Source organism: Cynocephalus volans, chromosome 10 (genome assembly GCF_027409185.1).
Source record: "Cynocephalus volans isolate mCynVol1 chromosome 10, mCynVol1.pri, whole genome shotgun sequence".
NCBI lineage: Eukaryota > Metazoa > Chordata > Mammalia > Dermoptera > Cynocephalidae > Cynocephalus > Cynocephalus volans.
In genome coordinates this window covers 92,903,385-93,039,469 of record NC_084469.1, presented here as the reverse complement: position 1 = coordinate 93,039,469, position 136,085 = coordinate 92,903,385, and the positions used below count along the sequence as shown (strand labels likewise).

At 54.9% G+C, this 136,085-nt stretch overlaps 8 protein-coding genes and 2 non-coding genes across 22 annotated transcripts; 7 read left to right on the top strand and 3 right to left on the bottom strand.

The window, feature by feature from the left end:
* Positions 1-24,674: 24,674 nt before the first annotated feature.
* PWWP3A (PWWP domain containing 3A, DNA repair factor) lies at positions 24,675-46,466 on the top strand. 5 transcript variants are annotated; one of them, XM_063111673.1, is made up of 15 exons: positions 24,675-24,740; positions 26,029-26,153; positions 26,730-26,815; positions 28,220-28,290; positions 29,955-30,767; positions 31,851-31,952; positions 34,083-34,153; positions 36,298-36,374; positions 37,181-37,241; positions 39,558-39,633; positions 40,043-40,093; positions 40,712-41,148; positions 42,330-42,418; positions 42,902-43,064; positions 44,571-46,466. In XM_063111673.1, the coding sequence occupies exons 2-15, from the start codon at positions 26,097-26,099 to the stop codon at positions 44,586-44,588; spliced, it is 2,172 nt and encodes a 723-aa protein (XP_062967743.1). In that variant the 5' UTR covers positions 24,675-24,740; positions 26,029-26,096; the 3' UTR covers positions 44,589-46,466. The 5 variants fall into 5 exon arrangements, with proteins under 5 accessions (XP_062967743.1, XP_062967745.1, XP_062967741.1 ...); XM_063111671.1 differs by lacking the exon at positions 24,675-24,740 and adding an exon at positions 24,751-24,861; XM_063111672.1 differs by lacking the exon at positions 24,675-24,740 and adding an exon at positions 24,963-25,569.
* A 3,272-nt stretch (positions 46,467-49,738) lies between these two features.
* Positions 49,739-49,811, bottom strand: TRNAF-GAA (transfer RNA phenylalanine (anticodon GAA)). Its single transcript has one exon. It is a non-coding gene; the product is annotated as a tRNA-Phe (tRNA).
* A 130-nt stretch (positions 49,812-49,941) lies between these two features.
* TRNAN-GUU (transfer RNA asparagine (anticodon GUU)) lies at positions 49,942-50,015 on the top strand. The gene has a single exon. It is a non-coding gene; the product is annotated as a tRNA-Asn (tRNA).
* Positions 50,016-50,231: 216 nt separating this feature from the next.
* Positions 50,232-62,488, top strand: NDUFS7 (NADH:ubiquinone oxidoreductase core subunit S7). The gene is made up of 8 exons (XM_063111667.1): positions 50,232-50,298; positions 52,883-52,919; positions 53,520-53,588; positions 53,994-54,111; positions 55,492-55,671; positions 55,749-55,795; positions 56,249-56,337; positions 62,315-62,488. Exons 1-8 carry the CDS (start codon positions 50,283-50,285, stop codon positions 62,410-62,412), a joined length of 654 nt encoding a protein of 217 aa, XP_062967737.1. The 5' UTR covers positions 50,232-50,282; the 3' UTR covers positions 62,413-62,488.
* A 1,295-nt stretch (positions 62,489-63,783) lies between these two features.
* GAMT (guanidinoacetate N-methyltransferase) lies at positions 63,784-67,337 on the bottom strand. The gene is made up of 6 exons (XM_063111811.1): positions 67,072-67,337; positions 65,902-66,047; positions 65,648-65,711; positions 65,307-65,374; positions 65,046-65,156; positions 63,784-64,245 (listed from the first exon to the last, which is right to left on the bottom strand). The coding sequence occupies exons 1-6, from the start codon at positions 67,250-67,252 to the stop codon at positions 64,105-64,107; spliced, it is 711 nt and encodes a 236-aa protein (XP_062967881.1). The 5' UTR covers positions 67,253-67,337; the 3' UTR covers positions 63,784-64,104.
* A 5,581-nt stretch (positions 67,338-72,918) lies between these two features.
* DAZAP1 (DAZ associated protein 1) lies at positions 72,919-99,677 on the top strand. 7 transcript variants are annotated; one of them, XM_063109678.1, is made up of 13 exons: positions 72,919-73,165; positions 81,687-81,727; positions 82,434-82,600; positions 82,875-82,940; positions 85,041-85,151; positions 86,705-86,753; positions 90,170-90,252; positions 93,207-93,360; positions 94,480-94,509; positions 94,796-94,936; positions 96,331-96,507; positions 97,567-97,656; positions 98,719-98,778. In XM_063109678.1, the coding sequence occupies exons 1-12, from the start codon at positions 73,137-73,139 to the stop codon at positions 97,644-97,646; spliced, it is 1,128 nt and encodes a 375-aa protein (XP_062965748.1). In that variant the 5' UTR covers positions 72,919-73,136; the 3' UTR covers positions 97,647-97,656; positions 98,719-98,778. The 7 variants fall into 7 exon arrangements, with proteins under 7 accessions (XP_062965748.1, XP_062965747.1, XP_062965746.1 ...); XM_063109677.1 differs by lacking the exon at positions 97,567-97,656 and adding an exon at positions 80,246-80,324 and having other exon boundaries at positions 72,920-73,165; positions 98,716-99,677; XM_063109676.1 differs by lacking the exon at positions 97,567-97,656 and having other exon boundaries at positions 72,920-73,165; positions 85,044-85,151; positions 98,719-99,677.
* A 2,898-nt stretch (positions 99,678-102,575) lies between these two features.
* On the top strand, positions 102,576-104,354 carry RPS15 (ribosomal protein S15). Its single transcript, XM_063111669.1, has 4 exons — positions 102,576-102,611; positions 103,026-103,111; positions 103,875-104,109; positions 104,202-104,354. The coding sequence occupies exons 1-4, from the start codon at positions 102,609-102,611 to the stop codon at positions 104,313-104,315; spliced, it is 438 nt and encodes a 145-aa protein (XP_062967739.1). The 5' UTR covers positions 102,576-102,608; the 3' UTR covers positions 104,316-104,354.
* Positions 104,355-108,290: 3,936 nt separating this feature from the next.
* LOC134387495 (uncharacterized) lies at positions 108,291-111,239 on the top strand. Its single transcript, XM_063109950.1, has 3 exons — positions 108,291-108,299; positions 108,386-108,687; positions 110,504-111,239. The coding sequence occupies exons 1-3, from the start codon at positions 108,291-108,293 to the stop codon at positions 111,237-111,239; spliced, it is 1,047 nt and encodes a 348-aa protein (XP_062966020.1).
* A 2,691-nt stretch (positions 111,240-113,930) lies between these two features.
* APC2 (APC regulator of WNT signaling pathway 2) lies at positions 113,931-127,309 on the top strand. 2 transcript variants are annotated; one of them, XM_063110125.1, is made up of 14 exons: positions 113,931-114,071; positions 114,241-114,331; positions 114,425-114,605; positions 115,412-115,520; positions 115,618-115,731; positions 116,115-116,192; positions 116,340-116,438; positions 116,525-116,915; positions 117,459-117,554; positions 120,311-120,450; positions 120,896-120,973; positions 121,150-121,266; positions 121,582-121,796; positions 122,410-127,309. In XM_063110125.1, exons 1-14 carry the CDS (start codon positions 113,931-113,933, stop codon positions 127,307-127,309), a joined length of 6,750 nt encoding a protein of 2,249 aa, XP_062966195.1. The 2 variants fall into 2 exon arrangements, with proteins under 2 accessions (XP_062966195.1, XP_062966194.1); XM_063110124.1 differs by having other exon boundaries at positions 115,615-115,731.
* A 3,411-nt stretch (positions 127,310-130,720) lies between these two features.
* On the bottom strand, positions 130,721-133,183 carry C10H19orf25 (chromosome 10 C19orf25 homolog). 2 transcript variants are annotated; one of them, XM_063112116.1, is made up of 3 exons: positions 133,097-133,183; positions 132,879-133,010; positions 130,721-131,507 (listed from the first exon to the last, which is right to left on the bottom strand). In XM_063112116.1, the coding sequence occupies exons 2-3, from the start codon at positions 133,006-133,008 to the stop codon at positions 131,281-131,283; spliced, it is 357 nt and encodes a 118-aa protein (XP_062968186.1). In that variant the 5' UTR covers positions 133,009-133,010; positions 133,097-133,183; the 3' UTR covers positions 130,721-131,280. The 2 variants fall into 2 exon arrangements, with proteins under 2 accessions (XP_062968186.1, XP_062968185.1); XM_063112115.1 differs by having other exon boundaries at positions 132,879-133,183.
* Positions 133,184-136,085: the final 2,902 nt, after the last annotated feature.

Below are 136,085 nucleotides of genomic sequence, written 5' to 3'. Positions count from 1 at the left end.
GCCTGAAGTCTCCACGTCCTGTTTGTCAGGTGTGGGCCAGGCAGGGCCTCTGGAGGGCAGCTGGTGCCCCGACCCGGCTGCAGCCTGGATTCCCTGGTAGGCCCCCTGGCTTCTGCCTTCTAAGGCGCCCCCTCTAGGGACAGACCCTCAAGTGTTTTTTGAATTGTGGTGGAGTTGATGGAACGTGCACGTCATCATTTTAAAGTGAACAGCTCAGGGGCGTCGGCTACATTCGCAGTGGCGTGCAACCACAACCTCTATCTAGTTCCAGAACATTCCATCACCCAGAAAGAGATCCTGTTCCCTTCTCTCACCCCCTGGCAACCAAGCATCCACTTTCTGTCTCTGTGGATCGGCCTGTTCTGGACATTTCATGGAAATGGAGTCACACACTGTGTGGCCTTTTGTGTCTGGCATCTGTCACTGAGCGTGATGTGCTCGAGGTCCATCCACGTGGTAGCGAGTGTCAGAGCCTCGTTCCTTTTCATGGCCGAGTGACGTTCCACTGTGTGGATGGACCATGCTCTGCTTGTCTGTTCATCTGCGGAGGACACTTGGGTCATTCCCACTTTGTGGCTGTTGGGAACCATGCTGCTGTGAACATCTGCACATGCGTTTTTACATGGACCAAGGTTTTTAATTCCTTCGGGCATCTAGGGAGAAGTGGAATTGCTGGGTCACGTGTGAACTCCATGTTAACCCTTTTGAGGACCCTCCAGACTGTTCTGTAGCAGCTGCTGGTTTGACGTTGCCTCCGGCTTCTTGAGCATTCTGCTCCTTGCTTCTCTGCAGAATTGTGGCTCCGGAGTGATTTCTGGGGTACATGTCCACATAGTGCATGGTTTGTCCCCTCCCACTGTGGGTCATCACTGCAACACGCCTGTCCCATGGAGCTGGGCTTCTCTCTTGGCAGGTCTGTGGCTGTCTGTGCTTCTCTGTGCAGTGTCCTGGGCAGCTGGGTTCACTTTTGGGTAAAAATCTCCCTCACGCCTGCCTGCTGAGTTCTCAAAGGGAACATTCTGTCCCTCTTGCTGCTGAATTCCTTTCCAGGCCCCGGCTCCTTGCACAGGGGTTCTGTGCACCTGCCTGGGCATCTGTGCCTGACTGTTGGGTGGGGGATGGCCTCCCCCTCTGTCCCCTCCCCGACATCTCACCCCTCTCCAAGGCTCACAGTTCACATCTCTCATTCTCTGCTGCCTTATTTCTATCTCTGCCATATTCCCGACAATCAGTGGAACAGACTCAGAGAGCTGGCAGCAAACCCCAGCCCTGCTTGGCACTGGCCCATGGCAGTGTCTCCCCATTTCTGAGCCTCGGTTTCCTCATCTGTGAAATCAGAACTCTAACAGACCCCACCAGTAGGGGTGTTGTGAAGATAAACTGAGACATAGACATGCACGAACACTCTGCTTAGCTCATTTAAGGACCCCCCAAAGCATTAGGGGCTATTTCCAGTCCATGGTATATAATGGCAGGGGGCGGGGTCAGGAAATTGACCCAGGCCAAACCAACCTGCTGTCTTTTTGTACAGCTCTCGAGTGAAGAATGTTTTTTGCATTTTTAAATGATTGGGGAGAAAAATAAAAAAGAAAAGAATATTTTGTGACATTGAAAGTGATATGAGGGCCGGCCCGTGGCTCACTCGGGAGAGTGTGGTGCTGAGAACACCAAGGCCCCGGGTTCGGATCCCATATACGGATGGCCGGTTCGCTCACTGGCTGAGCGTGGTGCTGACAACACCAAGTCAAGGGTTAAGATCCCCTTACCGGTCATCTTTAAAAAAAAAAAAAAAAAAAAAAAAAAGAAAGTGATATGAAATCATATGAAATTCAAATTTTAGCATCCTTAAATACGGTTTTTATTGGCACACGGTCATGCCCATCTATTTAGGTGCTGTCTGTGGTTACTTCTGCACTTCAGTAACAAAGTGGAGCTGTTGTTCGGATCCTATACAGGGATGACCGGTGCGCTCACTGGCTGAGCGCGGTGTGGCCGGTCACAAAAAAGACAAAAGGGCTGAGCCCGTGGCGCACTCGGTAGCGTGCTGCGCTAGCAGCGCGGCGACGCTCCCGCCGCCGCGGGTTCAGATCCTATATAAGGATGAGCGGTGCACTCCCTGGCTGAGCGCCGGTCACGGAAAAAAAAAAAAAAAAAAGACAAAAAAAAAAAAATAGCTTTATTGAGATATAATTTGCATAACATACGATTCACCCATTTAAGCGGTCAGTTGAGTGGCTCTGGGTATATTCATAGAATTGTACAACCATCACGACAATTAATTTTAGAACATTTTCATAGCCCTAAAAAAGCGACCCTGTCCCCATCCCCTCCCCCAGTCCTGGCACAACCCCCACCCACGACTCCACTTTCTGTCCCTGTGGATTTGCCTGTTCTGGACATTTCATAGACATGGAATCCCACGTTGTGGTGGTGAATCGTTTCTTAGCATAAGCATGTCCCAAATGCTGCAAGGCACCTTCTTACACCAAATACTATTTGCTGTTTGTCTGAAATCTGGCTGCCATCCCGCACTCTCACTTGCCAACCGGCAGCCCTGTCTGGACATGCTGGTGGACAGCAAACTCCCCAGGATCAAGCCTCTGTTCACTTTTGGGCTCCTCCTGGCACAAAGCCTGTGGGCTGAGGGAAGGAAGGGCTCTCTTGTGTGCATCGGCCACCCCTGGGCCTGGTGGCCGTGGGTCCTCCTTGTCCTGTAGTATCCACCCAACAAGGTGTGCGGGAGACCACAGACCTCCCCATCTTCAGCACTGTCCAGGGCTGTTGGGAACGTCCGCTCACTGGGGGAGGGGGCCTGGTCACAACTGAGGACCCAGCCCCATGGGACCCTTGAGGAGCTGCAGATTTATAAATCTGAGGACTAACAGAGTGCGTTCTGTTGGCAAGGGTTTCGCACACGCCTGGGAATGAAGAGCCTCGTCCCCCCAGGAGCTCGGCAGGTTCTCAAATAGCATCAGAGAAACCTGCTTCCCAGAACAAATGCTGAGAGAAACCCATCATTTGCCTGGAGGTGAAAATGTAAATAGTTTCAAAACAGATTTGGGGCCAGCCTGGGCAACAGACAGGCCTAGGCCCCCCGGGCTGGGATGCGATGCTGTTGCCATGGTTGCAGAGAGACCCACCCCCACCCCCGCTGACTCACAGCACAGGCCCAGAGCCACCCGCCACCCTGAGTCACCTGCAAGGGCAGGAGCGAACCGAGAAGTGGTGGCTTTCAGAGGTCTCTCTTGTCTGGCTGCAGGACACCAGGCTGTGCCTGAAGGCCCTCAGCCAGGCATTCCTGTCCCATTAGAAAGTGACCCATGGCCACCCCGCAGGGCCGGCAGGGCTGACTGCTCCTGCAAGCCAAGGAACAGAGGTGCTTTTTAAAGCATTCTTCAAAATGTTTTCTCCTTCCTTTTTATTAGGAAGACTTTATTTTTTAGAACAGTTTTCGATTTACAGGAAAGTCGCCAAGATGGTACAGGGAGTTCCGGTGCACCCTAGCCCACGTCCGCATTGCTCAGTCTTACCTGAGCGGGTGCGTTCCACGTGATGATTCTGTTTGTCTGTTTTGGCGGCAGCTGGTGCAGGGTTGGAACCCTGGACCTTGGAGTTACAGCACCAAACTCTAGCCGGCCAGCCCATTTGTCATAATTAATAAACCAATACTGATACATTATGACTAACTAAGCTCTTCACTTTATTTGGATTCCTTTAGTTTCCCTCTAAGGTCCTTTTCTGCCCCTGGACCCCATCCAGGACCCCACAGGACACCTGGTCGTGGGTCCTCAGGCTCCTCTGGCTGAGACAGGTTCTTGGGCGTTCCTTGTGTCTGATGCCCTGGGCGGCGTTGAGAAGGACGGGGCAGGAGTTTTGTAGGATGCCCCTGGGTTGGTGTTTTTCTCATGGTCAGACTGGGGTGGTGGGTTTTCTGGAGGGGGGTGACAGAGGCAAATGGCTTCTTTGTCACATCCTATTGAGGGTCCATAAACAGCTTATAAATTTACAACATTTTTAAGCGGTAGGAATGTTTTTGTTTTTGGCAGCTGGCTGGAACAGGGATCCAAACCATGACCTTGGTGTTACAAGGTTGTAACAACTGAGCTAACCGGCCATCCTAGATATTTTCAAGAGAACAAAAGAAATCAGAAAAAAATGCACAAAAATCCACTAAACTCATTATATATAGATATATTTTAAATAAAATATATAATTTTAAATAGTGAGATCATGTCATAATACATTTTTTTTTTTTTTTTAAAGATGACCGGTAAGGGGATCTTAACCCTTGACTTGGTGTTGTCAGCACCACGCTCACCCAGTGAGCGAACCGGCCATCCCTATATAGGGATCCGAACCCGTGGCCTTGGTGTTATCAGCACCGCACTCTCCCAAGTGAGCCACGGGCCGGCCCCTACTTTTTTTTAAAAAAAAAAAGCTATATTGAGATGTAATTCACATACAATACAATTCACCTAATTAAAGTATACAATTCAATGGTTTGAGGTATATTACATGATTAATTTTTTGAATCGTGGTGACATACACATAACACTGAATTTGCTTCTTTAACCCCTCTCGAGGACACGGCCAAGTGGCGTTAGTCACGGCCACATGTCTTGCAGACACGTGGTCCTGCACTGTGGCCTGTTTCTCACGGACACATCGTGGCACTCTCAGTAACGCATCTTCACCAATTCTATTTTTAAAAATTATCTGACAACTTGGGGCCTGTCCCTTTTAAAAATTTGCCACGGATGGCAAATCTCTCTTCCCGAGCTCGTCAGCTGTGTGTGGTTCCGTTATCACCCGCGCCTCCTCCTCTTCGTGGACCACTCCCCGCTTTCCCTGTCATCTGACGCGTTTCTCTGGACGAGGGTTCTTGAGGCAAAGAGCCGAGTGTGTCCCCGCTGAGGATGTCAGGCGCATCTGTGCTACCCTCCCCCGGTGCTATTGTGACTTGTCTCCTGGTTCCTGGGAAGTAGGTCAGGGCTGTTGTTCATCGGTCTGTTTCCAAGGCTGCTGTGAAAGCAGATGGGAGGGCGGTTAAAGAAACCAGGATAGGGCTGGCCGGTTAGCCAGCTGGTTAGAGCATGATGCTGACAACACCAAGGTCAAGGGTTTGGATCCCTGTACCAGCCAGCCGCCAAAAAAATTGGAAATAATGCCGACAACAATGACTTGGAAACTGTGAGACAGATAAGCGTTACTAGTTTTATGTCGCCTCAAGAGCTAAGTCAGGGGAAAAGGGACGCCGCCTACCCAGCTGCTGGGTCAGGAGGTGGAAACCACCCAGCTGTTGGCAAACACCTGCCAGGGCCCACCCGCGTGGGGGGCTTCCTCTCTAAATGACCACTGGGCATCGCTGCGGCGGGTCCCCAGCCCCTCCGCTAAAGCGCAAACACGTAGCCTTTCAAGAAACAGCTTTGTTTATTGTTTAGAACAGGCTGTAATGGAAACATCGGGTCCTTTGGCCAGGAGGGACTCAGTCGCGATCTCTAAGGCTGATTTTTCTGGGCTTCTCACTGCCGAGTTGCTGTGAGGTTCTCCTGTGGCTGCTGTAATAAATTACTGTAAACTTGGTGGCTTGAAAGAAGACATTTATTCTGTCACAGTTCTGGAGGTCAGAAGTCTAAAGTCCAGGCGTATGCAGGGCTGGTCCCTCCTGGAAGCTCAACAGGACCTCCTTTCCCAGCTTCCAGAGGTGCCCACAGCCCTTGGCATGTGGCCCTTTCCTCCGTCTGCAAAGCCAGCAGCGCAGCGTCTTCCAGTGTCTACCTCTGGGCCTCCTGTCCCCTCTTATGAGGACTTTGTGAGGACACTGGGCCCCCAGGTAACCCAGGATGACCTCCCATCTCAAGGTCCTCAACGTCATCCCATCTGTAGAGTCCCTTCTGCCATGGAAGTGACAAATTCACAGGACCTGGGGGTCAGGACAGGGGTGTCTTTGAGGGCTGTCTCTCGCACCTGTGTGGTGAAATGGGAACAGTCTTTCTTTCTCTTTGGCCTCTCTCAGTGCCCATCTCCCCAGAGGACAGTACAGCCATGGGTCTCAGGACAAACTGTACGATCAGGATTTTATAGGCTGGGTGGCCAGAAGGGTCTGGCAGATGCTCACTGTGGCCAGTAGACGGATGCAGGGAACACTGATCCCTCCCCCCGGCCAGGGGCATGGCCTGGCCTGGACGGAGGCCCTGGGCCCCTCAGAGAGGAGGATCTGTTTGGTGCCGGGCACTGATGGATGGGACGGTAGTGAGAGTGGATAGGGCAGCGGGAGCCACTCCCGGGCCTGGGTCCATGCGGCTCTGAAACACCTGTTTGCACAAAGGCTACATCTGTCCCTGCTTGAGTGGCAGGAACTGAGCAGAGGCTGCAGAGATTCTGAGTGGCCATTTAAGTAGGAAGCCCCCAGTGCACAAGGGCCCTCGGGTCAGGCCTGACCGGGGACTTATGTAATCATTACTGTGCACAAAGATGGTGCTGGGGGGCTGGGGCACCAGGAGGAGAGGCCAAAACTCCCAACAGCACCTTGAAATCGCACAATGCAAGTTCGAATTGCAGCCGTGGGTGGGAGGGAGGTGCTGACCACATCGCCCTGGACCCAGGCGGCAAGGCTAGGCCCATGTCCCGCCAGTGACAGGAGTGGGCAGGGTGAGGCCAAGCAAGAGACTTACAGATCCCGGGCAAGATGCCCACGTCCCCTGCGTGAGAAGTTATGTGGCTCCGTGGAGCTGTGAGGAGGGCCGGAGCCCGAGCCACGTGCCCAGGAAGAAGGGGGCTGCGGCACCGATCGTGACGCATTTGTGCCCTGAGAGTTCGGGTTTCGTTATGGGTTGAATTGGGTTCCCCTGAAATTCGTATGTTGAAGTCCTAACCCCCAGGACCTCAGTGTGACCTTATTTGTATTTCCAGGGTCATTGTAGATGCAGTTAGTCAGGAGAAGTTTTCCCTGGAGTAGGGTGGGCCCTGATCCGATATGACTGGTGTCCCTATAAAAGGGGGATATTTGGGCCAGCTACCAAACCAAAAAAAGCGGAGGGGGAGTTTGGACACAGACACACACACAAGGAGAACCCCATGTGAAGACAGAGGCAGAGGCCGGCCCGTGGCTCACTCGGTAGAGTGCGGTGCTGATAACACCAAGGCCACGGGTTCGGATCCTATATAGGGATGGCCGGTTTGCTCGCTGGCTGAGCATGGTGCTGACAACACCAAGCCAAGGGTTGAGATCCCCTTACCGGTCATCTTTTTAAAAAAAAAAAAAAAAAAAAGACAGAGGCAGAGATCCGGGTGGTGCTTCTCCAAGCCAAGGAACGCTGAGGACTGCCACAGCCACCAGGAGCTGGGGACAGGCCTGGGGAAGATTCTGCCTCAGCCTCCGAGGGAACCAGCCCTGCCCCACTTTGATCTTGGACTTCTGCTGTTTCAGCCACCCAGCCTGAGGTACTTTGTTACTGCAGCCCCCAGACACTGACACAAGTATTTATTTTTATTGTTATTGTAGAAATAAGACATGCTCCCCTAACCCATTCAAACGTTCAACCCAGAGGTCACCACCAGTCACGGTTTGGTGCACTGGCGCCCCGTTTCTTTCTACGGAATCTCACACACAGATAGCGGAATTGACACTCCAGTTAGGCAGGTCACGCTGCACAGACTTCCTGTCCCTGGTGTCCCCCCACGCCCTGAGGATGGGTTTCTTATCTGCCTCTGCAGTTTAAATCCCTTCTTTGTAGGGACTAAAGAAAGAAAGAGCATTTCGGCAAAACCAACTGTGCCAGTGGATGGTCCACGGGCAAGCGTCACTAACACTGAAAAAGCTGCTACCACCTGTAAGGGGCGTGTGTGCATCTGTTTGAGGGGCTCTTTGCACAAGAGGTCCTCCCCAGCTGCAAGACCTCAGCCTCCGCTGAGGTCAAGGCTGCGTGGGGACCGAAGCTTGGGACACCTGGCTGCCCTCTTCTTGCAGAGGGCATTCAGCAGGGGACAGTCCAGCGGTGGCTGGGCCTCAGTGGCTCTCCCGCCACTCCCACGGCCGCTGCGTCTGCCCTTTGGCCCACTGTCCTCGCTGCCCTAAGACATCTCGCAAAGCCAACCTCACTTTTTTGGTTGCTTTCTAGTAAGCTTCTAATTTTACAGCGGTTTTAGACTTACAGAAAAGTGGTAAAGATGGTGGAGAGTCCCCAGTCCCCTGCCCCCAGTGTCCTCCGTTGTTAACGTGTTGCATTAGCGTGGCACATTCGCCATAACTAAAGAACGAATAAAGATACATTATTATTGACTAAAGTGTACACTTTATTTAGCTGTCCTTAGTTTTTCCCTAATATCCTTTTCTGTCCCCAAATCCCATCCAGGACCCCACAGGACGCGTGATGGGCCCGTCCCCTCAGGTTCCTCTGGGCTGAGACAGTTTCTTAGACGTTCCTTGTGTCTGACACCCTGGGCAATCTTGAGGAGGCTGGGCATAGATTTTGTAGAATGTCCCTCTGTAGAGCTGGGGTTTGTCTGATGCTTTTCTTATTAGACTGGGGTGATGGTTTTGGGGAGGAACCACCCTCGTCCAGGCTGCTTTCTCTGGGGTTCTCCTCTGAGCATCTCTGGGTACACATTAGCTGACCCCAAAGGTTTGAGGTCCTGGAGGAAGACCTGAGAGTACAGTCATCGCCTCTCGAATATCTCACGTTGCTGGTACCTGGGAAAAGTTGAGCCGTTTGATTTTCTAAAGTCATTTTATTTTGGAGTTATATGTGTTTTACTATTTTATGACATTTAAAAATGAAGGGATTGCACTTGCATATGTAATCCTGAATGAAAGATCTACTGTGTCCTGGTTTCGAGCTTTATATAAAGGCAATCACACTCTGGGGGAAAAAAATTAAAGGAATACTGAGATCCCAGAATCTGAAAACAAAAAGTAATGTTTTTGTATCCTTAAAAAATTCACTTTTGGGGCCGGCCCCGTGGCTCACTCGGGAGAGTGCGGTGCTGATAACACCAAGGCCATGGGTTCGGATCCTGTGTAGGGATGGCCGGTTGGCTCGATGGCTGAGCGTGGTGCTGACAACACCAAGCCAAGGGTTAAGATCCCCTTACCAGTCATCTTTAAAAAAAAAAAAAAAATTCACTTTTGGAATCCCCATAGGGGCCCCTGCCTCCCCACCCTGCCCCACAAATTCACTCAAGTAAAAACATGTGTGTGTCCTTTCTTAGGTTTCAGAAGGAAATACTTCTTTTAATAGTTGGTGGTTTCTCTAAGACTGTTTTTAAGGACACTGTACACACTTTTTAACTGCAGAGATCAGAGCATCAGAGGGGACACTTTCAGTAGATCGTCTGACGAGGTCAGCTGCCCTTCGCATGTCTACTCACAGCCGTGCCTCTCGCCTGGGGGGATTCTGCCCCCAGGGGACACTAGGCTGGGTCTGGGGACATGTGTGGTTGTCATGACCAGGGGTGCTCCTGGCACGGAGGGTGGAGGCCAGGGACGCTGCTCAGCACCTGCAGTGCCCAGGATGCCCCACCACAGAGAGTGACCTGACCCCTGTGTCCACGCACGGGAGGGACCCTCCCCTGTGCTGACTGAGCACCGACACTGGACCAGGTGACACACTGCTCGATGTGTGGCTTAGAACAGCGGGGTCCTCTCGGGTCCACTCCTGATGCTCAGCAGCCACTCCCCTGTCCCCATATCAGTGTCCTGCAGTTACTGTAACAAAGTACCACAGATTGGATGGCTTAAAAAACAGAAATGTATTCTCTCTCGGCTCCGGAGGTCAGAGTCCAAGGTCAAGGCGGGGCAGGGCTGGCTGCTCCCGCGGCTGTGGGAGGATCTGCTGCAGGCCTCTCTGCAGCCTCTGGTGGCTGCGGCAGTCCCCGGCGCTCCTTGGCTTAGGGAAGCATCACCCTGATTTCTGCCTCTGTTTTCAAATGGTGTTCTCCCTGTGTACGTGTCTGTGTCTAAACCTCCCTTTTTACAAAGACATTAGTCATATTGGATTAGGACCCATCCTAATGACCTCATCTCGATCTCGATTATCTCTGTAAATACCTTATTTCCAAATAAGGTCACATTCTGAGGTCCTGGGGATTAGGACTTCCCCCTGTGAATTTGGGGGGCACACAGTTCTACCCTAACGCCACCTTCCCTCTGCATCTGACCCCCTCAGGATGCCCTTCACGTCATTCTCAGCCACTGCCAAAGCATCTTCTGAACGTGTCAAGGTCATTCTGGATTCTAATCCCAGCCCCAGGGTGCTTCTTTGTCAGGCCATTTGCTTCAGGTGCCTGCGAGCCAGGCGGGAGCAGCGCTTAAAGCTTCCTTTGAACAAGCCGCCTCCATCAGGGGGCCTGCGCCGGTGTAGGAGACAGACGGGAAGGACTCTGCATGGCGGGGGGTGACGTCCTGCCCCTCAGCCTGGGGACCGCTGCCTCCCATCTGCAGGAGGAGCCAATGGCTTCAGCCCGGGTCCTCTACCCTGACTGAATCCACGCCGTGACGCTGCCTTCGGCCCGGTTCTCTAAAACCCCCAGGCCCCACACGCAGCCTGGGGACCGCAGAGCCATGGACGGGAACACCGCTAGGGTCACTGCAACTCATCTCCTCACTTTAAGCCGCCGTCTCCCGAGGGGCACAGTGTCGCCTCGCTCCTGCCTGGGGTCCTGCGGATCTGTGGCGTCTGTGTTTTCAGAACTGTGGTTTCTTCCTGTCGCTACTGGAACCTCTGGTTGCCCAGTAGAATATTAACACCCTCCTTCCTCATAACAAAGGACACCACGGAGCAGTCCTCCTGCAGGCGATCCCAGCGTTGACACGGGTTTGCAGAAACACAACGTACCATGGGATTATTCACAAGGAAGACGAGTTTTAAAAACGTCCGTGCCGTTCTTCTTTGCGAGGCCCTGTCCCTGGGGAGCTCAGGCCTGAGATGCTCCCACCAGTGACTACCACAGTCCAGGGTCCCCCTGCGCTGTCCACGCATGTTTTCCAGTGAAGGCAGCTATGCTGGGAATGATGTGGCTGCGAAAGAGCCCCAGGTGTAGCCGAGGCTGCTGGAGGCCCCTCCCAGACAGATGACAAGTCCTGGCTTGAGTGGGGGATGGGGTGGGGGGCACACGGTCAGGAGCAATCCAGCTCTCCACAGGGAAGCACACCCATGGCTGGAAGGATTCCACCCGGCATGGGGTCACACAGTGTCTGTTGGCCTCTCTCCACGTGACAGCCGCACCTGCCTGGGGAGAGAACTGTTTTCTCAAGGACGTCCTTTTTATTTATTTATTTATTTATTTTAAAAAAGATGACTGGTAAGGGGATCTTAACCCTTGGCTTGGTGTTGTCAGCACCACGCTCAGCCAGTGAGCAAACCGACCATCCCTATATGGGATCCGAACCCGTGGCCTTGGTGTTATCAGCACCACACTCTCCCGAGTGAGCCACGGGCTGGCCCTCCTTTTTATTTTTTGAAAGTATTTTAAAACTTTTTATTTTGAAATGATTATAGAATCACAGAAGGGTGTAAAGAAATGTACAGGGAGGTCCCGTGCACCCCTCATGCAGCCTCCACCCATGTTAACATCTTGTACAGCTAGAGGACATAGATCCCAGAGCACCTGGACACTAGAGTCACTGGATGCCAGAGCGGCCAGACACTGGAGGACCTAGACACTAAATACCGGAATAATTAGAAACCAAAGCATCTAGATACGAGGGTGCCTAGATGCGACGACAGTTAGCTGCTAGAGCAACTGTATAATAGTAGAGTGCCTGGCTAACAGAGGAGTGAGATACCGGAGTGATTAGATACCAGAGCAGTAATATGAGATACTCGAGTTATCCCGATGCTGGAGTGACTGCACACAGCACTGGAGCAGCGGTTGCAGGGCAGCGGCGTGAGTACAGTCCACAGAGCGTGTTCAGAGCTGGCCGGCTCTCCACGCCGCAGGTGGGTGTGCACCCTGCCGTCGAGTTACGGCACGGTTCTGTGCACCCCACAAAGATCGCGCCCATCCCGGGGCACCCTTCTGAGTCTGAAGAGACGCGGGTACCACCTTCTGCCACAAGGACTCAGGGGGCGAGAACTACCAAATGACCCGGTGCCAGCACGTCCGTGAACTTGGTATGTCACAAGCGTACATCACCCTAAAAAACAAGAGACGTCGATTTTCCTTCTTTTTCCTTCTGTTTCCCTCATGCCTCTCAATTCTGATGTGTGGTGCTGTTGAAAACAAGTGTCAGAGTCTAAAATCTTCATACGATCGAGGGGGAAGGAGAAAAGAGTGTTTACCAAAACATTTACATCTCTGCTGTACCCAAAGACACGATGCCTGCTGGTAAGCGGGGACTTCCAGGCCGCTCGGGCGCCAGGCAGAAGAGCATCGCCGTTTGATGTGCTAAACCCCCAAACGAGGACGGAGAATCCGTAATGATGGGGTGTTTAGCAACCAGATCAGACGGGCAGCCCGGGAGAGGGGTGCCGGGGCGCAGACACCTGCCCACAGAGACACGCACGGCTCACCGTCCCCGCTCTTCCTGATGTGATCATTCGTTTCGGAAACTGGCCTGTTTCTTCAGCTTTTATCACTTTGACGTGCAGGTGTTTTTTCTTTGTATTGATCGGTTTCATATTCACAGGATGAAATTCTGGCTGGGGAGGGAGACCGACACTTCCTCGTGTGGTACTCCACATGGTTTTAGCAGGATTGTGAATTTAACTCACCCGGTCCTTATGGAAGTCATTTAAAGTCCTAGATATATGACCCTTTGGATCATCAATCAGTTGACCCATTAACTGCAGCAAATATAAAACAGAAGTCAGAAAAAACAAGTGCTTGGGGCTTTAATTTCTTACCCAGATCCATAAGGAAACTCACTGTTCTATGCAGATGATGGACATGTAAGAACATGTGCAGAGCCCAGGCTTACAAACTGCCCCTGTGCTGGGGGAGGGGGCTGGGGGTGAGTGTTTAATGGGGACGGAGCTTCAGTTTGGGAAGATGAGAAAGTTCTGGAGATGATGGTGGTGATGGTTGCACAACAGTGTAAATGAGCTTAATGCCACTGAGCTGTGCACTTAAAAATGGTTAAAAATGGCAAATTTTATGTTATGTATGTGTTACAACACACACACACAAATAACCTTACATCCAGACAATGGGATATTATTCAGCACTAAAATCTGAGCTATCAAGCCATGAAAAGACAGAGAGGAACGTAAATGCATATTACAAACTGAGAAGGCTACGTACTGTACGATTCCAAATAAGACAATCTGGAAAAGGCAAAGCTACAGAGACAGTCAACAGATCAGAGGCTGCCAGGGGTCAGGAGGAGGGAGAGAGGAATAGGTGGATCACAGAGGACTTTTAGGACAGGGAAACTATTCTTCAGGGTGCACAACACTGCTGTACATTTCCCCAAACCCATAGAATGTACAGCACTGAATGAAGCCTCATGTAGACGGTGGACTCTGGCTGGTGACGACGTGTCAGTGCAGGGTCATCCCTGTAGCAAATGCACCTCTCTGTGGGGGACGTGGATGGCAAGGGAGGCTGTGGGGGTCGGGGGGTATATGGGGACTCTCTGTACCTTCTGCTCAATTTTGCTGTGAACCTAAAACTCCTCTAAAATAATAAAGACTTCAAAACAAACAAAGCTGCCTCTGCATGAAAATTAAACATAGAAATAAACAAGGTTTCTTCAAATCCACTTTGCAAGGGACACATTTAGGTTGTCACGTTTGCAGAACTGCCGTGCATCTGACCCAGGGAGATGAAGGCAATATGGTCAGTACGATTACAGCACAGTTGCAAACGCAAAAGGGACAGTGGGGCCAGGTCTGATTTACAGCCAGGGCCCAACCCTGCAGGGGTGAGGGCCGCGGGGCCTGTGCACACGCCTCGGGCTGCTTCCATGAGGATTCTTCATGGAGTCCTCGGCCATGAGCTCAGAGTGTCTTGTGGTCGAACCGAAAAAGAGTTGGGGGTGACCCCAGGAATTTTGGGCTCTCAGCGTCAGGTGCAACGATCACTTGGAAGCTTTAGGGGAGAAGGGAAGAGGGGCGGTTGTCTGAGATCTGGAAGCTGCATCCGGGTGTGAGCGTTTCAGACAAAGAAGAAAGTTATTGCCTGGGAACAATGTAAGATAATATGATAGAGGACCTTGAAGAAAACAAACAAAAGACTGTTGTAGATTACCGACGTCTGCGAGAAGAACAAGGAAACAGAAAAAAGAAAGAAAACAAATCCTTCTGCGGTGCTTTTTTGAAATGCAGATGACACTGTGCAGGCTGCCCTGAAATGCCTAATAGTTAAAATGAAAGCCTTTTAAAAAAAATCAAAGGCAAACAGGATGGAAACTCGACGGGCCTAATCCTTGACTCTTTGTTGGAAAGAGACTCCAGCACACCGCCGCTGACTGGGCTGGGGACAGGGACCGGCTCTCCGTGGAGTGAGGGGGATGCGGCGAGGATCACAGCATCACGGCGGCACTCAAAGGGGGACGTGCCAGCCGGGTCACATTTCCCGGCGGTGTCTTGTCCCAAAGCCCCTGTCACCCTCTGATCCTCATGGTGAGCACCACGGGTGCATCAGGAAACATCCCACACCGTGTGGAAAATTCTCGGCTAGCAGCGGTATGTTTTTGAACTGTGCTCTTAATATCACCATGCTCAGTACCTTCAGTGTTCATTAGAGGTGGGTAGGAAATATGTAAAATAGGGATCATCAGAAAATGGGGATGTTTTTCTTATTCAATTGTCCACATGTATAAATGTTTTTTTCATGGCTTAAAACAGCACCATTTATCCCCTCCCAGCTCTGAAGGTCGGAGTCTGACATGGGCCTCACTGGGCTAAGTTTAAGGTGTGGGCAGGGCTGGTCCCTCCTGGAGGCTCCAGGAGAGGGTCTCTTTCATGCCTTTTCTGGCTGCTAGAGGCCGCCGCTTTCCTTGCCTGGAGACCTTTGTATCTTCAAGGCCAGCAATGACTGGTTGAGACAGAGCATAATTTTTTTTAATGGCACAACATATTTTTAAGTGGTAAAAAAAAAATAACATAAAATTTGCCATCTTTAACCATTCGTAAGTGTAGAATTCAGGAGTGTTAAGCACATTCACACTGTCATGTGACCAGAACTTCTTCATTTTGCAAAACTGAAACTCGCTAAACAGGCATAATTTTTAAGGTTAAATTTATTTTTTTTGCATCAGCCCCCTGGTGCCTGATCCCCTCTGGGACACCCCTGGGAGGCGCTGAGCCCCCCTGAGCCCCACTGGGCACAGGAGGCTCCCACCCTATTCCTCAGGTTCTGCTCGGAAAGTCCTTCCTCACCCTCAGCTGACAACTGCCACCTGACACTGTCACCCACAGGTGTCACCCTTGGTGGTGGGGGTGGGAGGGAGGGCTAGCAGAGGCACTGGGAACAAGCCTGCTTTCCCCCTGTACCCCTGGCAGCCTGTCCATCTGCATTTGGGGGTGACAGCTCTGTCCATCTCACATGCCACATGTCTCACCATTGGCCTCCATGTAAGGTCGAGGGAGTCCAAGACACAGAGTGAGGCCACTGTCCCGTTCTTGCCCTCCCCAGACACAGGCAGAAACAACCTTGATGAAGACAACATGTAGTCACCCTCAAGGACAAGGCTGGGGGAGGTAGGCCAGTGGTCTCCAGGAGCGTGGGGTGGACGGAGGGGCCTCTGGAGCCTGCAGCGGGTGGTGCTGGGGTGTGAGGCTCAGCCCCCGGGCCCTGGTCCAGCTGAGTACGCACGTCAACCCCCCGAGACCGGGTGTATGCTCCCGAGAACTGAGTGGGAACTGAATGGGGGACGAGGACTCCAGGCATGAGAGCGGCTGGCGTGGGAGGAAATGGTGGGATTTTTTTCCTAAGGCTGCTGGGGCTGCCGTGAGCAAACACCACAGACTGAAGCAGCAGAATTCATCTCCTCACAGTGATGGAGCTGGAGTCAGAGGTCAAGGTGGGGCAGGGCGGCTTCCTCCTGGGGCCTCCCTTCTTGGCGCGTAGACGCCGTCTCCTTCCTGTGTCCTCACGTGGTCGTCCCTGCATGTGTGTCTGGGTCCGAATCTCCTCTCCTTCTGGATGAGGGCCTTAAGTGAACCTTAATTATCGCTTAAGAATCCCTATCTCAAAACATAGTCACATTCTCAGGTACTGGGGGTTAGGACCTAACCCTAAAATATGAATTTAAGGAGGACACAATTCAGCCTACAATGGCCATCGTAACAAACCACCACAGGGAAAGGGGAAGGAGGTGGGAATAAGGGAGGACTTGGTAAAGGGTCATGAAAATCAATCACATTGTGTAATGTTGAATATACTAATTACTCCTGATTGGAGCACCACATATTTCACACGGGTATTGATATTCAACATTGTACCCCACAGATATGTACAATCAACTATGTTTTTTAAAAAAATGGCCACAAACTGCATGGTTAAAACAATAGAAATTTATTCTCGCATAGTCTGGAGGCCAGAAGGCTGAGATCCAGGTGTGGCAGGGCTGCGCTCCCTCTGGAGGCTCCAGGGGAGGGTCCATTCAGCTTCTGGTGGCTCCAGGTATCCTTTGGCTCGTGGCCACATCCCTCCAGTCTCTGCCTCTGTCACCACACAGCCTTCTCTGTGTCAAAATCTCCCTCTGCCTCCCCTTTAAAAATGACACTTTGATGATGTTTAGGGCCTACTCACATACTCCAGGAAACTCTCCCATCTCAAGATCCTTAATCACATCTGCAAATTCCTTTTTTTTGCCATACAAAAGAACATTCACAGGTTCCAGGGATTAGGATGTGGGTATCTTTTGGGGGCTGGTATTCAGCCTACCATACCATACAGTGGAATATTACTCAGCCACGAAAAGGAATGAGGCTCTGACACACGCTACCACATGGACGGACCTTGAACAGATCACACTCAGTGACAGATGCCAGACACAAGAGGCCACATCGTGTGTGATTCCATTTACGTGAAATGTCCAGAACAGGCCAATCCACAGAGACAGAAAGTGGATTTGTGGTTGCCAGGGACTTTTTTTGTGATGGGGTTTCCTTTTGGGGTAATGAGAACGTTCTAAAATTAATCGTAATGATGGTTGTACAAAGTTGTACATACTGGGTGTAGGCACCAAGCTCATCCTGAGACCCCAGAGATCAAGATGACCCTGCTATGGCTATTTCCAGAAACGCCTGGGGGGCAGGGAAGGCAATTAGTCTATAGACATGGTTATCAGTTGGGGGTGATTCTGCTCCCCAGGGAACTTCGGCAATACCCAGTGTGTGGATTTAAATATGTGCAGCCTCCTAGATGATTGAGGATGCAGAGTCTTTGGAGGTCAATAGAATCCCCTAACCCAGGGGGTCTCACCACGGGAGATTCTGCCCCTCAGGGGACACTGGGCCACGTCTGGGGACATTTGTGGTTGTCAGGACTGGGGAGCTCCTGGCATGGAGTTGGTGGAGGCCTGCTCAGTGCCTATAGTGCCCAGGACTGCCCTACCTCAGAAAACAATTTGGCCTTGAATGTCCACAGTGGTGAGGGGGAGAGGCCCTGCTCTGTGGTTTTAAATGCCATCAGTGCCACAAGGGGGCAAGTGCAGTGAAAAGGGCCATTGGCTCCATTGTGGCCATCAGTGAAGCCACAATGTCATGCCCTGAAGGCTAAGTCAAGAGCTTGGGGTCACTGAAACAGCCAGCGGTAGAGTAGCTGCTGAGAAGAGGTGACAACATGGCATGACTGCCCTGTGGGTTGGTTAGCTCAGTGGCACTGGATAACCCCTGGGGTCTGGAGGAAGTCATTCCCTGATGGAGCAAGGACCGGCATTATGTAGATGATTTTAAAATTGTTTACTTCTGTTGTGGTTTAGGTTTTACAATAACAGAAGCAATGCAGGGGCTGGCTGGTTAGCTCCAAGGTTAGAGCGTGGTGCCGATAACACCAAGGTCCAGGCTTCCATCCCTATACTGGCCAACTACCAAAAAATAAAACAAAAGAAATAGAATTAAAATTTTCTTTTTTAATTAAAAAAAAAAGAAGTAACGTAGGCCCAAGGTAACCAGTCAAAGCCAAGGAACATGATGGAAGAGACACTGGACCAATCTACCTCCTACTGCAGGACAGCCCCGTGCCCACATCAGCATGATGTGGCTGGACCAACTCTAAGGGCCTGAGTCTATGGGTATGTCAGGGTTTCGTTGCTTTAATTACCAGCTTGGTTCTCCTTGGGTTTTTTGTGAATTCCAGAGCTTTTCCAATAATCACCTTCTCATTCGACCCTTTATGACTATCCTGCATACTGCTGGGGTGTCCCAGCTCCAGCTGGCTGGAGCTCCGGCTATGCAGCCCCCAGCACGGTGGGGCCTGCTGGTCTCTGCCTCAATCTTGTTCTGTTTGGGCTGAGCGATCCAGCTCAGGGACAGTCTTGCCATCCTGCATTGCAGCCCAGGGGCACGCACAGGATGTGACTCCCGTCTGCCCTCCCTTCGTGTCTCCAGCCTGTCTCCACCTCTCTCTTATCTCCTTGGGCCCTCACCTTGCAGAGTTCCTCTCTCTCGACCCCCAAACTGCAGCTATTTCCTCCTGCAGAGGAGTTGAGCTGTCTCTTTGTGGGTGCCTTTCATCTCATGTCCTCAGGGCCTCCCTTGCCATCCCCGAGTACTAATTAAGGTATTTTCCTAAACAAGCCCAGCTGCATCTCTGAAATGAATTCTGATGCCAGCTGGTAAAATTAATTCCGCCCCCATCCTCAACAATATGAGAATGACTGACACACAGTTGCTCATCTGCAGGAGGCCAGCGTCTAGGGGAAGGACAGCGTGTAGACTGATAATTACAAGGTAAAAAGTGTCATGTAGTGCAGCTAAGTGAGGTATTGCTGCAGTAACAAATATCTCCACCAATCAGTGACTATAAATAGCAATGGCTTGTGTCTCACTTACAGTAGCTGGACTGGGTTGAATAGTGTCTCCCTGAAGTGTATGTCTACCCAGGACTCCAGAATGTGACTTTATTTAGAAATAAGATCTTTGCAGACATAATCAAGTTAAGATGAGGTTATGCTGGAGTAGGGTGGGCCCTAACCCAATGACCAGTGTCCTCATAAGAAGAGACACAGAGACGCAGAGGAAGAGACTGGAGTGGGATGGATTCTCCCTCAGAGCCTCCAGAGGGAACCAGCCCTGCCAACACCTTGATTTCAGACTTCAGCCTCCAAAACCATGAGAACATGCATTTCTGTTGAGCCCCCACCCTCACCCCCAGTTTGTGGTACTTTGTTATAGCAGCTTCAGGAAACACATACACTGAGGGGCCCAGAATCCCAGCCCCAGCCTTCCCTTCTATTTTATCCACTCCAGGTGAGGATACAGAGTGACAACCACCCTGCAGTGGCTTACACAGCACGCAGGGCTTCCTAGCAGGACCCACAGGGTGGCCCTGGGGGGAGGCACCTGTCCACTTACTTGTTCCCTCATTCACTCATCGACTCTTCACAGATGGAGGGCGGGGAGGCTGGGGGAGCAGAGCTGCCTGCCTCCTCCAATGCTCTGAGGAGGGTTACTGGGGAAATGCAATGGGCAGGGGGGTTCAGGAGATGCCACAGCGTGACGGTGGTGCTGTCATCCCCAATTGATGGTGGGTAAACTGAGACGTAGGGCACATCCCCATAGAGCAGACACAGCCCAAATACCCAGGCCTTCTGACTCCAGCTCACAGCACCTGCCTCTCTGAAATTCACCCTGCTGCCACTATAAGGCCCTGGCCCAGCCACAGTGACAGATGCTCACAAGCCCCAGGGAGCAAGGTATGGATGAGTTCTGCTGTGACAAAGTGTGCTAGCTGTGCTGACCTCCCTTCTGGCCTTCTCCTTGGAGCAGGACGATAACACTTATGAGTGGGCATGTGGCCCCTAGAACAGAGGCGACTTTCCTGGCCCACCTGCAGCCAGGTGTGGCAGAGGCATATGCTTTGACCTATGGGATGTGGTGTGGAAGTGATTTGTATGGCTTCTACATTGGGCCCTTCATGCTGGTGTGCCCCCTATAGTGGGCAGAATAGTCCCCAAAGACATCCCCACCCTAATCCTAATCTGGAGACTCTGTATATGACCCCTCACATGGCAAAAGGGACTTTGCAGATGTAATGAAAGAACATGCTAGAATGTGGATGGATATTGTCTTGGTCCTTGTATTCTGCTATAACAAATACTTGAGACAATAATTTATAAAGAACAGTTTATTTCTCACAATTCTGGAGGCTGGGAAGTCCAAGCCGGCAGGTTTGGGGTCTGGTGAGGGCGTCTCTCCTCTTCCAAGATGGCACCTTATTGCTGCATCCTCCAGAGAAGACGAACACTGTGTCCCCACATGGCGGAGGGGACAGAACGGGTGAAAAAGGGACCCAACTGCCTCTGTCAAGCCCTTTTATCATGACAGTACACAACTCCCAAAAGGCTCCACCTCCCAATGCTGCTGCATTGGGGATTAAGTTTCCAACAAATGAATTTGAGGGGATAAAAACATTCAAACTGCAGATGTCCAGTGAAGAACTGATCTCCAGAGGTCACATCCTGGATTGCTCTATCTATAGAACATTCTCAAAATGACAAAATTATATAGATGGAGAAGAGATTCCTGGTTGCTAGGGGTTAGGGATGGTGGTGCATGTGTAGTTGACTAGAAAGGGCAGCACCAAGGAGATCTTCGTGGTGATGGGAATGTGTGTACCTTGATCGTGGTGGTTATGCACATCTGCACGCACGATAAAATGCCACACTGCTCTACATACACATCACATTGAAGTCAGTTTCCTGGCTTTGACACTGTACTATAGTTACGGAAGACATGGTCATTGGGGGAAGTTGGGTACATGGGACCCCTCTGTACTATCTTTGCAAGTTTCTGTGAATCTATAATTATTTCAAAATAACATTAGGAAAAAGCCTTCCCAGGATGCCTCGCTACTTTCCAGACCCAGACCCAGACCCAAGTCCTGAGAGACTCCCCCCATGCTTTCCCTCCCTCTGCCTGGGCCCCAGCCTTGAAGGTCTTCTCTTAGTTCCTGATAAGTTGGTCCTTCAGCCACCTCAGGGCTTCTGCACAGCTCCCTAAGCTCTGAAGCTGTCTCCCCGCCCCCACACCATTCAGACATCTGGTTTCAGGGTTAAATGCCATCTCCTTCTCTCTTCCCCTCCAGACAAGGCTGTCTCTCTGTTATTCTCATAGCTCTTTTCCCTTCTCCTGTTAACTTTGTCAGAACCTGTACTTATTTTGTGGTGCTTTAGAGCTCAACTTCCTGTTTCAAATTTTAGCTCTGTCTTGGACAAGTAACTTAATCTTTTTGTGTCTCAGTTTCCCTCTCTGTGAAATGGGTGTGGTGGTCTGGTATCATCCTCTCCCTTTAAATCTGAGCCACCCCTGTGATTCGCTTTAACCAGAGAAACAGCAGATGTGATGCGGTGCCAGTTCTGAGCTTTGGCCTTAAGAAGGGCTGGCTGTTTCCACTGTTGGTTCTTGAAGACCTTCAGCAGCCATGTAAAAAGTCCGCCTACCTTGCCAGCATGAGCAAGTGTGGAGGCCACGCGGAAAGGCCCTGAGAGTACAGAGACACAAGCCCCACCTGTCCCAGTCTCCAGCCGAGCCACCAGCTGAATACAAGCATACATGTGACTGCTGGCAAGACCAGCGGAAGAACCATCCAGCTGACCCCAGCCCAGGCTACAGAACCATGAGCAAATAAACTTTGTTGTTCTAGCTAGTAGGCTTTGGTCTGTTAGGCAGTGATAAACAAAACAATGGGGCTAATTGTTATATCAACACTTTAGGGTTCTTCCATTAAATAAGTTAATACTCGTAAAGTATTTATACTAGTATCAACATAAAGTGCTTAAGTAAATGTTACCTGTTATTACAGTCAGCCCTGCGTCCCTGGGCTCTGCATCCGTGGATTCAATCAACCACAGATCAAAAATATTTGGGGGAAAAAATTCCACAAAGTCCCCAAAATCAAAACTTGAATTTGCCACACACAAAGTACTGCATTGCATCCACGTGAATGAAGTGATGTGTAGGTATTGTACTAGGTGGTATTAGTAATCTAGATATCACTTGAAGCATACAGGAGGATGTGCATAGGTTATATGCAAACAGTACACCACTTTATGTAAAAGACTTGAGGGCTGGCTGTTTAGCTCAATTGGTTAGAGCTTGGTGTTATAACACCAAGGTCAAGGGTTTGGATTCCCAGAAGGGCCAGCCAGCCCCTGCCCCAACAACAACAACAACAACAACAAAAAACACCAGGGACTTGAGCATCCCCTTGGGATTTGGGATCCCAGGGGGGCCCTGCGATGGAACTAATCCCCTTCAGATAATGAGGGAAGAACCGTATTTTATTAAATGTCTTCTCTATTAGGCTGCAAGTTCCCCGAGTGCTATTTTCCTCACCATCATATGCCCAGTCCCTGTCACCAAGTAGTCACTCAAATAGTTGTTTAAAGACTGTGTATACATCCCGAATCATTGAGATTCACAGTTGCACTAAAAGGTCTCTTCCTAAAGCAGCATAAGTGACTGGCAGAATTGCTGAGACCCTTCAACAGGATCCATTCTGCTTGCTTGCAAGTCAGTTATGGCTTTAATTAAAACTTTTCCCCTTCTACTGGAAATACATCATACACATTTCTCTCTTGTTACTTAAGACACCATAAAAAATGGGTTCCATCATATTTTAGCAAAGCAGACCTCTTCTGTTGGACGTTTACATGACTCTTCATTTTTCTGTGATATAAACAATGCTGCAGAAAGCACCTCTGCACATAAATCTTTGTGTACATCTGATAATATCCTTATGATAAATCCCTGGAAGTGGAAATTGCCAGGTCTGAGGGTCTGAACATTTTCAAGGCATTTGACAGATATCAAGTTGCTTTTCAGAAAGGTACCAATTCACATCTCCAGCAGCCCCATATTACCACGGCCCATCTAACACCCTGCACCAGGGCCAAGCATTATTATTTCTCTCATCTTTGTTAATTTGATGATGGGTGAAAAATGTATTAAGTTTGTTACTGAACCATGAAGTAAATCAAAGATTAAAACATACACGCACACAGAAACACCTGGTGAGCCAGCCTGAACCAGAACTGAATCTATATTTTCTCAAGTGATTGAACTGTAACATCAAAATAGCCTCTGAACTGAAACTCGACCGGTGTTCCAATCCATTCAAGTCCCTAATTAGGCCATAAGGGGACCACACTGGGAACCTTGACCATACCTTGACCTTGTTAACACTGAGCTACAACCGCCAGCTTAAACGGGGCCCCACTGCCACTGGGTTCCCACAAGGAGCTTTACAGGTGTTCGATTACTGCGCCCCCCCCCCACCATTGGCCAGGTTGGACAAGGGAAATTCAGAACACAAGAGGGAGGGCTGTCACTTGGCATTTCTAGGGGCCGAGGGGTACAGGGAAGAAAGTCAACAATGTCTTGGCAAGACCCAACTCCAAACAGCCCCAGCACTCAGGAAACAAAGGCTGAGAAACTGATTTGCAGCCATCAAGGCCCTGTGGAAGTGGCTCCTTCCCCTCTGCCTGCCACTCACTTAGGGCCAGATCAGCACCCAAAGAGGGCCTGGATGCTGGAGAGACGTCACCCACCCTCAATTTTTATTTTTCACCCTGATGCAACATTTCCACGACGGGCACACAATGAAAACACAGGGCCATTGTTCAAAAAAAAAAGAAAGGTCCATGGCAGAGACCCCTGCCTCCTCCACGTGGTGCACGGGATATCCTCCGTCCGGGTCATGTGACAATTAAGTGGGTCACGGTGGTCCCCCCCATATCCGCGGTCTCCGTTACCTGCGGTCTACCCGGCCATGAAAACATTAAATGGAAAACTCCAGAAATAAACAACGCGTCCGTTTCTGGCGCTGTCGCAGGGCTTCTGTTGAAGTAACCCTCCTATGCCATAACAGCGGCCCAGCGACGCTGGCAACTCATAAATGCCCCGGAAAAGCCGGAAAGCACTTCCTTCAAGTGACACGGGGAAGGTTCTCGAAGGCATCGGGAAAGCAAAGCCCCTCACGCTGGGCTGGCCAGACCCCGCGGCCAGCACGGATGACCGACCGGGAGATCGGGACGGAAAAAGAACCTCCCGCCAGCCCCGCGGTCGCGCCTCAGACCGCTGGAGTCAGCTGCGACGCACATGGCGTTAGACACGCGGGCGGGTGACGCGACGGCAGCGTGGGCGGCTGGGGACCCCCCGCACACTCTTCCAGGCATCCGCGGGGTCTGAAGCGCGGATAAGGAGGGACGACTGTACCCTCCTGTGGGTACGCAGGGGACGCCCTGACTGGGGCTGACTGGCACCTCACACCTGGAAGGTTCTGTTAGATTCTGGAAGGTTCTCTCGGGAGTCGTGCTGCCCCAGTGAGGCGAGCGTTTTCCCTCCGGGACACGCGGGTAGGCGTCCGGGTCTGACAGGACGACAAAGGCGGGAGGGCATAGGAAGGCAGCGCTAAGCCCACCGGCCCGCCTTGGACCGCCGCGCGCCGCCTCAGCGAGCGCCCGGGAAGATGGAGGCGGTGCGCGACGGAAGGGGCGGGCCCTACAGGGGGCGTGGCCACGGGGCGCGCACCCCATTGGCCGGTGCGTGGTGAGGACGGGGCTTGGCGGCGCCGCCAGGCAGGCCCCGCCCCCGGCCCCGCGGGGAGCGGCGGCGGCGGCGGAGGCGGTGAGCGCGGGCGGCGGGCGCGGGCCGTGGCGGTTGTCGGGCGGGCTCTCCGCCGTCAGGGTCGCCGCGGCCTCCTCCTCCGGGCTCGGGGCGCCGCGCTGGGGAAGGCCGGGGCGCCCGGGTGAGCCCGGCGGGCTGCGCCCCTCGGGGCCGCCGAGCGGAGGCTGAGGTGGCGAGGCCCGGCCGGGCCTGGGGGGAGGGGCGGCCTCGACACGGAGACTCCTTCCCCGAGCGCGTACCCCGACCCTGAGTCTGCACCTCCTCCAGCTCTGCCTGAGCCCCAGCCCTGCCTACCTGCGGGGATCCCCTCCAACCCTTGGTGCTGCCCGAAACCCCCGTCTCCCCAAGCCCGAACCCCACCCCTTCTGCTGCCCGAACCCCCCATACCCCTAAGCTTCAACCGCACTCCTGCCTGAACTTCCTATCCCCCCAAGCCTGAACCCCACCCCTGCTGCTGCCAGAACCCCATCTCTGCTGCATCCTGATCCCCCTCCCTTTGCCTTAGCCCCTACCCGTGCTGCTGCTTAAACTCTCCCCTCTCTTTTCCTGAACCCCCACCCGTGCTCCTGCCTGAGCCCCTCCTGAAGCCCTGCCCCTCCCCCTACCATGAAACCCCCTTCCCTTCTGCGGTAGACCTCTCTCCACCTCTGCCGCGAACCCCCATCCCTGCTCCTGGAGCCCCCATCCTGCTGCGGTCTGAACTCCCCGCCCCCTGTGAAACCTCCCTTCCTTACTGCCGTGGCGCCCTCCTCTGCTGCTGTGAAACTCCACCCCCCAAAAAACCTTTTGATTCCTGACAACAGCCAAGCCAGCCTCTCCCGTGGATGCGGTGAGCGTCCGCAGCTGTCCCCGTCCTTCCAGGGACACGGCAGCCAAAAGAGCAGTCGTTTTCCTTCCTTATTTTTTTGTTCTGTGGTCAGCTGTTAACGCCCCAAGTTAGGGGAGGGTTGTAGCTTTGATTGTTTAAAATACCTCTAGTGCCGAGGTCGGAGGCAGGCCTTCAGCACCAGGGTGATTTATTCAGGAGCCTTTTAAAAATAATCTAGACAGAACCTTTGGGAGGGAATCTGCTGTATTTTATTTATGAAAAACACAGGCGCCTCCCTAGGTGCCGAGGCCTGTCGTTTCCGTCAGCCTCCTTTTTGGCATTGAGCATCTCAATGCAAGATTACAGAATTGAACCGTCTACTTGAGGATAAGCTGAGCTAACCTTTGCCCATGAGGGTTGTGTCTGTATTATAGTTGCAAGCAAACGATTTTATAAACCACTGTGCAAATTTTTTTGCAGGGTACATCAGCGTCAGACCTTCAAGTACTTTGTGCCAAATCATTACCACTTCCACATGAGTTTAAATCATGATGGATGCCAAGTACGTCCTCTGCAGATGGAAAAGGCGATTATGGCCTGCAAAGGTGACAGCCATTATTCTATAATTTCAGGAATTAGAAATGACTTTCGGGTGACAAGTAAAATCTTTATCAGGAAGTACCTCGGCATTGCTTCAGCGAAATAATTGAGCCTGAATCGTTGGCACTGATTCTCATTCCCCATTTAATGGGGCTTTGGTCTAGTGCTTACAAGGTTACACTTCTGGAAGTGTCTTTTTTTTTTTTTTTACACTTAAGGAAAAAAAAAATTAAGAGTTGGCTGTAAAAAGGCGTGTAAGGATGTAACTCAAGGAATTACCTGGCAAGAAGCCCTGTGATAGTAAATAATGGTAGTGTTTCCAGGATGCTTCCAGCAATTCAGTAGAAATTGCTGAACCACAGGGCAAAAGCTTGGGCCCTTGTCTTGGTCTGCTGCTGACCTCTTGTGCCTCGGTTTCACCACCTGTGAAATAAGGGGATCAGTTGGAAAGCTCTGAAATCCATGGTTCTATATCTTGAGAATTACTTGCTACGCTTGTATTTATGTTGCCGCTGTTTCTTATTTTATCAACTTTTTTTTTTTAATAACAAGGATTTTTTTTTTTTTTTTTTTAAACATAGGTTTTGGCCAGAACCAAGACTTCAACAAAAAATAAGAGAAAAAAGGAGTTCTTTCTAGATGTTCAAATAATCTCTCTAGAGAAAAAGTTAAGTGTTGTATTTCTTTAATAATATTTTATATTTAATATATTTAATTATATTTAATATATTTTATTATATTTAATAATATTTCTTTTCTGTATGGGACTTCTGGTACTCGCCCCCCCACCTCAAAAAAAGGGAAGTCCACTCATAAAGGGCTTATTAACTCTTTAACTATAGTAACTTATTAGTGACCATAATAACCTTATGAGGAAAACAACTGATTTGATTTTATGTTAATATGAAAACTGAAGAGCCAAACAAGGCCTTCTGTGAGACCTACGGAGAGATTGGTACAAGAATTGAATAAGTATAAATTATACACAGGCTAAACTGTGTTTGGATTAAAATGGGGATGTTACCTTCCTATGGATTTGTGTTTCTTTTTCTCAGAAACTTGTGAGACAGGCCCATCAATTTTGAAATATTTGGTTTTTGAGCCTGTCACTCTAATAAATTATTATTCAACATTCAAAAGGCAAATAAATGATTATCAGGCAGCACGTTATTGTTCTGCCCTTGATTTTCTGGTGGTGGAAAGGTATAGAACATCTGCAGTGATGAAGATTGAAATGCCCGCATTGTGTGTCATTGTGGTATTGGCATGTCTAACGTAAGAATTCCCAGCTCTAAAGAGCGTCGGAGGGCCAGCCCGTGGCTCACTCGGGAGAGTGTGGTGCTGATAACACCAAGGCCATGGGTTCGGATCCCATATAGGGATGGCCGGTTAGCTCACTGGCTGAGCATGGTGCTGACAACACCAAGTCAAGGGTTAAGATCCCCTTACCGGTCATATTTTTTAAAAAAAAATAAAAATAAAAAAAGAAAGAGCGTCGGAACAGATCTGGTCATGGTTAGAATTTACGTGGCTCCCCTGTCGCTCTTTCTGGCGGAGCGTTTTTTCCTGCCCCATCCTTCGTGCTTCAGAGCTGCCTCCTGAGCCTGCTTGGTCCCCAGCTCACACTCTTCCCTGCGGCTGAGAAGGTAATTGAATACTCAAGTTTAAAAGGAAAGCACATCCTTTTAAACTAAAACACACCTGCTGGGCTGTAAACAGCTTTTAGTGACATTATCATCTACTCTGAAAATCTAACAAAGGAGTTATTTGTGCAGTTGAAAGTAGGATTTGCCTCATAAAAGTCACAATTTGAATTCATTTTTACTCTTAAATCCAGTCAACCTTTTCTGTCTTAAGAGGAAAAAACAAAACAAAACAAAACACATTCACCAGGGTCCTTGCTGCGTCTAACCTCAGGCAAATGAATTCCTATTGGCTGTGACTTTTGGTTTAAGTGGAAGGTTGAGGAGGAAAATGAATATAATTCTTTTGTCATCTAAAGAAAAACGTGTTTGAAAATGTCTTCGTGGCATTGGCTGGTGACACATAACGGTTGTTCCTGTCTCTGCAGAATTAAGGTGAAAAGCACAGAAGTCGAGACCCTACAGGAGTCTCAAATTGACGACATTGCCTCCTCGTTAGGTAAGAGCCTGTTTCTAAGTGACCATTAGTTTTTAATAAAATGAGAGGTAGTTAGGGAAAGCGTAAAGACTCAGTTCTCTAGGCAAAAATTGACCTTGTTCATCTTTTTTTCTTCATACAAGGAAACGTGAATCCTGTGAGCTAAAGGAGAAGGAAAAAATGGATCTGCTTTCTTAGACCTTTCCAGAATTTGCCCCCAAAACCACCCCTATTGACGCCCAGAATGGTTGGTGTTGAGCATCAGGGTCAGCTCAGTATGTCCGTGGCCTCCAGTGTGCACAGACGTGGAATGGGTTTGCTTCCTTGAAGAGGGGTAGAGGCTTTTCCTTTTTCCTTTGCTCATCCCCTAGTAAAATGGTTCCTGCTGCCACCTGGCTGGTGCAGTCTTAGCCCGAGGTTTGGAAGGCAGTTGGTTGTGTGTCTAAAATTCCAGTGCAGAGCCCAGAGGACAAGGATGGGGTGGCCAGGCATCTGTGTTGGCGGCTGCCGGTTTGCAGGTGCTATCCCAGGTGGGGATGGGACAGGGTGGGGTGGAAGTGGAACCCTGTGCTTCCTGCCCTTCTGGGCGTGCTTTCCCTTAGGCATTCGGTTCCACACCCACCCCCTTTGTATGTTTTAGGTGAGAAAGACTAGAATTAAGCCCAGCCTCGCAGGGGACTTGTCACGCGCACACACACATGAGAAACATGAGCGACTGCGTGCCCACTTTGCAGTTCAGCAAACCCAAACATGACATTTTTTCCTTCTCTTAAAGTGGGAGTATTTATTCCATTTGCAAAGAATTATTTGTCTTGTTAGAGATTGACCAGAATTTCTTCCAGTGTTGTGAAATAAGGTCTGTTTTCCTGTGTCTCCTGAAAAACAGCTATTGTTTAAAGCAGGATCCACCTCTGCATACCTCGGGCAGTGTTGGCCATCATCTCTCGTAGGCGTCTTTATGTTGGTTCAGATCGTGTTGGGGGGCTGGTTATTTGTGGGTGCTTTTAATATTAAACAGAGGGAAAATACTGTTTTGATTGAGGTATTATGCCCGCTGAGTTGTGATATTGCATCCATCATCCTGTTCAAATAAATAGTGCCATATCTGTATGTCGGAATGAATAAATAAAACTATTGTGGCAGGGAGTTTGGGCTGGAATCTAAAGGCCCATGATGCTCTTTTCTGGCTTTGAAATGCCCTTGCAAGGAAGTATTGAAAATTTACCAGCCCACAATGAGTCTTTTTAATCGGCTGTTCCTTGCCGCTGCACCCCCCCACCCAAGAATACCCTGCCAGCAGAGTTCTTTATTTAGTTGGCATTGGTTTTTATTGACCCCGATTGAATTTGAAATTGTGAGGCTGACAGAGGATTTGCAAAACATTTGAATACATTTTGCTCATGGTATTGTTTTGTAACTTGGAGGAATTTATCTTTTTAGCCAATCAGGTTAAGGTCAGTAAATTTCTTTTTTTAGAAAAGGAAGCTTTGCAGCCTGGAATGAATAGCTGCTGTTTTGTAGCCTCGTCCCCTTTTTGGGAAAATGTAGGTGAGAAATGTTAGTCCTTCCCTCCACTCATTTAGTTGGGAAAACTAGCGATCAAAAGTGGACAGCCGAGCTGGTGGAGCGATGCTGTGTTTGCATGCCTGGGCGTCTGAATGTGACGGGGCATTGTTTGTTTTCAGTCCTTGCAGACGAGGTTCCTGCTGCACCCCTGGAGGAGCTGACCTACAGACGGTCGCTTCGAGTGGCTCTGGATGTTTTGAAAGAGAAAACCAGTTTGTGTCAGGAAAGCTCTTCCAGGGAGGATAGAAAAGCTCTGTCTCAAAGCCGGAGGAAGCCCACGGAACCAGCCTCCTTGCTCTGTGACTCTGGCTCTTCATCTCTTCTTGGTGAAGACGTGTTGGGCAGTTCTGGACCTGGCAGGAGGAGGGTATGGGCACAACCAAACCTGTCAGTTTTGTCCACTTGTGAAGAGGACCCTGAGTGCAGAGTGGACCACAAGAAGGGGCTCAGGAAAAGTGAAAACCCAACAGCCCTGTTGGTCCCTTTAGCCCAAGATGGTTCTCAGGATGGCAGTGGACCAAGAATACATCACAAAAATCAGACTATAGAAAGTAAGAGGGGAAGAAATTCAACACAAAAGTCCAGCTTGTGCCAGAATATACCCTTGCCTTCAGAGGGAGATGATGATAAAGAGAGTGAAAAAAAGGCAGGTGGCTGGACAGCCCCGTCCTCGCCTTCCAGAGTGCGGGAGGATGACCCATGCGCCAGAGCTGAGGGACATGACCCAGGCCTGCCCTCGGGCAGCCTCACCGTGCTCCCAGCCCAGGCTGGAGGCCGCCCCGTGAAGAGGCCACGCCTGGATGGCAGCCGGAGGCAGAGGCCCCAGGAACTCAGGGCTCTGCGCAGCCCCGCCCGGCCTGGCTTGCCTACCTCCTGTGCTCCTGTGGAGGAAACACGCTGTCATCTGGTGGATTCTGAGAAGCCTGAGGAAGGTAAAAGTTGATCAGTGGAGAGCCGAGGTGGAGCGCCCAGGAGGCCATGCAGGGAGGAGTTTGGCTCTCCCGCAGCCAGGTTGAGTCAGGTTCCGGCGTGATTTTAACCAGATTTTAATGAGATTCATTACCAAAATAGATTGCGAGCAGAGATTTCCTTATTCCTTTTTGTTTATCTTCCCACTGGGCTATAATTACTTCAACTTCTCCCAGATATTTGTGTTTTTATTTTGGTTTCCAGGCACAGAGACGCAAGCAGGGAGTGTGGGGGGCATTGCGGCTGCACTGGGCGTCTGCACCTGCGGATTAACTCTTTTATTCTTGACTTGCAGAAGCGGTGGTGCATTCCCGCTAAACTGGGCAGGAATCTCAAGTGATTAACTCACTTGAAAGGCTCCTGACTTTTAAAGAATCCCTGTGTAGATACGTTTCTGTGTGGTTACAGCCATGCACCGTGGTGTTTTCCCATTTTAACATTGTAGCATCCCACATATTTCTGAAATTCTAATTCAGAAATCTTAATCACTACATGGTCAAGTATCTCAAAACCTATTTGCTACAGACTCGCTACATAGATCTAGTCTTTATTCTCTGCTTCTTTCATGAGGCCCTCTCCTTAGCACACTTGAGGGCCCCAGGGAACTGAGTCCAACCCCTTTGCCATTTTCTGAAGAGAGTGATTACACCCCTGCCTTGTTGCACCGCTAACTCTTGGGTCCTGGTACCCCCTCCCTAAACATTCGCTTAGTGCTTCAGACCGTGGAGGGAATAAGCCATACCAGGGCAAGAGGAATTTTCACCCAGAATTCATTCAACATTCCATAACTTAAATTGCTGCTGCTTACTGCCTGCCTTTCATTTACCACAGGAAAGGTATTCTCCCTCCCCCCTGCCATATATTTATTTTTCTTTAAAATGTACTGGATAAAAGTGTACCTCAGCTGAACTTGGCAGTGTGGAATTCTGTATAGCATGGAATTTTTCCTTTTTACACTGATGGTCATGTGTCACAAAATGTTTTCTTGGGATGAGCCATCAAGACAGTATGAGGACAGTGAAAATCTAATCTCACATTATTGGCAGACCGTCAGTCTTCTGAGGAGCCAGTAGAAATTCATTCCCTGAATTCCATCCCGGAGGAAGATGAGGAAGATGAGGAGCCACCAAGAATGCTTTTATACCATGGTAAGAAATAGGCAAAGAGCATGCCTTCCGCTGAAACAATACACACAAGAGAAACGTGGGCTGGCCTTCCAAAGCTATTTCTGACATTTTTGCGAGAGGTCCCTTACTGTTTAATTTTTTCCCTGCTGCACCAAGACTTGGAAGGGACCTTAAGAAGTGCCCCGTTTTCGGTCCTCTATATTAAGGAATAACCTATACAAAGGGAAGAGGGACTCCCCCGAAGAGACAGCCCAGCCCTCCCTGTTAGATCATGGCTTCTTCCATTTGCCTTAGGTCCTTGTCCTCCTGTCCCCGTGGTGGGTTATATCACTGTCATTTGGGTGTGGTGCACACTGCTTCCTCGGGCCATGCTGCAGTCAGATGGGGCTTGGACGTGTCTCCAGTGAGGCATTATCTCGGCCCAGGGGAGCAGCACTCCCACGCCCCTCCTGCAAGGAGCCATTTGCACCAGAGGAAAGCGTGCATTTAGATAGGGATTAGAAATAAAATGACCCAAAGATTGGAACCAGCAATGAACAGAAAGTTAGTTTGCTTCACAAACTAAGTCATTTAGAACCAGTTACATTTTCAGAGTTGCCCGTGAACCATTCATCTTAATCCAGTCTCATCTTTTTTTTTTTTAAACTTTCTAATTTAGAAATAACTACAGATTCACAGGATGTTGCAATAATAGTACGGGGGACCTGGTGGGCCTCTCATCCAGCTGCCCCCACTGGTGACATCCCGTGGGACAGCCTCACACTGGGAGGCTGACGTTGTACAGCCACGAAAGCTCCCTGCTTCCACACGCACTCCCCTGTGTGAGCGTGCATGCGTGCGCAGGGTCTCATGCAGTTATTTTTTTGTCTAGACTGCTAGAATTGTTTCCATCGTCGTATGAGCGTAATTTCAACTTTGCATTTTCCTGTTTTCCATGTAACACTAACTCAGATGCTGTTTACATTTCCACATGATCTCCTAGTCATTCCTAGTCGCGACTAGTTATTGTTTACTACGGGTGATGAGTCTCCACTCACTAAATCCTCCCCACCCGTGGGGCATCTACACTGCTCCAGGATCACGGGTCTGTAGTGGACCTGTCATGGGTTTCTACAAGCAAGCGTTTCTGTCCACAGGGAGGGGACACTGCCTGCCCAAAGGGCCCCTTCCTTCCACACCACCACCGGCTGGGGATCAGGTCACCACGGCCTCACAAAACCCAGGTGTTTGCTCTTTTTTTCCTGCTGGTAGCTTGAACAGTTTTTGGCTTCCGTTTGGTTTTGTTGTTTACCTGTCAGGCTCTGAATGGGCCGTTTGTCCATACGGGGCTTAAATACTAAATGCCTTCTCCCCAGGAGGAAATAACACACCATCATGTCTGTAGCAAGGTTTTTTCTCCAGTTGTCTCCAATTTCAGTGGGTCTTATTTTTCACTTTATAGACCTATTGATTTCTACATAGTCGAATATCAGAGCTTTCCCTTTCTCCCACGGTGGTGTCAGACTGACGCAGTCTCTGCTGCACGTGTCTGTTAATAGCCTCTTTTCTACCAGTTTTTCTGTTACTTGATTTTTTAAACTTTAAGTTACTCATTTTGATCTTGTTTTGGTAAAAAATGCAGTTAAGTTTTGTTCAGAAATAGTTTGCAGTTATCTCATGATTTAAATACATTTTTCACCCTTTTAAGACTCCAGTGTCTCAGATACGCTTCTAAGAAATCAAGTTCACATGTCTGGATCTCTATTGTGTGTCATAATCTCACTTCTGTTTTGTGCCACACTCTTTTAAAAAAGTGCATCATTTTGGAATAATTTTAGATTTACAGAAATTGCAAACACAGGACAGAGAGTCCCCATCTGCCCCTTAGTACTTCCCTGCATGTTACCACCGAATGTCTGTCACAGCCGAGAAGCCAGCTCATAGTTGGCAGTTAGATTCAGGTGACAGGAGTTTAAAATCTATCTTTCAAGTGCTCTTGATCCTTTAAGTGAACCTTGTTAAATAAGCTGCATACAGCGTCACAGTAATTGCGTTTTGTCAAGCTGCTGCACTCGGTACTTGATGTGGATTTGACTTGTCTCTTCTTTTGTTTTTCTGTTTTCTTCCTTGTTTTTTTTTTTTTTTTTTTTTTTGTTGTTTTTTTAATTCTAGAACCACGCTCATTTGAAGCAGGAATGCTAGTCTGGCTTAAATATCAAAAATACCCCTTCTGGCCAGCAGTGGTAAGAACAACCTCCTCCATGTTCTACGAGTGGTCAGGCAGATCCTGGGAATTTTTTATTGCACTTGTCTTCAATCCTTGGTAATTTGACCTGGGCACATGTTTTCATTATTTTGTTACTGCTGGAAAAAAATTGGTGAGTTCATAAGAAAGATTTCTGGAGACACATTGGCCTAAAAGGGAGTTTGGTCATTTTGGCACAATTTAAGGTTTATAGGTCAAATTTTTAACAAGCAGGCAAAGAAAAACGTGCTTGAAAAAAATGTTGGTGACTTATCCTAAATATCATGCATTTCAAACCTTTTCCCCCCATTAGAGCTCATTAATTTAGATTTTTTTTTTTTTTTTTTTTAAAAGATGACCGGTAAGGGCATCTCAACCCTTGGCTTGGTGTTGTCAGCACCACGCTCAGCCAGTGAGCAAACCGGCCATCCCTATATAGGATCCGAACCCGTGGCCTTGGTGTTATCAGCACCGCACTCTACCGAGTGAGCCACGGGCCGGCCCCTAATTTAGATTTTATGGTAGGGATCGAGTCACATGTATAAAAACAAGTACAGTCACGTTGCTTAACGCTGGAGAAGCGTTCTGAAAAATGCATCGTTAGGCGATTTCGTCTTTGTGCGAACATCACAGAGTTACTTACGTGAACCTGGGTGGGATGGCCTGTGGCTCCCAGCTACACAGCTGTACAGCATGTTACTGTGTGGAATCCTGTGGGCGCTCGTCACATGATGGGGTGTGTGTGCTTCTAAACATAGAAAAGGTGAAAAATAGTAATAATAAAAAAAAACATAGAAAAGGTGCAGTAGAAACAGGATTATGATCTCGTGGGACGTCCGTCATATGTGCAGTCTGTTACTAACTGAAACATTGTTATGTGACACATAACTGTATTTGAAATCCTGTCAGTGTTGCCCAGGGTGGCTGATGAGTTCACGTGTGGCCAAATTCATGGCTTTGCTTTCTCTACATGCCTGGAAGTTGCAGATTCTCAGTTTGAGTATTTTTAGGCGAAACTGCTGTTTTGGCCCTTATCTCTCCTTCGCATTTTACCCTTTACCTCCCCTTTCAACTTCCTCTGGCATAGACAGGACTCTGATTATTCTTAGCTGTTGTTCTTTATTTTTTATTAAGAGACAGTGGCATTTAATTCCAGAAGGTATTTGCTCTGCAATAATCCAGAAACGCTTTTGCTGGTTTAATGACTCTGATCTCACACGTCACTGAGTCCGCCTTGCTTGTGACTAACTGTGGTTCCAGAGGAAGCAGCACTGGCATTCATGCAGTGTTTGCTAGATAAAACATGCAGGCTATGTTTATAGCCAGGCCGGCTCCTCCTGTAGCCCCTCAGCCCAGTGGTGGGGGAGGCTGAGTTTCCGGGGCCCGTCCTTCCCTACCACACCTTACTGGCCCTTTCCTTGTTTCCATCCATGTACTGGGGTCCCTGCTCGGTCAACAGGTCACTGATGTGACACGTTCCTGGGCATGATAGTGGGCAGCCTCACTGAGACCATGTCCAAGGTGCACCTGAGATGCTTGGCAGCCAAGGCTCCTTGGCTTTATCCTTGTGGTGGCAGGGAGGTTGGCGGCACAGCTGGGCCTGGAGCATAGAGCCATGGCCCCCTGTCCCGTGGCCCAGGCTTGCTCTGGAGCTCGCTTTCACTCCTCTGAAAACGAGGTGAATAAACCTGCCCTGCTCAGCTGTTGGGAGAAATGACCAAGGCAGTTAGGTAAAGAGGCACTGGCAGTAGTAGGTGTGGTTCCTTTTATTAAAAAACCACAACAGGGCTGGTGGGTGGCCTCATTTCGTTGGAGCGTGGTGCTGATAACACCCAGGTCCAGGGTTCCATCCCTGTACTGGCCAGCCACCAAAAACCAAAAAAACCCCAAAAACCAAAACAGAAAACTGCCTGATTCTGCTCAGACGTAAAACCACTTAGAGCGATGTATGAAGCAAAGCCCAGGCCAGCTTCTCGGCGTCTGACTGCTGTGGCTTTGCCCGGGTCTCCCAGAGCTGGTGGCATCGCTCAGCACAGATTCCAGCCATTCACCACCAAACTAATTCAGGTGATGGAGAAAATATTCAAAATCCACAATCCCTTCTTTGTTCCTGATGCTTTATTTTCTTGGATTTGCCGACAGATCAAGAGCGTCAGGAGGAGAGATAAGAAAGCCAGTGTGCTCTTCATCGAAGGACACATGGACCCGAAAGGGAAGGGGTAAACCTGCTCTTGTTCTTTGTGACTGGTCCCGGTGATGGCCTGACAGCTCCCACAGGGAATGTGGTGATGGACAGAGAGGGAGGGAGTGCCCCGGGATGAGCCTGGGGCCCTGGCAGGGCTGGGAAGGGTCTTGTGACCCCTCACTCATCAGGAAGAATAATACAAACAGAAGCAGTGTTTAAAGTAAAGTGGTCCAGCGCTCCAGTTTTCAAAACTATTTGCAGGCTTTGAAAGGCAGCCCAACCAGACGCTAGTGGTTCCTCTACCCCATTTCCCACAAGTCTTGTCAAAACTTGCTCAGCATGGATGTTGTGAAGACTGTCCCTGCTTCAGAAGCCTGGGTTTTGCTGCCTGGCTGCTTGGCTGGTCTCTTTGTCACTCATTCCCTGCTCAGATCTCAGATGTGGATGAGAACACGCGTAAGCGTGTTAGCTTGCTCGAAGCAGCCTTACATAGCCAGCGCTGGGGGGGGCCTAGCTGGCGTTGTTTGACCCTCGGTGCTCCTGTGCTGTTCCTGGTGGATGGTGGGATGTGGAGTTGAGACCCAGGCCTCGGGGTCAGCCTGTCCTGATGGGGCCCAGCCACGTCCCTTCTCCAGGGCCAGTTAGTGCTAAAGTCGCTGGGACCCGCAGGGGCGGCTCTGAAGGCTTCTTTAGGCAGCCAAGAAACGGTCACCTTCAGTGAATACACTGGTGCTGGTAGAGGCTCTGTGGTACTCTAATATTATCAGAGGAGGGAAAATTATTTAGGTCATGAGACGAAGTTCATGTGTGTTAATTTTTACCTTTCTCTGCCTCATCAAGAATCACAGTGTCACTGAGAAGATTAAAGCACTTTGATTGTAAAGAGAAACAAACACTTCTGGTAGGTGGATTATTATTTGTACTTGCTTCTTTGAATGGGTTATTTTGTGACTGGTAGCTATTGAAACCCCCACCTTCCGTGTGGTCGTGGGGACGATCACCAGAACTGTGCCCAGCTTGGGGCATGTTCAGGGGTCAGTTCTTGCACTGAATCCTCACAACCCCTCTAGATGTTACTAGCCCCATCTTCCTGTCTCACAGGCGAGGAACTGAGGCTTTGGCAGGGCTGCAGTGGAGGCCCAGGCACGAGGCTTGCTCCTTCCTTGGCCAGCTGTTTGTGGGCTGCCAGCCCCTTGACACTAGGGACCCTGTCCCCAGCAAAGGGCCGTGACATCAGCCTGACCATTCACGAATGTCAAGTGGCAGTTGGCTGTAAAAACTAATTTCCTGTGCCCCTCTGTGATTCTAGTCAGCTTTGTTTTTTAAATTTTTAAAACCTTTGCCGTGACTTGGAACGTAATCAGCTTTTTATCATACACTGTGTCGAGCTACAAGGAGTTTGTCCAATTCAAAAATGTCATTTGTGGGGCCGGCCAGGTAGCTCAGTTGGGTAGAGCGTGGTGTCTACATGGTGTTGATAACCCTGTGGTCAAGGGTTTGGATCCCCATAACAGTCAGCCAACAAAAAACCCCACAAAAATGTTTGTTTCAACTTTGGGAATACTCATTTTTGTTGTATCAACTTTTAAAAAAAACATAAGCAGATGGGCAGGGGGTTGGTGCGGCCTCCACCTTGCTTGTCTGTAATCAGGTGTTCGGCTTTCCCTGGATTTTGCCATCACAGCTGAGTCCACAGTTGGGGCGCTCCTACGTATTTCTGCCAAGTCCTTTTCTTAGACTGTGGGTGCGATTGTGGGGGTTAGGGTCATCCAGGGCACTCTGCAGATTGGCTGTGCTGTTTTTCCAAGGGCTTTATGGTTTCACAGTGAGCACTGGGCATGCATGGGTTTTCTCTTTTTCTGTTTAACTTTTTGGGAGGTTGGCACCCAAATCATATCCTGAGCCTTCTCATCATGTTATTAATTTGCACTTCCCTAAGACAGGAACCTCTCCCTGTCTGTCCTACCCATTCTGTGTGTTCACTGCGACTCGCACCCCCCAGCCTGCTGTTGGGCGCCAGGTGCCAGTCGGCAGGTGCTGGTGGGGGCGTGGGCTGGTGGCTGTGGAATTCTACTCAGTAATAAAAATGGACACGGCTGGCCAGTTAGCTCAGTCAGTTAGAGCGTGGTGCTGATAACACCAAGGTCCAGGGTATCCCTGTACCAGCCAGCTGCCAAAAATTTAAAAAATGATATCCTTTCTTAAATGCAAAGAGGATGTGTTACATCTCACACACACACATACACACAAATCTGGATTACGAGGAAATAGGGCCTGGTCTTCGAGGTAAGCTGGGTGCTTGCCCACTGGTCAGTCTGCTCTTCCCGAGAAATGTGTTCACATCCTCTTGTGCCATCGGGTGTAGGGACACCGAAGCCTAAGTCATTCAGTGGTGGCAAGTGCAGCTTCTGAGGAGCGATTTCAGGGCAATGTTGGTTAGGTAAGCACTGGGGGCTGCCCAGGGGCTGGCACAGAGGCAGTTTCACCCCCAGACCTTGGGTGTGCTGGTGAACGCCTCCTGTGGCCCTCGGCTCCAGAGTCTTTCATGGATCGTTGTGTGACAGTTACGGCGTTGTGGCATCTGCACAGCCGCCCCCTTGGTCTCCTCTGACACTGCTGCTGGGTCATGGGAACTCAGTTATTTTCCTGTGGACACCACCCCAGCTCTTTGGTGGATGGTACCTTGGGTCCAACTCATGGCAGCCAGAGATGGACAGAGCTGGAATCTTGTCCTTATTTTACTGGTGAGGACAGGAGACACTGGATGAGTCCTGCGCGGGCACCAACATCCCTCCCCCCTGGGCAGCACATGCTCCAGGCTGCCCCTGCCCTGTTGGGAGTACACGGGCAGAAGGCATCTCTAAGACTTTCCAAGTCTTCCCCATCTGGGGACCGTGCTGGCCACAGTTGGTGTTTTCCCACTGTCCACTCCTCAGAACTGACCTAGAGCGATGGGGGTCACAGTGACCACTTTCTGAGCAATGCAGGGCCCAGGCCTGTGCCCCACTGTGTGTTTCCCATGTAGTCTCTGGAGCTGGCATGGAAGGCATCTGCTGGCCCCAATAATGAACAAGGAAACTGAGGCTTAGAGAGGCTTGGGGGCTGCCCCAGGCCACTCTGCAGGTTGCAGGGCCCCGCCATGCGGCTTCGCGACACAGGTGGATGCTCGAGGTGCCCCTCCCACCCCCTTGATTCCTGCCGTCGGGTCTTGTTGCAGAACACAGCCAAGGAGGACTTCAAACAGGCCATCGGCTGGTGTGTTTCCCTCATCACTGACTACCGCGTGCGGTTAGGTACGTGGGGGGGCTCTGCGCACTGAGAGCTGGAGGGGTAGATGCAATGTCGCATCCACTACAGGCAGCATGGCTGAGGGGCAGGCGCCGCAGGCAGGCAGGAGCTGAAACACTGCTATAGACAGGAGATGAGGTTTCCTTCCAGTTTCATTCCCAAGTCTGGCTGTTGGGAATTTATAAGTTGGGGCAAAAACATGCTGTGGTTCTCAGGTTACCCGCCAGAGACTTGCGCTCTTTTCCAAGCCACGGGAGCCACGTTCCACGATACTATCTTGTTGGAAGGGGCATCTCGGTCAGGCTTAGACCAGAAAGCCACAGAGCGAGGCATTTTGATCTCACGAACCTTGAAGGTAGCTCCAAAGATGTGTTCTCATGTCTAAACATGGCTTCTCTCCCTCCCGCCTTACAGGTTGTGGTTCTTTTGCTGGCTCTTTCCTGGAATATTACTCTGCCGACATCAGTAAGTCCACGAGCACATCTTTGAAAGTGTGGCCTGCTTTTTTAGCCCTTTGGAAATCAGAGTCTCCTCCATCTAAGGCTGTGGAGGGGATACATTGAATCCTGAGCAGAATCATGGGACCCACCAGATTTCCATGGGACTCCCAAGGTTCCCCAGAGAGACAAGGCACAGGCTGCCTGCTGTAGCGCCTGCACGGCCACCTGGCGCTGGTTCCCTGGTCTGTCCTCAGGCCCCTTGCCCCATGGACCACATCCCCTCTGTCTTGGTCGTGCCCCATGTCAGATATTATAAGAATGTTGTCTCAAGGCTAATACGTATGGCATATTTCCTAGTCAACCCGGTGTTTTCAGTTAGTGACAGTAACAGGGTTTCCATTCCCCCTAGGTGTTAAAGGAGTGGAAACATGAATTGATTCTTCAGCAGGGCTGCGTGGGGCGGGGGCTCTTCTCTGCTCTTGGGGTTAAACTTGGCTAAAAGGCCCAGTTAGGGGAGAAAGATCAGGTATCCTATCAGAGGACATGCCCCTCCCCAGGACTCTCACCTTCCCTCTGTGGCTGTGGCGTGAAGCAGACACTGTGCAGTCCAGGCAGCAGTCCCAGGGCTGTGCTTCCTCTGCAGGTTATCCCGTCCGGAAATCAATCCAGCAGGATGTCTTGGGGACCACGTTTCCCCAGCTGAGCAAGGGGGACCCTAAGGAGCCTGTGGCGGGGAGTCCCGGAGGGTGGAGGCCGCCCTGCCGCAAATTGCTCCCTGACCGCGCACGGGCCGCCCGGGACCGTGCCAACCGGAAGCTGGTGGAGTATATTGTGAAGGCCAAGGGCGCCGAGAGCCACCTGCGGGCGGTTCTGAAGGGCAGGAAGCCATCGCGGTGGCTGGAGATGTTTCTGAGCTCGAGCCAGTATGTGACCTGTGTGGAGACGTACCTGGAGGACGAGGAGCAGCTGGACCTGGTGGTGAAGTACCTGCAGAGAGTGTACCAGGAGACGGACAGCAAGATGCGGACCCATGTGAACGGGGACAGGATACGCTTCATCCTGGATGTGCTCCTGCCCGAGGTGAGCTACTGTTGGGGCAGAGCCTGCGCGGGCGGGCGGGGGCGGCCTGCAGGCCCAGGGCTGATCTGGTGCTGGGATGTCATCCTCTGAAATTCTGCCCGTGGAGGCCACTGCCTGCCTCTGTTTTGCAGGCACTGGAGCGGGTTGGGTGTTAAAATTCCATTGTCAGCGCTGGGGTATGTGCGTGCTGCGTGTATAGACAGTACCTGTTTAGAGTGGCAGTTACTCAGGAAAAAAGTTTCAATCTCCTCAACACATGTAGGAAGACCTTTGAACTTCAGCTGGGGATTCAGAGCTTGGTGAGGAACAAACAGATTATTTTGAAGTTCATATTTGAGATTTCAGAGAGGGCACCACTGGGCATACCTGTGCATCTGTGGAATGGAATATTACCAAATTCAAAGTTGTATAATTTTATAATTGTGTAAAATTTCAAATACACGTAAAAACAAAACCGCGCAATGAGCCCTTATGTGCACATCACCCCCTGGGATTATTTTTTTAAGGGGGAAAAAACTTCAAACATTTTTTCACCCATAAATACATCAGTGTATATCTCTAAAATAGGGGTGATCTTGCCCCAGGGGACACTGGCCGTGTCTGGGGACATTTGGTTGTCACAACTGGGGTGGGGGTGCTCCTGGCAAGGAGTGGGTGGAGGCCAGGGATGCTGTTCAACATCTGCAGTGCCCAGGATGCCCCACCAGAGAGAGTGACCCAGCCCCCATATGTCTGCAGTGTTGAGGGACCCTGCTGTAAACAAACCGTAAAGACTAGCCACAACTGTTATTTCACCAAAAGAAATTAACGATTCCTTAATATCAGACATCTATTGTGTATTCAAAGTAGTACTGTTGTATCTTTTTTTTTTTTTTTTTTAAACACATTTTCAAAAATGCACTTGTTTGTTTGGGTTCTGCCTTTTATTCTCTACTTTTAGTAATGTGAACTCTTGTTTCTAGTCCATGAGATACTGTTATCGAGTTAATTCGTGAAACTCCATTACAAGCAGAGAGTTCATGGATTTCGTGCATGTTTTTGAACCATGAATTACCTGATGTCTGGTGGCTGATCCCTGGGAACCCTGGGCTCCTTGCGGGAAGCTCAGTGCTCTGTGTGCTGTGCTGGGACTGGCTGGTCTGTGCCTGCCACCCGCACTGAGCCCCCATGCCCTCTTGCAGGCCATCATCTGCGCGATTTCTGCGGTCGACACAGTGGACTACAAGACGGCCGAAGAGAAGTACATAAAGGGACCTTTGCACAGCTACCGGTAGGCCACTCAGAGCCCTGTTTCCAAACCACTCACAGTTTATATATCTTCAAAGGTTTTAATTCCACTGTGTGCTGGTGGCTGTGTCTTGACTGCCCGTGGCCGCCTCTTCCTCAGCAGGTGGTCGGTGCCTGGGCAGTGCATGTATCACATGCAAATATTAAATACACATGTCATAATAATAACATACTATTAAACATACTAACAGTATTAAAATACATGTCAGCTCATGGCCAATGAATTGCCTCGTGGACCCAGTGAAGTTAGTAGTGGGTGTCCCTGTTCTCCAGGCGGGTCTGGGCAGTGGGCACAGGGTCGCTGAGTTGGACACAAGCCTAGGGCTGTGGCTCGGCCTTGGGGCTCGAGTCCTGCAGGAGCGACATGGTGCTGACCGCTGGTCGTGTGCTTGGGCGTGTCTGTTTTTAATCTCTTTTTGCAAGGGCTGATGTTTGTGTTTTGAACTTTCTTCCCCTCTTGCTCCAGCCATGTGGCTGAGAAAACACAGCAGAGGAAGAAACAGTGGTCACCCCGGAGGGTCTCCATCCAGTCAGAAGAATGCTGCGATCAAGATGTTTCCCTTGGATTTGTGGCCCCCAGAGCCCTTAATCCCGTCTCTGGGCGTGCTGCCAGGCCCTGCCAGAGCCAGGTGGGGCTCGCGGGCGGTGACGGGCTGAGGATCAACCACGGTCATGGGGCAGGGTCTCCATCCAGGGTGGCACGCCAGGCCACACACCGCCCTGGACACGCAGTCACAGGAGCTCCACGGGGAGACTAGAGGGGCTGCCACACGCCGCGTGCTGTGTGGTGCCTGCTGGAGGAGCCAGGGAGGAGGTGGCGTGGGGTGGTATCGCCAAGGCCTCCTGCAACACTGTCCAAAGAATGTTGAATTTGGCTTCATTTACAAGAGTTTTGACCCAGCTGAGTTAATGACAAGAAGGGTGTCTGGAAGCAGAGAAACTCAGTGATTTTGTGACTGGATCTCAGTGGTCTGGCCTGTCACGCTTGAATAAAGAAATGACCCAGAAGTGTCAGGTCAGAGCCGAGGTGTCTCAACCCCCAGGCTGGTGTGTTCTTGCTTCTTCCTGTCTCGGGAGCTTCCTGAGCATTCCACTCTTTGCCCCATGGTTTTCCTTTCTCAAGGAGCCATTCTTCTGGGCGCGGCTTCTGCTTATTGTAAAGACCTCACGTGAACTGTGGGGAGCTGGCATTGGGTACCCAATGGAGAAGTTAATGAGGCTGAATGTACGACCTCTGCTTTATTGCACAGAGGCCTGATCTTAATACTCAATCTGGGGGCCGAGCCCGTGGCGCACTTGGTAGAGTGCTGCGCTGGGAGCACGGCGACGCTCCCGCCGCGGGTTCGGATCCTATATAGGAATGACCAGTGCACTCACTGGCTGAGTGCCGGTCTCGAAAAAAACGACAAAAAAAAAAATAATAATAAAAACACTTAAAAAAAAAAAAAAACTTAATCTGGGAGCAGTAGCCATGATTTACCTTTGGCCTCTGGGGCGTCTCCCATTGCACCCTCGGTGGGACTGGATCTGTCCACACAGATGTCTGGTGTCAGTTTCCCTTTCCCTCTGTGGTTCCTCCTTGTTTCATAATTATGTTTGACCAGTTGTACCCAAATGTGGCTTTCTGGCCCTGCTGTCTTGCAGGGTTGTACAGTAAGCAGTTTCTGCACTCTGCATGCGCCGTCTTCCTGGCCGGCTGTATTTCTTCTTTCCAGTCGGTGCGTCTCATCTATCTCCTTGTTGCAGAGGGTTTTGCCAGGTCGCACATCAAAGGCAGTGTCCCTTGTTTATCCTACTTTATCCCGAGGCAGCCATGTTCCTGAGAGGCGTGGCCACCTACGCAGGTGTTAACGTGTTTCTTCCTTACAGGCAGTTCTCTTAATAAGGAAAATTTAACATTTCGTGCTCTTTCTTGTAAATTATTTTTAAATTGTTGTAAAATACACATAACATAAAACTTTCCATCTTAGCCATCTCCCAGTGCGCAGTTCAGCGGCATCAAGCCCGTTCACCGCCACCATCTCCAGGACGTCCTCATGCTCCCCAGCTCTGTCCCCGTCCAGCAGCAGCTCCCAGTCCATGCTCTTTGACACACAATGACTAATCACTAAAGTATCAACTTTTGTTTTCTGAAGGGAAAAACAGATATTTGACAACCAGCTCCTGGAAGAGAGGAGTCGGCGCCACCGGTGATGAGGCAGCTGCCACCACAACCGTGCAGTAAGCGGGGACCCTGCGTGCAGCATGTTTCCTGGAAGGCAAGGGACTGCGCAGAGCACTCACCTTCAGAGCTGTTTGTCCACGTCCCTGCATCTTCAGCCCTTATCCCTGCACTTCTGAAACTTCGACTTTGTTAATGCACCAAAAGCCAGTTCTCCGTCCCCGACATCATTTGGAAGGCATGGTTCCCGAGAGGTTTTTGAAAGGACAAAAATATGTGTTATTTTGTATTCTTACTTGTGACTGTACAGTTTAACACAAGGTGCATGTCTGTTTTTTGTGTTGATCATTGCATCTGATATTAAGTAGGGGTTTTAAAAGAGTTCAATAGGAATATATAGCTCCGGAAACATCGATGTATTTTTCATTTTTGTTTTTTTGTTTGTTTGTTTTTAACCATTGTGTGATTTTCTCCTGAGATGGTTCCTGAACCCGCTCTGCCACTCTGTGTGTTTTTGAGCAAAAACCGTCTTTGTTAGAGGTAGAGCCAAATTCGAGTTGCTTCCTTGTATCGTGGTGCCTGCCATGACTGCTCATGGAGGAGGAAGAGCGGACATGCATCTTCGCATCGCAGTCCCATGGGCGAGTGAGCGTTGGCCTGCTGCTGGGTGCTGCAGCCACCTGGCACAGTGGCACAGTGGCCCATGCTTCCCGCGCCCGTGTGGACCTCCACGGGCAGCTACGTCTGTGTCTTGCTCCTGCAGACAGGGGCCCTGGGTTCCAATCTTGGCCTGCAGTTCCGGGGCGCCTGGCTGGCTGGTCAGCCCAGGGTTCGAGGGGTCCGGGGCTGGGTGCTGGCTTTCGGAGGGTAGTTGTGTAAAGGTGTGAGTTGGCCAGTCCTCCTGCCCAGCCACAGATAGTGCAGCTAGTGCGTCAAAAGTCAAGGCCGCAGGCTGGTCAATGCGTTACTTATTCTGAGCTGATGCTCGAGACCATGTCTGGAAGTCAGTGCTGGCGAAGTTGGTCTTCAGAGCTGGCGTGAGGTGGGCCCAGAGTCAAGAGCACATCCCGCCCTGCCTGGTGGGGGTCAGTGCTGGCACCTTGGGTTCTTTCTGGCTTTTCCCCACCATATTTCCCAGCAGGAGTTCCTGGGTTGGTGGGTGTCGGGGCCTCACGTGGCAGCATCCCCGTTGTAGGGCAAAACCAGAATGCAGTTCCCATGGGAAGTGGAGTGGGAGCTGCAAGGATGCCCCTGGACCAGTCGTGAGCAGACCTGCCAGAAGCATCTCCAGCATGGGGCATGGGAAGCAGCCGCTGCTCCATGACTTGGGCACCACACTCCTGCACTTGGCCATTTTTGTCTTATGCGACTTAGCTCAATCCTAAGAGCACCAAACATAGACACGCACTGGGCCCTCGTGGTCTGTCATGTCCAAAGCAGGCGGCCAGAGCCCTGGGGAGGCCTAGGAGCTGCATGTGAGTGGGAGGGATGCACGGAGCCTTGACGTGCACCTCAGATGGAGCGCGAGACCCTTTCACCTCCTTCCTGGGAGGGGACTTGGTGGTGTGGCCAAGATGGGTGCTTGCCCTCCCTGGAGGAAAAATTCGTCCACTAAACAGTCCCCAGGGGACGTGGACCTGGGGCCTCTCCCGTGGACGCTGGTCAATAACCTGTAGTCGCTGCATAGAAGTCTGCACGATGTTCTTGGAGGTAAGAAACATCTTGGAGGTTTTGTGGAAACCAAGTTACCCTCAGGGATGTAACTCTGTTGTTGTGGGGTGTTTTTACTTTTGTTTCTTGGCTGACCTCTGCTGTGTGCTTAGGGTTGGATTGTGCGACTGTGCAGACTGGAATTAAATGCCTCCCTGGAGCTCTGGCTTTTTTTTTTCTGAACCCCCCAATGGGTCCTGCCCCAGTGTGGTGCCACTTCTTGGGGAGGTCATGGCACAGTTTAGGAACTGAGACACCCTGCTGTCCCTGATGCGCTCAGAGACTCTACCCCCAGGGTGGTTGGAGGAGCCCTCCCCCAGATGCGTTCAGGATGGGTTTCAAGAGGCTGCTTGAACATCGGCTGAGCAGAATGCACACCTGTTGGGAAACAATGACCAAAGTGTGGCCTGGGCCAAGCTCAGGAGGCACTGAGGGGTCTCCAGAGTGGGGACCCACATGTAGCATCTCAGCTCCTGCTGTTTCCCTCGGGAGTGGGGAACTGTTCATGCTCCCCATAGTCTGCTGGGCAGTAGGGTCAGCTGACCTGACTGGCATGCCCAATAATGTTCTAGAAGGACCTAAGGACATTGGTCTTGCTGGTCCTGGGCTGGCTTGTCCTTCCTCCCTGGGGAAGCAGGCAAGATCTTGGTGCTTCTGAAGCAACAAGAAGACAGACGTGACCCACATTCACGTGGGCTGCAGCCAGGGGACCCCCATCCACCCGCATGCCTGCGCCCTCCTGCCTGTATGGGCCTCCACATTCTGCATAGCAATGGCTTCACTCTGCTCCTGTGCTTCTGGCAGTGGACCCTGTTGACTCTCTGTCCCCTACACCTGGGTCTGGGTCTCCCCCTTGGCACTGTGGACATGTGGAGCCATATCCTCTGGCGGGGCCGTCCTGGGCACTGCAGGTGCTGAGCAGTGTCCCTGCCTCCACCCACTCCAGGCCAGCAGCACCCCCCAGTCATGACAACCAGAATTATCTCCAGACATCACCCAGCATCCCCTGGGGGCAGAATCACCGCCAGGTGAGACCCCCTGGGTTAGGGGATTCCACGGATCCCCTAAAGACTCTGCCTCCCTGTCCTACTGAGATCCTAGGAGGCTGCCCACATTTAAATCCATACATGGAGTGGGGAGGGAGAGGAGGTGAGTCCCAGAAACTCGGGTTGCCCTAGTTTGTACCATCTGCCCCATTGGGAGTTTATTCTGGTGTGCAGTGTGAGCAGCGATCAAATTCGGTTTTTTTTTCCAAATAACCAGTGCAGTCTCTTAATTCAGGCCTGCTGACATTGGGGCCAGAGCACTGTCCCAGGCACTGCAAGTGCTGAGCAGGTCCCCGGCCTCCACCCACTCCATGCCAGGAGTAACCCCCAGGTGTGACAACCACAAATGCCCCCAGACATGCCCAGTGTCCCCTGGAGAACCCATCTACAGACCACCAGGGGCAGGCAGACTCTGTCCCTCGGCCCTCCCTCTTTGCACCTGTGCGGAGCTTCCCGCCTCCCCAGGGCTGTTCTGTGGGGAGCCGCCTGCTGCTGTCTCTCCTCCACCCACTGCTCCCAGCCCATCCCTTCACTGAACCTCGAAGACCCCCTGTCATTGTGGAGCTAATTCCTAAAGTCGGTTTTACTTGTTCCAGCCCAAGAACAGCCCTGAAAAAGAACCAAATTCTCATGGAAATTGCACCACACCTCCCAGTAACCACTTCCTGGGAGGAGAATCCATTGCACGCACTCTGGCACCTCTTCAAGTCTATCATTGGCCTAAAACATTGATTTTTTAAAAAAGTAATACATGGCCAGTGTAAGAATTTCAAACCACAGAAAATCACGTCTATGTGGTGAGTTCACCTCCCGCCCCTGTGCGACGGTCCCCACTGCCCCCATCTCGTGCTTCTGCCTTCCACCTCTGCCAGCCTCTGCTCCTCCTCCCTGCTCCCCACTTTGTTCCTCCCCCATTTCTCACTGGCCCTCAGCTGTTCCTGGAGTGGTTTTCAGCACTCTGCTAACCAATTCACTTTCCACCCCTGCCCCACATCCATCCTGCTCTAGTTCCCCACTTCAGGGGTTGTCAAAGGGGCCCGTCTTCCTGAGCCCAACTCTTCCTCCTCCCCAGCCCCCCAATCATTCTGCCCGACATGCTGATCACACCTCCATGTTAGCTACCTGTTGCTGCATAACAAATGACCCCAGAACCTAGTGGGTGAAAACGTCATTCTCTCTCCTGGGTTCTGTGGGTCAGGAATTCAAGAGCAGCCTGGCTGGGTGGTTCCCAGTGTCTGGTGAGGTTGTGATCAGCTGCTGGTCGGGGCTGCACCACCTGAAGCCTTGACCAGGGTGCTGGCATTGGCTTGTCAGGCCCCTCCACGGGTGGGCACCTGAGCATCCTCACAGTGTGGCGGTGGCTCCCCCAGGAGAGTGACGCCCATAGTGACACATGGCACCTTTCCCACGCTACTGGTTGCACAAAGTGGCCCTCGGTGATGAAGAGTCCATGCAAAGGCACAGGCGTGGACACAGGACGGGAGCCCACCGGGGCTCTCAGATCCACCCTGTTCAGCCGCCACAGCAGTCTCCCGCCCCTGCCCCTGCCACCAGCATTGAGGCTAAGAGCAGCCAAAACCTTGAGGCTCCCTAGCAACTCCAGGAATGAGCCAGAGTGATCCAAACGTGGCACACCAAGGACTCAAAAAACACATTGCCGTCACCAGTCCTGTAAAAAAAAAAAAAAAATCCAACAAAACACAAAAGTTCATGAGAAAGACAAATCCCTTTTGGGGCATCCTACAAAACACCTGCCCAGTCCTCAAAACTACCCAGGGCATCAGGAACAAGGAACGTCTGAGAAACTGTCTCAGCCCAGAGGAGCCTGATGGGGCCAAAGGGCACAAAGGGGACTGTAGGGGGAAACTGAGGACATGTGAGGGAGTAAAGTGGGGCATTCAGTTAATAACAACGTATCAATATGGGTTCATTAGCTGTGAGCTGGGGGCCGCCCACCCGGAGCCCCTCATTCATCGCCCAGGGACCCTGAGCTCCTTGAGCACAGAGCGCTGGGTCCCCCGCACAGGGTAGGAGTTCAGTATATACCTGGCGTGGTTGTCCAGCCTTGCTACTCACCTGCCTTTTCCTGTATCAGCCACAGTTTCCCCACGCGGAAAACAAACATCCAGCAGGATCGTCAAAATTTAATAATATGCAAGTAAAAAGCATTCTGCAAACCCTATTTTGCTGTTTAGGTGGATAGTGTTAGTTTTTGCCATTAGTACTGGTCCTAACTCTGTCAATTTAAAAAATACTGATAAAGAGGGGGTGGTGGGGAAAAGGAGGGCTTGGGCTTGCTTGTCATCCCGCACCTCGTCTGCAGAGTGGGGCGACATTCTGGGGAGAAAGATCCCGGACAGCGCCTCGACGGGGACGCCAAAACTCCTGCCGAAACCCGGGATCGAACCAGGGACCTTTAGATCTTCAGTCTAACGCTCTCCCACCTGAGCTATCTCGGCCGGGCAGAAGAGGTCGCTCTCGCTCCAAATCCGCCCCGCGCCGCTCCTCCCGCACGTCGGCCCAACTCGCCCTGCGCGAGCAAGCTGCGCATGCCTCGTAGGGCTGTGCGGACGTCTAGTTCACAGCGCTGTCTCTGTGGCGCAATCGGTTAGCGCGTTCGGCTGTTAACCGAAAGGTTGGTGGTTCGAGCCCACCCAGGGACGCGCACGTGTCTTTTGTCTCCCGGGATAAGCTGAGCGGCGCTTCTGCTTTTGCCGAGTATCCCCGCCTGCCCCGCCAGCGACAATGTCCCCTGCATCTGGAGCGGGTGGCCCGGGGGCGCGCGGCGCGGGCACGACCACGGAGGCGGAACATTTCGGCCCCGGGCTTCAGTTTCCTCCAGCGCGCCCAGCCGCTTTGCGGGACGGACCCGGGAACCCGGAGCGCTAAGGGGGACGGACCGCAGAGGTTGTCTGAAGGCCGAGGCCAAGATGGCGGCAGTGTCGGGTGAGCGCGGCGGATGGCGGGGCCGGCGGGGGTCGCGGACCTTTGGGGCCGGAGACGGGGGCCAGGCCGCTCCCCTGGCTCCAGCCCGGCCTGTGGTGAACGACCTCTGTCGTTCCGTCCATGTGACAGTCGGGGAAACTGAGGCCAGCGGGTGGTGACGCAGGCCCCCAGCCTCAGGAGGGCGCTCAGGGCGGGGGCTGGAGGGGTCCAGCACACGCCTCCCTCGAGGCCAGGCTACGGCCCGGTATGTTGCCCTTGAAATGCCCTGGACAGACCAGGCGGGGACGGCACCCTCCTGACATGCGAGGGAACCGAGGCCCAGAGAGGGGCCGTGACTCCTCGAGGTCAGCGGCCGGGCCGGGCCGGGGACAGAATGCAGGCCACCTACGTCACCCTGCCCGGTCCTCCACCTCCCTTTCCGCCCCTGGGACTGTGGTGGCCGCTCGCAGAGCAGGTGTCTCGACCTGCCCCGCTCCAGGGACCTTTGGCATCAGGGGAAGCCTGCGGACCCCTCCTCAGATAGACTGCAAAGGAAAGCAGTTGTACTGAGAGACAGTTGTCGACATATTGTTTCGAAACCTGACTAATGACTTGATTTAAGTGCTTCTGTGAGTGCAGGAAAGGCGGAGGTCTATCGGCAGGTCTAATTACGACTGCCGTTTGGAAGGAGTGAGGTGTGGAAACGTGCCTTCGTATACGGAGTTGCGTGCGGCCCCTAGAACGAGGGTGGGAAGCATCTGCAGAGTTCCGGGTCCTGTTGCGACTGCGGTGTTTTGTTGCCTACGCTCAGAATTGAATGAAAGGGTAATTTTCAGTAAGACGTGGGTGACAAGAAAGAGGTTATTTTTTTCTCCATACAAGTCGCGCTTCTTCAGAATTTTCACCAGTGGCCCCTTGTTAAGAATGCCTGGTCCGGAGTCATAGAATCCTGTCACTTCAGAAGTGCTCAGCAGAGCATTGACTTTTCTGTGAGCGTATACAAAGCCCTAAATTTTCAGGTGGGGAAACTGAGGCCCCCAGAGAGAGGCAGCCCACACAGGAGTTCGGGGCTGGGCAATTATCCCGTCCTCCATGCCAAGCCCCAGGCATACCAAATAATAGGTCACAGTCTGTCCTTCAGCGAGTTGCAGCCTGGATGGGGCTGCAGGAAACAGCAACCCTGGATGAGTTTATAGCTGGAGTGAGGGAGGGCTTCACGGAAGGGAGAAGGCTGCGTGGACTGCAGCGTCAAGCATTCAGACTGCAACCCCAGACCCTGGAGGGTGCCCACAGCCTGGCCGCAGTGTCTCCCTTGGGCCTCACGTCACCCTCATGTGCTGTATTCTTTTGCCTGGCCTGCCCCAACAAAGTACCACAGACTGGGCAGCTTAAACAACAGAAGTTTATTTTCTCACAGTCCTGGAAGCTGGAAGTCCAAGTTCAAGATGTGGGCAGGGCTGGTTACTCCTGAGGTCACTCTCCTTGGCTTGTAGGCACCGTCATTTCTCGGTGTTCTCACGTGGTGATCCCTGTGTGTGTCTGTGTCCTATTCTCCTCTTCTTACACGGACACCAGTCAGATTGGATGAAGGCCCATGCTGATTACCTCATTAAATCATAATCACCTCTTTAAAAACCATGTCTTCAAAAACAGTCACATTCTGAGGTCCTGGGGTTAGGGTTTCATCATATGAATCTGGGTAGGGCACACAGTTCAGCATGTGGTATGTACTGATCCCTGCTGTTCTGGCCTCCCCCTCCGCACCAGGGTCTCTCACACCTCCAGGCCTTTCCTCTACCCTAAACACCCCTCTGTCTGGCAGCACCCTGCTCATGCATCAGGCTTCTCCCTCCAGGAAGGTTCTCCAAGGAGGTCTCTATTTGGGAGCCCCTCCTTTGTGTCTCCCTTGCAGTTAGTCCCGCCTGGGGGTGCTGTGCCATGTAGGAAGGCTTTGGGCACTGTCTTCAGTGCCCACCACACTGCAGATTCCCAGAGGATGGGGGCCATGGCCTGCTGCATCTGAAACCCCTGAACCCCAGTCTGGGGCCTGGAGCGTGGACACACACTTGCATGTCAGGCACAGCCAAGGCCATGTCAGGCACTGGGGAACCCAGGGGGCCCTAATGTCACGGGGGAAGCAGGCAATGCACAAGCATTCATAGGCAGACACACAACCAGGTGCCAGGATCCAGAGGGCCTGGGGCTCTGGCCTAGACAGGATACCCTGGGCATTTGAGTTGAAACCTGCCCCACAAGAAGGGGCCAGCTGTGTGCAAATTTCGGCAGTGTCTTCCAGGCAGAGGGACCAGCAAGTGCAAAGGGCCTGAGGCAGGAGCAACAGGGATGTGGGTGACATGAGCCACGGGGGAAGGTGGCCCTGGTGTGGGGCTTGGCATTTGGGTTTTTTTCCAGGGGCCATGGGGCTTTAAGCAGGGGAGTGAAATTCATTCATGTTCTGAAAGACCTCTCTGTACCAACGTGGGTTAGGTGGAATTCGAGCTATATTGAGGATAGGAGTGAGGGTGTGCCAGGCAGGGGCCTGACCAGGAGACGCCTGTAGGCTGGACCTGAAGCTCATGGCGCCATACTGTGGCTCTCTCTACAGCTCGTGGTCTGCCCTGCATCCGGATCTTCAGTCCGCGGTGAGTACAGCGTCTCCAGCCCAGAGCTAGGAGGGGCCTGCAGCAGCGTCAGACAAGGGAGCTGCTTGTTGAGGGTCCCATAGCCATTTGGGACAGGACTGGGCCAGTGTCTGTCCTCAGCGTGTGGTTTCTGGGCCTCTCTCTGGGGACATTCTGTAGTGGCAAAGAATGTGGAGCCAGGACGTGACCCACATCTCGGCTCAGAGTCACTCGTGACCTGTCCAGAAGGCGTTCTGTGAGCACTCCCCAGCTGTCAGCCTCGGCCAGGCCTCCCCTCAACTTAGGTGAGGCTGTGAAGGGATTTGCAATGTGTCCTCCAGTTGTGCCTGGAGGACCCGGTCCCAGAACCAGAGTTTCCTTCTGCAGAACAGCGGCCCATAGACCTGCTGCATGCATTGTGGAAGAAACACTCCATTAACGTCCGGGCTGTCATCAGAGGTGGGGCAATGCCCTGGCAGTCCTGAGGGCTCTGGCCAGTGGCCTGAGTGACAGAACCTGGGGCCAGCTGGGAGGAGAGTGAGAGGTCCACAGGGGACGGGAAGGACACCAGCAAATGGGTTGGGCCTTGGGTGGCCACTGACCTGCAGTCTGTCCTGGCAGCTCCTGTGTGGGCGCAGCTGTGCAGGCGCGAGGTGTCCATCAGACCGTGGCCACTGACGGCCCGAGCAGGTGAGGCTGGCCTTTGGGGACACCACACTCCTTGCATACCCTTATTGGCTTCGTTAGCTCAGCAGCTGGCGGTGTCTCTGGGAGCCTTCCAGGGTGTGATGCATCTGGGTCCCTGCCCTCAGAGCCCTGCCCAGCCCATCTGTGGGTCCAGGCCCCTGGCTGCACATCCCCAAGGCCCCTTTCCTCATGAGGCATGTGCTGACACCGGCCTGACCAGCCTTAGGAGTCTCAGGACTCTACCCAGTGCTGACCCTGGGATCTTGCCTGTGACCACGACTTTGTTCTCCTCTCTGAGAAGCTGCTGTAGGCCAGGTCCTCTGGGCAGGGCTGTGGGGTAGCCAGCGCTTGCCTCTGGGGTGCCTATTTGGCTAACGCCTCCCTATGCCTGCATGTCTCTATGCCCAGTACCCAGCCTGCCGTGTCCAAAGCTGGAGCCGTGGTCCCCAAGCCCTCTACACTTCCCAGCAGCCGGGGCGAATATGTGGTGGCCAAGCTGGACGACCTCATCAACTGGGCCCGCCGGGTGAGCCCCTGCACACCGTGAGACCCTCCATCTTTTGGTTCTCCCTCTGCACACGCATGCACATGTGCACACACGTACACACACACTTCTGTGGCCTGAGAGCGGCCCCAGGTGGAGACGGCCCCGTCCCTCTCTGTAGTTCTCTTTCTGGCTCCTGCTTATTCTTCTATTTTCTCTTTTAATGCAAAAATAATTTTTTTTTTTTTTAACTTAGAAAAGTCATGCTTCTTGAAAGCAGTAGATTCTTCTCCATAGAAATCCTGAAACCCTCCCCTGCCCGCAGCATCAGACACAGGGCAGTTCCCATGTTGCGCCCCCACCCTTGTGGCACGTGCACGCCAGTGTGGGACTTAGCACAAACAGCAGTTCTGTTGGGCATTGTGGGCTCACTGTGACAGCCCGAGTGTAACAAAACCCCATTGACGGGCATGCATACTCTTTCTGCCTTTCTTTTTTTTCTGTGTCGCAAACAATGCCACAGTGGACATCCTGCCAGAGCCCCCAGCTGCCAGGACGGAGATGCTTGCTGCAGGGTTGTTTATAATCATGGAAACCCTGAGACGTGGTCAGGGTCCATCCAGCCACAGGCCCTAGTCAGGTGGACCTGGCCACTCATGGTGTGGGGCAGCCCTTTCCTGCTCTGTAGCCCAGCCCGTTACATGCATTAACATGTCTGCTGGGGCAGCAGGGGCCACTTCTAGGGCTCAGACCCAGGCCCAGAGAGAGCAGGAGTTGTGGGGGATGAAACACCAGCCAGATGGATGAAATAGGTGGCGTCCCAGGGCCTCCAGGAGGGCTTCCTGGAGGAATCAGCGCTTGGGCCAGTCCAGGGTTGGGCCGGGGGTGTTGGGGAACAAGCACTGGGGGGTGTTGACTGTGGAATAGCGCCAGAAGCGGGAGCAGCCTCCATGCCCAGCCCCAGGCTTCCTGAGGCTCGTGGATTTGCATCTGGTGAACATGCAGAGTCCCAGGGTCTAGACTTGCCTGTCGCAGGCAGCCACTGGCCACCAGTGGCTACCGAGTGCTCCAGTGTGGCTGGTGCCCCACGCCGAAATGATGGGATTTAGGGTGCACTGGGTTGAATGAAATATATTATGAAAACTAATTTTACCTGTTTCTGGGAGTTTTTTTTGTGGCAGCAGGGAAGTGTGGGCCACAGAGTTGGCTTGCTTTGCATTTCTGGGAGCAACAAACTGGGTCCCAGGCAGGCCCTTTGGCCTGGAGGTCACATGGTGCCTATAGGGTCAGCTTTTCCTGCTGGGAAAGTGGGCTGGGGAGGCCATCTTCCTCAAGAGGGGCTAGAAATCTAGATTTTTCTATGTGAAATCTCACATTGGGCTGCACACAGTGCACTTGACCAGAGCCCGGCCCCCTGCACAGAGCTCCCTGTGGCCCATGACCTTCGGCCTGGCCTGCTGTGCCGTGGAGATGATGCACATGGCCGCACCACGCTACGACATGGACCGCTTCGGTGTGGTCTTCCGTGCCAGCCCACGCCAGGCTGACGTGATGATCGTGGCTGGCACGCTCACCAACAAGATGGCCCCGGCACTCCGCAAGGTAGGCCTGTCCCCGCCGCCTGCCCACCCAGCCCACCCAGGCGCTGAGCCATGCCCACACTCCACCGTCTCTTCTAGGTCTATGACCAGATGCCGGAGCCTCGCTACGTGGTGTCCATGGGGAGGTGAGTTCAGGGCAGGGCCGTCTCCAGGGATGCGTGATGGCTCCTTTGGTCTCTTCTTCATGCTTTTCCCTGATCACACGTGTCAAGGTATCACTCACCGTTAGTAAAACCCCACGTTGTCAGCACATTTGTGTACGCCGTTGCCACCCCACTGAGACGCAGCAGCCGCCCCTCCCCAGAATGTTTCCTTGCATTTACCCCCATCCCAGACCGCCTCGTATCTGCCCCCATCCCAGCCTCGTGAGCACAGAAGTGACGCGTGCTTGGTGGGACGTCTAATCTGGCTCTTGCCATTTCCGTCAGCCCAGCTCCTGCTTGCAGTTGGAGGCGGTGGGGGTTGGTGTGCGGCCCCGCAGGGGGAGAGTGGGCTGGAGTGGCCAGCCACCACCACGCCACCCAGGTCGGGCCTCGTGGTCAGAGCCGCCCTCAGTGTGCCCTCTTCCCTCCCCACAGCTGTGCCAATGGAGGAGGTTACTACCACTACTCCTACTCTGTGGTGAGGGGCTGTGACCGCATCGTGCCCGTGGACATCTACGTCCCAGGTAAGGGCGCCCCACCCACACGGGAGCTCCGATGGCAGCCACTGCCCCCACGGGCCCAGCTCTCTCCCAGCTTTATGGATGGGCAGATTCGGGTCCAGGAGGAAAAGTGGCACCTGGCCTCTCCCCCCATCAGCAGAGGGTGTCCTGATGACAAGTCCTCAGCTTTGTCCAGACATTGAGGCAGGCCTCGCATCAGAGGAATCAGATCAGGCCGCGGGGAGGGACCAGCATGTAGCCAGTGTTAAGCCGAGGTTTCTTATGGTTCCACCTGGTAGAAACAAAACCAAAGAAATGCAGTTAAAAAACAAACAAGAAGAGGAGCCTGGAGGCCAAAGGGCAGCGTCCCCGAGTTCTGTCCTCACAGGAGGGCCCGAAACCCCCTCAAACTGTGGCATTGCTAGGGTGGCCACATTTAGCAAATAATGCAGATGCTCAGTGAACGTGGAAGGTCAGAAACACAATGAACAGTGATTTTTTTTAGTATATCCCACATGATATTTGGGATATACTTATACTAAAAAAAGTATTGGCTGTATCTCTGAAATTCACATTTAACTGGGTGTCCTTCGTCTGTCTGCTGATCCTGTGGGACTCCCACTCTGTGAGTGAGTGTCCGGCCCTGTCAGGCAGTATGGGGGGTGGCCCCAGGTGCATTTGTCCTGGTGGTAGTCAGTGGTCAGCAGGTCAGCTCCCTCTAATCTTCCCTGCCCAGCACTCCCTCCCAAGAGTCCTCATGAGGAGCCAGTGTGGCCAGAGGTCCGGAGGCAGCCTGCAGTCGTTCCCCCATGGGTCCCCACGCCAGGTCACTTGGTCGGGGGCGGTGGAAGGGATAGCCTGGGACCCTCCACACCACCCACGTCTTGGCTGTTGGTCACTGGTGTTAGTGCCATCAAAAGACAGAAATACAGCAAATCTAGTTTAAAGATCTTAATTGACTGTTATTTGCGATTCTAGAATCAGGCAGCACCTCATTTCATAAAACGCAATTGGGTGTTCTGATGAGCTGAGCAGAGGACATTGGTTTTACAGGCAGGAAAGGGCGGAGGAAAGCAGAAACACAGAAGAGAAAGCAGATTAGCTGTGTCAAAGTTACTTTCCTCGTAAAGGTTAAAGCAGAGGGGACTTCCTTATCCTGGCAAGGCAGGGTGTCACGCAGTGAGCATGGCCGTCAGAACCATGCCTGTGGCCACCCGTTAAGCCATCAGCCCGTTAATCCATGGATGGATCAGTCCGTTCAGAAGGGCACAGTCCTCAAGACCCAGTCACGTCTTAAAGACCTTCCACCACCATATTGTGAGTTAAGTTCCAATGTGAGCTTGGGGGACATTCAGACCACAGCGAGGGAGTCGAGCAGAAAGAGCGGTTGGTTAGTGGACGCAAGGTTACAGCTAGACAGGAAAAATAAGTCCTAGTGGTGTACAGTAGGGCTAGGCGTCTATAAAGAACAGTAACTTATCGTATGTTCTCAGATGGCACAAAGAGGGGAGCTCAAATGTTCCCATGGAGACAGTACATTTTTACGACGGGAAATTTGCTAACTACCCTGATTCTATCACTACGTGTTTTACACATGTATCGAACTATAACTTTGCACCCTGTAAATACGTACAATCAATATGTTTCCATTAAAAAAAAATATATAAAAAGATCCGAAAAAGATTTAAAAAATTCCTTTTACAAGGTTCATCTTCCACAGACCCCCTAAAATCTTCTTCTCCGTTCAGCTTTTGTCCTGCACATCTCTTCATTCTCTTTGGAACAACCAGTCACTCTACTTTAGGACAAAAATTACTCTCTCCTTCCCATAATGAAAACACATGCTCTTAGTTTATCACTTCCTTTATAAAGCAGTCCTTGCTTCCCTCACATACAGAGTTGTTTTCCTTCTTATTTCTAGTTTTAATTACCATATACTAATGATAATTTTTCACTCTTACTACCTTTAATTTCTAGTGAAAACTAGGAAGTAAGCATTGTAAACTGTCTTATTTTAGCATTCACCGTTTCATAATTTTAATGTTTATTAACAGACCCAAATGTATTTAGCTTCTCTATACCTTATAAAAAAAAGATGTCAAAATACATACACTTTAAACTTATGTAGCAATTAATGTTTCAGTATTTAAAAAAATTTTTAGATTTATTTTTGATTGACACATAATAATTGTACATATGTTTCAGTAGTTTAACTTAGAAGTGACTCAGACATTTCATGAATATGTGCTGCTTAATTTAGTATAACATGACTTAAAGATTTCAAGTTACTGAAAAAGATTTCTGAAACTATGACAGGTTCATTTGTAAACTTTTATCCCATTTACATACACCCGATTTGCTCATTCTTAGTAATCATGATGAATTACTCTTTACACACAAAACTACAGGGACCATAGGGCTGGACCGTAGGGCCGGCCCGTGGCTCACTTGGGAGAGCGTGGTGCTGACAACACCAAGTCAAGGGTTAAGATCCCCTTACCGGTCATCTTTAAAAAAAAAAAACAAGGGCCGAGCCCGTGGCGCACTTGGTAGAGTGCTGCGCTGGGAGCGCGGCGACCCTCCCGCCGCCGGTTCGGATCCTATATAGGACTGACCGGTGCACTCACTGGCTGAGTGCCGGTCACGAAAAAACGACAAAAAAAAAAAAAAAAAAACTACAGGGACCCAGCTGGTTAGTTCAGTTGGTTAGAGCGCAGTGTTGTAACACAACGGTCAAGGATTTGGATCCTCGTACCGGCCAGCCACCAAAAAGAAAAAAAAAAACCTAGCCATTGAGGGGGTTCAGGAGATGCCACCCCAAAATATGCCACTTTGGTCATATGGATTATTTCCAGCTAAAGGCATTTGAAAAACAGCACAGTGCAAGGTGGGGCTTTCTGATTTCCCTTAATCAATCTAAAAACAGATCCTCCCAGTGGATCTCAGTTGTTATGGATCCTCTCCCCAGGAAGTTCCAGCAACCAGGAAAGATGAACATTTATTGCAGGAGAGGATACTTCCCCACCCCCAGACAGACCTTGTCCACACGTCCCTTCTCTTCTAAGAGTGTGTTTGTTAGGACAAGGAAGCCTGCAGGTAGCAAGCCCAGTGAAGACAAAATAGCCAAAGGTGAGGCTTTTTTAGACCAATGCTGTCTCCCATTGTAAGAATTTCTTGTGCTTTTCCTTTATAGATGTAAGCTTTTACAAAGAGTTACAAAACAGCCAGCTAAATACCAGAAGGGTGTATTTTGGAGACCGATTTAGTTGAATAGATGGTCTTCTCAGTTTAGCTTGTTTCTTAGCTAGACTCCTGACTCAGGGGTGAAGCCCACTAAGGAACAGGGCACAGAAGGCATTTCTGGGCCTGGGTAGTTATGAAAAGGACGTGAAAGAAACTGAGCCGAGATGCCGGGTACCATTCAAGCTTTATTAAAGAAAGAAATCTGCTGGGCTGTGCTCAAGAGTGGCAGGCAGCCCAGGACTGCCCTGAAAAGGGAACAGCACCTGGTGAGGGGTGGTAGAGCTTGTACAGTGCACCGAGGGCGGCCTGACACCATCAGGGAGGGGCATTATGCTAATGTGGATCGGGTGGAGAACTGCGTCCTTGCAGAAGCAAAAGGGGGTTCGTTGTTTGAGTCAGGAGGATTCTTGTAAAGGGAAGGGGTAGGGGTGGGGAGGGGTGGGCTGCGCCATTTGTACTTGGGCTTGTCTAAAGTGGCGCTGGTGATGCTACAGATCTGTTAGGGTGCAGCTGCTTGACCTGAGGGCCTGTTGAGCTTCAGAAACAGTGTAGCTTTCTTTTCACCTTTAGGGTAGGATGGTAACCAACCAAGGTTAGCAGATTAGGTTTTTCTTATTAGTTAGTCACTTAAACTTTTCATTTGCCTTTTGTAACAGTCTTTTACAAGAAGCAATAAAATTTTTTAAAAAATCCTTTCAGAAGCTTCTGCACATGAATAGGTGTCCCTGGATGGGCCTAATTTTAGAGCCCTTGTTTTCAAATGCACTTCTTAAAGTTGGATGTTGTTTATCTGGAACAATTTGCATCATGGCCATTATAATTCTAAATTATGTTTAGTAAGATTTTGCCATTTCTGTAAGTATTTGCAACTTCTGGGCTTAGTACTTATACATGTGCAAGGCCAGTGTACTGGGATGCAGAGTACTCAGATCTTTAGAGATTAAAGATTCCAGGGCCGGCCCATGGCTCACTTGGGAGAGCGTGATGCTGACAACACCAAGTCAAGGGTTAAGATCCCCTTACGGGTCATCTTTAAAAAAAGAAAAAAGAAATTAAAGATTCCATTCTTGAGTCAGATCTTGATTCTCTCTTAGCCAAGACAAAAGCCTGAGAAGGAAATGCTGTGGGGTTGGGTCATGTAGCTCCTTCATGGTATACCTTGTTTTTTTGATTAACCTGTTCCACGTCCAACCTGTTCTCTCATGGGAGTCTTATTTTTTGGTGGTGGGTCGCTTTCATCACACACAAGTGCCCAACCTGTACCCACCAGTCAACCTATGGCTTTGACTCTGAGATCCCTGTGACCAACCTAGCCAGTGATTTTCCGGTTTCTGTCTGACCCAGTCAGACACCTGAGGCCTCCCTTACCTAAGCAGGCAAGGAAAAGAAACAGGGTAGGACCCACATACCAACGAATTCCGAAAGTCAGAGTTTGTGACCTCTGCAGTAATAACCACTCCCTGCAGCCACCTCTGGCAGTTCCCCTTAAGCCCCCAGACCTGGCCCCCGCAAAGCAAACCGTAAGGTCATGCACTCTCCCCCCAGAAACTAACGCCACATTCAGAAGTCAGTAAAATGGGGCTTGGTGAAAAAAGAGGGGAGTCTGGCCTGAGAGGAGCTCACTTATAACCCTCAGGGCTCCATGAGGCAGACAGGGCCTCAAAAGGGGTCGCATGCGTTCCTCACCCGGTCTTGGGGGTCATTAGCAGTGTCCTTCAGCAGGTCCCTTCGTGGTCACCAGAGACTGTCAAAAGACAAAATCACAACAAACTTAAAGATCTGAATTTGTGGTTCTAGAATCGGGCAGCACTTCACTTTATAAATCAGAATGAGCGTTCTGATGAGCTGAGCAGAGGAGGTTAGTTTTACAGGCAGGAAAGGGCTGAGAAAAGCAGAAACAGAACAGAAAGCGGATTGGCTGTGTCAAAGTTACTTTCCTTGTAAAGGTCCAAGCAGAGGGGACTTCCTGATCATGTCCCCAAACTGGCTTGTTTTATCTCTCTCCCTCTCCTGATATCTTGGGAGGTCAGATAAGCAACTTAGTTTCGGCTTGGGGGCATGGAACCTTAGCGGGAGGGCCTCCATTGTGGTTTGATGTGTTGGGCACCGTGCTGGAGCCCAGTCCAGACCAGTGATCTCCTGTAAGTCTTATTTAATGGGCAGAGAGGTCAGTCCTGAGGGTCAGGAGCTCGGGGGAACCCTGCCCACCTCCCTGGCTTCTTCCCCTATGGTGCAAAAAGAGGGGAGTCTGGCCTGATTAAAGGAGATGCTTGGGGGTGGGGTGCACAGGCTCTACACCTCCCCACCCTGAGGAACGGCCTCCACTGGCCAGAGCTTCAACAGAGCAGGGCCTGGGCCACTCTTGGCCCTTCTTGCCCCATCTGGACACTTCCTGCTGCCCCCGGGCAGGCCCTTTGACCTTCATCCTCTGGTTCAAGCTCCTTGCTCTGGACCTGCCAGGCAGCAGGAGGCGGGGGCGATGGGGGAGGGGGACAGCCCCTGCATGGATGATAGGGCTTGGGACCCAGAAGTGCTCCTCGTGGGACCCCCTGAGGCTCAGTGGGGGGAAGACCCTGTTCTTCCGCAGGGGCTGTGACCTCCTAGCATCTGTGTCTTGCTCCCACAGCCCCTGGGCCTCTGCCCACCCACCTGGGCACTGCCAGGCTCAGACTGCAGAGGAAAGAGAAAGGCTCAGGACAGCGTCACTGTTCGGCCCGGGGGTGTGGGGAGGGAAACTGAGGCCCAGTCCTGTCCACAGGCTGCCCACCCACAGCTGAGGCCCTACTGTACGGCATCCTGCAGCTGCAGAAGAAGATCAAGCGGGAGCAGAGGCTCAGCATCTGGTACCGCAGGTAGTGCTGCCGCCAGAGCTGCCCCTATCTTGTCCTCCTGTGAGATCGCCAATAAACCTGCCTTCGGGCCCTGCTGCCTGCCCAGTGTGCCGTGTGGGTGGGACAAGCGAGGTAGTGGAGGGGGGACTGCAAACCGCCCAGTTTGCTACCCTTTGGGCAGATGGGGCTGGGGTGGCAGGTGGAGTGGAGCCACAGGGCAGGGGTGGACCTAGCATGCTGTGCCTGCTAAGCAGGGTCCCTCTGGGCCAGGTGGAGTCTTCTCTTAACTCTGTTTTGTAGATGAAGTCACTGAGGCCCATGAGGTAAACGTCCTGCCCCAAAGTGGGGTGGGCCCACACTGACCCCTTCTGGGAAGGTCTGGGCTTTGGGAGCAGGAAGCTAGGGGCCCCTGACTCAGTCTCTTGGTCCCCACAGTAGGCCGAGTAAAGCTGGTCCTCCTCACCTACATGTGAGCCTGCACTGGGTTTGGGTGGTGGCCTCTGGCCTGCTGGGTGGGCTTATGCAGGTTGCTACCCCATTCTGGGCCCATTTCCAAGCAGTGGTTCCCTTCAAAACCAAAAGGCTTCAGGGGTAAGGGCTGAAAAGAGAACTACATCCTTTGCCAGCTGCCCCTTAGGCTCAGAGACACCAGGCACAGCACCAGGGCCTCAAGTGGCCCAGAGAAGCCCCTTCGATGACCGTCTGCATCCAGGGCTCTGGGGGATCCCTGGCCTTGCCTTCTCCCAGTCTGATGCCCTTGGGCAAGTCCTTTCACCCTTTGGAGTCCGTGTCCTCATCAAGGTAGTGTATTCATTCAACAAACTTGTTCATCCCCTTTTCTGTGCCAAATGCTGCCAGTGCTGAAGACCTGATTCCCAAATTCCTAGGGACAGTTCTGAGCACTGGCAGTTATGACTGGCCAGACCTGAGGTGGGGGACACCCAGGACACAGTGGGGGTGGGTAACAGGTGCCTGCCCCGGCCCAAGGAGGACAGCTTCTAGGACAAGACGCTGCTGACGTGGAACAGCGTTCAGCAGAGGGAAGGGCCCAGCAGCCCTAGGGGGTGTGCTGCACTGAGGACTGATCCAAGTGGACGGGTCCGAGCTGCTTGGGAATGAGGCAGATAGGACCAGCCAGGCTCAGGATGGACAGGAGCCAGATGTCCCTGGGGATGGTGGGGGCGGGGCTGCCCTGCACTGGCCAGAGAAGAAACAAGACACTGGAGCATGAGAGACCAGGGGTGGGGGACTGGAGTGTGGGCTGGGGGCAGGAGGAGGGGCCAGTGGGTCTGTTCCCCCCAACCCTGGGCTGATGGACTGGTCATGTCTGCCACAAGCAGGACAGTGGTGGCCACAGAAATTCAGACACTTTGCAGGGCAATAGCCCATCTTCTCCCCAGGTCCCTCTGACATCTCTTTTTATTTTAATTATTTGTTGAGGGTTGAGGGAGGGTAACTAGAAGCCAGAGCCTCACATGCAATCCGATTGGCCCAGCCCATGTTAGCGCTGGCTACGCCCTCAGTGACCCTGGCAGAGAGGTCGTAGTTCCAAGACAGCAGTGTTGCCAAGGTTAGGAGAGCTGCCGATGTCACAGCTGGGGTCACCATGGGCTGAGAGAGGCAAAAACCTGTGTTCCAGCCACAAAGGAAGACACTGAGCAGGGGCGACCGAGAGGGCTGTCTGGAAGCCGGATACACGGAGGGCTAGAGCTGGGGCTCAGTGCTTGGTGACCAGGGGCGTGATCATCTGCGGGAAGGCGTAGTAGCGGCAGTCGGCTGGGGGCACCAGCGCCATCACCTCTGTGCGGATGTTCTCCCACTTGAAGCCTGCTTCCAGCAGCGCTGGCACCTGTGTCTCCTGGCAAGAGGGAGGTGCCAGGTCACCTCTGAGGGCCTTACACCACACCTCCAGGCCCACCCCTCCTTCAGTAGCATTTATGAGCACCCTGGGGCCAGGCCGGCATGTGGGAGGACCGCCCTGGGTGCCCAGGTGTGAGTGGGAACCTCCAGCTGTTCAAACGTGGGCAGCAGCTTCCTAGCAGGCCTGGGTGTCCTTGGATGCCACAACTGCGTCACCAGGAAGGTGAGATACTCAGACCCACCCACAGGGCGCCTACTGGGGGTTGTGCTCTTTGTGCCAGCATGGCCAGCAGAGCAAAAAAAGCTCGACAGAAAGAACACACGGGCCACCAGTTCACATTGTGGAAGGAAAGCTGCCCGGTTAGCCACGTGGCACCAGGCAGGCACTCAGAAGACCTCTGCAAGCTCCTAGAAGAGCAGCTTGGGGTCCCTGCACAGAGTTCTCACTTAGAAGGGCTGGCCCCTGTTGTCTCCTTGCCAGGAAGAGGGAACATTGTGGGCCCTGAGACAAGCACGGTCCCAGGGGGAGTACGGCAGAGAGAGGGGAACGTGAGGGGGCTTGGGCTGTATCCTGAGGCACTGGGGCACCATTGCAGGTCATTGAGCTGGTGAGGGACCTTGCCTGATGTCTAAATAAAGAATCACAGCACAGCACACACCCAAGAGATCAGCCTCTGAGGCCTGCGTGAGGGAAGGATCCTCCCCAGGCCCCAGAGCGACTCCAGCAACCCCCTCACCCTCCAGATCACTACCCAGCTTTCAGGTAGGACCTGCAGGGAGCTCCCAGGGGGGGCACACCTTGAACATGGTGGTGATGTCTGAATACTTGGACTTCATCAGCTCCCCCCAGGAGGTGAGGTTGCAGTAGGTGAGGACACCCCCGGGCTTCAGCAGGCGAAAGGCGTGGTCCTGGGGAGGCAGAGGGGACAGTGGTCAGGAGGTGTGGGCAGAGGGCCTTCCCTGTGGGCCTCCCGCATCCCAGCAGGGCAGAGGAGCCAGCAGAAGGGGCAGTGCTCAGTCTGTGGACGGCCCGCGCAGGGCCGTGGTGGGCGGTCCTACCTTGATGAAGTTGAACTGGTGTGTGTGCCACGTGTCCTCCGACAGTGGGTACGTGTCGTACAGGATCCCTGCACAGGAGGATGGACGCCCACCCAGTCAGGGCTGGGCTCATCCCAGAGCGGGTGAAGTGACCCCGTGTGCACCTGGCCCTCGTCTGTGTGTCCCTGCATGTCCTCACCCCCAGGCTCTATCATCCCAAGTACACACTCGAGAGCAAGGTCCCCGCACAGGCAAAGGAGGAGGCTGACAGTGGAACTGTGGGCAGAGGCCGCTGGATGTGAGCTGGAAGGCCTAGTGAATCCTGTGGTCCCCCCGCCCCCCAGTTCCCAGAGTCCCCTCACCATCAAAGTGACCGTTCGGCAGGGTAGGTGCCACATCCTCCCACATGCCTTTCAAGGGGACGACCTTGGAAAGGGGAGAAAAAGAGAAGGCTGAGGGTCAGAGAGATCCCCAGGATCTCCCGACCTGTGGAAAGGGCAGAAGCAGAGGGGCCCCCAAGGGAGAAAACCACCTCCCCCATCTCTGCTCCAAGCCCTCAGCCCCCCACAGGGAGCAGGGAGTGGGGCTAATGGGGGGCCTGCGGGCAGGGGGGCACCTTGTGTGGCTGCTCCTGAGCCCAATCCTGGAGCCGCTGGAAGACCTCCTCGTTGCACTCGATGATCCAGTGCTCTTCGATGGGGGCCTCCTGCACCTTGGAGGCTGCGATGGCCATGCCGAAGCCCACCTCCAGCACCCGGCCCCCTGGGCAGACAAAGGGCGCCAGACATCACGTGGCGGGCCCCAGGCTGGGAAGGCTGCCTGGAGGAGGGGACCCAGGGGCGGGGCCCTGGCTGTGAGGCATGTTTGCCACAGGCACAGGTGGGCAGAGGAGGGCAGAACACAGCGGTCCTGAAAGGGAATGGCGTGGGCCCTGGCCAGCAGCCGGCCACGGAGGCCGGGGACAGCAGCCTTGGACTTTGAGTCCTGACCCTCCGTGTTTGTGCTGGTGGCCGTTATCTCTGGATTCGGTTCCTTTTCTCTCCACTGCTGGCCCTCCCCACTACAGAGTTTGCAAGCCGGGCAAGGCAGGACCTGGGTTCCAGGCCTGGGGAGCTGCAGGTCTGGAGGGGAGGGCCTGGTGCCCACCCGCCCACACGCAGAAGCCCCTCTCTATGCCACTTCGCACCTGACAAGGGATGTGCCCACTGCCCAGGTGGGAACACTGAGGCCCAGAGGCCATGCACCCCCCTTGGAGGGGCTGTTTAGGGCTGGGGAGCCCCAGGTACCCCTCAGGCTTGACACCCAGGCAGGGCAGGGCCACCCAGGGGACAGCTGTCTCCCTGCGCTCAGCTTTCCCGGAGCTATTCTTAGCCTGGGCCCGGACAGGGGCGGGGCCTCCCCACCTCCGCGCGGCCTGTGACTCCTTTGTCCTCGACATCAGACGGGGAGCCGGCGGCTGAGTTCTGCCCAGGGTCCCGGGCTCAGGACCTGTGCCCCGCCCCAGCCCGTCCTCACCCATCTCATTACCGCGGGAGAGGACGTTTCCGGTACTTAGGGAGCGCCTACTGTGTGCAGGCCCCGTGCCTGCAGCGCTCCCTTTTCATTCCCCCCGCTGCCCCGCAGTAGCGGCCCCATTTCCCAGGCGAGGAAATAGAGGCACGGAGAGGCCTTGGCGCGCGCCAGCTGCAGACAGGGCGGGAGATGCCCCGGGTCCGAGCGCCCGCAGCCGCGGTTCGCCCCTGCGCCGCCGGCGGCGCTGCGGCCCGGCGCGGGCAGGGGCTCCCACCTCTGGAGGCGGCGGCGGCCGCCAGCGCGTGCATGTAGGGGGCCTCCCAGCGCTCCATCACCGGCTTGCCCAGGATCTGCAGGTGCGCGCCCGATGCGTCGTAGGCCGCCGGCGCCGCCTGCCACGCGGGGCTGCAGTTCTCGCCGGGCGCGAAGATCGGGGTCGCGGCGGGGACGCTCATGCTGCCGGCTGGACGGCGCGCCCCGGACTCGGCTCCCGACGCGCGGGGCCGGGGCCCTGCAGGGACTTCTGGGCCGGGGGCGGGCCCGGGGGGCGGACCCGCGAGCCGACCCGCGCGGCGGTCCGAGCGGCCTCTAGCGGCGGCGGCGCGGGAGGCCGGGCCGGGGACCCCGGCGACGGCCCCTCCTCTCCGAGGCGCCGGCGCCCCGTCTGGGGAATGCGCGCGGCAGCCCCGCGCCCGCGGCAGCGAGCCTGACGTCGGCGAGCTCCTGAGTGGGGTGCTGCGGGCTCGAGTCTTGGCCTCGCCACTTACGTGCCTCAGTTTCCTCATGTGCCTCCCCCGCATAAAGCCCGCTCCTCGCTGGGGTGTGAGGATCTGCCGCTTTTCCAGGCGCTGATGGAAATGCCTTACGTATTTAAAATCGTTTAATCTTGATAGTGGATGGGGAAACTGAGGCTCCTACAGGCAAAGCCGGTGGTCTCACGGCCTCGAGGGTGGGGGCGGGGGCTCAGCATAAGAACCCCGACGGCCCCCGCTTTTACCATTCCCTGAGCTGCCCCGCCCACTCAGTAAGCTAACCTCACAGCCCCATGTGCTGGAGGTCACCTTCTCAGACTCCAGGATCCTGATGGGGGGGCTCTGCCCAAAGAGTTCTAGAGCTCAGAACCCAATCCCTCATCCCCAGGAAATTGGGCCCTGCAGGAGGGGCTCACACCATGCTGCGCCCTGCTGTAGGCGGCAGGAGAACTGAAGGCTTGCCCCAGCCCAGGCAGCCCCTTGGGGTCAGCCGCCACCCCTGCCTGCCTCCCTGGGACCCCCAAGCCACTCTGCATTGGCTTCCTGGCTGTGACACATGCCTTCTCCTTTCCCTCTGAACATGTGGCCACATCATGAGCCCTAAGCAGCCTGTTCCCGGCAAGCACTTTGTGCAGGTTAACAGGTGTGGGGGCTGTAGTATTCCTATCTAACACATGAGGAAACTGAAGCTCAGAGAGGCTGAGGTTAAAGGGAGCTGCAGAACCAGAGTTTGATCACAGGCAGCACCTCCTGGTCACTTCCCTGCTCACAGCCCTACTCAACTGACCTCCTGCAGAGCTCCTATGTCTTTTCTGCCCCTGGGCCTTTGCACATGTGCTCTCCTCTGCCTGGACAGCTTCTCCTCTCTCCTGGCCTGGTTGCTGGTGCTGTGGTCTCATCTGAAGGCTTGGCTGGGGAAGGACCTGCTTCAAAGCTCACTCACTGGTTGTTGGCAGCATTTGGTTCTTCTGGGCTGTTGGCCTGAGGGCCTCAGTTGCTTGCCACAGGGGCCTCCCCAACATGATAATTTGCTTCATCAAAGCCTGCAAGAAGAGCTAGCTGGTTAGCTCACTTGGTTAGAGTGTGGTGCTCGTAACACCAAGGTCCAGGGTTTGGATCCCTGTACCAGCCAGCTGCTGAAAACAAAGCAGAGAATGAAAGCCTGCAAGGGAGAGTCTGCTGGTAATATGGAAGTCAGACTCTTTTGCAATCTAATAATGGAAGTGACATCCCCTTAATGTGGCTGGCCGTATTCTATTGGTTAGTAGCTGGACACTGGGATGAGGACACATGTGGCTATGAATACCGGGAAGTCAGGGTCTTTGGGAACCATCCTAGATGCTGCTTGCTCCCAGATTGTAAGAGAATAGGATCCTCCCAAAGCTGTGCCATCAGCTGGAGGCCTCCCCTGCGGCTTCAGCACCACAGGAGATAAGGGGCTTCACAGTGGTCACTAGATACAACCTGGGCTCCATCCCCAACAGTGGCTGAGGGCACGGTATGATCGGCTGGCAACCTAGTCAGCTGGTTTATCTTCAAGCTTCAGCTTTTCTGTAATGGGGTGGCCACTCTTGCCTCTCCTAATGTCAGCAGATGAATGTAATGCAGTGTTGTGTCTGCTCATGAGCCCAATGCGTGCTGTTATTATCTATGCTTTGCAGCCTGCAGACCGAGGCTCAGAGAGAGCAAGTAGCTTCCTCAAGGGTGCACAGCAAAGTGGTGGTTCTGGGGATGCGGACAGGGGTGTATCTGACCCCAGAACCACACTCTGAAAAGAAAAAAAAAAAGAAGAAAAATAAATATTTTCTGATAGAAAGGTAACATACTTGATCAAAACATTTAAAAACTGTAGAGCAGAATTTGGCAGAATATGGCACACTGGTCAAATCTTGTTGCTTGTTTTTATATAGCCTGTGAGCCAAGAATGATTTTTACATATTTAAGTGGTTGGGAAATTTGAAAAGAAGACTATTCCATGACTCGTGAAAATTATATGATGTTTGCATTTTTGTGCTTTAAATAAAGTTTTATTGGCAAACAGCCACATTTGTTTATATATCCTCCACGGTGATTTCCAGTTACAAGCATACAGTTTAGTAGTTGCTGCAGAGACTGTATAACCTGCAAAGCCAAAAATGTTTATTTACTATCTGACCCTTTACAGAGAAAGTTTACCAACCCCTGGTATAGAGCAATGGGTCGGCGGAAGTGAAATTCATTCATTCACCAAACACATCAGGCACCTTTGTGCAGGCTCTGAGCTGGGTACTGAGGTCCCAGTAATGGCCAAAAGAGACCCATCCCCAAAGCCACTGTAGACCATACTCTGCTGGGGGACTGGGTAATAAATAATAAGTAAACAACATAATTACAGGTCGTCATGGCATCTGTGACCGGGTAAACTCTCCGTGATCACCCCACCCCAGGCCCAGATATCTGCTTTATCCAGGTAATGTCAAGGCTGCTGTATTTTTTTTGTGTGTATATAGCAATATTACATATAATTTTTTAATATAAAGGGATCAAACAGGTATTTGGACACCCAGGTTCATAGCAGCATGATTCATAATAGCCAAAAGGTGGAAGCAACCCAAGTGTCCACAAACACAATGTGGTCCATCCACACAATGGAATATTATTCAGCCACGAAAAGGAAGGAAATCTGACACACACTACAATGTGGATGAACCTTGAGCACATTTTGGTCAGTTACATAAGCCAATCGCAAAATGACAGATGCTGTGTGATTCCACTCACAGGAGGTCCTAGAGTTGTCAGATCCACAGAGACAGAAAGTAGAATGGGGGTGTCAGGGGCTGGGGATGGGGATGGGGGCTGAGTGTTTAATGAGGACAGAGTTTCAGTTTGGGAAGATGAGAAAGTTCTGGAGACGATGGTGGTGATGGTTGCACAGCCATGTGAATGTGCTAAATGCTGCTGAAAAAACCGTGCATTTAAACATGGTTAAGATGGTGAATTTTATGTTCTATGTATTTTATCACAATGTAAAAGGGACCACAACTACCTATTGTGTATTGGGTGTGCATATACTCACTCTGGGAGTATATTCATGAGTGTCTGCTTACAAATCGCAGCATTTGCCTTGGGTTGGAAAGGAAGGAGTCAACGGGAAGAGGGAAGACAGGTTCTCCTATTTCATCTTTAAAAAAGTGTCTTGGGGGCCGAGCCCGTGGCGCACTTGGTAGAGTGCTGCGCTGGGAGCGCGGCGACGCTCCCGCTGCGGGTTCGGATCCTATATAGGACTGACCGGTGCACTCACTGGCTGAGTGCCGGTCACGAAAAAAAATAAAAATAAAATAAAAAATAAAAATAAAAAGTGTCTTGGTGGGCCGGCCCGTGGCTCACTAGGGAGAGTGCGGTGCTGATAACACCAAGGCCCTGGGTTCGGATCCCATATACGGATGGCCGGTTCGCTCACTGGCTGAGCGTGGTGCTGACAACACCTAGTCAAGGGTTAAGATCCCCTTACCGGTCATCTTTAAAAAAAAAAAAAAAAAAAAAAGGGTCTTGGTGCTTGTCCTGGCAGCACATATGCAGCATTCAGTTCATCTTAAAAATTTCAATGATCAGTCATGAAATATATGTTCTTGTTTAAAAAAAAAAAAATCTTGAAGCAAATGTGACAAAATGCTAATGTGTATTCATTTCAGTGGCAGGTACATGGCTATTTGTTATTTTATCCCTTGTAGGTCTCTCTCTCTCTCTCTCTCTCTGTCTGTCTTTTTGCGGAGCTGAGAGAATCCGAACCCTTGACCTTGGTGCTACAGGGTGCGCTCTTAAAATACATCATTCCAGGCCTTGGTGCCTGGCATTCCTTCTTTCGGCCACATCCTGTGTTTTATCCTCCCGCCCCATTCCTTATTCATCTACCCAGGCACCGATGGGTAGACATGTGGGTTGTTTCCGATTTTCTGTTCTTCTCACAGTGGGGCCGTGAGCATAGTGGAGCATCTGTCTATACGCTCAGTTAGCCTTTGAGGGATCCATTCCTGTGTGGGTGGTTGACCATCCGCAGTTTGGAGGGACGGTGCCAGCCTGCCCTGTGTTTACGCTCATCACCAGCATCCAGCTCAGCCCAGTCCCAAGGCACTGACCTCCACACTCACTGTCCTTTCTCTCTTCCAGCCCCCAGTGGACAGCCAGACCCCCTCAAAGTTGTTACTGATTTATTTTGACTTCCAGGATGTCACGGGGCACTGAGGACAGTCCCCGAGGCAGTACAGACACCTGCCTGACGCCACCTGGGGCCACTCATTCCTCCTCTTCGGGGCCTCCGTTTCCAGTGCCGACTAATAACTGATACTCCCGTCCACTGGCTACGAGGATGCCGACAGGGATACCCACATGCTCTGCAAACTGTAGAGCGGGCCAGGGGAGGTGTACTTTAAATATGTTCTATTTTGTACTATTTACTCGTGACCTCGGTCCTTCTTTCATTTACTTAATTTTGTGATGATGAATACATTAAATCACCAGGAGGCAGCACATACCACCACCTGACAAAGCCGCACAGGTCTTCCACTCGGCACTGGCATAGGCTGCGGTCTCTCCACCCCTACCGTTGACGTGGGGAGGAAGGCCTCATTCTCTGAGGTTAGCGACATCCTGTGCATTGTGCGCTGTGGAGCAGCGTCTCCGGTCTGCACCAACTCGAGGCCAGCAGCACCTCTGCAAGTTGACATGCGCCAAACTGTGTCTTCAGATACGGCCACATGTCCCCTGGGGGGGTCATAAATCGCCCCCAGCTGAGAACCACTGAGGTAGACAATTGAGGGAAGGAACTAAAATAGCATCTGGTTATTAACAGCAGTGGTATTCGGTAGTTATTAACTTTGGTGAACTTTTGATTTGATTCCAGTTCGGCCCCTAAATGAACGACCTTGGGCAAGTGACTCAGCCTCTCTGAGCCTCGGTATCCTCTTCAGTGAAACGGGGACACGGGGAGGAGCCACAGCCCAAGACGTGAGCGCGCCGCCGACGCTCTGCATGTCCCGAGGGCAGCGGCGTGGGTACTCCCCGTAGAAACCCCCGCGCGCCCCACCACTCGCGAGGGGAGATTTAAAAAGAAACCTGCCTCCGCGCCTGCGCCCGCCGTACCGAGCCCGGAGCACCAGAGCTTACGCACACGCGCACGCACGCACGCACTCACGCGGCTCGGCCTGCGCGTTCCCCTCGCAGCACAAGGACTCCATTTCCCAGAATGCCCTGCGGCCACGCCGGGAGCTGCGGAGGAGAAAGCGCGACGCGAGGCGGCCGCGACTGCGGCGGCGCGGATCCCGCCGCACGCACGCACGCACGGCGCACCCCTGGCCCCGCCCCTGGAGGCCCCGTGCGGGAGCGCGCCCGGGTGTGCGCAGGGGTGGCGGCGCGGCGGCGCGGGGACGCGCGGTGACCGTTGGCGCTGAGGGGAGGAGGCAGCAGCCGCCGCCGCCGCCGCCGTCGCCGCCGCCGTTGCGCAGATCCGGGCCGCGGCTGTGGGGCGGGCGACGGAGCAGGTGACCTTCCGGAGGCGGGAGCGAGCGAGGAAGGCCGGGGGACGCCGAGCGCCGCCGCCGCCGCCGCCGCCATGAACAACTCGGGCGCTGACGAGATCGGGTGAGGACGGGCGGGCGCGGGCCTCGCCGCCGCCCCCGCCGCCCGGGCCCCGAGACGCCGCCCCGGGGGCGGGCCGGGCCGGGGGCCGCCCCGTCAAGGTCACGCCGGCCGGGGGGCTCACTGGGGGCCCGGGCTCGCCCCGACCTTGCGCCGGGGACACCGGACGGGAGCCTGACGGGTGCGCGCGACCTCATTGGCGCTTCCTGTCCCAGGGGTCCCCGAACGCGAGTCTGGAGGGTCCGGGGCGTCCGCATGGCCGCTTCCTGGCTTCTCGGCCCGGGCGGACCCTCATTCGGACTCGGCGTGTCGGCGCATGTGGCGGGCCGGCCGGGGTTCCGGGTCCGACCGTCCAACTTTCCCCCCGGGGCGGGGGACGGCGGGGCTCCCCGCTGCCACCTCGAAGTGGTAAGGACGAGGGGGGCTCGCAGACGAGGGCCCGCGTGGCCGAGGTCACTCGGGGAGGGCCCGGAACGCGGCGGCCGGCTGTTCTCATGTCGCCGGAGCCCCCTCCCCGCTCAGCCCCGACCTGGCCGCGCGTCGCCTCCTCGCCTCCCGCCGTGGGGTGGGTTTGAAATAAAGAAGGGAAGCTGGAGGCCGGCGGGCAGAGGGCTTGCTTCCGAGGTCTCTGTGCTCGATCGGCGCAGCGATCGGAGAGGAGGCTTGTTATGCCGGACTTTTCCCCTCTAATCGGAGCCTCGCCCAGTGCTGAATGCGCCGGAGACCCTGAGATAAGCCATCCTTGGGGGCTGGAGAGTCTCAGTCCGCGCTAGTCCAGGGGCTCAGTCTCGTTGTCTTTGCAGGGACCAGCCTCCTGCTGCGTCAGCGTAGTTTTACGGTTAGAGTCTTCAGTGAAGAAAGTGGCAGAACAGTCTGGGTCGCGTTTCTTCTGGTCTTGTGTAAACGTCTCAGAACTGTGCATTTTTAAAAAAGTGCTTGGTTCGGTGAGTGAATGAGTGTTTGCTGGTAGATGGTGGGCCTTGCTGGGCTCGCATCCGGCTCCAGCTGTAGGTTACACTTGTGGACCTGAGATGCTTTTTGTGGGTTCTCCCCGAAACAAAACCAAATGACACCTTCATCTGCAGAAGCAGGATGAAAGCACAGAGCTCCCAGCCACATTCATTTTTATAAACCAGGGCCAGGTACTTTAAGACTTTGCATGCTCTGTGTGTTAGGTACGTGAAAAGTGGCAGCGGTTCTGAGTGAGGCTAGATCTGGGGAGCACGTGCATGGTTGGGGTGGGACTGAATCTGGCGGGCAAGCCTGCAGGTCTCCCACATCCCGGGAGGGTAGCCTTCTACTGCCGAGAGGTGGGGGGGCAAGGCGCTGGGTCTTGTTTCCTTCTCACCTGGGAGAGAGATCTCGGGTTATGGGAGGGAAGACAGTTCAGCCCCTTAATTATGCACGTGAGACAGGGCCACGGAGAAGTGCTTTAAAGGCACTGATAAGCTTGGGCCAATTTCACCCCTACACCTTATCCCAGGTCTCCGGGTGAGGAAATGTGGACAAAGGTGAGGTGTGCGCAGCTCCTCCCCTTCCCACACGCGCAGGTTTGGGAAGCGGTAGAGCCAGGATCCCGGCCAGGTCTGGAGGAGTCCACAGCACTGCACGGACTCCCAGGCAGCTTGGGGAACAGCAAGTAACGAGTATAGAATGAGGCTTAGAATTCAGGGACCTGCTCTGGCTATGTTCTCCCTTCTTACCTGCCAAATCTACTCAGATCACCTGAGTTTTAAAGTTGTAAGTCACAGGTAACTCTAGACATTTTTTACTGCTTTGTAAATAAAAATCCGTTGCCAAGAAATATTGACAAGTTTACTTTTTTTTTTTAACTAGCTTCATCTTATGTAGGAAATGTGTTTGCGTTTTGTGTAGGAAGCCCGAGATGCACGTTCTGAACTGCTCACTCAGTGTAGTTGTCCTAAACATTAGTGAAGTGGGGACTCTGTGAAGCTCCCTAGGAAGAGGTCCTCTTGCAATGTTCTGTGAGGAGACCACAGTTGCCAGCTTTGTGGTGGTTAGTGTGTGGGAGCGTGTGTCATGCTCAGATTGATGGAGGTCTTCGTTTTGAGGTGGATGGCAGACACTGGGATGTGATGGGTCTGATGTGTGACACTTGCAGGCAGCCCACCCTGCGGAACCCCCCACCCTCTACCCCAAGGCTTGGCAGGCTGGAGAGGCTGCTCCTTCTTCTCCCTGCCATGGCAACTTCCAGCAAAAGAGTCAATGTCTGTCCTCTCCCTGATAAGAAGGGGGAAGATACACAGACCTCTCTCGTTGATCAGTTCACGCAGTGCAGGGGCTGCGCCCTGGAGCATGCATTATGGTGTGCGTGCAGGGGTGGGGCCACAGGACCTCCATGTCCCTTCTGGCTGGCTGAGTTCAGCAGGACCTGTACCTAGGAAGGTGGGTGAGGAAGCTCTGCTTCGGAGTCTGAGTCTTCAAAGAGAGTTTCACAAGCCTCAGCTGCACCTGATGTGGGTTAGAAATCAGCATTAATCCTGACAGAAGAGCGAGAGGTTGGGAGTCATACTGCTCTTATTTTATGTTTTCCACATCCTGATTCTCACAGGCAGCCTACGAAGAGGGAGGGCTGGATCTTCAGCGCAGGAAGGACGATGTGAGCGGGGGGAGTTACAGTGGGACCCTGGTGGGATTCATGGGCAGCCCCCACTGAATAGATGTGATGAGCAGGTGTCCTGGCTTTGGAGTGAGGCCTATTCTTATCCTCTACTGTGAAAGATGGGGGGGACAGGCACTTGGCCGCTGGGAAGAATTAGAGGGAAGGTCGCTGAGTTGTGGTTGGTGCTCCTAAGTGTGGGGTCGTAGGGCTTGTACCTGTTTTATGGGCAGACAGGGGCTCTGAGAGGTGACCTCGAGTGCTTGTGCCATGTTGTTCCCCTGCCTCTAAGGCTGCAGGCTGTGTCATGGAACTGGAGACAGAGGACTGTGGGAGACTATCTGGTGCAATTGGGTCTGTCTGCGCCACCCGGCTAGTGCTAAGACAGAGACACCTGGACATCTTTGAGGAAAGAGCCCACAGAAGAAGGAAGAGAAATCCCTGGTTAGCTTACAGAAGATGTAGGAATGTGGCCTGAGTCTTTGGCTGCTCAGGGCCAGAAGGGCTGAAAGTGTGTCCTCTCCGTTGGTCTGATGGCATGGAGTGGGGAGACAGACGGCTGTGGGCTGCATGTTAAGGAGTGTTCCATGGAGTGGGTCGAAGACACAGGGTTCAGGTCCCTCATGGCCACAGTCCCTTGTGGAAGGGTTTATTAGAAGGGCTGTGTAAGCAGACACCCCTGAGTTGAGCCCCCACTGGGACTGGAAAGTGGGTGCTGCTCATAGAGTGGGCATAGAGTGGGCACTGGAGCGGTAGGAACTGCTGCTGGTTAGATCAGAAAAGGCCGCCATTTGGGGAGGAGACTGTTTCTTGCAATGTAAGGAATGGTGGGAAACCAAACAGGGGTGTGGTAGGGGGAGCAGAGGTGGTCCTTTCTGGGGCTCCTGTGTTGCATGTGAGTTGTTCTGAGGACAGTCTTTCCACTACAGCACCATCAACGTTTTGGCCTGGTTCATCCTCTGTGGTGGGGTGTCCTGGGCAATCAGGTGTTGAGCAGCGTCCCTGGCCTCCACCCCCTCCATGCCAGGAGCACCCTCCCTCAAGACATGGCTCAGTGAGAGCCACTGTTTGGGAACGTCTTTGCTCATTTTAGCCTGGCTCCCAGTGTGTTCCTGTTGTTTGCCTCTTGTGGTTTTAGGACTTGTTTCCTGTGTCAAAGGCTAGTTTGATTCCTGTAAAACTGGCCGTGAAGTTGGAATGCACTCCTAACTTACTGCCCTTTGATTTCGATGGATTGAAGCAGGCTGTATGTTTAGAAAGGCGGCATCAGGACCCATGGCACTTGCCCTCCCCGCCGCGCAGAAGCTCCCCAAGGGTAACCGAGTGCTGACACCCACTTTCTGGGAGCCCCTGCCACATGCTGGGCTCCAAGCTGGTGCTTACCATCTTGACTCTGACCTTTCTCTGTGCCAGAGACGCCGAGGTTCAGAAGGGTCAGGGGACTTGTCCAGGCCACTGCAGGGAGGGGACAGGCAGATGTGGGCATCCCACACTCCTTCACTGTCTGCGTGGCACAGAGAGAGAGGTCTCTTCAGTCAGGCCCAGCTGTGTTCATTACACACACTGTTAATTAGAGGTTGTTTGTGTTGTCTTCTGTTGACTGAGGCCTTTTCTCTCATTCAAGCCTGGTTCCTGTGGCACTACTATTTCTGTGCAGGGTATCATGGAGTGGTTGTACCACATTACGTTAAGGGACTAGAATCACCTTAAGAGTTGTGAGCAGTGCCTTAGGCAGAAGGTCAGTTATTTGACAGACAAACGCTTATGGGGATATTGTCAGGGAGGGGTGATCTGGAGGGTCTCTGAGAGGATGTGGGTGTCAGTAGTTAGTACGCGGGACTGGGGCATTCAGGGGGCTTCTTGTGTCATGCAATCTCCGCAGGTGTGGGGAGGGGTGATCTTACACTCTTGTCAAGAGAGACTCTGATGCGTGGCTCACAGCTCACGAGGCAGGGTGTGGCAAGGGGGTCCCAGCTCTTTAGTGGCAGAAGGGCCTGGGAAGTGGGTGGCTTCCCAGCTCTTGGGCCAGGCTGTGTGGCCCTTCCAGGGCTGCCTCTCTGCCTGCAGAGTAGTGAGGATGCCTGGGCAATTCAGCAGGCTCTCAGATGGAGAGGCAGGGAAGTTCACACAGCGACAGTTTTTTATGTTGTTAAAGAAGAAAAAGAAGACCTGTTTACAGTATAGCTGAGGTGGGTGCTGGGCCTTCTGCTTCTCTCCATGAAGCTGAAGAGCATGACTGCAGTGGAGCCCGGGGCCAGAGGCAGTGAACGACAGCTCCAAGCTTGGTCCCCAGGCCCAGCAGGAAGGCAAAGGTCGCCCGCCAACTGCTGCCCATGAGGCTGTGTGCCTGGAGTGGCCAGGCTGGGGTGTCGCTTTCTGAAGCCTGCCAGCGTGCTGCCAGTAGGCCAGGGCTCTTGGTGGTCAGCCTGGGCCAGAAGAAGCCTGTGAAATTTTACTTTCTTGCATAAATGCCATGCGCTTGCCCTAAAGTACACAGAGCAAAAACAGGGTAGTCATCCAAAAACAGGTTTCGGTTTTAACAGGCAGGAGAGGGTGAATATTAACCTGAGTCTGATGCCCATAGGTCCCTTTTGCAGAGCCCCCTTTGAGAATAAAACCACCCAGCAACCATGGATTGAGCGCAACCACCGTGTGTTGAGTGTGCAGGTCCTGGGATGCAGGGTTAAACAGAGGCTTCTGATGGGTCCACAGGTCACAGAAGACTTGTGTCAGGGCCTTGGGTGGGGCGGACAGCACAGCTGGGGTGGCTGGGAGGCCTGTTGGAGCCAGGAGGGTTCACCCCACGTGGGGGGCTTGCTCCCCTTTCCTTGGGTTTTGGGGGGCACAGGGTCTGTTGGAGCCCCTGACTTCCAGTTTCTGAGATGCCATCAGCTGGTTAATGACTCCCGACCCCTTGGGCCCCTTCAGAGGCAGAGCATGAGAGCAACACTTTTAGTTAATCCCTTGATCTGCATAGTCCAGTGTTTAACTACCCAATTAACGTCTTAAATCCACACAGTGCCAAGCTGGGCGCTGAAGACTGGGCCATTTATTAATACAGAGAAACTGCCCAAGTAAGCTGATAAGGTTTAATAGAAACTCCAACACTGGCCTGTCCACTTCCTTGCCAGATTTGCATGAATTCTGACATTAATTTTTGTGAGAGTTGATCAGAAAGTGCCTGGTTTTGTGTCCTGCCCAAGGCCCCTCATGTTGCTGGGGTCCTGACTTGAGTCCCCTCCCCTACCTGGTTAAAGGTGGCAGCCAGGGGCTTCTTATTTTATTGAGTAAGCAAACCTGAGGCTCAGAGGTTGGAGATGGTCCCTGCCACTGAAGAGGTGAAACCTACCTCCTAGGACCTTCTGGAACCTTTTGTGTGTTGGCTGGGGAGAGTGTGCCAGTCTCTCCAGTGGCTCTTTCTGAGGAAATACAAGCACGTAGAGCCTTAGCAGAGCACAGGCTTGGAGCTTTCTTCCCTTTAAAGTAAACAAACTATGTAAAATAAAAGATCTTGCTATCTGTCAGATTTCACAAATGATGAGACTGTTGTTTCAAAAGACTTAAATTCTGTCGTTTCCTCAGTAATGAAAAATTTTCATGACTTATAATTGTATATAACTTCAGACTTACATAAAAATTACAAAAATAGTAACAAAAATCCGCATATACTCTTCATCCAACTGGACTCACCATTGGCTAACACTTTGCACGTGCCACCCCCTCCCATACTCTGTCCATATTTTCTTTAAAACAGTTGAGAGTGAGCTTGAGACCCAATACATTTTCTTTGACGAGGCCAGCACAGCGGTCAAAATTGGGAAATACAGTTATCGATACCACGTTACTATCTAATCCACAGACCCTATTCCAGTTTTGTCAGATGTGCCAATAGTATTTCTAACCTTTCCCCTCTTAATAGCCAGTTTTTGAAATTTAAACGAGTGCTGGTATCTAGACTGGTCTGACCAGTTCCTTCCTCCTGCCGGGCAGCAAGGATCGGGTTGCTTGGAGGAGGGACACCTGCTTATTACCTTGCTGCTGTGGTTGGATGCAGTGTAAATGAAGGCTGGTGTTTCTCTTAAGTGAATTGGGTTTTATTTGTTTTGTTTTGTTTGAGAAAGCTTGAGCTCTCTTTTTTCGAGGGACTGTGGGAACAGGCCGCTCCACCAGCCTCAAAGGCCCTTCATTTATGCAGTGGAGGTCACCTCATGCTCCTGCTGGGTGCCAGGCCCTGCTCTGGGGAGGGATGGGGGAGGGCCTGAGTCAGCAGCACCCTGCATGGCCACGGGGAGTGGGGCCCATGGGGGTGCACTCCTCCCGGGATCGATGGCCTGGCCTTGACGTTCCTTGGCCTGATTGCAAAGGGTGCGTAGGAGATGCAGGGTTTTGAGTTAATGAAGCCTAAACTAAGCCTCCTGCTGCTGCTTGGTCAGCATGTTTTCCCCTGAAACTTGTCTTTACAGATCTGGTCTCCAAGGGACTGAGCCCAGGAGGGCGGACACACCCAGTGTCTGAGTTCTTGTGCTCCTTGGCCCTCCCCATGTAAGACCTGTGTCGGGGTGGGGAGGTTGTTGGCATTTTGAAGATGGCAGTGGGTACCTTTCTGGTAAAATTGTTTTTCACACACTAAATTTAAATTAACCTTCCTTAGACGAAAAATAAGGAGCAAGCCCCTGACAGTTTGCTGTCACGGACATTTTTGCCAAGGGCTGACTCACTGAGGCCCGGGTTTACCAGCCCGACAGTCATCGGATTGAGTGGAGGGAACAGGTGTGTCAGCCACCTCACAAGGGTCTTTCCTGGGGCTTTCTTGGGGCGAGCTGGTAGGAACTGTTGCAGAACAGCTGCCTTCTGGCTCATGGCTCCCTTGATTGCTGATGGGGCAGCAGCGTGTTCAGCCTGGCAGGCTCAGCTGAGGGACTTGATCACTGAGCATGTGTCCTCTTTCCTGGGGTAAGCAGGCAGGACACGGGAGCTACCGCCCCCAGTACAACTGCCTGTCTCCTGCCTCCTGGTCTGTCATGCCTGCCTCTGGGTTGGGGGAAGCTTGAATGGCTGGAATGAGACCCTGTGAGTGGGGAGGCCTGGCGGCCCATTGTGTGTCCCAGATGTGCCAGTGGGTACTGTGGGCCACACAGGTGAGCACAGTTCCTGGCAGGAGCCGGCTTGGCCAAGACCCTTGGGTCTGCCTGGCATGGTCTCAGAACCTGCTCTTGGCCCCTTCCCTCCACGCTGCATCCAGCTGGTCCTGTGAGAGGTGGGAAAGGTGGGTCCTTGGGGATGACCGCAGGCTCGATATGGGCTTCCTCATGAATGCTCCAGTGCATCGGCTGCCCTGGGTGGGGTGTGGGCCCAGGCTCTAGTTCTTAGTTATATGAGACCTTATTCATGAACGTGTGGCCTGGAGCCGAGGCTTTGTCCTCTCTTGGCCCTGAGGGCTGTTTGGCATAGACATCCTAGGGATCTTCCTTCTAGTTTATTGTGTATGATAACAAATCTAGACTTCTAAACTCTTCTTCCTGAGTATAAAATCTTTGCAAAAGCAGTAGGAAAGCATGCCCCAAACCCCCTGGGAACCAATGTGGTTTTGTGCGGTTGCTGCTGGGTCTGTGTCCCCGGGACTCCCTTCTACCATCGATGTGGTAGGCGTGTGGGTCTGTGACATGTTTGTCTCCCCGTGGTGTTGACAAGGCTGTGGGATCATTTTTCGTGTCTGCAGACAGCGTGGACAAGGCTGATTCACTCATTACTATGAGCTCTGTTGTGCTGTCAAACCTGACATACGTGAGCACGTTTGTGTAAACAACTTCTGTGTTTCAAATTATGACCTTAGGATGGACAGGCAAGGGGCATTTCTAAGGCAGGAGCCATTTTGATCCTGAATGTTTTTTTGTTGAATTGCAGGAAGCTCTTCGTGGGTGGTCTAGACTGGAGCACAACCCAAGGTAGGTGGGGATGGGCTGCAAGCTTGGTGCTGCAGGCCAGGCTTCATGGCCTTGGGCTTGAAGTTGTGTGCATTAGTCTGTTGCTACAATGTTGGATATTTTTAAGTTCTTCTGATATTGTATTGATTTCTGGGCAGCGGGACATTTGGCTGGGGACAGAGAGTAAGTGTATATTTGCTTTGAAACTATTAATTTGGTCCTGGTATTTCCAGTCAGAGTTACAGGGGAGACTGTAGACTGCAGGTTCCTAGCTACAGGCCGAGGTCAGTTCTGGAGGCAGGAGAGGTGGTGACTGTTGAGTCTGGAGGGCTAGGGTTTTGCTGGGACAGTCACTGAGTTAAGAATCACATAGGAAAAGTTTGTAATAAAGTTGACGCTCCTCAGTTACTGGTCAGCATTTAAAGTTGTCATGTTTGCATTCCCTTAAACTTTGCTCCCTTGGATGCCCGTGGGATCAGGTGGTGACTGTTTGCCATGGCGGGGCTCGCTTGTAGCCTCCCGATGTGTGTGAGGTCGTGGAGCGTGCCCTGTCCCCTCCCCACCCCTCCCTCACAATGACTTGATAAGCCAGTTTAAGTGTTGTTAGTTCAGACCTTTCCAGGTGAGGCTGATGAAAGGAAGAGTGTGTGTTTACACGCTCCCGTGAGACTTGTGCGTAACACTGTGGCTGTGTGTGTTTGTGTTTTTATTCCCAATCTCTGAGCAGAGACTCTGCGCAGCTACTTTTCCCAGTATGGAGAAGTCGTAGACTGTGTTATCATGAAAGATAAAACTACCAACCAGTCTCGAGGTTTTGGGTTTGTCAAATTTAAAGACCCAAACTGTGTCGGAACGGTGCTGGCCAGCAGACCACACACCCTAGACGGCCGAAATGTAAGTGTCTTTTCATACAGCTCTCTTGTTGTTTTTTCAGCTTAGCTCTGTCACTGAGCTTTGACTGATATTTATATTAGAGGATATTTTAATGTGGGGTTGATTTTAAAAGGTTCATGCTTGGTGCTTAGACTGGAAACTGGAGTAGGATACAGGGTGAATTGAGCCAGCGGGCTGGGCTAGTTTACTGTGCTGCGGCTGCTGTTGCTAACACCTTCTTTTCTAGAGAAAATAGCCTCATATTCACAACTGGCTGGTTTGAAACTTCCTACAGATTGACCCAAAGCCATGCACACCTCGGGGGATGCAGCCAGAGAGAACACGGCCGAAGGAAGGATGGGTAAGGGTCTGGGGGGCTGGGTGACCTCCCTGCGTGTTCTTCAGTTAAAATTTAAAGGAATTACTTGCCTTCGATCTGATGTTTTTGCTTGGCACTTGAGCAGTTGAGAATTGCACAGATTTATCCAGTCCTGTAGCCAAGAAGATTCTTACTAGTCTACTTTAAGAAAAAAATGACACCTTACGCCATTCATTATCAGGAGCCTTTCATTTTATCCCCACTGATTTCTGCTCCCAGCTTCCTATATGGCTGAGATGGTTTAGCAGCAGGTTTAACTTCCCCTCCTTCCCTCACTTCTGATCTCTCTCCTGGTGGTGAAGTCATCCTTCAGCTATCGAAGCTTTCACCCACCCAGTGAGGGTGGTTTTGGCTGTGTCCGAGAGCTTGGTTGCTGGTCACTTTTACAACTAAATGTAAGATCCTCTTACATGGTGACTCTCTGGGGATTCCCTGAGAACTGCACTTCTGGTGCTCAGCTGGCTGGATCAGATATGCTCCTGGTTTGGTGTTTACTTGGATTTTGGGTCTCACCACCACCCACACCTCAGTTTCCCCCAGCCCAGCAGTTCTCAAACCATCTCCTAGAGCTGCATGGGAAGGCACAGGTAGGGAAGGCTCCCATCCTCGTAGGATGTTCCGCTGGCACAGTGCTGACCTGCAGGCTTGTTCAGGCACTGAACACTGGCCCCTCTGCAATGTCTGGTCAGCAAGTCGGGGCTGGGCCTGAGAATCTGCATTTCTGCAGAATCCCAGCTGCTGCTGGTTGACAGGGACTTCAGCCCCTTAGAATAGTTTTTATTTTTCCAACTTTTTATTAGGAAGCTTGTCAAATACAGAAAAATTGGGAGAATAGTACAACAAACACATAAATACACTGCCAGGGCCCATCAATTGTTAGTACTTTGGCAAATTTATGTGTATGTATTTATATCCATCTCTGTCTACATAAACCATTCCTGAGTACTGCAGAGCACATCATGGCTAAAAACACCTGCAGTGATTCCCAGGATCACGTTGTGTCCAGTCCACACTCATATTTCTGGAATTGTCTCAAAAATGTCTTTCATAGCTGTTCTTTTTCTATTTGAATCTAAACCAATATGCCATTTGGTTATTAATTGATGTCTCTTGAGTGTCTTAACAGCTTTTTTTCTTCTTTTTTTATAAGCTCAAAGAATGAATTGGCAGCTTTTTAAAGACATAATTAACATACAATAAAGTGCACAGCTTGATGAATTTTGATCCGTGTAGGCACCCGTGAAACCATCACACCACAGTTATGGTAGTGTACACTCACCCCCAAAAGTTTACCCTCTTTTAATCCAAAGCACTTGGGACAACTTAAAACTTGATATCCTTGGAAAGAAAGAGAAAGGAGTGGCTAAGAGGGAAGCGGGGAGGCAGGCTGCTGACACCAGGCTCCCTTCTCCTTGCCTCACGAGCTACCAGGTCGAGTGAGCGTTTTCCAGGGGCACACGCTGTTGGTGGGGTGAAGGCAGTGTGCAGAGCACGGGGGCCAGGTCAGGGAAGGTGGGAGATGAGGCAGGTGTTTCCCGATGTTCTTTAGCTGCTAGTCATCTTTTTTTTTTTTTTTTAAAGATGACCGGTAAGGGGATCTTAACCCTTGACTTGGTGTTGTCAGCACCACGCTCTCCCAAGTGAGCCATGGGCTGGCCCTGTTGCTAGTCATCTTTCATAGTCATCTTTGTTGCCAGCTTAAAAACCACAACCTGAAATTCAGCTTTATCTCTACCAGTTTTAATTATTCAAGCCACCTTTTTTCCTTACCCTCCTAAAATCCCTAGCTTCACATTGTACAGCTTTTAAATTTTGTTACTGTCCTGTGTTTAAATTCATTTGAAATACAGCCCTGCAAAAATGCTAGATCCCTGTCTCCGTGAGTTTCTATAGGAAAAGGAAGAAGAGTCTTGTCAGTATAGCTCAATGTTTTTGGTTGCTCTTTGGACTTAATGGATTTTTGGAGTCTGGCTTTTATCTGACTTTTAAAACCAATGAAAAGATTGCATCATGTACAACTCATGGGAAGTGTTGGGAGGATAGGTCCCATATGGACTAACCATCTTTTCCTTCTTGAAACAGCAGAAAGGACCCAGGAGCGATAACAGTAAATCAAATAAGATATTTGTCGGTGGAATACCTCACAATTGTGGTGAGACAGAACTCAGGGAATACTTCAAAAAATTCGGAGTGGTGAGTCCTTTCGCACCCTAGCAGCACAGGCTGCTCAGAGCAGTTTCTTCCTAGCCCCCGGCCTCTTTGGGGCTTAGGTGGTGGAGCTATGGATGCGTAGGGCTTTTCAAGCCTGGGAGCTCATTCCTGTATTCCTACCATTCCTCTCCCCTTCACTCCCCCCAAAAGACCAGAAGCCCAGACTTTCCCTTCATGGCCATTTAGCATCCCAGAGTATTTCTGCAGCTTTTCCAGGCATATGTAAACTAGCCGGACGGACCTCATGGGTGGCCCTTCTGATTCCCTTGTAGCTGCCATGGTGTCAAATGCAAGGCAGTGGTAGTTACAGAGAAGTGGTGTTAGGCTTGGCTATGGGAGCTGGCCTGGGCCTGTGAAGCTGTGTCCCTTGGTTGCACGAGGGATGGTCCTAGACCAGGCCCACACTAAGCCCACTTGGGTGCTTGGTTTAACTCCTTTCCCTCCCTGAGGCCCGAGGCAAGGTGCCCACCAGTGGGAGCTGCCACTGCAGGTGAGGGTGGGCCCGGCCTGGTGTAAAGTTTTCCTGGGTCCTTTTGTCAGCAGAACGGACCCTGGAGTGGCAGGGAGCCCTCCCTGTCCTCCTGGCTACCCGGGCTCAAGAGATGTTTGACCCATTTCCTGCTGGATGTTTTTTCAGTAACAACAAAGCACCTCCCAAGTGTGGTTCTGTTTTCTGGATAAGGCTAAAATCCTTTAGAATCATTGCAGGATTTAGACTCATAGGAGTTAATCAGAGAAGTCACATGGGGCACTCAGTGCCCTCATGGACCTGATGCTCTAGTGAAGCAGATGGGGGGACACCTGAGCATAACTGTACTCTGGGACTTAGGAGCAGAGGGGAGCACAGCCAGGAGAGCCAGGATGTCATCTACAGCAGAGGCTCATGGCACACCTAAGGCCGGCCAGGCCTCACATCTGTCCTGCAGCTACACGCCTGGCCCCGTCAGCTGTGGGCAGCCCTCCTGGCTCTGGGTGTAGTGTGTGTGTGTCAGGTGGTCCCCGAGGGTGGGCTTGGGCCCAGGAGCAAGGAGATGCCAGCCAGGCGGAAGATGGGTAGGGAGGAGGACAGAAGTAGAGCGCAGGGGCAGCAGATGACCCATTGTTGCTGCCCTCGGAGTCCTGGAGCAGGCAGTGCATGGGTGAGTGGGGCATGCCTTTTGCCTGTCTGAGCCTCTCTTCCCTGGTCAGTGAATGGAAAGGGTGCCTGTGGGGTCTTCTAGCTGATGTCCCTGCTAGGACATGTGGCCAGGGTCGTGGGTCACCTGGTCTCCTTCAGCAAGCACCTGAGAGGAACAGTGGGGCTGGGCCCCTGTGGCTGGTGTCCAGATGCCTTCCCTGGAACACAGTGGGGCCAAGCAGTGTCTACTGTGCCTCCATCCAGCCCCTTAAATGCCAGGGCTCCCATAAAGCCAGACTTTTGTGTCAGGACTTTCCAGGTTCAAATAAGATAGTCACCAGCATCTGTTAGCTGGGATTTTTGTTGAAAGGAGATGTGTCCTCTGCAAACCAGCCTCATGCTCCCCTCTCTCTTCCAGGTCACCGAGGTGGTCATGATCTATGACGCGGAGAAGCAGAGGCCTCGAGGTAAAGGCATATCTAGTTTGTCCTTGACCTTCTTTACCTTCTCCTCCCCTCAGATGGCAAACTATTTCACCCTGTCAGACACCTTAGGTGGCTGTAGCGAGCACTGCCTCAGTGCAAGGGCGATTTGGAGACAGATACTAAAACGTAGCACCTTCGTGTGCAGCTCCATTCTGCCTGTCTGTGCTTCCCAAGGTCAGGCATCACACATCGTTTTTTGGCTCATTCTTTTGAAGTTTTTACAACTTTACATGAATTTCCACATGGTTTCTGTTTTTAAATGTGTGCTGAAAAGTGTGGTTCTCTGCAGTGTGAGCTTCCTACTTGGACCGTCTCACCTCCGTCCTCCCAGCGTCGTCAGTGTCATTTCACAGCATCAGCTGGATCACCCAGCGCTGCCTGCCTTGTGGCTGTTCCTTTATCCATCCCATGCTTTTTTTTCTTGTTTTTTCCCCCTTAAGTCTGCGGGGCAGGCGTGAGGAGGGTGAGGAGTCCTCTCAGAGCCCCCCATTTTCTCCTGCGCTCCCCACACGTGCACATCCCGATCGTTTGGTGGAGCTGGGACGATGGGCACCCAGCCGTTGTGCCCTTTTTTTGTGACTGCTGCTTTTGTCCCTGCCTGTGTGTTTTCATTTCGTCACCTGCTTTTGGATTGGCCATGTGAGCACGTCTGTCAGCCTGTGGCATCCATGCTGTCCCCCACACACCGTGTGCCAAGGCCAGCGGAGGCAGTCGTTAGAGCGCCGCGGGCACTGGCCGCAGCAGGCCCGCCTGCTGGACAATAGTTTGCCATTTGAGCTGCACCCTCCTCCTCTTCCACGATGAGGACCGTTGTCCTCACTCCTGTTGATTATGCTGTTAAGTCTTAGTCTTAATTTAATTTAGACATACACGCTTAGTGACGTATTTAAGTGTTCATAGTAAAGTACAGTAATGTTAAGTAAGTTGTTTTTCCTTTTTTCTCTGTGAATTGTTTGTGATTAACGATATCTCTTTAGATTTCTCTTCTCCAGGTGCTAAATTATATCACACAGGTACAGGCCAGTCCCGCAGTCAGAGGAGGGAGCGGCTTTGCTCCAGTGGGGTGTAAACGAAGTTTCAGTGTGTTTCTGTCCCGCTTCCTCAGTGGTGATGTCGCCTCTTGACACAGACGCATTCCTAGACAGCCCGCTCCGGGGCTCCTTACCCACGACTCACCGCCTCTTGCACTATAAACGGACCAAGCAAGCCCTGTGGTTTCAGACACTCCTGCAGTTTGAGAAAATGTCAACTTTTAAATATGTTGTTTCATCACCTATGTTGTGTTCCAAATATCGCCTCTGATCTTGGGAAACCTCAGTGTGTGGGAACCTGAGGGCTGCTGGTCCCCGTGGCTGCACAGTGTGGCCACCGCTGTCCTCACTGTCCCTGTCCCATGTGGACTGGATGTAGCCAGTGCTGCTGAGCCCACTGTGCTGGGGGCAGAAGGGGCCAGCACGTGGGCCCACATTTCCTGTGTGGTTCATACGTCCTCAGCCATCGGGCTTTGAAAGTGTCCCTGTGGGTGGCAGATCAGTAGAGGGTGGGAGAGAGGCTGGTTAGCGGGTCCTCCCAGAGAACATGTTCCTGTTTTCTTGACCTTTCTGAATCTTTAAAGCTCAGTCTGTCTCCCTTCTCCCCTTCTTCTGCTCTCTCTTGGTTGACTTAAGATAGTTTATGTGCCCCTGTACACAGGATCCTGCATGCGACTCAGCCAAAAAATGTCGCCATGTGTTGATACCTGTGCTGTGCGGCGGTCCCCATGCCTGACTTCTGGCTTCACTCTGGCTCCAGCCGGCCGCCTCTGCTCAGCCCATACTCCTCTCTGTTTTTGGGTTTTATCGTCCTGGCTTTTGTCTCCTGTGCGCTTTTCTTCATGGTTTCACTATCCCTTCTCCCCTCCTGTGCTGCCGACATCCGAGCGAGCATACTCACCCTCAGGTGCACACGTGTGCCCAGAGAGCAAATCAGAAGGCTCCTGAACTGCAGGTGTCTTTTGCTGGTAATCTTTGTCACTTCACATTCCTGGGCTGCCTTTCCTTCCCCGTTTCCATCCTTTTCCCGCCCACGGTTTTGCTTATAATTTTCTCCCTGGTCCCCGCTGACCGTTTCTTCAGCTTGCGCGGCCCCAGCTATGGGCTGCTTCTTCCCACCTCACGTCCCTCCTCCATGTTCCCCGCTGTCCCTCTGCTGTGCTGCTCTGCTGCGCGCCTGTGCCGCTGCCCCACTGCAGGCTGGTGCAGGTGACGCCATCTTCAGCCCGTTCTCCGCTCTTCCCCATCCATCTTTGTTCCTCTGAGGTCTTGGGGCAGCAGTCTGCTGGCTCACTTCCTTTGTGCTGGAGCACACGGCCACTGGGAGGTGCTAGTGCTCACCCAGTGTCCTCCCACTGCGGGTGGACAGTGTACTGGGAGGGTCTCGGGCGCGACTCGGGCTGGGAAGGCCTGGAGACCCTGGTCCACACCCCCACATAGAGGCCGAGACATGCCCGTTAGCTGGGTGGGCGCGCTCACCCCAGACCAACCAAACTTCGTTTATACTGCCACTTTCTTGTGTTTGGGAAATGCTAAATTTTTTTTTTCTTTAAAATTTTCTTTGATTACATGGTGCCTCTTGCTCTTGCTGCTGACAGCAGAATTTGACCTGCTGGAACCCGTTGTGGCCTGTATCTTTGTGTACTACTTATTTATTTTTATATATATATATATATATACATATCTATACATATATACATGCATATATTACCTCTGATAGGACTCCTTGGGCTTACCCAACAGTGTTGGATAAGCTTAGCGAGGTGCTAACTGTGATAGCGACTGTACTTCTGTTTAACGCTTTAGAACGATATATGGCTGCTGTCAGCACTAGCTGCAAAGCAAATTGCAAGCCAAGGGGGAAATCCTGGGTTTCAGAAAAGCAGAAGTGCATCCATGGCACACACCTGCTTGTAGGGTTCACTTGCAGATGTATTCCATAGACAAGAGCCAGAACGTTCTAGCACAGACCCTTGACACCCCTTGGGGGTGCTCTGTTTGCCCATGGCAGCGGTGGAGGCCCTCACCATTTTGTCTTGGTTGCTGCCTTCTAAGACGTGACCCTCTTATTCCAAATTTGTCCCTGACATGGAACCTCAGTTCATTCTCAGGCCCCCATCCCAGGTGTCCAGGGTGGAGACTTAGCCTCAGTCAGCAGAGCTACTGCTAGGGGCGCGGATTTCGCTATCCCTGCTGTGCAGTTGGCGGCTGGCAGAGAGGAAGCCCTGACCCCCAGGCCGCAGCTTATCCACACATCGCTTAGCTGAAACCCTTGGTGGATCCCTCGGCCCGTCCCTAATACTGTTCATCATCCTGTTTTGTGTCACAACACCCTGCTACCTTGATTCACTCTTCGTCGTTGGCTAGGTTTTGGATTTATTACTTTCGAGGACGAACAATCAGTGGACCAGGCTGTCAACATGCATTTTCACGACATCATGGGCAAAAAAGTGTGTAGTTGTAGTTTTATTTTACCTTAAGACCAGACCAAGTCTGAGGCAACTCAGGGTTTCACTGGAGAGGGTAATTCCATCACAGAAAAAGGGTCAGACGAGTTCATCCTGTGACCCTTTGCTGCATGAGGTTGGACCTGGTTCTGAAGAAGTGAGGAAGGGTCCCATGCCAAGTGGCTCCTTGTGCAGGGTGGGCATCTCCCAACTGTGCTCCTGGAGCCCCTCCCTCAGGGTGGTGCTGGGGATGGCACGTACTGGTGGTGTCAGGGGCTGGCCTCCAGTGAAATCTCAGCATTGCCTCAGGCTTGGTTCCAGTGACCACTCCTTCAGATGTCTGTCCTGAATTCCCACTGTCTGATGCTGACCTGTAATGCAATGAGCAACGGACCTTTGCGAACTGAGGTTCCGGTTAAAAGTGAAAAAAGTTAAAAAACATCATGAAGGATTGGTTTTTTAAAATTGGGTCACTTACTGTGAAACTCCGGTACCAACCACATGCTCTCAATAGTACTTAACCACCATGCAGTCAAGTGACCTCTGGTTGTTTCATCTTCATACTGTGTTGCTGCCACAGAGGCGAACAGGGACAGGAAGCAAAGCACCCCTCCCCCTAGGGCTTTATTCCACGAGCTAGCCCATGTTAGGCATGTGTCAGAAAGTGGCCCCTAAATTGCCATTTTACATGGACTCTTAGTGCTTTTTAACTCTGAAAAGAAAACTGGTAGAAATTCTGCAGTATGGAATTTCTTACAGTTAGCAAAGGCTTAAGGGCACAGGTTTTTACAGTACTACTATCTTGGTCTTTTAAAAACCTGCTGTGTGCATCCAGGTGACGCCAGCCACCTCATGCAGTGTGGCTCTGATCTGGCTGACACTGGTGTGGTCAGCTTCTCCATGTTACATTGTAGTATGCCCAGTCCTTTGGATAAGATCATGGCCGCTTCTGTCAATGAGAATATTGTGGAGGGAATGTTGCACCTGTGGTCTCCTGCCCCCACCCTCCACCCCAGCTGCTTCCATGCTGGTTTACAAGCTTATAAACAGCCTCCATGCTGGTTTACATGTTCATAGTGTGTGTGTAGTTAATTTTGTATACAGGGGGCTTAGATTTTGTTGCAGACTTTGTAAATTCCATCACAGCCTAACTAAAACAGGAGCCGCAAACTTTGTTCTGACATTCACGGCAGCTTTTAGTTTAAAATTAGCATTCAGATTGCAGGGGTTCATAACAGTCATGAACACAAGTTCAAAGGAGTCTACATTCAGTATTTTAAGATACTGTGACATTGAAAATGTGAAGGGAGTGTGGTCTTGATGCCTGGGGCAGAAAGGGCTCTGCGCAAAGTGCCCACCTCCAGGCCCCCCACACCTGGCTCTGTCCTGTGTGAGACTCGAGCTGAGTCTGAGGTGACCTCGGGGGAAGCTTGTCCTCCAAGCAAGATAGACATGGGGGTCCAGCCTGCTCATCAAGTGAACAACAACAAAAACATCTTGAAGGATTGTTTTTTTAAAAAATTGGGTTACTTACTGTGAAACTCACTGGCCGCTGGACATGGTGTCACCGCTGCCCCTCGGTGGGAATTTTACAATTGTAAGGGGCTGGGGTCCCACATGGTAATTAAAACCTGGGTGCAGAGTGACTGCATCTGATAGGAAAGGGTAAAAAAATTTTTTTTTAAATTACAAGGACTGCTTGCTTTGTAAGCAGGAACCAAATTCCCCTAAGGAGGGTGTGTGAAGACTCATTAATTTGAGTTCTTTGAAATGGGTCCCTTGGTCCTGCTGTCGCATTGCCTTGAGTTAACGGGGATTTTGTTCCCATCATATTGAGTGTCCTTGGGGCCTTGGGCAGGTGGGGGACTTGGTGCCTCTGGAGCCGCCTCCTGTTTGTTCTCTAACAGGCAGAACTGAAGGGATTCTGAATGCATAATACTTAGCTCTCCAGACGAGGACCCCGAGGATGACTCTAGGTGGATCCATTATTTCTTTATTCTCATTAAAATTTATCATAAAAATAAGGAAGATGCAGGATTCTCGAGTGTTGAGGCAGCTCTGAAATTGGGGGATCTTTTTGTTGTCAGTCTGCCTGTATTTTAAAGGCTTCATAGAGGAAGGTCGGCCACTTGGCTTAGCGTAAGTAGGTCAGGCACATTTAGAGCCCATTGTTCCAAATCCCCTCCGTCCTTATTCTTTAAAAAGCTGTGGCTTGTGACATGTTTAAAGAGGAAGGGTTGGGGTTGCTGACCTAACACAGTATGAAGATTGCTTACTGATTCAAATGTCCATTTTATTGCATGTTTGTTTACTTTTTTGTTAGATGTAATGTAAGATTCTCTTATCACATCCATTCCCTCTGACATTATTTTGAGTTAATGAGATTCTTTAAGCGTTAGCCTGGGGAAGGTAAGTCTTTATCTTCCATTAGACATTTTAAATAAAAATCTAAGTAAAAAACCTCTGTGTTTCTCAGGTATGGGCTAAAAGTGCAGGTGGGCGGGCTCTGAGAGCTCCAGGTGGTGCCGCGGCCAGACGGGTCCCAGAGAGGCCTGTGATGAGGGCTGCGAGGGCTGGGAAGACCCCACTCCCTTTTTGTCCCCATCTTTTCAAGAGGCCATTGAAGGAGGACACTGCTATTTTACCTCAAGTCAAAGACCCCTCCTCACGCACAAATCTCCTGAGGGCTCTTAGCTCAGTCCCTGCTACTTGGAAGTGGATAGGGCTCAATGTGGCTTATGGTTGCATCTGTTGTACCTGAGAAACATTTTTTAAACAAATTAAACAAAAATTTTTTAAAGAAAAAAGCTACTGGCCTAAATAAGGTTTATAGTTAAGTATTTAGTCTTAAGTCATAAGATGCTAAGTGTAGTCATAAGTTACCCGAGGGTGTGTCTGAAGGGAAGGGGGTGCTGGGACCCTCAGCTTCTTCCTAAACCAGAGCTTGGTTTGTTTAGGTGGAGGTTAAACGGGCCGAGCCTCGGGATAGCAAGAGCCAAGCGCCGGGACAGCCAGGTGCCAGCCAGTGGGGGAGCCGGGTCGTGCCCAATGCTGCGAATGGCTGGGCAGGCCAGCCCCCACCCACATGGCAACAAGGATACGGCCCGCAAGGTAAGGTTTTGCCAGCCCTGGATGGGCCTGGCCCAGGTGTGGGGACCCACTCCCTCACTGGGAGGGCCAAGGGTCAGCAGGCACGTAAGCCCCCTGTGGCTACCTGACAGGCAGAGGTGCAGGATGCGAGGCACTGCCACAGCAGCACAGGCAGGGTGGGCCAAAGCAGAAGGCCCTGTCCTGCTCAGCGTTGGCATGGGTGGAGAAACTATCACTGTCAGGAGCTGTTTCCCTGACCCTCGGTGGTCGGGTTGGTCTCAGCTTGGGTTTCTGTCTGTGGTTTGCATGGACGAGTCTCCTGTCCACGGGCTAGGGCTTTTGGAAGGGCCAAAGGAGTCTAAGTGAGCAGTTAGAGGTAAGAGGTTTTCAAGTTGTGCAAAGTCCTTTCCCTTTGCTGCTGTGGTGTGGGCATCATTGTGGGGTGCATCCAGGATGAACATGAGGACCTGGTAGGGTTAAGATTTTTGTCACCTGCTGTCACCTCTGCTGAGTGGCATCCTCGCCATGGCCAGGGCCTGCATGTGCTCAGCTCTGCCCCTGACATTCTGTGGCAAACAATAAACAAGTGGGGCTGGACACAGCTGCCAAAAGACCCCATAGCTCCTCCTGCCCAACCCCTGCCCAGCTTGACTCCCACGTCATAGCTTCAAGGTTCCAAACATCTCCTGTCCACATCCCTGGATCTGCAGTTTTCTTCTGGGACGCTTCCCCTGTCGGAAGCAAGGAAGTGAATAGGCACACCCTGTCTTGTACCCAGGCATCTCAGGGCCTTGCAGCGACCGACCCTGCATTCCTTAGTGCTTAGAAGTCACAACGGCTTCTCTTGTGTCCTCCTTTGGAGTTGGAAAGGCTTCCCTTTGCCCTGTCAGCAAACGGTACCCACTGTGTTTGGTGAGAGGAGGGGTTGGGGGGCTGCCCTTGCTGCTCAGGTGCAAGGAGGACTTCGCCCATGAGATGGCTCTGGCTGAGGCCGCTGCCGCGAGAACTGGGCTGCCTCTGCCTGTGCTCTGAGTGTCAGGAGGGGTTAGGGCTGCCCCAGTCCCTGGTGCCTGCGCGCTGCCTCGGCATCAAGTGCCTAGCGGACTCAGCACCAACTTCCTCTTCTGTTTTCTCGTCTAGGAATGTGGGTGCCAGCGGGACAGGCCATTGGTAAGTCCTTGTAGAGAAAAGGGAAAGAGCAGAACCCAAATGCATAGGTGGACTCAGGAGGGCTCGCGGCTCTGGTGGCATCTGGCCCTGTGTGCGGTTGGTAGAGCCATTGTGAGCGTGTGTCCTGGGGTTTGAGGTAGAGACTGAGTCCTGCAGCCCATTTCCTCTTACCTCCTCACATTGGAGAGGAGGAAAGGGTCAGGGGCCTGCCGCGGGTCCCCTGGGCTGGGTCTGGGCTGTGTTGTCTGATGCTCTCTGTCCCTCACCCTTGTGCTGTGTGTTCCAGGTGGCTATGGACCGCCCCCTGCGGGAAGAGGGGCCCCCCCGCCGCCCCCGCCGTTCACCTCCTACATCGTGTCCACCCCTCCCGGAGGCTTCCCCCCTCCTCAGGGCTTCCCACAGGGCTACGGTGCCCCACCGCAGTTCAGTAAGTGGTGGCTGGGCCCCTGTAGGGGGTGGGATGGGACCTAGTGCAGCTCAGCCACCTGGAAGGCAACGGACAGAGTGCTTGGCGGTCACCTGCCACCCGTCTCTCTGCCTGGATGCAGAGCCCAGGGACTGAGCCTTTGGCCCCATTTGTTAAACTGGAGGACATGGCAGGGCTCCTGCAGTTCCCGTGGATGTTCGCAGCACAAACATTAGCACCTAACTCACTTCCTTACATTGACCTTTCAGGACGTGCAGTGTTTGCACTTAATCTCTTCTTTACTCAGAAATGAGGGGCGTTTGAGGGTGTAAGTTTTCTTGGTTAATTTTCCCATATGCTTTGCTTTATGATTGAAAATTTGGGTGTAAAATCAGCTGACAGGCCCAGGATATTAGCGTGCTTTCCTTACGTCCCCCGTGTGTAGGGACTCGCACCCTCCAGTAGAAAAGGACACAGGCCACACCCTGGTGGTTGTGGGTTTTCTGATAGCCCTATTTCAGACCTACAGAGAAACAGGTGCACCACCTGCTGTTGCCTCTCCCAGTGTACCTGAGGAGGTTCACCTGAACATGCAACCAGCAAAAATGGTTTAGTCTCTTTTTCATATTCAGTCCTTGGGAACCACGGTGTGTTTTGCATTTGGGGCATATCACAGTTTGGACCAGTCACATTTTGGGGGTTCAGAGGCTACATGTGGCCAGTGGCCGCAGGACTGGACAGTTCAGTTCTGTGGTCTGGACCACGGCTTGGCACACTAAAGCCCTCTGGCCAAAGACCGACCGGGTGGCCTTTTACAGAAGAGGTTTGTTGACTTCTGGCGTAGACCATACCTGATCTTCTAACAAGGTGGGAATTGGGTGGAACCTGAGGCTGTCTGAAGCCCAACACCGTGGTGGTATGGTGGCCGTCACCCAGCACACCCACCTATTTGGAGAGCTCAACAAACATGGCCCTTGCCTGTACGGACAGCAAGGCATGTTAATTGTGCTGTTTGGTGGTAGACTTTTGTGCATTTTAAAGAGCAATTTTGCCATGCAATTATTTACTACTTAAATTACCATCTAAGACTGGCTGGTTAGCTCAGTCAGTAGAGCGTGGTGGTATTAACACCAAGATCAGGGGTTTGTATCCCCGTACCAGCCAGCCACCAAAAAAAAAAAAAAAAAAAAAAAATTACCATCTAATTTGGTTGTGTCCAACGTGGTGCCCTAATCCATACCCCACAAACATTCACGCCTGTCAGTCTCCCCAGCATAGGTCATTTCCTCAGGGCAGCAGCCCAGGAGTGTGGCTCTGTGGTTCCTTGTATGGGTTTTAGATGGATATGCTGTCTGGGCAGCTGCTGCCAGGCAGCTGTGCATGTGTCTGTGCCTTGTTCCCTTGTGTGTCTGCAGGTTTTGGCTACGGGCCTCCACCTCCACCGCCGGATCAGTTTGCCCCTCCCGGGGTTCCTCCTCCACCTGCCACTCCAGGGGCAGCACCTCTGGCCTTCCCACCACCTCCGTCTCAGGCTGCCCCAGACATGAGCAAACCCCCGACAGCTCAGCCAGACTTCCCCTATAGTCAGTATGGTAAGTGGTCTCTTGCCAAGCAGCGAACATCCTCCTCGCTGGCTTCGGAGCCCTGGGACACGGCCCTGCCGTCTCCTGCCTTCTTACCACTGGCGTTTATCTGGCGTGAGAGGGAGGAAGTCGGGAGAGCTGTGGCGCAGGGGTTGTTGGGAAGAGCTTGTGGCAACCAAGGCCCTAGCAAAATGCAGAGCAGCATTCTGTTAGTCACAGAAAATTCTCAATTACACAGCAAGTGTTCCGAGGCCTGTGGGTTTGGGAACCTGAGCCATGACTGGGCCAAGGGGCCACAGCAAGACTGCGGCGGAGCTGCACTGCATTCAGTGTCCTTAGTCAAGGTCCCTGGTGAAGGGGTCCTGGGAGCTCTGGCCCTTTGGTTATTTTGATTTTCCAGCCTCAGCAGCCTGCCTTGGGTGCAGACCTGCGCAGGGTAGTCTAGCAGGCCCTGTCTTGGACGTGGGCATCGTGCTGGGCTTGGATGTGTGCCTAGCGCCACGTGGATGCTGCCCAGATGTGATTCAGAGGCTGCGCATATGGCTTCGGGGAGTAGATTGTTGGGGTACATGCTCGAGGCAGGACGTGGTCTCTGTGTGTCTCTCGTTCACCCCCTGTGGAGCCTGGTGTTAGGGCCAGCCTCGTTCAGGGTGGACACAGTGATCTCAGTGGGGAAGGCTTGCAGGCTGGGGGGCTCCCCGTGGCACCTGCGGTCTCCCTGTCACTAGGTGGCCCAGACTCAAGCCCCACAAAAGGAAGCCACAGCTCCACTAGCCCTGGTTTCCTGGCCTGGACAGACATCTGCTGTCAGCTTCGTTGTTGGAGCTGTGTCTCGCCCTAGGCACCCACCCGACTCACATGGCTCAGGCTCCCTTGGGGGCCCTGATGGCCCAGGCCCTGGGTTGTGGTCACTGCGTGTGTCGGTTCTTGACCTGCCGCAAAGCCTTGGCATGTCTGTGGCTGGCAGGGGGAGCGTGGAGCACTCGGGTGGGGTGTGCGTGCGTGTCTCCCCGCTCCTCTCTGTCACAGCTGCCTCGGGTTAGTTACCCTGGTCTCGTCTCTTGCCAGGCCTGGGTACCTATTCTCGAGACCCATCAGGCTTCGGGCCCATACTTTGTTTACACTATTATGGTCAGGCTGAGCAGTGATGTGGCCTAGGTAGGTGCTGCCTCTTCCTACACGACCCTCCCTCCTGCCTGCACCCGGGAAGCAGATGCACCTTCCCGTGCCATCCCGGGCGGGGGCGGACACCCGTGGTGCCTTCTGGGACGGGGCCCTTGCTGGTTTGAGGATCTTGCCTGGCCACAAGCCTTTAGTGGGCCTGGGAGTGCCCAAAGCCCATGGGCCCGCCTGTGCCCCTTGACTGGGAACCCAGAGGGCCAGGGCCAGAGCTTCCTCCAAACTGTGCAGTTAGGCGGGCTGGAGTCAGGGTGTCTCCATCCATTTGAAGACTGTGCTGGGCGGGTCAGTGGTGCGGGTGTCTGGGTCTTTTTCAGGGAAGAAGGGCCTGCTTGTCCCAGACATGCTGCTCAGCTGGTGGAGTCATTGTGAAGTTAGGGTGGGCCCAGAGACCTCCCCCCATGAGGAGGGAGCACTCAGGGTTGCTGCAGGTGGCATTAGGGAAGCCGTCAAGTTAGGCTGCAGCTTTGAGAGCATGGCTGCCCCGGCAGAACCCGGGATGGGGTCTGGAGCCTGCCCCTTAGAAAAGTTGAGGGCACCCACCAGGGGTGTGTGTGGCTGTGCTCTGCACCAAGGGCTGGTCCTGTGTTTTCTTAAATCCTGAAGCTGGGCATTCCATGTGAGGAGAGACTTGCTAGGAGACCGAGGCTTGCCCCGGTGTGTTAGATGGTCTGTTTCCAAACCCAGACAAGCCCCATGTTTCCTGGAGCGAGTGGGAAAGAGAGGCCAAGAACAGATACTTGGTCCATGGAGGTCTCTCGAAGCTGCTGTTCTTTCTGTGTGGGTCCCAGTCAAGTGGTTTTGAGGGAGATAAGAACTCCCTGGGCTTGTCTCCCTGCCAGAGGTGGTAGGCACCTGCCTGCCTCCACAACTGAGGGAGCCGCCAGTGCCTCGGGCTCACCCCGCCTGCCCTGGGGAGCCCATGGAAGCTGAGGCAGGGATGGATGGCAGAAATGAGTCCAGGCGGAGTTGCTCAGAGGTCAGCACCACAGCACGCAGGACCACTGCCCCCAGCTCATGGGACTCTCTCCCCCCCAGCAGGTTACGGGCAGGACTTGAGTGGCTTTGGACAGGGCTTCTCAGACCCCAGCCAGCAGCCCCCCTCCTATGGGGGTCCCTCGGTGCCAGGGTCAGGGGGCCCCCCCGCCAGCGGCAGTGGCTTTGGACGAGGTCAGAACCACAACGTGCAAGGATTCCACCCCTACCGACGCTAGCCAGTGGCGCCACGCAGACGTCTGCACCAGCTGAGACCCAGGATTTGAAACTCGTGAACTCGTGACAATCACAAACTTGGCAGAAAAATAGCTACTCAACCTTGGGGGGTGGGGGTGGGGGGCGCGAGGCTTTTGGAGGCGGCTGTGGGTATCTGGACTGCAGTTTTTAAATACATTTCTTTCTCTAACCCAGCAGCACAATAAAGAAAAAGTCACTTGTTCAACAACAGGGTTTAAAAAAAATGTCTTCAGCTTTAATTCAAAATTTCAGGTTTCTTTTTCTTCTTTTTTTTTTTTTGAAATTATTTTCCTGAGCCTTTTGTTTTACCATATATTGTAAACTTTTATGTTAAAGAAAAAATATACATTTACAAATTGTGAGATTTTTAAGAGAAATTTTCTACAATGTATACTGGCTTATTTTTTAATTTAAAACAGGGTTTCTGTTGGCACTGGTGGAAGTGGGGGACACATTTTTTAATCCCCTCACTCCTGGCTTTGGGGGTTGGGACTTGTTGGTCCAGAAACTCTGGGAGCTTAAAGAAGAAATCTACTGAGTGTGTTTTTGTTTTTTGTTTATTCCTTGCTTTTGTCAATTGGCCTGCCTGGTAGTGTCTGCAGGTGCACTGTGGGGGTCAGGGAGGGTGGCAGGTGGTGGATAGTAACACCCATGGCCCGGGCTCCCCACAGCGTGAGCCGAGCTCCTCAGGCACGTGGCTTCAGGGCGTTTCCCATTGACCAGTTTGACCCTGGTTTGAATAAAGAAAAGTGCGTTTGGATTAGAAACCCACGTTGTGTCCGTTTTTTCCTCCTTGATCTGGGCCTGTGGTGACCCTCTGTGAATCTGAGTTCTTGGGCTGGGCCAGCACAGAGGCCTGACTATGGGGCCAGGCCGAGGGGAGATCCTGAGACCCTCCCTCATGGGTTCTTGGGGTTCTGGCAGATGTCGATTTTAGGGTGTCCACTGGCCACTGCCAGTTGTCTCTGGGAACGTGAGGGGCCCCAGGTTCTGGGTTCAGTGGCCATCTCCCCATCTCAAGATCTTTAATTGCTTCTTTTGACATGGAAAGTGACTGGGAATATTCCCAGGTTGGAATTAGAAGGGGGACATCTTTAGGCGCCAATATTCCGTCATTCTAGTGTGGAAGGAAGACCACATCAAGGTTTAAAAAGACAAGGATCCAGAAGCCCAAAATACACTGGATGCCTATAATGTGCCAGGCTTGAAGCCCCATCCCCAGCTATATTTTGGGGGCAGGGAAGGTTTGGCTCAGCTCGGAGAGTCGCTGGCTGAGCCAACACCCCGCACACTAGGTCACGGAGCCAGCCCTGCATTCTGTTTTCACAGTTTAAAGATCAAGGTAAGGATAAAGTGGGAGCTGGGACTTCTCTCCGCCACACGTGTGATTGTAGTGTTAAATGTCAGCAGCTTCCATTAGTGAAATTAGTTCCCTGCACAAATAAAGTCCCCTGGCAATGGAGCATCGTGCAGGAAATCAAGAGTTTCTAGCCAGCAAAGGAGCCCCTGGGATGTGTTTGCTACATGAAAATGGGCAGATGCCCGATTGTGACTTCTGCAGGCCCCAAACATGGGTGCTGGTTCACCCTGGGGACAGATTCTGGGTAAGGGTTAATCAGCTTCTCCCCCCCCCCCCCCCGGAGGACCCACATTCCTCTGTTGCTTAGGTTTCCTGCAGGCCAGCCCCAGCTCCCTAGACATGGCCACTCATCTGAGCCAAGCCCCACTCCGAAAGCTGGCCAGGGCTGCAGGCTGCTTTGCCCACCTTGGGAAGGCTTACATAGAATTGTGAAAGCTTTTGGGTCAAAGGCCAGGAGCTGGCTCCCTTCTTTATCTACCGTGAGGACCCTCTGGCTAAATTGGGGACCTTCTAGACTCCCCAATTGTCCCAATTGCTTGTCTGTCCTGCTGTTACATCCCTAAACATTTACTGAGCCCCCTTCTGTATATTGTGACCTGTGCTGGGTGCTGGTGATACAGCTGGGTACCAGGACACACAGTCCTGGATTCATGCCCAGGCCCATAGGCAGGGAAACTGAGGCTCAGGGGAGGCAGCACTGGCCTTTTGTCTCAGCAGCACGCAGGTCATTCCCACCTCAGGGCCTTTGCAGCTCTCCCCCGTCCAGAAGGATCCCCTCCCAGCAGGGTTGCTTGCCTCTTGAGTGTTATGGCTCATATACTTGGATTTACCAAGTAAATGGTATCTGCCATTTTTCTTCTTTTCTGTATGTCCTGTGGCTTTTCTTGTTCTTGTATTCCTCTGTCAGCGCTTTTTTTTTTCTTTTCTTTTTTTCTTTCAGCAGCTGGCTGGTACGAAGATCTGAACCCTTGAGCTGGGTGTTATAACACCGTGCTCTAACCAACTGAGCTAAGCAGCCTGTCCCTGTTAACACTTTCTTTTGCATTAAATATTATTTTTCATTTTTCTGAGTGGTTTTCTTAGTGATTGCTCTAGGGCTTACCATTTACATAGCTTTTTAAAAACTGTGATAAAATACACATAAAATTTACTATCTTAACCATTTTTAAGTGCACAACTCATTGGCATTGAGCACATTTATTTACACTGTTGTGCAACTGTCACCGCCATCTTCTCCAGAACTTTCTCATCTTCCCAAACGGAAGCTCTGTCCCCTTTAAACACTAACTGTCCAGCCCCTGGCTGCCACCATTCTACTTTCTGTCTCTGTGGATCCGACGACCCTAGGAGCCTTGTATTACAGGAATCACACAGTATTTGTCCTTCTGTGACTAGCTTATTTCACAGAGCACAGTGTCCTCAAAGTTCGTCCACGTTGTAGCATGTGTCAGGATTTCCTTTTTAAGCCTGAATCACAGTCCAGGGTGAGGGTGGACCGCGTTGTGTTCATCCATTCATGCCTCCCTGGACACTTGGGTTGTTTCTGCCTGTGAGCTGTTGTGCATAATGCTGCTGTGAACATGAGTGTACAAACATCTATTCAAGGCCCTGCTTTTAGTTCTTTTGGGCATATACTCAGGGGTGGAATTGCTGGATCACATGGTACCACGTTAATACAGTCACCTTCGGATTTAGATTGAATTCAGTGAGATATAGTAACATCACCCCTACAAAGCTCTATTCACTCATCCCCTTTTTTCTGCTATTATTACACCTACCACATCTATATTACAAACCCAGCAGTTACCGCTACTAATTTTATGTAGTTTTATGTCTGTTACAGCCTGGCTGGTTCTTTACAGTGTCCCTTCCCGTCTGTCCCCCGCCACCCCGCTTCTCCTCTTGGCTCTGACATGGTAGTGACCTTGTCCTTAGGTCTCCACTTCCCTCGTGTCTGCCTCCCCCACTGGGACCTGAACCCCTAAACCGCACCTACTAGCAAACAGCAAGCTCTTCTGCTATACTACTGTAAGCATTCGTTGGGGTGGTTGCCATTGCATACGTTACAGAGCACTACCTGAGCCTCAGAAAGGGGCGGCGACGTGTTCAAACTCCTCCCCTGACCCCGTCCCCCGTGGAAGGGGCTCAACCCACCCTACGCGGCGGCCCTTTTAATCCCCGCAGCCTGCGCTCTGCCCTCCAGACAGCAGAGGGCGTGCGTCCACCGCCGGGAAGGCGGAAGCGAGTGCGCACGCACGGACTGGGGCGGGGCACGTAGGCGACTTCGTGATAACTGCGCAGGCGCGGACAAAGCGGTCCTTTCCGGAAAACAGGCAAGATGGTGAGTGCTGCGAGTTGGCGCGTCTGTGCCCGGCCTATCCCGCGCCATCCGAGCGCTGGCCGGCTCGTGGGGGTCGGGGTCAGGCTCCGCGGCTGCGGCGGCCCGCTCCAGGCCTCCGGGGCCGCTGATGACGGGGGCGCGGGCCGGGCCTGGCGGGTGTCAAGACAAGCCGGGGCCGGGAAAGCCTGTCGGGGTCCGCATGTCCCGGCCGAGACCCCGTAGGCCGGAGCCGCGCGCGCGTCCTCGGAGCGGGCTGGAGGTGGTGTGTCCCCGCGGGTTTCCGTACTCGGGGGTGCAGCGCGTTTTCCCGACGGGACCTCGGGCCCAGTGACCCGCCGCGCTTCTGTGAGGGCTCCCGTAGCCGCGGGAGATGGGTTCTGGGCACCGGTTCACCCCCGTCCCGCGCCCGCGCAGGCGGAAGTGGAGCAGAAGAAGAAGCGGACGTTCCGCAAGTTCACCTACCGCGGCGTGGACCTCGACCAGCTGCTCGACATGTCCTAGTAAGGAGCGGCCCGGGCGGGGGCGTCGGGCTGGGGACCTTGTGTCAAGGGCCCCATGGTCGCAGTTCTCGGCCTTTCGGGCTAGTCTCTTCTGCTGTAAGGGGGCGTGGCTGTGTGCCCATAGGACCGTTTAGAGACGCTGCGCTTTTTATTTAATCTCGACGTGTCTGCTTTCGGCACCTTTTCAGGTCTTTGAAGATGTAAGTGCCATGCAGAGCCCCACGTGTCCTATAAGAACGGGCAGCAGCAGGCTGCTGGTGGTCTGACCTGTGTTTTAAAAACCTGCCCCAGGGACAGGGGGTGTGAGGTCCTGGCCTCCCAAGTGGGAGGGAGCCTGCTGGCAGCCGGGGACCCCCTGGCACCTTCAGAGGCTTCCTGGGGCTGACAACAGGCTTCTAAGTGGCTTGGGCTTCTCCGGTTGGCCCTTTCCTGGACTTTTTAGAGGCCTTTGGCCCGAGCTGTGTGATTGTTGCTGGCAAAGCACCTTGTCCATGAAATCCTAGCCTTTGAGCCACCTTATTGGAGCTATTTGTCCTCCCTGAGTCTCGGTTTTCTCAATTCTGAATGGCCAGGGGGTGGTTCTTGAATTTGAGGGATGCGCCCCAAATCTCAGCCAGCGTCACCCTGGCCCAGGCCTGTGTGTTGCTTTTGATGCTTCATAGCGAGCAGAGATGTCCCGGGGGTGAACGGTGCAGGGTCCAGTGCCACTGTGTCCCTGGGGAGGCTCGGGCCACCCGCGCCACCCCACCTCCTCCGCCCGCAGCGAGCAGCTGATGCAGCTGTACAGCGCCCGGCAGCGGCGGCGCCTGAACCGCGGCCTTCGGCGCAAGCAGCATTCGCTGCTGAAGCGCCTGCGCAAGGCCAAGAAGGAGGCGCCGCCCATGGAGAAGCCGGAGGTGGTGAAGACTCACCTGCGGGACATGATCATTCTGCCCGAGATGGTGGGCAGCATGGTGGGCGTCTACAACGGCAAAACCTTCAACCAGGTGGAGATCAAGGTGCGCGTGGGCTGTGCTGGGCTCCGGGCGGATGGGGTTGCCTGTCCATCCGCGGTCACCTAAAGTTCAGCTCTGCTCTTGGTCTCCTGCAGCCCGAGATGATCGGTCACTACCTGGGCGAGTTCTCCATCACCTACAAGCCCGTGAAGCACGGCCGGCCGGGCATTGGGGCCACGCACTCCTCCCGCTTCATTCCCCTCAAGTAGCCTGCTTGGCCAATAAAGGCACACATGTCTCCAGCTCCAGTCCCGAGTGCGACCTGTCCTTCCTGGCGTCTGGGGCTCTGGGAGGGGTATCCCATCAGCCTCCCCTAGAAGGGGCTTGGGCCAGGTCACAGTGTGGGAGGCTCCGGTTGGACACTCAGGACTGCTTGTGAATTCTGGGTTTCCTGTGTTAGGGCCTGACAGTCCGACTCACCCCTGGACAACCTTGGCCACTTCCTGTCCCCAGGATAGGGCTGAGTAGTGGGTGGGTTGGGAGCTTTGTGCCTCTAGACGAGCCCTATCACACATCCGGATGCCCGACATCTTCCATGATGTGCACAGCACCTGGCTGATAGCCACAGCTTCTGCAAGCCCCTCCCATGCTGGGGCCTACCCTCACGGGGACAACAGGAACCCATCTGCCCAGCCCTCAGACTGCATAGCGAGTGTGTCCTTTCGGAATCCCTGTGCTCCTGGGCAGCTCCACAAACCTACAGCCAACCCAGTGCCCCCAGCCTTGGGTGAAGCCTGCTCTGGGCCTTGCATGGATCACAATAGACCAGGTTGTCCAGTGTGAGGTCACGCACCACCATCGGGAGTACTCCTGAAGGGTTCCTGCCGTGCTCCCTGTGTGTCCCTGATCAGATAGTTTTTGTGGGTTTATTTGGAGGCTGGCAGGACAGGAAACCGAACCCTTGGCCATGGTGTTACAAGGCTGTGTTTAACCATCTGTACTAACCGGCCAGCCCCCAATGGGATGCTTGAAAGAAGAGGCAGGACAGGATGGTTGAGCCTCCTGACGGGGAGAGGGGAGGACTATCCAGGCAGTAGTAGGGCTCTGGGCTCCCTGGTAATGTGTGGGAAGAAGTCAATAGGATGCCCAGGTACAGCTGAAGCAAGTGGCAGGTTGGAGTCACCACCAGTGAGATGAGGAAGCAGGGGCACATTGGCCTCGATGCCACCAGCATCTACTGGAGCAGGCTGGGGTAGTGAGGCAGGAGGGGATGGGAGGAGCCCCTGCCTCAGTCTTTGAATGGTGACAGGTCACCTGTGGGCTCTTTTTCTCTGTAATGTGTGTCTGAACTTCAACATAATTTGTTCATATTGTCCCTTGATTCAGGATAGAAATGGCAGGGAGAAGGCACATGTTTACAGCAGCAGCAGGTTCAGCACTCACGCTCAGTTCGGCAGAAGGACCTGCAGCCTCACGGCGCTGAGATGGGTGTAACCTTCCCGACTCATGCAGAGAGCTCCTACAAACCCAGAAGAAAGGGCAACCTGTGGGATGGGGCGGTGTGTGGACAGGCAGAAAGGCCGCTACGTGCACTTGACCTGGGGTTCTAAAGCTCCTCCACATGAACCACAAACCCTGGGAAGGCGGTGAACTCCAGGTCTGGAGACCACCTGCTGCAAAGCAAGGAGACCAGGGAAGGCCAAGACAGGCCTTGGACTCAGGATAAGGGACATTGTAGCTGGCAGCCTCTTAAATACATAGAAATCCTCCTCTAGGCTGTTCTGTGAGCCAGACTGACCTTCAAACCAACTAAATACCCCCTCATGGGAGGTTTGAGTGTGGTCTGGATGTTCAGATGGTATGGACTGATATTCAGATGATTAAGATAGGTCAGTTTAGGATTCCTTTTCAGCTAAGCTCCCAGCAGATTTCTTTTCGTGTGAACAGTAGAAACATTTGCATGACAGCTCCAGCCAGAAGAAAGGGCAGGCGGAGTGTACAGACAATTCTTTGTGGTCTCTCAATGGTCTGTTTTCAGAATTAATCTAAAAAATGAAATTGAGTCATGTTATAAACAGCTGGGTTTTTTTTTTTTTTTTTAAATTTTTTTTTTAAAGATGACCGGTAAGGGGATCTTAACCCTTGACTTGGTGTTGTCAGCACCACGCTCAGCCAGTGAGCGAACCGGCCATCCGTATATGGGATCCGAACCCGGGGCCTTGGTGTTATCAGCACCGCACTCTCCCGAGTGAGCCACGGGCCGGCCCAGCTGGGTTTTTTTTGGTTGTTTTTAAAAGATGACTGGTAAGGGGATCTTAACCCCTGACTTGGTGGTGTCAGCACCACACTCTCGCAAGTGAACCATGGGCTGGCCCTAAAACAGCTGGTTTTTGGACATGCACCTCTTTCTGGAAGAGTTTTTAACCCTGAGCATTAAAAGTCATAAAAACGGCCTGAGCTTTTGAGCACGAGGTCTGCCTGCAGGAGGAAAGTGCACGAGTAGACGCTGCTGGGCATGTTTGGTGAATCAGTGAACGGAACAAACTGAGGCCCGGTTCCTGGTTGGACTGGGGTGAGCTGAGGCCTCCGCTCGGGCTGATGCTCACATGATGGACTTTGGGCCAAACCAACCAGACACCTGGCTTTTGCAAATAAAGTTTTATTGTCACACAGCTGTGCCCAGTTCTGTATTCATTTCTGTATTTATTTTTATTTATTTATTTTTTCTAAAAGATAACCAGTAGGGGGATCTTTACTCTTGACTTGGTGTTGTCAGCACCACGCTCTCCCAAGTGAGCCAACCGTCCATCCCTATATGGGGATCCGAACCCGTGGCCTTGGTGTTGTCAGCACCGCACTCTTCTGAGTGAGCCACGGGCCGGCCCCTCATTTCTGTATTTGTGGTGCTTTTGCACTACAGCAGCGTCCCTGCTGCTGCTAAGCTCTTAGCATGCTCCCACCTTCCTGCCTTTGCATGGCCTGTGCCCTCTGCCAAGGATGCCCTTCCCCCAATCGTGGGGCTCCCTTACTTCAGGGCTCAGCTCATGGCACCTGTTAGCAGAGCCGTTGGTTCTTTGCTGTCCATAGTAGTACCCCTCACCCTCACCCTGGAGGCCCCCACCTGTCCTGGGCCCATTACTCGCGACCGAGCATCCCCTCCTGGACCAGTGCCGGCGCCGCCCGCGGTCTGTTCACCCTGCAGCCGCCAGAGGGTGTCAGTGAGCACCTGATCGGGTCCTGTCCCTCCTCTGCCCACAGCCCTCCATGGCTCCCACCTCCCGTGGGGTAAAAGCCCGAGTCCTCGCCGGGGCCACAGGACCGTGCACGGCCTGTCCCGTCGCCTCCCTGCTCTTACCTCCTAACCCCCCACCCCCCACGCGCTGGCTATGCCTTCTGCCTGGACCCCTGCCCGACACCTCTATTCAAGGGCCCCCCACGCCCGGCGCCCGGCTCCGAGCCCGGCAAGCTCGTCGCGCCGCAGGCGTTTGCTGAGTGACTGATGGACCGGAGCGCCGGGCGGATCCGGGAGATGCCGGGCGTCCGCAGGGCGCACCGGCTGCCCCGCAGCGCGGCCCTCGCTCGGTCCCTCCGGGGTCCCGGGTCGCCGCGGGACCGCCCCGCCCCGCCCCGCCGCGCGACCCCTCCCTCTGCGCAGGCGCAGGCGCAGGCGGCCCGGCCCCCACCCCCACCCGGCGGCCGCGGCTCCATGGGGCTCCTGGGGCTCCTGAGCCTGCTGCACTCGGCCTTCTTCGGGGACCAGGTAGGGCGCGGGGGTCTTGTCCGCGGGGGCGGGGACCGTCCCTGGGCGGGGCCGGGGCGGGGACCGGGCCGTGGGAACGGTGTTTCCCGGCGGCGGGGTCCGCACGGGCCGGCGCGGGACTTGACGGGCCGGGGGTCTCGTGCGGTCGCCGTGGAGACGGTTGCCAGGGAAACTGCCTGGGGACGTTCCCTGGGCTGGGAGCCCTTCCCCCACGCAGCAGCGACCACCCTCAGGTCTGCGCAGGCCCAGGCCTCGCCCAGCCCGGCCCGGCCGCGACCTCTGGGCGAGACCCTCGGACCCCTCCCCACTGCGGGGACGCGGACACTGGGGCCCTCCACGGCGACGGGGGGCTCCGCCGGGGACGCACTGCGACAAGGCTCCCACACGGCGGGTGGGGGCGGGGCCACACCCTGCGCCTCTCGCGGCCTCAGTTTCCCCTTCTGAGCACCGAGCGGAGGGCCGACCGCGACGTTCGCCGACGCCGATGCTCTTCGTAATACCCATTCCCACCGGTCCCGACAGCTCCGGCGGCCTCCGTGACCGTTCTGAGTCCCGGTGCTATGACATCCCCAATTTAAGGGGAAACTGAGGCTGGGGGGGTGCCGCGGGGAGCCCAAGGTCACGCCTCGAGCAGGGCCGGCGCCTGAGCGCGGAGCTGAGGTCCCCGCAGAGGACACGGCCCCGGCCGGGGAGCTGTCCGCGGTGCTGACGGTGCCGCGCGTCCGCCCTCGGGCCACCGAGGAAACTGAGGCCCACGGCCCCGGTCGAGCTTCAGGGCGCGGCCTGGACCGGCCCGCCCCACCCCGGTCCCCAGCGGCAGCTCCTTGTCACCTGCCAGGGCCCTGCCCCGTCACCCAGCCCGCGGCCCCGTCCGTCCTCGCGTGACTTGGTGCCGCCCACCGCCCAGCTCCTAGTCGGGGGTGTCCCTGTTTCCGCCCCCAGCCCCTGGCACAGAGGAGACTCGGGGGGACGTGCTGGGTCTCAAGGGGCACGCGCGGCCCGAGGTCGGCCTCAAAAGCCCAAAGACACTCCTTGAGTGACCCTGCAGTTTGCCAGGCCAAGTCGGGGCCAGGAACGGGGGGGTGCCACAGGGTGGGAAGGGGAGGAATGAAACAACCCAGCAGCGGTAGGACAAGCGGAGGGTCCCAGGGGAGGAGCCTGGGGAGGGGACCCGGGCTAGGCCCGGGCTCTGTGCAATGAGGGGGCGAGGGGATCCCAGGGGTTCTCAGCCCTCTGAGGTTGGGCCTGGAGTCCTAGGGGGCTGTCGAGGTGTCCGAAGCTCTTGTGGGTCTAACATGTCTAGTGATGCTCGAGTCTGGCTGTGGCTCAAGGATTTACAGGGTCAAGAATTTGGGGGGATGTCATGGACGTGATGTTCCAGAGGTTTGGGGTCTCAGTCCACTTGTGCCTTCAGCCTGAGAATCCTCAGACTTCGAGGCCCTGGCCACACCCAGAGGGGTGAGGAAGGGAGGCCCAGGGCCACGCCAGGGGCCTGGCAGGGGCTCAGACATGAACTCAAGCAATGTGGTCTCTGGCCGGAGCCTCAGTTTCCCCGTCTGTAGGAGGACAGGACTAGGGTCATTGGACCCTCCGAGCCCTTTCATGAGAGGGGTTGGGGGAGCTGTGACATCTGAGACCTGGTAGGGGAGGTGGGACTTAGTTCCACTGGGGTAGGGGGTTGGGAATTATTCAACCCACCCCCCAGTGAATGAAACTGGAAACTGAGGCCAGAGAGCTATGCCCAAGGTGACCCAGGGAGATGGAGGTGGAGCCAAAGCCAGGGCCCTGGGCTCTGCAGGTGCCTCCCAATTCCAGCTTTGCCCAGCTCTGTCCTGGTCTCCTGGTCTCCCAGGGGGACTGTCCCTGCTCTAAACCCTTCACATCTTGCCCCAGTCAGGCCCTGCCAGACACCCACTGTCCCCCAAGCATGCACTGATCTTCCCTCAGCCTGGAACCCTGTCCCCTCCTCATCATCTGGCCAACTCTCGCACCCAGGTGCCCTCTCTAGGTGGCCTTTCCAGCCTCTGAAAGAGCCCCTCTGCCCACGGCGTTCTCTCCTCAAACCCAACCAGCTGGGACGGCTGGACAGCTCCTGCCAGCCAGGCCTGAGCCTTCCTGGCCTCTGGCGTTGCTGGTCCTGGGTGGGGGCCTCGGGGTCTTCAGATCCAGACCGAAGAGGAGACGGCATGACCCCGTCCTGCAGCCCTTGGCTGCAGCAGACCCCGGATGCTCAGACCTCCCAGCCTTGCCCGTCGTTCCCCAAACCAGTCCTTGCAAACCCCTCAGCCGCCTGCCCATTTTACAGAGGAGGAGACTGAGGGTCGAGAGGGAGATGATTTGCCCCGGACGCCCGGAAGGACCGCATCGAAGCTGCAGGTTCGCGCTCTGGGTGTTAAACCCTCAAGTGGCCTCTGAGGACCCATCGAGGATTTGGGACAGCTGGGGACGTGGATTCCGGGTACCCCAGGACCCTCCCTGCTCTGGCTTCCCCTCTGCGAGGGCGGATGAAGTGGGGACCAGGGGCAGAAACAACGGGGAGACATAGTGAGGGACAGAGGGACAGAGAGATGCGGGGAGGGACACAGAGTCACAGGAGGACCTGACGCCGTGCCGGGGAGCAGCGAGACATGGGGAGAAGGGCGGGCGGCCCCCAAGAGCCTGCCAGGCCCCAGCCCTGTCCCCTGCCCGGGCATCCAGGGCCTTCAGGGAGCTCCAGCCTGGACCCCGAGCCCGGACCCCCCAGCACGTGCACGCAGAGCCAAGCGGGGTCTGTGGGGAGGCGCCGGCCTGGCTCCCGCCCCAGGTTCTGCCCGTGCAGCCGCAGGAGGTTCCAGGAGGTCCCCCCGCACACGCAGCCCCGCGCCCCGCGGCCGCCGCCGGTCCCGCGCCGCCATTGGCTGTTGCCATGGCACCAGCCCGTCTTCCCGCGCCGCCATTGGCCGCCGCGCCTGCATCCCCGGCCGCGCAGCCTCCCCCGCGCGCGGTGGGCTCGCCCAGAGCCGGGAGCCGCGGCGCCGCCTGGCCGGGCCGGACCGGGCTTTGTCCGCCGCGGAGCCCCGGAGCCTGCGCCCTGCGGCCGCCCGGCCGGGATTCCAGGCGAGGCCCGCGGAGCTGCGCGCAGGGAGCGGGCCCCAGGCCGGGCGCCCCAGCCAGCCCGGCGGCAGGTCAGCGGGCGCGTGTGACCTGGGCGGAGCGGTCCCCACCCCCTCTCTCGGCCTCGCCCGTCACCACAGACCCTGGAACCTTCATTGCTCCGGGGCGGGAGCTGCAGGGGAAACTGAGTCCCGGGGAGGACGGACCCGCGCACGCACCCACCTCCCCCGGAGGTGATGGGAGGCGGGGATGGGCGGGAGTCTGCGGGCCTGCTGTGTGCCTTGGGGGTGTAGCCGCGCCCTCCTGGGCGTCAAAGAGGGGGCCGGGGTTAAAGGAGTGAGGGGCGCCCCTTTGGCCTGACGTTGGACACCGGCGCCTCCCTCCCCTGAAACGCGACCACTCATCGTGCAATCAAACCAGCTCCCAGCAATGGTGCTTTCCCTTCGGCGAGCTCTCACCTGCGCAGCCCGGGGTGAGGAGCAGGCAGGAGGTCTTCCTGGAGGAAGGTGCACCGTGCGGGAAGGCAGGAGTCAGGAAAGGAGCTCCAGGCAGGGGAGCTGCACGTGCAAAGGCTTGAGGGAAGAGAGAGCCCTTTCCGCCGAGTCGGGCTGTATGTGGAAGAGTCAGGTCTCATCCTGAGGGCACTGGGGAGCCATGGGAGGTGTTTAAGCACCGGAGGGGTGGGATCTGATTGGTGACTTTCAAAGCTCCCTCTGAATGTACAGAGTGGATTGTGGGAGGCCAGGAAGAGGCTGGTGAGGGTGCCCTGAAGGGAGGGCTGTGGGGAGCTGGGAAGGGACAGTCCAGCGGAGCAGAGCCCGGAGGCCAGCTGAGAGCGTGGAGCTGGGGATGCCAGGCTGGAATGACGGGAGCCCAGCTCAGACTGATGAGGGCGCAGGAGCGACCACCGAATGTTGGGAGGCTGAAGGTGTCTGAGGGTGGGCCTGGGCCATTTGAGAAGGGCCCCATGGGGGCAGCTTGCAGGAGAGGGGCATGGCCATCCCTGGACAGGGCTCCAGGAGGAGTCCGGGTTTGCAGAGAGGGAAGGAAGTTCATGGGGGATGCACTTCATCTGGTGTGTCCACCTGGCTGGGCACAGTATGGTGACCTTAGCTGGAGCACAGGGCTCTGGCTGGACCCCAGGATCTTGCTACGTGTGTTCCCCATCCCCAGGGCTGATCCCCAGCTGAGACCCTGAGTGAGCTTGGGGCATGATCAGTATTGGGATGGGAGACTAAGGCTGTGGTCCCCAGGCTGCCAGCCTCCCTCACCTGACATGCTGTCTGTCCTGTGACTATCGCTTGACCTTCACATCAGCCCTTGGAGGTGGCAGGTGGGCTTCAGATGAGCACCCAAGGCCTGGAGAGGGGGCAGGTTTTGTCACACCTCCAGCACTGCCTGGACTTGCGAGCGTGTCTGAGGACAGGGTCTGGGTTCCAGTCATGCCTTGTCTACTTGCTTATGGGGTCTGTTGACACCCCGACCCGGGCCTCAGTTTCTCCCTCTGGAAACAGCCTAATGGTGGTCCCTGAGACTCAGGACTGCGACAAGAAGTCGGATGACTCAGCTGGGCACACAGTAGGTCCTCAGAGTGGGGGGGCCTGACCCCATCCCCTCACCTGGGGCTGAGCCCCCACCCCTACTCCAGTCAGAGCTGTGCCCTTGGTGACATCAGGGTGGGCAAGGGGCTTCTAGAAGTAGGAGAGGGGAAGGAGACTCCATGGGCCAGCGGATGAATGTGTACGGCCAGGTGGGGAGGGGGAAGGGGCAGGTGTCCCCCTCTGGTCACGGGGGGGCTTCTTTGGGGAGTGGGCTCAGGCCGGCAGGGGTAGGGGGCTCCCAAAGAGGAGGTGGCAGAGGGGATGGGCGGCCATTGGTGTGTCTCAGACAAAGGCGGAGGGAGGGGGCTTGCGCGGATGGGAAGGGAACAAAGAAGGAAGGGGGCGGCTCCGGCGGGAGGACCAGGCAGAGGGGGCAGGCCCCAGCCAGCTGGACAGAGGGAGGAGGTTGGGCCAGATTGAGGCATGAGCCAGAGGCACAAAGAAGCAGGTGGCAGTGGCAGAGCCGCGGCGCAGGGCGTGGGAGCCGGCGGGGCCAGCTGAAGGCTGACCGGAGGGTGCGGGCCAAGCTGATGGCTACGCTGGACCCAGCCACTGATGGATGGGGTGGGGCTGCAGGGGGTCCAGACCCCTTGGGGTGACGGTGGTGGACTTGGCACATCTGTCCTGCTGTCTGGCTGCTGGGGGCCTCCCGGTCAGCCTGCCTGTTGCTTCCTTAGGTGTTATTATTTATTTATTTATTTATTTTTAAAGATGACCAGTAAGGGGATCTTAACCCTTGACTTGGTGTTGTCAGCACCACGCTCACCCAGTGAGCTAACCGGCCATCCGTATAAGGGATCCGAACCTGTGGCCTTGGTGTTATCAGCACCGCACTCTCCCGAGTGAGCCACGGGCCAGCCCTTAGATGTTCTTATTGTCTGTCGGCCAGACCAGCTGTGGTCTGTCCATCCAGCCTCTCTGTTAGCCTTGGACAAACTGCGCTTCTGCAGGGGAGGGTCCTGTCTGTCTGTCTGCTGCCCTATGGCTGTGTCTGTGAGCCTGGTGGCACTGGGCTGGCCAGTCCCTCTGCTGGTTTAGACTGTCAGGATCTCAGCTGTCCATCTGTCTTTCCGGCTGTCCTCTTGTGTCCAGAGCCTGACAGTGAGGGGCAGACCTGTTTGTGGGCCATTTGGGCGTTGGGGCTGTCTGTGTCTAAAAACCTTCCTGATGGTTCTGCTCTTTTGTCTTCCGTTGTTGCTACCTATGTCTGTCACTCCATCTGCCACGCCGTCTGTTCCCTGGATTTCCCAGGCCCTGCCTGTCATGCTCCGTGCCAGCCACTCCTGCCGGGGACCCACCCCCAGGATCGGGTGTGAGGGCTGGGGCTTAGGTCAGGGGCTGTCTGGAGAGCATCAGCAGCCCCCTCCGTTCCCCAGAGCTTGGCTGAACCCTCCGACCCTGTGGCCCCCCAGGCGCTGCAGGCGTTGAAGATGGCAAGCTCTGTAGCATCCTACGAGCAGCTGGTGAGGCAGGTGGAGGCCTTGAAGGCCGAAAACAGTCACCTGAGGCAGGAGCTACGGGACAACTCGAGCCACCTGTCCAAGCTGGAGACGGAGACATCGGGCATGAAGGTGGGGGGCGTGGTCGGAGGACATGGGCTGGCGTCACAGGGAAAGCACCAGGGGGCTGGACCCCAGAGGAGGGCAGGCAGGGCCCGGCATCTGACAGGACTGTGGCGCCGGGGCAGCCCGGAGCAGCGAGCCGATGCCTATGAGGCTTTCCTTCCCGCCCCACCTTCAGGAGGTCCTGAAGCACTTACAGGGCAAACTGGAGCAGGAGGCCCGAGTGCTGGTGTCCTCAGGGCAGACCGAGGTGCTGGAGCAGCTGAAAGGTGAGGGGCCGGCCAGGGGCCCCACCCTAGAGGGAGCTGGGAGGATGGGGGCGGGGGCCCTGACCTTCGCCCTCTCCTTCTGTGCCCTTCCAGCCCTGCAGATGGACATCACCAGCCTGTATAACCTCAAGTTCCAGCCGCCTGCCCTGGGCCCTGAGCCCACTGCCCGGACCCCTGAGGGAAGCCCAGTACACAGCTCCGGGCCGTCCAAGGACAGCTTCGGGGAGCTGAGCCAGGCCACTATTCGACTACTAGAGGAACTGGACCGGGAACGGTGAGAGGGCGTGGGAACCAGGCCACTGGCACAGCTCTGCTGCCCAGCCCAACTCCGCCCACAGTGGTGTCTGCCCTTGGATTCGCCCACTGAGCCAGCTCTGCCCAGAGTGGCTCCTCCACCCCGCTACGGGCCCCTGTGACCTCAGCTAGAGGACAAAGAAGATGGAGAGCCTTCCTGACAGAGGAAAAGTCTCCAAGGAGATGTCCCTAGGGGTCCCCGACATGCAGGCGTCACTAGGGACAGGGCTGTGTCCAGTGCCAGGGCTCAGAGTCAGGCCTGGAGCCAGAGGGTCTCAAGGCAGCCTTTGTAGACAGAGGGACACGACCCAAGAAATCTAGGCCCGGGGCCAGCAGAAGGAGGCAGGGTCTCGGTGCCAGGCTCAGTTCGTCTAGGTTGTGTGGGGTCAGATGGGACCATTCAAGAACAGCCTGGACTTAAGTCCATGCTCTGCTGCGTGACCTCGAGCAGGTCCCCTAAACCTTCCGAGCCTCAGACCTCTGCTCGGTAAGATGGGACTAGCAGTGTCTTCTTCGCAGGGGACTCTTGCAGCTGGAGCACGCCGAGCCTGAAGCTTGCGCTGTGCGAACTGGAAAGGGATTAGCAAGTGTGTTGGGAGGTGTTAGAACAAGCCCCGGAGCCTTCCCCCGAGGACCCGAATTTACAGAGACAGCCGCTCCTTTCAGTTCACTTTCTGCCCCTGCTGCCCCGGCGCCGGGGGCCACGGGGACATAGCCGTGCTGTCCGCTAAGTGTGCACACAGTAAAGCCCCGGCGAGCCCGACCCACGGACCTGCCCTGTCCCAGGTGCTTCCTGTTGAGCGAGATCGACAAGGAGGAGAAGGAAAAGCTCTGGTACTACTCGCAGCTGCAGGGCCTGTCCAAGCGCCTGGACGAGCTGCCGCACGTGGAGACGGTGAGCGGCCGGGGGCGCGGGCCGGCCAGGGCGAGGGGCGCGCGGGGAGGCCCAGGCTGGGGCGCGCTCACCGCGACCCGCCCGCCCTTGCCAGCAGTTCTCGATGCAGATGGACCTGATCCGGCAGCAGCTGGAGTTCGAGGCGCAGCACATCCGCTCGCTCATGGAGGAGCGATTCGGCACCTCCGACGAGATGGTGCAGCGCGCGCAGGTGCGCCGGAGGCGTGGCCTGGGCGGATGGGCGGGCGAATCAGGGCAGGGGGCGGAGCCGGAAGCCGGTGGGTGGAGTCAGGAGGCCAAGGCGGGGCCTGGCTCCAGGCAGAGTCCTAGAACGTGGGCGATTGGATCAGTGGACAGGGCTAGGTCGAGTGGGAGGGGCCGCGTCGGGGTGGAAGGGGCCGCGTCGGGGGGGGGGGGGGGGCCACGTCGAGGCGGGAGGAGCCATGTCGGAGTGGGAGAAGCTACACCAGGGAGTGGGAGGAGCTATATCAGGGGTGGGAGGAGCCGTGTCGAGGAGGGGGTGGAGCCAGCACCTGGAGGCGGGGTCATATCAGAGGCCTGGGCCGGGGCGTGCTGAGTGTGTGTCCCGCACAGATCCGAGCTTCGCGCCTGGAGCAGATCGACAAGGAGCTGCTGGAGGCGCAGGACCGGGTGCAGCAGACTGAGCCCCAGGTACCGGGCGGGACAGAGCCTGGAGCCCCGGGGTTTGGTGAGGGCCCCAGGCAGTGTGGGGACCCCCCAGGGCCCTGCCTAGGGCACGGGGATCTGCAACCCCTACTCACTCTGTCATCGGGGCGCTTTGTGGTGCTGTCCCTGCAGGCCCTGCTGGCGGTGAAGTCGGTGCCGGTGGAGGAGGACCCTGAGACGGAGGTCCCCACGCACCCTGAGGATGGCACCCCTCAGCTGGGCAACAGCAAGGTGAGGGGCAGGGAGCAGCGGGCAGCAGGCTGGGTGGGGGTGAGTGGGTGGGGGTCTCACCCCGACCCTGCCCTCTCCGCACACAGGTGGAGGTGGTCTTCTGGCTGCTGTCCATGCTAGCGACGCGCGACCAGGAGGACACGGCGCGCACGCTGCTTGCCATGTCCAGTTCTCCGGAGAGCTGCGTGGCCATGCGCCGCTCGGGCTGCCTGCCGCTGCTGCTGCAGATCCTGCACGGCGCCGAGGCCGGGGCGGGGGGTCGCGCCGGGGCCCCTGGGGCGCCGGGTGCCAAGGACGCTCGCATGCGCGCCAACGCCGCGCTGCACAACATCGTCTTCTCGCAGCCGGACCAGGGCCTGGCGCGCAAGGAGATGCGCGTTCTGCACGTGCTGGAGCAGATCCGCGCTTACTGTGAGACCTGCTGGGACTGGCTGCAGGCCCGGGACGGCGGGCCCCAGGGCGACGGCGGCGGCGGCGGTGAGTGTGCGGCCTCGCGGGCCGCCTCCATGCAGGGGCGCGCAGCCCCGGTGGTAACATCACTGCGGTGACAGTGGCCGCTAGCCCTTGCTGCGCACCTCTGTGCCGTGCTATGGCCGAGGCCTTATGGGGACTTCACGACAGACTGGCCTGGCGCAGGGTAAACGCTCAAGAAAGTCATTGCGTGCCAGGCATCGATTGTGGGTAACCCAGGAAAGTTGGGGGCAGACTTTGAGGTTCCTATTTTTCGTAGCTGATTGCAAAGTCAATATAGGACTACAGCACAGTCGGAGGTGTGGAGCAGCAGACACCTCGCCTCCGTTCACAAGGATGGCAAGGCAGGCCACCGCGTCCTCCCGTTTCAGAGAGCTCGGGGTCAAGGAGGCCTGCGGCTCTGAAAGTGCCCAACACGCAGCGGTTTGCAAGGCTCAAGGGAGCCTTGCAGGCCTGTGGGCTGGAGAAGGCACGGGGTGGGGACCCTCAGGGGCCACCTGGGGAAATTTCCTGGTGCAGGGGTCTCTGACTTGGTCCCCTTGCCCACAGCTCCCGTCCCCATCGAGCCACAGATCTGCCAGGCCACCTGTGCTGTGATGAAGCTGTCCTTTGACGAGGAATACCGCCGTGCCATGAACGAGCTAGGTGAGTGTCCTCCATTGCCACGTCCTGGGAGCCCTCCAGCGAGGCACAGCTTTGGTCTCAGCTGCCGTGGAACAGAGTCTGGGTCATCAAAGTTTGTCTACTCGGGGCTGGGCAGTGAGGCCCAGAGGTGGACAGAGACTCCCTGGGGTCATACAGAACCTGTTGTGAGTGGATGGTCATCCTGGGCCATCTGTCCCCATGAGCTGCATGCTGCCCTCCTACCCACACAACCATTTGGCCCAAGGCCTCTGTGCCTCATGCAGGCCTGGGCAGGCATAGCTGTCCTGGCGCTCAGGACAGGGAAGCCAAGAGCAAAAGTAAGAGATCTGACTCAATGCAGATTTGGAGCTGACGGATGGTTTCGTGCAGTTGCGCACGTGTGTGTGTGTGTGCGCGCACCCATGGGGCGGGTGGGTTGACCTTGTGAAGTTTTAGGTTTGGGGATGTTAGGATATCTTCTCTTTGTCAATATAAAAGCAGTCGAAACATGGAACAGGAAATACCAAAGGCCAAAAATCTCATCAGCAGGTGACTTGTTACAAAGCGAGATACTGCTTTACACCCGCAGGTGGTCAGAACACGCACATGTGTTATAAAATCTCACGTTGGTCTGGCCGTGCGGAAGTGGACTTTGGAACCCCTACTGAGGTTGAGAGAATATTGGGGCTCCCTTTTTGGAGGGGGATTCAGCCACATCGGACACAAGTGTGTACAACATCCCTCCCCAATGGGGTGTTTATCCTCTGGCTGGATTTACAAGGTGCAAAAACCAAAACAAAAAAACAAAACGAGGAAGGCAGCAACCAACCCAAATGAAACCAGAAAACTGGAAACATAAGTGTCCGACAGTAAGGGATAGGTTAAAAGCAGTTGCATATTATGCAACCGTTTAAATTTTTGGTAAGCGGCGGGAGGAAGTAAGACTGCACGGTGGCGTGTGTGGTGTGGCCCCATTTCTGTGACATACACGCACACACGTGCTTCGTGATGCAGTTTAAACACAAGAGACTACGGGGAGCTCCTCGCCTGTGGTTCCTCCCCAACGATGCTGGGTGGGAAAGGAGACTCCAGTTCTCATCGTGTCCCCCTCTGACCTTAAACCTTTGTAGTCTGCACGTATATTACTTTTATATTATAAAACTGAGGCTCTCTGCGGGCTCCTGAGACCCTTCTAGGAGGTCCGCAAGGTCACAGTTATTTTGATAAAAACAGAGACACGATTTTCCTTTCTCACCGTCCTCTCTTGAGAGTGTGCGCAGTGGGGCATTCCAGGCCCTTCTGCTCCGGCAACCGCTGGACTGTGTATTCTGGGATTTAAAGAGTCTCTCCATTTTGATTTCTAGAACCCTAAGTGTTGAAAGATATAACCCCTGAAAACAAAAACTCTTTGGGGTCTTCAAAAAGCATTAAAAGGATACAGAGGTCCTGAGATTGAAATGCTTGGGTGCTGCTGGTGTCAGGCACTCTTGGTCCCTTAGGAATCCATGCAGGTGGCCAGTCCCCGACAGCTGGATGCTTAGATTAGTTCCAGTAATAACTCTGAGAGCCGCAGCTCGGCTCAGAGGTTCCCCGCCGTGTTATTATTTTCTTTCCTTCATATGAGTTACCAGGAGTGGAATTTCCAGATTAAGGCTTTCTTCCCCCACCCCTAACTTCTAATAATATATACTTTATTTTTACGTTGTGGTAAAATACACATAATATAAAATTTACCATCTTAACCATACCATTCATGGCATTAAGCACATTCACACTGTTGTGCAGCCGTCACCACCATCACCTCCAGAACTTTCTCATCTTCCCAAACTGACACTCTGTTCCCATGAAACACTCACCCCCCAGCCCCCGGCAACCACGAACCCACTTTCTGTCTCTGTGGATCGGCCTGTTCTGGGCATTTCATGTAAATGGAGTCACACACTGTGTGGCCTTGTGTGTCTGGCGCCTGCCACTGAGCGTGATGTGTTCAAGGTCCATCCACGTGGCAGCGTGTGTCAGAGCCTCGCTGCTGTCCGTGGCTGAGTGACGTTCCAGGGCGTGGATGGACCGTGTTATCCAATCACCTGTCGGTGGACACTTTGGCTACTTCCACCTTGTGGCTGTCATACCTCCTGCTGTGGACACAGGTGTTTGCAGTTCACTTTGGAATTTTTCTGCTACGTGTTACTAAGTAGCTTCCCCTGGGGCCCGCCCCGGCCCCGACCATGACCGAATCTGCCTCTGTTGTCTGTGCTAAGTGAAGTGGGGGAAAGGCTCTGTTTCGGTGACAAGGTCTTTCCCCTCCTTATAGAGACCGTCCCCCCCATGTTCACTTACTCTTTTGAAAGCAAAAACCTGGTTTTCCTGGTGAGTTACAAACTGTGGACGTGACAGCTGTCGCCAACAGCTCTTGCGTGGGTGCCGTCTGCCCCTGCCGCTCTCTGTCTAATGGTCGTGTTTGGGGGTCCTCATTTGGGAAGCCTTATTGGGGCTTCCTTGAAGAAGTGTCTCTTGAGCTGGGAGCCACGGGGGGAGCCGGGAACCTTTTCATACAGGACAGGGAAGAGTGTTCCAGGCCGAGGGAACAGCCCGTGCACAGGCTCCGCAGCCAGAAGTGTTAATTGGGGCTCAGGGCTTGGAAGGTGGGCGTGGAGAGAGCAGCTCTGGGGATGGGATGAGAGGCATCGAGGCGAGGGGACAGCACGGGCAAAGCCTGGAGGGCAGGAGGGAGGGGGTCGCGGGGGGCGCCGGCCTCCAGCCTCGCGGGATCCCCACAGGTGGGCTGCAGGCAGTGGCAGAGTTACTGCAGGTCGACTACGAGATGCATAAGATGACCCGGGACCCGGTCAACCTCGCCCTGCGTCGCTACGCCGGCATGACCCTCACCAACCTCACTTTTGGGGACGTCGCCAACAAGGTGCCAGGGGCGGTGGGTGGGCGAGGTCAGCACCCCCCAATCAGGGGCTCCTGGGATCGGATGAGTGTGCCTCCACCTTGTTCCAGCCTCAAAACAGCTCTGAGGGGTGGACGCAACTGTCCCCGACTTGCAGAGGGGTAGACTGAGGCCCAGAGAGGGCTGGAAGGGGCGGGGCTGTGGCTGGGCTTGCTGGGCCGGTGTCCTCTCAGCCACGGCTGCTGCCTCTGTGGAGGACAGCTTTCATTTCAGAGAGGGGGCTCTGGGGAGGCTACGGTTCTGCACCTGTCTGTGCCTCAGTTTCCTAACCTGAGCAATGGGGTAACCCTGCCCTGTGCATCGAGGACTAGGAGGTCCACGATTGGAGCTCCAGCACAAGGTGGGAAGGGGGCGGTCTCCCTCCTGCCCCTTGCCCCACCTGCTGTGACTGTCCTGTGTTCCCCAACAGGCCACATTGTGTGCCCGGCGGGGCTGCATGGAGGCCATCGTGGCCCAGCTGGCATCGGAGAGTGAAGATCTCCACCAGGTACCCGGTGGGGCGGGGCGCTGGGACAGCCGTACAGGGCCGCAGCCCCTCTGCAGGGGCCCACCGTGTCCTGTGACACGCATGCCCAGCTCACCACGGTTGATGGGGGGTGCGGTGCCACCTAGGAGCCTGGGCCCTGGGTCCCACCGCGCCTGACCCGCCCTGCTGTGGCCCAGGTGGTGTCTAGCATCCTGCGCAACCTGTCCTGGCGGGCGGACATCAGCAGCAAGAAGGTGCTCAGGGAGGTCGGCAGCATGACTGCCCTGGTGCAGTGCGTCCTGAGGGCCACCAAGGTGGGCACCAGGCGGGTCCCAGGGAGTGGGAGCCACCATGCTGGTTCATGCAAGCCACGGGGCAGGGAGCCTTGGGCGGCCAGTAGTGAGTTCTCCGTCGGGGGTGGGGGCAACCAGGCTGAGCCCCCCACAGCTCAGCAGGTGGTCCAGCCCCAGCCAGGCCTGCGGCGTCCCACCCTGCACTGGCCGATTCTATTGTTCTATCCTGTTATGTGAAGACATATGGGGGTGACTGCCTTCCTGTCTGGGTGGGGTGGGTGGGCCGGGGCCCCTGGTCCCACCCAGCCACTGACCGCCCCCCTGCCCCGTGCCCAGGAGTCCACCCTGAAGAGCGTGCTCAGCGCCCTGTGGAACCTGTCGGCCCACAGCACGGAGAACAAGGCTGCCATCTGCCAGGTGGACGGCGCGCTGGGCTTCCTGGTGAGCACGCTGACCTACAAGTGCCAGAGCAACTCGTTGGCCATCATCGAGAGCGGCGGTGGCATCCTGCGGAACGTGTCCAGCCTCATCGCCACCCGTGAGGACTACAGGTCAGCCCGCCAGCCCCACGGGCACTGTGGGCACAGGGGGAGTCGGGGCTGGGAACGGCAGACCCTCTACTGAGTATCGTCCTCCGGCGCGCGGGTGTCCCGATTTGGCGTCATTTTCCAATATAAATATATGCCAAGTGTCACATAGGATAGATATATACTGAAACGTTAATTTACTTATTAAATTAAAAAATTAACTTATTACTTGTTAAATGATATTAATAATAACATTCATCAAAATAAAAAATTATTAATTACCAAATAATATGAGCAAATAACACTTATTATGAATATAAAATGTATTTTTACTATAAGTATATCCCAAATACTGTACGAGACGAATTTCCACAAACATTATTTTGTTTGCAAACATTTTTATTCACTAAAATAAATGAAATATTATTTCTTAGAAAACGCTACTAGTAAATAATACATGTTTTAAAAATATTTAATTTTTCGTGCGAGTATAGCTCATACAATATTTGGGATATACTTACACTGAAAATTATTCATTTTTCTCAAATCCATACTTATTTGTTTGCTAAGTCCGGCCGCCCCATTCCTGGCGGGAGGGTGGGGGTGGCCTGGGCTGACCAGATGCTCCTCGTCGCAGGCAAGTGCTTCGTGACCACAACTGCCTGCAGACGCTGCTGCAGCACCTGACCTCGCACAGCCTGACCATCGTGAGCAACGCCTGCGGCACACTCTGGAACCTGTCAGCCCGCAGCCCCCGCGACCAGGAGCTGCTGTGGGACCTGGGTGCCGTGGGCATGCTGCGCAACCTGGTGCACTCCAAACACAAGATGATCGCCATGGGCAGCGCCGCCGCCCTGCGCAACCTGCTGGCCCACCGGCCCGCCAAGTACCAGGCGGCAGCCACCGCCGTCTCCCCGGGCAGCTGCGTGCCCAGCCTGTACGTGCGAAAGCAGCGGGCGCTGGAGGCAGAGCTGGACGCCCGGCACCTGGCCCAGGCACTCAACCACCTGGAGAAGCAGGGCCTGCCCGAGCCCGCCTCCAAGAAGCCACTGCCACCCCTGCGCCACCTGGACGGCCTGGCCCAGGACTATGCCTCGGACTCTGGCTGCTTTGATGACGATGACGCGCCCTCGCTGGCCGCTGCTGCCGCCACCGCCGAGCCTACCAGCCCAGCCGTGCTATCCCTATTCCTGGGCAGCCCCTTCCTGCAGGGGCAGGCGCTGGCCCGCACCCTGCCTGTCCGCCATGGCGGCCTGGAGGCAGAGAAGGAGGCCAGCGCGGAGGCATCCGTGGCGGCCAAGGCCAAGGCCAAGCTGGCGCTGGCAGTGGCGCGGATTGACCGGCTGGTGGAGGACATCTCCGCCCTGCACACTTCTTCTGATGACAGCTTCAGCCTCAGCTCGGGGGACCCCGGGCAGGAGGCACCAAGGGAGGGCCAAGCCCAGTCCTGTTCACCCTGCCGGGCCCCCGAGGGTGGGCAGCGGGAGGCAGGTAGCCGGGCCCACCCGCTGCTGCGGCTCAAAGCGGCCCATGCCAGCCTCTCCAACGACAGCCTGAACAGTGGCAGCACCAGCGATGGGTATTGTCCGCGCGAGCACATGCGGCCCTGCCCCCTGTCTGTGCTGGCTGAGCACCGCGAGGACCCGCTGTGCGGGCAGGTGCGGCCCAGCCGGCTGGACCTTGACCTTCCCGGCAGCCAGGCCGAGCCACCAGCCCGGGACACGGCACCCACCGATGCCCGAGTACGCACCATCAAGCTGTCGCCCACCTACCAGCACGTGCCGCTACTGGAGAGCGCGGCCAGGGCGAGTGTGGGGTCCCTTGCTGGGCCCGGGGCCTCCTCTGGGGCTCGGAAGCAGGCCTGGCTGCCGGCCGAGGCCCTGAGCAAGGTGCTGGAGAGGCCGGCTGCTGCCCCGCTGCCCGCAGCCAGCAAGGCGCTGCAGAGGCTGGCGGCACAGGAGGGGCCGCTGTCCCTCTCACGCTGCAGCTCCCTGTCCTCGCTGTCCTCAGCCGGCCGCGTGGGCCCCAGCGAGGCAGAGCTGGACGACAGTGACTCGTCCCTGGAGGGGCTGGAGGAGGCGGGCCCCAGCAAGGCACAGCTGGACGGGGCCTGGCAGGGGCCGGGGGTCACCTCCCTGCCCGTGGCCATCCCAGCGCCCCGGAGGGGCCGTGGCCACGGCCTGGGGGTGGAGGACGCCACGCCGTCCAGCTCGTCCGAGAACTACGTACAAGAAACGCCGCTGGTGCTGAGCCGCTGCAGCTCTGTGAGCTCGCTGGGCAGTTTTGAGAGCCCGTCCATCGCCAGCTCCATTCTCAGCGACCCATGCAGCGGTCTGGGCAGCGGCGTGGTCAGTCCCAGTGACCTGCCCGACAGCCCCGGGCAGACCATGCCCCCCAGCCGCAGCAAGACGCCGCCGCCGGTGCCCCCCGGCCAGCCCGAGGCCAGCCAGTTCAGCCTGCAGTGGGAGAGCTATGTGAAGCGCTTCCTGGACATCGCCGACTGCCGGGAGCGCTGCCGGCTGCCGTCTGAGCTGGACGCCGGCAGCGTGCGCTTCACGGTGGAGAAGCCCGACGAGAACTTCTCATGCGCCTCCAGCCTCAGCGCGCTGGCTCTGCATGAGCACTACGTGCAGCAGGACGTGGAACTGCGGCTGCTGCCTCCCGCCTGCCCCGAGCGCGCCGGTGGCACCGGGGGTGCCAGTGTCCACTTTGCCGGGCACCGCCGGCGGGACGAGGCCGGTGGCCGCCAGGAGAGGCCTGCACCCCCTACATCTCGGCCCCGCGCGGCTGCTGACCAGGAGCTGGAGCTGCTGCATGAGTGTCTGGGGGCCGCTGTGCCTGCCCGGCTCCGCAAGGTGGCCTCAGCACTGGTGCCCGGCTGCCGCACCCTGCCAGTGCCCGTCTACATGCTGGTGGCTGCCCCGGCCCGGGAGGATGACTCCTGCACTGACTCGGCCGAGGGCACGCCGGTCAACTTCTCCAGCGCCACCTCACTCAGTGATGAGACACTGCAGGGACCCCCCAGGGACCGGCCCGCCGGGCTGGCAGACAGGCAGAAAGTCATGGGCCGCCCGGCCCCTGCCAGGCAGGCCACTGGGCACCGACACAAGGCAGGGGGTGCCGGCCGGAGCGCAGAGCAGGCCCGGGTGGGGGGCAGAAGTCGGGTGGGGCTGGAGCTGCCCCTCGGCCAGCCCTCGAGTGCTCACTCGGACAGGGCCTGCTCACGTGCGGGCCGCAGCCGTGGGGATGGGGCCTTGCAGTCGCTGTGCCTCACGACGCCCACTGAGGAGGCGGTGTACTGCTTCTACGGCAATGACTCTGACGAGGAGCCCGTGGCCCCTGCCGCAACGCCCATCCGGCGGGCGTCCGCCATCCCCCGAGCCCTGAAGCGGGAGCGCCAGATGGGCAGGAAGGAGGCCCAGGCCCCGTCCAGGGTCGCGCCACCTGCCCGGGCCCAGCCCAGCCTGATCGCCGACGAGACCCCGCCCTGTTACTCTCTGAGCTCCTCTGCCAGCTCCCTGAGTGAGCCCGAGCCCCCTGAGCGGCCAGCCGGCCGTCTTCGAGGCCAGGAGCCAGCGGTCAACAAGGCCCCAGATACAGACGGCAGGCGCGACAGTCCCCCAAGCCTGCAGGCCCAGGAGGAGCCTGTGCGACGCTGCGTCGGCGCAGCTGTGCCCAGGTGCCGGCTCCAGGCGTCTGTCCCGCGGCGCCGCAAGCCCCGAACTGCCCGGCAGGACGAGAGGCCGGCAGAGGTACCCCGGGAGCATGGCGAGGAGACGGCGGGCTCGGATCGGGGCTCGGACCTGGACAGCGTGGAGTGGCGTGCCATCCAGGAGGGGGCCAACTCCATCGTCACGTGGCTGCACCAGGCAGCTGCGGCCACCCGCGAGGCCTCGTCTGAGTCTGATTCCATCCTGTCCTTTGTGTCGGGGCTGTCAGTGGGCTCCACCCTGCAGCCCGCCAAACACAGGAAGGGGCAGCCACCAAGGGTGGTGGGCGAGGTGCGCAGTGCCCGGAGGCCAGAGAAACGAGGCGCAGTCTCGGCCAAGAGCAGTGGAAGCCCCGGGTCTCCTGGAGGCCCCGAGAAGCCACGTGGCACTCCCAAGACCGCGTCTGGAGTGCCTGCTGTGCTCCGAGGACGGACAGTCATCTACCTGCCCAGCCCGGCCACCCGCGTCCCGCCCAAGTCTGCCCCCGGCCCCCGCACCACACTAAAGAAGATGGGGCCCCCTTGCCCGGTACAGCCTGCAGCCCCGGCCAAAGCCCCCAGCTCTGGACAGCAGCGGTCGCAGAGCCTGCACCGACCGGGCAAGATTTCAGAGCTGGTGGCCCTCAGCCACCCGCCGCGGAGTGCCACACCGCCCGCCCGGCTGGCCAAGACCCCGTCGTCGAGCTCCTCCCAGACCTCGCCTGCCTCCCAACCCCTGCCCAGAAAGTCCCCCCTGACCACCCAGCCCGCAAGGCCCCTGCCCGGCCCCGGGGTGCCCCCGGTGCCCAAGACGCCCGCGCGGGCCCTGCTGGCCAAACAGCACAAGACGCAGAAGTCGCCTGTGCGGATCCCCTTCATGCAGAGGCCGGCCAGGCGGGGGCCGCCGCCACTGGCCAGGGCAGCCCCGGAGCCGGGCCCCAGGGGCCGGGCGGGGGCCGCGGTGGGGCCGGGGCCGCGCGGGGGTCGGCTGGGCCTGGTGCGCGCGGCCTCGGCCCGCTCCAGCGGCAGCGAGTCCTCCGAGCGCGCGGGCTTCCGGCGGCAGCTCACCTTCATCAAGGAGTCTCCGGGGCCGGGGCCGCTGCGCCGGCGACGCTCGGAGCTGAGCTCCGCCGAGCCCGCGGCCCCCGCCGTCTTCCTCTGCTCCTCGCGCTGCGACGAGCTGCGGGCGGCCCCCCGGCAGGCGCCCCGGCGCCCCAGCTCCGAGAGCCCGTCCCGCCTGCCCGGGCCCGGCACGGTCAAGCGACACGCGTCGCTGCCGCACATCAGCGGCGCCCACGGGCGCGACGCGGCCGCCCCCGGCCCCCCGGCTCCGACCCCGGCCGGCGAGGCCGGGCCGCTCCCCAGGGTGTCCGCGGCCGGCAGCACGTGGCGGCGCATCCGCGACGAGGACGTGCCCCACATCCTGCGCAGCACGCTGCCCGCCACCGCCCTGCCGCTCCGGGCCGCCGCGCCCGACCACGGCCCCGCCGGCCCCGCGCGGCGCGAGACCAGCGACGCGGTGGTGCAGACCGAGGACGTGTCGGTCCCCAAGACCTGCGCCAGCACGTCCCCGCGCCTGGAGAGCCGGGAGCCCCCCCGGGCGCCCGGCCCGCTGCTCGGCAGCGACGTGGACGGGCCCGGCCCCGCCAAGGCCCCCGCCGCCCCCTTCCCGCACGAGGGCCCGGGGGCGGTCGCCGCGGGGGCCTTCCCCGCCAGCCGGCACGGCTCCCCCAGCCGCTCCGTGCGCGTCCCGCCCTTCAACTACGTGCCCAGCCCCATGGCGGCCGCGCCCGCCGCCCCCGACTCGGCCGTGGAGAAAGCGCCCGCCCCCGCCGGCCTGCTGGAGTAGCGCCTGCGCCGGCCTTCCGGAGCCTCCTCCCGGCCCGGCCGCCCGGGTGCCGTGCTCTGCCGATGCTCCCGGGGCTGCCCGCCCGGCGCCCACGAAGACCCTGCCCCTGTAGGAAGCGGCCCCAGGGCCCGGCCATCCGCGCACGACACACGGAGGCCACCATCCCGCCGCGGGCCTGGGACCGGACGGGCTCCGCAGGCTGCCTGAGCCCGGGCGAGGGTGGGGCCGCCCTCCAGGAGGGGGCGCGGTGGCGCCTGCCAGCTGGGGGACGAAGCCTGTCATTAGGCGGCCGGGTAATTTGTTAATGACGGGGTTGCCGGGTTTGTGTTCATTCTCAGCCCCAGCTGGGGGCGCGTGGGGCGCGGGGAGTGGCTGAGCCCGACAGAGACAGCCCCGCCCAGGCGGCGACGCCGAGGGACCCTGGAGGAGAGGCCCCTCGGAGAAGGACCAGGAGGCAGGCCCCGGAGCAAACGCTGGGGGGCGACGCTGGTGTCGGGCCCTGCCCCAGCCCAGCCGTGGTGGGCGAGGAAGATGACAAAGGGCCCAGGGCAGGCTGCAGCTGCTGCTAGTCTTCTTCCATCTGATGTCACGCTTGTTTACAATGCGAGAAGTGCTAGAACCCAGGAACTCCAGGGACAGCACAGCTGGGAGTAGGCGGACTGGGGACTGTGCCTCACCCTCCCCGACCAGAGCCGGGGGAGCCCGAACTCAACGCGGAACAAGACTGTCGAAGATGCTGGTGACAAGGTGCCAGACGGTACTTGGTTCCAGACGAGGTGGAAGGAGACAGGAGCCCAGAGGCCAGGGCAGGCGGTGGCGAAAGCTCCCCTCGGAGCCCGGCCTCCCGGGACCGCTGGGCACACCCTGGTCGGCATGTGCATGGGACGCCACGGGGGCCCTGCCCTGGGATTTGGGCACATGTGTTCCATTTCAGCTCCTGCGGAGAGAGCCAACGACCTCTTTCCTGCGGGTTCCCGGCTTTGGGAAGGAAGGAACTGCTCTTTGCAAACGGATCTGCTGCCACAGCTGCCCGCCAGAGAGCCTATCCCCAGGAGCAGGGGACAGATACCGTCCCATGAGCTGATTCTACATTCTTTCTCTGGGAGAGTGGAAACACTCATTAGGAAGCCAGCCCCCCCCCCCATGGGCACCGCTGTCCCTGCCTGTCCCCCATCTCCCAGCACACACAGCAGAGGTCAAGGGGTGGGCAGGTGCCAGCATCTCTTCATCCCCATCATCAGCAGGAGCTGACCCCAGCCCCCACCCCGGAGATATGGCTGCTGCTTCTGCATACATCTATCATGCACAGCGCTACTGGCAGGGCAGGCAACGCAGCAGGTCCGGAGGCGCAGATGCTGTCTTGGGCCCTCGTCCACCAAGCAGGGCTGCTGGGGCCGTGGGTAACAACACAGAGGGGCTGAGCAGAGGTGGAGCCCCCTCAGGATGCAGGAACTCCCTGGCCCCGGTGCAGCCTGAAGGGGCAAGACAGAAGGGCCTCTTCCAGGCATGGGATGTGGCCTGGGCAGAGCGGGTCACCCACCTCCTCTGCACTGTGATCCTGGATAGTGCCCTCACTGCCCTGTGCCTCGGTTTCCCCAAGTGAGCTGTGGGAGAATGCCCAGTGCTACATCTCGGGTGAGCCACCAGCGCTAATCACAGGACCCAGGTCTGGCCAGATGCCCCCTTAGCTGCCTGTCCCCAGCCCAGCCCTGGGTGTTCTCTGCAGAAGCAGAGCCTCACATCACTGCCCATGCCCATGTCTGGAGGTCACTTTTGCATCCCCATCTGGGGAGGGGTGGGACTGCAGGGCAGGACAGACAGAAGAGAGTGGTGGTTTCCAGGCAGGGCTGGGTGGTCGGTGGTCTTTGGAGAATCAACTTGAGGCTGAGCTGGGGCACCAAAGTCTTGATAAAAACGATGTCCCCCAGGAATACTCTATCCTGGTCTCTCTGCCCCAGGACAGGTGGCACTGGCATTGTACACAGGGTCCCCTCAAGAAGAAGTGAGGATCTGAGGCCACCGGGACAGGAGGGAGGGATCCGGCCCAAGTCCAAACACCACCACCACCTGGGTGTTGACCTCAGGCAGAGTGAGGCGCCCGCTGGCACACCTTGCCCAGCGCTGACAGCATTACCTCACCCCCACTGTCTGTCACCCTGGCACCCAGGACACATGCCTGGTTTGTCTCCAGTTCCTCCTGCCACCACCTCAGTCCTCATGCTTGTCTGCACAGTGTTAAACGGACATGTAAATAGTGACCCCCCACCTATCCGCCCCCACTAAATGTAAAGCCATTCATCGGGCGGAGGGAGAAGCCATCAGGCGTCTGGTGCACCTTTAATAAACTGAGCTGTTGAAACGCCCCTGCTACCCGCAGCCCCTGTGTTCACAATGGGCTGGGGAAGGGCTCTGCATGGCCTCACATCATGGTCACCGCCGGTCCCCACTCCGGGTCCACATGCTGACTGTGGAGCCTTACTCCCGCCAGGAGCAGGGTGATGACGTTGTGCTGAAGACGCCTGGAGTCCATGCCCATGAACAGGACCCCAGGCATGGCCAGGGGCTGGGCAAGGTCAGCGGGATGACTCTGGCCTGGTCCTACAGGAAGCTCCAGAGGGCGAGGGCAGACAGTGCCCCAGTCAGGAGGCCCCACCCGGGTGTTTGCACCTGGGGCAGGAGAGCAACTGCCAACCAGCCAGGGAGTCCTGAATGGGGCAGCCACAGCATCCACCACCATAAATAGAACCAACGGTTGGGCAGGGCAGAGCTGGGCTGGGGGACCCATGTGGCAAAGCCATTTCTAGTGAGCATAGCCCTGGCCCCAGCCTGGGATGCAGTGAAAACGTCTGGGCCTTTCATTGCAAGAAGCAAAGCGGCGTGAGGCGGGGTAAAGGGGCGGGCAGGGGCCAGGCTCCTTAGTTCTGGAATCGCAGCCTCACCTCCCTCCCCCAACTCCACACCAGTCACCCAGGCCACTGTGGCCAGACTCCCAGCATGGACCTTACCCAGTACCCTGGGGTGTCTATGCTTAGCCAAGAAAGCAAAGCTTCAGGGAAGATGGCCAATGGGAAAACCCCCGAGGTCCGGTTTCTGGTTTGGGGGGGTCTCAAGCTTAAGCATGTACCCCTTTTTAAGGACTCAGGCCTCTACATTAGACGGGTGGACATTCCCTGCACATAGCTCTTGGTCAGGACTCAGTGCTCTGAGCAGGTCCCTGCCTTGTGGGCTGGGCTCACTCCTCCCAGAGCTTCCAGGACCCCGCAGAGGCACCATTAGGAGAGCCAGCCAGGTGCAAAAGGATTTTATCAGCGGGGACACTCAGGCCCAGCTTCTGGACCACCTTCTGCTTGATTTATCTTTCAGGATGAAAAGCCCATTTCAAGATACTCCCCTGCCCCACCCCTCATATCCCCCCCAGGTGGAAAACCCCAGCCAGGGCTCTGGGTGGGTGAGTGACTGACCGTCCTCTCAACCAGGGAGACGCTGAGCCCTGCAGGAGTCCAGGCTGAGGCCTCTGGGGTCTCAGGGGCTGCTGCTTCTCTGGGTAGCGGGTCAGCTTGGTTTGAGCCCATCTCATCTACAAGTGGGGATGGTGACCCCAGCCACCCAGGGTTGTTGTGAAGGTTGACATGGCATGTGGGAGGAGCTCTGAAATGGGTAGGACATGGGACCAGAGACTCATGAGGTGCTCAGTCTGAGGAAGGAGAAGATACCTGCTCCCAGAGGCCCCTTCCCAGATCACAGCCATAGCCACCGTGGGCAAGAAGGAGACACAATCACTGCAGAATGGCCATCCTCCCCATCCTCTTCCAGAACCTTGGGAAGGCCCTGAGGTTCCCACAGAGATGGACACAGCCGGCTGAGTGAGTCCCACCTGCTCAGTGTAACGGGAGGACGGGTGAACTGGGCCAGCGTGTGATTTGGTCCCCAGGTGAGAAGCACTGGGCTCGGCCTCAGACCCACAGGCGAGGTCAGCCTGAGGAGGTGGACGAGGCTCCTGGCATTGCCGCCTGCTTCACCTGGCCCATGTCCCGCCACAGCTCCTCGCCAGCTCGCTGCAGTTCTGCACACTTCTGTCTCAGCCTGTCCCCTGCCTGCCGCAGCCGTTCATTGGTGTCCACGTAGGACTGGCTCTGCTGGTAGAGCTGCTCTCGCTGGGCATCGGCGTCCTCAGCCCTCCTGGGGGGGTCTGCGGGCTCTGGGGACAGGACACAGCAGCGTCACTGCCCGCTGGTCAGGAAAGCCCCAACTACAGACTCCTGGGTATGTGTGAGCTTTGCTACTGTGGGAACACCCCGTGGGTGGGGGTGAGGTCCTTGTTCTCCCTGAGCAGCCTGCGGGGCAGGGTCTTTTTAAAATGACAGATGCTTTGGGCCGGCCCGTGCCTCACTCGGGAGAATGTGGTGCTGATAACACTAAGGCCACAGGTTCGGATCCCATATAGGGATGTGTCTCATTTGGTGAGCATGGTGCTGACAACACCAAGCCAAGGGTTAAGATCCCCTTATTGGTCATCTTTTATAAAAAAATAAATAATAAAATAAAATAAAATAACTCAGAGGCTGGCCTGTGGCTCATCTGGGAGAGTGTGGTGCTGACAACACCAAGTTAAGATCCCCTTACCGGTCATAATCAGCAAAGGATGTGGTTGGGGGGAATGGGTCACAGAAAAAGCCCAACCCTGGTGGTCAGGTGGGCTTCCATTCCTGCAAGTGGCGTTGAGGCCCACCCCACGCTGGAGTTGGTTCCCAAAAACCTCCAGTGGCCATGCAACCTTGTGGAACTCAACACTGTGGCAAAGGTGAGGTCAGACACCCGTTTGTTGTACAGACTCCCCTGCTCCCCAGAAAGCACAGCAGCCTTAAGCGCAGGCTTCAGGATCACTCAGACACGTCAGGGTCCCCTCTCCTGTGGCCTGGTTCCTTTGTCTGGCCTGCCCGGTGGCCGTCTGGGTTCCCACTGATGCGGGCCCAGCCTGTGGCACAGGCCCGTGGGCACCGGCGTTTCACTAAACATCATCTTTATCACCGCCAGCTTTAGTAAAAAGGTGGGAACGCCAGACAGTGCCCAGGGACAGGGAAGCACGCCACGGAGAATGCCCCCTCTCCCCCGAGTGAGCCCCTCACCGCCGTGCCTCAGTTTCCCCACACTCAAATGCGGGTGGGCCTGGGCCCATGATTCCTAAACCGGGGCTCAGGCACCCTCAGGTGACCCAGCTGCACGCCGGGGATAAGTGCGGCTTACGCTCCTAGAGCGGCGCCGTCTGGAACTTTCCGGATGGTGAACGTGTCCTCCACCTGTGCTGTCCACCACGGCAGCCACCACCCACGTGTGGCGTCTACACGAAGGAAGCGACTCAACATTTAAAAATTACTTAACGAAAAAGAGTCCCCGCGGACGTCCTCATCCTCTACCGTCCCACGTGACGTTTCCACGTTCAGTGTATCTCCCCCACCAGGACGGCCCGGGCCACACTTCACCGACGAAGCGAGGGTAAAATCGCGCCCAAGTCACCGTCTCTCGCGACCTGCCACCCGGGGCCGGGGTCCCCAGGCTCCCCCGCCCCTACCTTCCGCAGCCAGAGCGCTGAAGACGGGGTCCTCGGGCGGCGCGCCCCGCACGTCCTGCAGGATCTGCTCCACCGTGGGGGGCGCCGGGCGGGTGGGCAGCACCACGCGCTTCTTGGCCTTGGAGCCCATCCCTGGGGACGGGGGACGCGGTCACTGACGGGCACGCCCAGCCCCCCCTCCGTCCGACCACCAGGGACGCGGGGATTTGGGGTTCGACCTCTGCCTCAGTTTCCTTGCGTAAACTCCTATGCCGCCCCACCTGGGCGCGCGCCCGTAGCCGCTGGCGCCACCAAAGTAGCCACTTCCGCTTCCGGCAGGAGCGTGCCCCCGCCCCGACCACGTGACACGCGTTTCCGGCCTCCTCCAGCTCCCTCCCGCCGCTCACCGTGAGGCCCCGCCCCCTCTTAAAGGGGCCGCGCCCTCTAGGGTCCCGGTCCCTTCCGAGAGGAGGAGCGACTGGATGTGAGCGATCCCAGCCTCCCAGGCGAACCCGGGACTGGAAGCGCAAGGGGTGAGCCTCAGGTCGTGTCCAGGCTCCTCTGGCTGGGGAGCAAAGCATCCGAGGAGGGGCAGGTTTCTGCAAAAGAAGGAAACGAAGCCCAACCCCACGTGGCTATCGTGGGGACAAAGTCACTGTCTGCCTAAGGCGGCCGGGCACACAGCAAGTGCTCAATAGTGCCGGCAGCTGTAATCATCCCCAGGGGGCCATGGGCACAGGACGTGTGTCAGCACGTCACCGTCTCGCCTTCCATATCTAGGTCAAGGTCGCCGTCCAGGTTCTAAGACCCCCTCCCCACCTGGGCAGTGCGGGGGTGGGGGGCTGGCGGGACGGTCATCTCGTCGCCTCGCCTCATGGCTGGTATGGGCAGGTGACCCGCATGCCATCCGCATGGCAGATCCGCATGGCAGACAGAGCAGAGGGCGGATTCTGTGGGTTTCAGCAGCTTTATTGAGATGTAACTTACATACCATAAAGCTCACCTGTTTAAAGTGTAAAATTCAATGGTTTCGGGTTTTTTTTTCGTGTATTTACATAGTTGTGCAACCACCGCCAGGACATTTTCACCACCCAAAAGGAAGACTCATCCCCAGCAGGCGTTACTCCCCACCATTCCCCCAGCCTCTGCAACCAGGAACCCACTTCCTGTCTCTGTGGACTGGCCTGTTCTGGGCATTTCATGTAAATGGAATCACACACTATGTGGCCTTTTGTGTCTGGCGTCTGTCACTGAGCGTGACGTGTTCAAGTTCCATCCACGTGGTTGCGTGTCAGAGCCTCGTTCCTGTGCTTGGCTGAGTGACGTTCCTCTGTGTGGATGGGCCGCATTGTGTTTATACATTCATTAATAGGCATTTGGGTTGTTTCCACTTTCTGGCTACTATGAATCGTGCTGCTGTGAATATTCCTGAATAAGTGCATGGATATGTTTTTTCAAGACTGTTGTGTATACACCTACGAGTGAACTCGCTTGGTCAGATGGCAACTCGATGTTTGTTTGCAGAACTGTCAGACTGTTTTCCGAAGTGGCTGCCCCAAGCTGGTGGGTTTTGGGTGCTTACTGTGCCAGGCAGGAAAACCACCTCTTTTGATCCTTGCAAGTGTTGGGTGGAGCAGGTGCTAGTCTTAGTGCTGTTGCACATGAGGGCCACCGAGGTACACAGAGGGAAGCCTGGTGACCCAGTAGATTCCCAGGTGCCCAGAGCTCCCGGGAGAGCATCTGGGGCCTGTGAGTTTTGGGTTAGTGGGAGAAATTGGCCAATAGCCTCTGCCATTCCTAGGACTCTGTCCTTGTCCCCTCCCTTGTCTGCAAGTTCTGACCTGTGGAGCCTGTGTAGAGTGCACAGGTCAAGTGCACAGGTTCAGCCTCCCACGGGCCTTGGTCTGAAACCTCCCCTTTGTGGAAATTACCTCCCCACTGAAAATCAGGACTAATGTGTCCTACCTCATTGTCATGTGTGAGGACATAGGAGGTGCTTTTACAGCTTGAATCCCACCCCGGCACCCCCTTGTCCACCGTCCACACTGCCTGCACCTTGGGAATCCACTTGCGGTTCCAGAAAGCTGGAGAACCTGCTCTATGGATGGGGAAGTCAAGGCCTGTGGGGCAGGGGGAGGGTGGGAGCCCGTAACTACAGCATCTGTTTGGAACCTCAGCGCACCTGCCCGATGTGGGCAGAATGGGCTACCTGAATTGTGATCTGCGAGTCACGCTTCTGTTAGTTCTTGATGTTAAAAGAAAACTTATCTGAGAGGATGGAAAAGAAAAACGTGAGAAGAGTTTGGGTCAGAGTGCGCTGGGTTCTGGAGTTGGCAGCACATGGCCATATTTGGGACCCCACACCCTTCCTGCCAGCCCCACCGCCTGGGGACTCCGGGAGGGAGATGTCGGCGGAGGACAGTTTCCACATGTGGCGCAGGACTCTGGGGGCCCCCAACGAGAGACTGCCTGTGCCCTGGGGACTCAGGGGCTGCCCTGCCCCAAAGGAGAGCACGGACTTGTCACCCTCTACTCAACCTTTATTTGCAAACTCTGAGGTCAGATGTGGTGCCTGAGACTGTTTGGACAATGTCCTTTTTTTCCCTCTCTCCACCTTCCCTCAGATTCTGTAGCAGGGAAGGGACCGTGGTCATGGTCTGACCTCTGCCCCATCCCGTCCCCCACCCCTACCCCCAAACGTCTTATGAGACCTCTCTCTCTCTTTAACCTGGTGATGTGAGATTCACGTGGCCCACCCCCTGACCTAAGGGCTATGGGTGGCCAGTGGGTCCTCCTGGGGCATATTCTCAGGTCAGCAGTGCCCACACGGGACCCATGCAGGGCCCAGGCGAGGTGACGTATGCTCTCTGAGTCAGATGACTCTGGGTTCCATCTGGTAGCTGGGCTTGGGGTGGTGCCAGGGTGGCCCCCAGCGTTGGGGGCCCAGGCCTAGGGCAGGTGGCTTGCAGACACCGCAAAGAAGGGGCTCCCGAAGGCCACGTCCAGCGGGGCCAGCACCATGGCCTGGACTGGGCTGTGGTGGTGGGGACAGGCTGCTGCGGTGGGCTGGGGTGGCTGCTAGGGGTGGCGGGCCGAGCAGGAGCCCTGCAGTTCATCCAGCATGAAGGATGGGGCCAGGCAGTGCAGTCCAGGGGGATACGCCACGGCAGGTGTAGCAGGAGATGTGGCAGCCACTGCGCACCCTCCGGGCATGTGTGGCTAAGCACC

What these genes read in the sequence shown, in the direction of transcription:
- PWWP3A (XM_063111673.1), top strand. Translation starts at nt 26,097, where the DNA reads ATGATGGATGCCAAGTACGTCCTCTGCAGATGGAAAAGGCGATTATGG. An exon ending in ATATTACTCTGCCGACATCA is followed by an intron (nt 40,094 to 40,711) that starts GTAAGTCCACGA and finishes CTTCCTCTGCAG; the next exon opens with GTTATCCCGTCCGGAAATCA. An exon ending in TGGATGTGCTCCTGCCCGAG is followed by an intron (nt 41,149 to 42,329) that starts GTGAGCTACTGT and finishes GCCCTCTTGCAG; the next exon opens with GCCATCATCTGCGCGATTTC.
- NDUFS7 (XM_063111667.1), top strand. An exon ending in GCCACTGACGGCCCGAGCAG is followed by an intron (nt 53,589 to 53,993) that starts GTGAGGCTGGCC and finishes CTCTATGCCCAG; the next exon opens with TACCCAGCCTGCCGTGTCCA. An exon ending in TACGTGGTGTCCATGGGGAG is followed by an intron (nt 55,796 to 56,248) that starts GTGAGTTCAGGG and finishes CCCTCCCCACAG; the next exon opens with CTGTGCCAATGGAGGAGGTT.
- GAMT (XM_063111811.1), bottom strand. Translation starts at nt 67,252, where the DNA reads ATGAGCGTCCCCGCCGCGACCCCGATCTTCGCGCCCGGCGAGAACTGC. An exon ending in GCCGAACGGTCACTTTGATG is followed by an intron (nt 65,375 to 65,647) that starts GTGAGGGGACTC and finishes CCTCCTGTGCAG; the next exon opens with GGATCCTGTACGACACGTAC. An exon ending in ACCAGTTCAACTTCATCAAG is followed by an intron (nt 65,157 to 65,306) that starts GTAGGACCGCCC and finishes CTGCCTCCCCAG; the next exon opens with GACCACGCCTTTCGCCTGCT.
- DAZAP1 (XM_063109673.1), top strand. Translation starts at nt 73,137, where the DNA reads ATGAACAACTCGGGCGCTGACGAGATCGG. An exon ending in TCGGGCGCTGACGAGATCGG is followed by an intron (nt 73,166 to 81,686) that starts GTGAGGACGGGC and finishes GTTGAATTGCAG; the next exon opens with GAAGCTCTTCGTGGGTGGTC. An exon ending in CTTCCCCTATAGTCAGTATG is followed by an intron (nt 96,508 to 98,715) that starts GTAAGTGGTCTC and finishes TCTCCCCCCCAG; the next exon opens with CAGGTTACGGGCAGGACTTG.
- RPS15 (XM_063111669.1), top strand. An exon ending in CAGCTGCTCGACATGTCCTA is followed by an intron (nt 103,112 to 103,874) that starts GTAAGGAGCGGC and finishes CTCCGCCCGCAG; the next exon opens with CGAGCAGCTGATGCAGCTGT. An exon ending in TCAACCAGGTGGAGATCAAG is followed by an intron (nt 104,110 to 104,201) that starts GTGCGCGTGGGC and finishes GGTCTCCTGCAG; the next exon opens with CCCGAGATGATCGGTCACTA.
- LOC134387495 (XM_063109950.1), top strand. An exon ending in GCGGCCCCGTCCGTCCTCGC is followed by an intron (nt 108,688 to 110,503) that starts GTGACTTGGTGC and finishes CCGGGCATCCAG; the next exon opens with GGCCTTCAGGGAGCTCCAGC.
- APC2 (XM_063110124.1), top strand. Translation starts at nt 113,931, where the DNA reads ATGGCAAGCTCTGTAGCATCCTACGAGCAGCTGGTGAGGCAGGTGGAG. An exon ending in CCGTGCCATGAACGAGCTAG is followed by an intron (nt 117,555 to 120,310) that starts GTGAGTGTCCTC and finishes GGATCCCCACAG; the next exon opens with GTGGGCTGCAGGCAGTGGCA. An exon ending in GCCACCCGTGAGGACTACAG is followed by an intron (nt 121,797 to 122,409) that starts GTCAGCCCGCCA and finishes TCCTCGTCGCAG; the next exon opens with GCAAGTGCTTCGTGACCACA.
- C10H19orf25 (XM_063112115.1), bottom strand. Translation starts at nt 133,008, where the DNA reads ATGGGCTCCAAGGCCAAGAAGCGCGTGGTGCTGCCCACCCGCCCGGCG. An exon ending in CAGCGCTCTGGCTGCGGAAG is followed by an intron (nt 131,508 to 132,878) that starts GTAGGGGCGGGG and finishes TCCTGTCCCCAG; the next exon opens with AGCCCGCAGACCCCCCCAGG.